The sequence below is a fragment of the Haemaphysalis longicornis genome, unplaced genomic scaffold (genome assembly GCF_048455015.1).
Source record: "Haemaphysalis longicornis isolate Haplotype H1 unplaced genomic scaffold, Haemaphysalis longicornis Haplotype H1 scaffold_15, whole genome shotgun sequence".
Taxonomy (NCBI): Eukaryota; Metazoa; Arthropoda; class Arachnida; order Ixodida; family Ixodidae; genus Haemaphysalis; species Haemaphysalis longicornis.
Window position 1 is genome coordinate 20,964,138 of NW_027526257.1, and position 144,179 is coordinate 21,108,316.

The 144,179-nt window shown below is 44.7% G+C and overlaps 1 protein-coding gene across 1 annotated transcript; it reads left to right on the forward strand.

Moving 5' to 3' along the window:
- Positions 1-42,786: 42,786 nt before the first annotated feature.
- Positions 42,787-102,317, forward strand: LOC144165718 (uncharacterized). Its single transcript, XM_077695516.1, has 5 exons — positions 42,787-43,188; positions 43,689-44,674; positions 99,989-100,187; positions 100,292-100,498; positions 102,156-102,317. The coding sequence occupies exons 1-5, from the start codon at positions 42,787-42,789 to the stop codon at positions 102,315-102,317; spliced, it is 1,956 nt and encodes a 651-aa protein (XP_077551642.1).
- The last annotated feature ends 41,862 nt before the right edge of the window (positions 102,318-144,179 follow it).

Consider the following 144,179-nt stretch of genomic DNA (forward strand, 5'->3'; position numbering starts at 1 on the left):
GTTGAAAAGGGCCTCAACATAATGCAGCTTCGTTTTGTGGTGATGCAGATGAGTCGCGAATGTGGCCAGAACTAAGGTGGGTCATGTGGGCCTTTACAATATCTGTTTATTTTCTTTCGAATGTAATATTTTTTTAAACAGCAGAATATCACAGCTGTTGAAAAAAGTATTAGGATATTTTTCCATTGCATCAACTTGGCTGACGAGTAAGAGCTGTCAAACGGGTGAAAAGGGCAGCAACATAATGCAGCTTCGTTTTCTGGTGATACAGATGAGTCGCGAATGCGGCGAGAACTAAGCTGGGTTATGGGGTCTTTACAATATCTGCATATTTCCTTACTGATGTAATATTTTTAAATAGAGCAGAGGATCACACCTGTTGAAAAAAGTTTGAGGATATTTTTTCCATTGCGTCAACTTTGCTGATGAGTAAGATCTATCAAACGGGTGAAAAGGGCTTCAAGATAAAGCAGCTTCGTTTTCTGGTGATGCAGATGAGTCGCGAATGCGGCGAGAACTAAAGTGGGTCATGGGGGCCTTTACAATATCTGCATATTTCATTTCTGATGTAATATTTTTATATACAGCAGAGGATCACAGCTGTTGAAAAAAGTTTGAGGATACTTTTTCTATTGCATCAACTTGGCTGATAAGTAAGAGCTGTCAAACCGGTGAAAAGGGCATCAACATAATGCAGCTTCGTTTTCTGGTGATGCAGATGTGTCGCGAATGCGGCGAGAACTAAGGTAGGTCATGGGGGCCTTCTACAATACCTGCATATTTTCTCACGGATGTATAATTTTATATACAGCAGAGGATCACACCTGTTGAAAAAAGTTTGAGGATATTTTTTCTATTGCATCAACTTTGCTGATGAGTAAGAGCTATCAAACGGTTGAAAAGGGCATCAACATATTGCAGTTTCATTTTCTGGTTTTGCAGATGAGTCGCGAATGCGGCAAGAACTAAGGTTGATCATGGGGGCCTTTTAATTAGCGGCATATTTTCTTTACGGATGTAATATTTTTATTTACAGCAGAGGATCACAGCTGTTGAAAAAGTTTCAGGACATTTTTTTATTGCATGCACTTGGCTGATGAGTAAGAGATATCAAACGGGTGAAAAGACCATCAAGATAATGCAGCTTCGTTTTCTTGTGATGCAGACGAGTCGCGAATGCGGCGAGAACTAAGGTGGGTCATGGGGGCCTTTACAATATCTGCATATTTCCTTTCGGATGTAATATTTTTATATACAGCAGATGATCACAGGTGTTGTAAAAAGTTTCATTATATTTTTTTCAATTGCATCAACTTGGCTAATGAGTAAGAGCTGTGAAACAGTTGAAAAGGGCCTCAACATAATGCAGCTTCATTTTCTGGTGATGCAGATGAGTCGCGAAAGCAGCGAGAACAAAGGGTGGTCATGGGGTATTTACAATATCTGCATATTTCCTTACTGATGTAATATTTTTAAATACAGCAGAGGATCCCAGCTGTTGTAAAAAGTTTCAGGATAGGTTTTCCATTGCATAACATTGGCTGATGAGTAAGAGCTGTCAAACTAGTGAAAAGAGAATCAAGATAATGCAGCTTCGTTTTCTGGTGATGCAGATGAGTTGCGAATGCGGCGAGAACATAGGTGGGTCATGGGGGCCTTTACAATATCTGCATATTTTCTTTCGGATTTACTATTTTTATATACAGCAGATGATCCCAGCTGTTGTAAAAAGTTTCAGGATATTTTTTCAACTGCATAAACTTGGCTGATGAGTAAGAGCTCTGAAACGGTTGAAAAGGGCCTCAACATAATGCAGCTTTATTTTCTGGTTATGCAGACGAGTCGCGAATGCGGCGAGAACTAAGGTGGGTCATGCGGGCCTTCACAATATCTGCACATTTCCTTTCGGATGTAATATTTTTATATACAGCAGAGGATCACAGCTGTTGAAAAATGTTTCAGAATATTTTTTTCCATTGCATCATGTTTGCTGATGAGTAAGAGCTATCAAACGGGTTATAAGGGCATCAAGATAATGCAGCTTCGTTTTCTGGTGATGCAGATGAGTCGCGAATGCGGCGAGAACTAAGGTGGGTAATGGGGGCTTTACAATATCTGCATACTTCCTTTCGAATGTAGTATTTTTATATGCAGCAGAGGATCACAGCTGTCGAAAAAAGTTTCAGTGTATTTTTTCTATCGAATTAACTTGGCTGATGAGTAAGAGCTGTCAAACCTTTGAAAAGGGCATCAACATAAAGCAGCTTCGTTTTCTGGTGATGCAGATGAGTCGCGAATGCAGCGAGAACAAAGGGTGGTCATGGGGTCTTTACAATATCTGCATATTTCCTTACTGATGTAATATTTTTTTAAACAGCAGAATATCACAGCTGTTGAAAAAAGTATGAGGATATTTTTCCATTGCATCAACTTGGCTGACGAGTAAGAGCTGTCAAACGGGTGAAAAGGGCAGCAACATAATGCAGTTTCGTTTTCTGGTGATACAGATGAGTCGCGAATGCGGCGAGAACTAAGCTGGGTTATGGGGTCTTTACAATATCTGCATATTTCCTTACTGATGTAATATTTTTAAATAGAGCAGAGGATCACACCTGTTGAAAAAAGTTTGAGGATATTTTTCCTATTGCATCAACTTTGCTGATGAGTAAGAGCTATCAAACGGTTGAAAAGGGCATCAAGATCATGCAGTTTCTTTTTCTTGTGATGCAGATGAGTCGCGAATGCGGCAAGAACTAAGGTTGATCATGGGGGCCTTTGTAATAGCTGCATATTTTCTTTACGGATGTAAAATTTTTAAACACAGCAGAGGATCACAGCTGTTGAAAAAAGTTTGAGGACATTTTTCTATTGCATCCACTTGGCTGAGGAGTAAGAGCTATCAAACGGGTGAAAAGGCCATCAAAATAATGCAGCTCCGTTTTCTGGCGATGCAGATGAGTCGCGAATGCGGCGAGAACTAAGGTGGGTCATGGTGGCCCTCTACAATATCTGCATATTTCATTTCGGATGTAATATTTTTATATACAGCAGATGATCACTGCTGTTGTAAAAAGTTTCAGTATATTTTTTCAATTGCATCAACTTGGCTTATGAGTAAGAGCTGTGAAACGGTTGAAAAGGGCCTCAACCTAATGCAGCTTCATTTTCTTGTGATGCAGATGAGTCGCGAATGCGGAGAGAACTAAGGTCGGTCATGGGGTCGTTACAATATCTGCATATTTTCTTACGGATGTAATATTTTTAAATACAGCAGAGGATCACACCTGTTGAAAAAAGTTTGAGGATATTTTTTACATTGCATCAACTTTGCTGTTGAGTAAGAGCTATCAAACGGGTGATAAGGGCACAATATATAGCAGCTTCGTTTTCTGGTGATGCAGATGAGTCGCGAATGTGGCGAGACCTAAGCTGGGTCATGTGGGCCTTTGGAATAACTGTTTTTTTCTTTCGAATGTAATATTTTTTTATACAGCAGAATATCACAGCTGTTGAAAAACGTTTGAGGATATTTTTTCCATTGCATCAAGTTTGCTGATGAATAAGAGCTATCAAACGGGTGATAAGGGCATCAAGATATTGCAGCTTCGTTTTCTGGTGATGCCGAGGAGTCGCGAATGCGGCGAGAACTAAGGTGGGTCATGCGGGCCTTCACAATATCTGTACATTTCCTTTCGGATGTAATATTTTTATATACAGCAGAGGATCACAGCTGTTGAAAAATGTTTCAGAATATTTTTTCCATTGCATCATGTTTGCTGATGAGTAAGAGCTATCAAACGGGTTATAAGGGCATCAAGATAATGCAGCTTCGTTTTCTGGTGATGCAGATGAGTCGCGAATGTGGCCAGAACTAAGGTGGGTCATGTGGGCCTTTACAATATCTGTTTATTTTCTTTCGAATGTAATATTTTTTTAAACAGCAGAATATCACAGCTGTTGAAAAAAGTATCAGGACATTTTTTTATTGCATCCACTTGGCTGATGAGTAAGAGCTATCAAACGGGTGAAAAGGCCATCAAGATAATGCAGCTTTGTTTTCTGGTGATGCAGACGAGTCGCGAATGCGGCGAGAACTAAGGTGGGTGATGGGGGCCTTTACAATATCTGCATATTTCCTTTCGGATGTAATATTTTTATTTACAGCAGATGATCACAGGTGTTGTAAAAAGTTTCATTATATTTTTTCAATTGCATCAACTTGGCTAATGAGTAAGAGCTGTGAAACGGTTGAAAAGGGCCTCAACATAATGCAGCTTCCTTTTCTGGTGATGCAGATGAGTCGCGAATGCGGCGGGAACTAAGGTGGGTAATGGGGCTTTACAATATCTGCATATTTCCTTTCGCATGTAATATTTTTATATACAGCAGAGGATCGCAGCTGTCGAAAAACGTTTCAGTGTATTTTTTCTATTGAAGTAACTTGGGTGATGAGTAAGAGCTGTCAAACCGGTGAAAAGGGCATCGACATCATGCCGCTTCGTTTTCTGGTGATGCAGATGAGTCGCAAATGCGGCGAGAATAAGGTGGGTCATGGGGGCCTTCTACAATATCTGCATATTTTCTTAGGAATGTTATAATTTTATATACAGCAGAGGATCACAGCTGCTGTAAAAAGTTTCATTATATTTTTCAATTGCATCAACTTGGCTAATGAGTAAGAGTTGTGAAACGGTTGAAAAGGGCCTCAACATAATGCAGCTTCGTTTTGTGGTGATGCAGATGAGTCGCGAATGTGGCCAGAACTAAGGTGGGTCATGTGGGCCTTTACAATATCTGTTTATTTTCTTTCGAATGTAATATTTTTTTAAACAGCAGAATATCACAGCTGTTGAAAAAAGTATTAGGATATTTTTCCATTGCATCAACTTGGCTGACGAGTAAGAGCTGTCAAACGGGTGAAAAGGGCAGCAACATAATGCAGCTTCGTTTTCTGGTGATACAGATGAGTCGCGAATGCGGCGAGAACTAAGCTGGGTTATGGGGTCTTTACAATATCTGCATATTTCCTTACTGATGTAATATTTTTAAATAGAGCAGAGGATCACACCTGTTGAAAAAAGTTTGAGGATATTTTTTCCATTGCGTCAACTTTGCTGATGAGTAAGATCTATCAAACGGGTGAAAAGGGCTTCAAGATAAAGCAGCTTCGTTTTCTGGTGATGCAGATGAGTCGCGAATGCGGCGAGAACTAAAGTGGGTCATGGGGGCCTTTACAATATCTGCATATTTCATTTCTGATGTAATATTTTTATATACAGCAGAGGATCACAGCTGTTGAAAAAAGTTTGAGGATACTTTTTCTATTGCATCAACTTGGCTGATAAGTAAGAGCTGTCAAACCGGTGAAAAGGGCATCAACATAATGCAGCTTCGTTTTCTGGTGATGCAGATGTGTCGCGAATGCGGCGAGAACTAAGGTAGGTCATGGGGGCCTTCTACAATACCTGCATATTTTCTCACGGATGTATAATTTTATATACAGCAGAGGATCACACCTGTTGAAAAAAGTTTGAGGATATTTTTTCTATTGCATCAACTTTGCTGATGAGTAAGAGCTATCAAACGGTTGAAAAGGGCATCAACATATTGCAGTTTCATTTTCTGGTTTTGCAGATGAGTCGCGAATGCGGCAAGAACTAAGGTTGATCATGGGGGCCTTTTAATTAGCTGCATATTTTCTTTACGGATGTAATATTTTTATTTACAGCAGAGGATCACAGCTGTTGAAAAAGTTTCAGGACATTTTTTTATTGCATGCACTTGGCTGATGAGTAAGAGATATCAAACGGGTGAAAAGACCATCAAGATAATGCAGCTTCGTTTTCTTGTGATGCAGACGAAGCGCGAATGCGGCGAGAACTAAGGTGGGTCATGGGGGCCTTTACAATATCTGCATATTTCCTTTCGGATGTAATATTTTTATATACAGCAGATGATCCCAGGTGTTGTAAAAAGTTTCATTATATTTTTTTCAATTGCATCAACTTGGCTAATGAGTAAGAGCTGTGAAACAGTTGAAAAGGGCCTCAACATAATGCAGCTTCATTTTCTGGTGATGCAGATGAGTCGCGAAAGCAGCGAGAACAAAGGGTGGTCATGGGGTATTTACAATATCTGCATATTTCCTTACTGATGTAATATTTTTAAATACAGCAGAGGATCCCAGCTGTTGTAAAAAGTTTCAGGATATGTTTTCCATTGCATAACATTGGCTGATGAGTAAGAGCTGTCAAACTAGTGAAAAGAGAATCAAGATAATGCAGCTTCGTTTTCTGGTGATGCAGATGAGTTGCGAATGCGGCGAGAACATAGGTGGGTCATGGGGGCCTTTACAATATCTGCATATTTTCTTTCGGATTTACTATTTTTATATACAGCAGATGATCCCAGCTGTTGTAAAAAGTTTCAGGATATTTTTTCAACTGCATAAACTTGGCTGATGAGTAAGAGCTCAGAAACGGTTGAAAAGGGCCTCAACATAATGCAGCTTTATTTTCTGGTTATGCAGACGAGTCGCGAATGCGGCGAGAACTAAGGTGGGTCATGCGGGCCTTCACAATATCTGCACATTTCCTTTCGGATGTAATATTTTTATATACAGCAGAGGATCACAGCTGTTGAAAAATGTTTCAGAATATTTTTTTCCATTGCATCATGTTTGCTGATGAGTAAGAGCTATCAAACGGGTTATAAGGGCATCAAGATAATGCAGCTTCGTTTTCTGGTGATGCAGATGAGTCGCGAATGCGGCGAGAACTAAGGTGGGTAATGGGGGCTTTACAATATCTGCATACTTCCTTTCGAATGTAGTATTTTTATATGCAGCAGAGGATCACAGCTGTCGAAAAAAGTTTCAGTGTATTTTTTCTATCGAATTAACTTGGCTGATGAGTAAGAGCTGTCAAACCTTTGAAAAGGGCATCAACATAAAGCAGCTTCGTTTTCTGGTGATGCAGATGAGTCGCGAATGCAGCGAGAACAAAGGGTGGTCATGGGGTCTTTACAATATCTGCATATTTCCTTACTGATGTAATATTTTTTTAAACAGCAGAATATCACAGCTGTTGAAAAAAGTATGAGGATATTTTTCCATTGCATCAACTTGGCTGACGAGTAAGAGCTGTCAAACGGGTGAAAAGGGCAGCAACATAATGCAGTTTCGTTTTCTGGTGATACAGATGAGTCGCGAATGCGGCGAGAACTAAGCTGGGTTATGGGGTCTTTACAATATCTGCATATTTCCTTACTGATGTAATATTTTTAAATAGAGCAGAGGATCACACCTGTTGAAAAAAGTTTGAGGATATTTTTCCTATTGCATCAACTTTGCTGATGAGTAAGAGCTATCAAACGGTTGAAAAGGGCATCAAGATCATGCAGTTTCTTTTTCTGGTGATGCAGATGAGTCGCGAATGCGGCAAGAACTAAGGTTGATCATGGGGGCCTTTGTAATAGCTGCATATTTTCTTTACGGATGTAAAATTTTTAAATACAGCAGAGGATCACAGCTGTTGAAAAAAGTTTGAGGACATTTTTCTATTGCATCCACTTGGCTGAGGAGTAAGAGCTATCAAACGGGTGAAAAGGCCATCAAAATAATGCAGCTCCGTTTTCTGGCGATGCAGATGAGTCGCGAATGCGGCGAGAACTAAGGTGGGTCATGGTGGCCCTCTACAATATCTGCATATTTCATTTCGGATGTAATATTTTTATATACAGCAGATGATCACTGCTGTTGTAAAAAGTTTCAGTATATTTTTTCAATTGCATCAACTTGGCTTATGAGTAAGAGCTGTGAAACGGTTGAAAAGGGCCTCAACCTAATGCAGCTTCATTTTCTTGTGATGCAGATGAGTCGCGAATGCGGAGAGAACTAAGGTCGGTCATGGGGTCGTTACAATATCTGCATATTTTCTTACGGATGTAATATTTTTAAATACAGCAGAGGATCACACCTGTTGAAAAAAGTTTGAGGATATTTTTTACATTGCATCAACTTTGCTGTTGAGTAAGAGCTATCAAACGGGTGATAAGGGCACAATATATAGCAGCTTCGTTTTCTGGTGATGCAGATGAGTCGCGAATGTGGCGAGACCTAAGCTGGGTCATGTGGGCCTTTGGAATAACTGTTTATTTTCTTTCGAATGTAATATTTTTTTATACAGCAGAATATCACAGCTGTTGAAAAACGTTTGAGGATATTTTTTCCATTGCATCAAGTTTGCTGATGAATAAGAGCTATCAAACGGGTGATAAGGGCATCAAGATATTGCAGCTTCGTTTTGTGGTGATGCCGAGGAGTCGCGAATGCGGCGAGAACTAAGGTGGGTCATGCGGGCCTTCACAATATCTGCACATTTCCTTTCGGATGTAATATTTTTATATACAGCAGAGGATCACAGCTGTTGAAAAATGTTTCAGAATATTTTTTCCATTGCATCATGTTTGCTGATGAGTAAGAGCTATCAAACGGGTTATAAGGGCATCAAGATAATGCAGCTTCGTTTTCTGGTGATGCAGATGAGTCGCGAATGTGGTCAGAACTAAGGTGGGTCATGTGGGCCTTTACAATATCTGTTTATTTTCTTTCGAATGTAATATTTTTTTAAACAGCAGAATATCACAGCTGTTGAAAAAAGTATCAGGATATTTTTCCATTGCATCAACTTGGCTGACAAGTAAGAGCTGTCAAACGGGTGAAAAGGGCAGCAACATAATGCAGCTTCGTTTTCTGGTGATGCAGATGAGTCGCGAATGCGGCAAGACCTAAGGTTGATCACGGGGGCCTTTTTAATAGCTGCATATTTACTTTATGGATGTAATATTTTTAAATACAGCCCAGGATCACAGCTGTTGAAAAAAATTTGACGACATTTTTTCATTGCATCCGCTTGGCTGAGGAGTAAGAGCTATCAAACGGGTGAAAAGGCCATCAAAATAATGCAGCTCCGTTTTCTGGTGATGCAGATGAGTCGCGAATGCGGCGAGAATTAAGTGGGTCATGGGGGCCTTTACAATATCTGCATATTTCATTACGGATGAATAATTTGACATACAGCAGAGGATCACAGCTGTTGAAAAAGTTTCAGTATATATTTTCCATTGCATTAACTTGGCTAATGAGTAAGAGCTGTCAAACCGATGAAAAGGGCATCAACATAATGCAGCTTTATTTTTTGGTGATGCAGATGAGTCGCGAATGCGGCGAGAACTAAGGTGGGTCATGGGGGCCTTCTACAATATCTGCATATTTCCTTTCGGATGTAATATTTTTATATACAGCAGATTGAGATCACTGCTGTTGTAAAAAGTTCCTATATATTTTTTCAATTACATCAACTTGGCTGATGAGTAAGAGCTGTGAAACGGTTGAAAAGAGCCTCAACCTAAGGCAGCTTCATTTTCTTGTGATGCAGATGAGTCGCGAATGCGGCGAGAACTATCGTCGGTCATGGGGTCGTTACAATATCTGCATATTTCCTTACGGATGCAATATTTTTAAATACAGCAGAGGATCACACATGTTGAAAAAAGTTTGAGGATTTTTTTTCCATTGCATCAAGTTTGCTGATGAGTAAGAGCTATCAAACGTTTGATAAGGGTATCAAGATAATGCAGCTTCGTTTTCTGGTGATGCAGATGATTCGCGAATGTGGCGAGAACTTAGGTGGGTCATGTGGGCCTTTACAATATCTGTTTATTTTCTTTCGAATGTAATATTTTTTATGCAGCATGATATCACAGCTGTTGAAAAAAGTTTCAGGATATTTTTTCATTGCATCAACTTGGCTGATGAGTAAGAGCTGTCAAACGGGTGAAAAGGGCAGCAACTTAATGCAGCTTCGTTTTTTGGTGATGCAGATGAGTCGCGAATGCGGCGAGAACTATGATGGATTATGGGGTCTTTACAATATCTGCATATTTTCTTTACGGATGTAATATTTTTAAATACAGCAGAGGATCACAGCTGTTGGAAAAAGTTTGAGGACATTTTTTCATTGCATCCACTTGGCTGATGAGTAAAAGCAACCAAACGGGTGAAAAGGCCATCAAGATATTGCAGCTTCGTTTTCTGGTGATGCAGATGAGTCACGAATGCGGCGAGAAATAAGGTGGGTCATGGGGGCCTTTACAATATCTGCATATTTCCTTTCGGATGTAATATTTTTATATACAGCAGATGATCACTGCTGTTGTAAAAAGTTTTATTATATATTTTCAATTGCATCAAATTGGCTGATGAGTAAGAGCTGTGAAACGGTTGAAAAGGGCCTCAACCTAATGCAGCTTCATTTTCTTGTGATGCAGATGAGTCGCGAATGCGGCGAGAACTAAGGTCGGTCATGGGGTCTTTACAATATCTGCATATTTCCTTACGAATGTAATATTTTTAAATACAGCAGAGGGTCACACCTGTTGAAAAAAGTTTGAGGATATTTTTCCGTTGCTTCAAGTTTGCTGATGAGTAAGAGCTATCAAATGGGTAATAAGGGCATCATGATAACGCAGCTTCGTTTTCTGGTGATGCAGATGAGTCGCGAATGTGGCGAGAACTAAGGTGGGTCATGTCGGCCTTTACAATATCTGTTTATTTTCTTTCGAATGTAATATTTTTTTATACAGCAGAATATCACAGCTGTTGAAAAAAGTTTCAGGATATTTTTCCATCGCATCAACTTGGCTGATGAGTAAGAGCTCTCAAACGGGTGAAAAGCGCAGCCACATAATGCAGCTTCGTTTTCTGGTGATGCAGATGAGTCGCGAATGCTGCGAGAACTAAGCTGGGTTATGGGGTCTTTACAATATCTGCATATTTCCTTACTGATGTAATATTTTTAAATACAGCAGAGGATCACACCTGTTGCAAAACGTTTGAGGATGTTTTTTCCATTGCATCAATTTTGCTGATGAGAAAGAGCTATCAAACGTGTGAAAAGGGCATTAAGATAATGCAGCTTCGTTTTCTGGTGATGCAGATGAGTCGCGAATGTGGCGAGACCTAAGGTGGGTCATGTGGGCCTTTACAATATCTGCATATTTTCTTTCGAATGTAATATTTTTATATACAGCTGATGATCCCAGCTGTTGAAAAAAGTTTCAGTATATTTTTTCCATTGCATCAACTTTGCTGATGAGTAAGAGCTATCAAACGGGTGAAAAGGGCATCAAGATAATGCAGCTTCGTTTTCTGGTGATGCAGATGAGTCGCGAATGTGGCGAGAACTAAGGTGGGTCATGTGGGCCTTTACAATATCTGCATATTTTCTTTCGAATGCAATATTTTTATATACAGCAGAGGATCATAGCTGTTGAAAAGGTTTGAGGATATTTTTTGCATTGCATCAACTTGGCTGATGAGTAAGAGCTGTCAAACGGGTGAAAAGGGCATCAACATAATGCAGCTTCGTTTTCTGGTGTTGCAGATGAGTCGCGAACGCGGCGAGAACTAAGGTGCGTCACGGGGGCCTTCTACAATATATGCATATTTTCTTACGGTTGTTTTATATTATATACAGCAGAGGATCACACCTGTTGAAAACCGTTTGAGGATATTTTTTCCATTGCATCAACTTTGCTAATTAGTAAGAGCTATCAAACGGGTGAAAAGGGCATCAAGATAATGCAGCTTCGTTTGCTGGTATTGCAGATGAGTCGCGAATGCGGCGAGAACTAAGCTTGGTCATGGGGTCTTCACATTATCAGCGCATTTTCTTTCGGATGTAATATTTTTATATACAGCAGATGATCCCAGCTGTTAAAAAGTTTCAGGATATTTTTTCTATTGCATCACATTGGCTGATGAGTAAGAGCTATCAAACTAGTGAAAAGGGAATCAAGATAATGCAGCTTCGTTTTCTGGTGATGCAGATGAGTCGCGAATGCGGCGAGAACTTAGGTGGGTCATGGGGGCCTTTAAAATATCTGCATATTTTCTTTCGGATGTATTATTTTTATATACAGCAGATGATCCCAGCTGTTCTAAAAAGTTTCAGGATATTTTTTCAATTGCATCAACTTGGCTGATGAGTAAGAGCTGTGAAACGGTTGAAAAGGGCCTCAACATAATGCAGCTTCATTTTCTGGTGATGCAGACGAGTCGCGAATGCGGAAAGAACTAAGGTGGGTCATGCGGGCATCAACAATATCTGCATATTTCCTTCCGGATGTTATATTTTTATATACAGCAGAGGATCACCTGTTGAAAAACGTTTCAGAATATTTTTTCCATTGCAATAACTTGGCTTATAAGTAAGAGCTGTGAAACCGGTGGAAAAGGAATCAACATGATGCAGCTTCGTTCTCTGGGGATGCAGAGGAGTCGCGTATGCGGCGAGAACTAAGGTGGGTCATGGGGGCCTTCTACAATATCTGCATATTTTCATAGGGATGTTATAATTTTATATACAGCAGAGGATCACCGCTGTTGAAAAAGTTTCAGGACATTTTTTTTCATTGCATCAACTTGGCTGATCAGTTAGAGCTGTCAAACGGGTAAAAGGGCATCAACATAATGCACCTTCGTTTTCTGGTGATGCAGATGAGTCGCGAATTTGGCAAGAACTAAGGTTTATCACGGGGGCATTTTTAATAGCTGCATGTTTTCTTTACGGATGTAATATTTTTAAATGCAGCAGAGGATCACAGCTGTTGAAATACTTTTGAGGCCATTTTTTCATTGCATCCACTTGGCTGATGAGTAAAAGCAATCAAACGGGTGAAAAGGCCAGGAAGATATTGACACGTATCAAGAATAATGACGAAATAGTCCGGGTGAGTGATGGTAATTTAATAATGCGAACTTGTGCCTCCCAGTCACTCAGCGATGAAGTTGCTTCCTCCGGCCCACCACGCGCTAGACTGGTGTTCTCGATCGTCCAGCTCGGTCCACGTGCTCTCGCGCGCCACTTCCTGAGACACTCTGCTCGTCCTCGTCGTCGTGGACAGTTCGTTGGCACGCGCTGAAGACAGGTGGCTGGAGGCATTCCCTTCGTCGTCGTCCTCTTTAAACTTCTTGTACACGTGACATTTGCCCCCTCCCAAGAGAGCATCGTCCCGATGCGTAGAGTCACCGTATGGTATGCGCGGTAGATGGTGGGGTCGAGTAGCGCTGAGGTCACAAAAGTCGTCATCGGGAGAAATAAGGCTTCTTGCGTACCACGTGGACTACTTCAGGTTGTGGCCGGCGGCGTGCTCGAGGAGAAGGGCAGGACGGAAGGACTTCATAAGTCACGTCGCTTAACTTCCTTTGCACTGTATAGGGCCCGAAAAATCGCCGGAGCAGCTTTTCCGATAAGCCCCGTCGACGAACCGGCGTCCATATCCAAACTTGGTCGCCTTCTACAAACTGCACGTGTCTATGCCTGAGATTGTAACGCGCAGCGTCAAAATGTTGTTGTTGCAGTATCCTCTGACGCGCAATCGGCCGTGCGTCTTCGGCGCGCTGGATGAAGTCGAAGGAAGGTGCAGCGTCGTCTCTTGAATCGTGAGGGAGGAAAAGTTTGTGATAAAGCGCCTGTGTAGGAGCAGAGTCCTAAAACCACCGAACAGCCCTTTGATCAACTGGCGTGGAAAACGTGGAAACAGCTGCAATTTTATCAGGATCTTTACTACCTCCATCACGGCTGACGACGTGACCTAGAAAGCGTAGTTCCTTGAATCTAAAGTGGCATTTTTCTCGCTTCAGTGTGAGTCCGGCGGATCGTATAGCCTGTAGCACTGCGGACAACCGCTTGACAAGCTCGTCAAACGTCGGCGAGAATACAATCACATCATCCAGATACACCAGACATGTCTGCCATTTTAGCCCGGACAAAACGGTATCCATCATCCTTTGGAATGTTGCTGGTGCAGAGCATAGTCCGAAAGGAAGAACCTTAAATTCGTACAAACCGTCTGGCGTGATAAAGGCTGTTTTTTTTGCTATCACGCTCATCCACTTCTATTTGCCATTATCCACTTTTTAGGTCCATGGATGAGAAATAGCGCGCATGGCGCAACCTGTCGAGGGAGTCATCGATCCTTGGCAAAGGGTACACGTCCTTCTTCGTTACGTGGTTCAGCTTGCGATAGTCCACGGAAAAACGGAGGCTGCCATCTTTCTTCCTGACTAACACGACAGGTGACGCCCATGGGGTCCTTGACGGTTGGATGACGTCGTCCTTAGGCATTTCTTCCATTTGGTCCCGTATCGCCTCGCGTTCTCTTGGGGATACACGGTATGGATTCTGGTGAATAGGTCTCTCAGTTTCGTCTGTTATGATGCGGTGTTTCACTAGTGCAGTTTGACGGACGCCTGATGTCGTGGAGAAGCAGTCGGCAAACTGGTTCAGCAGCTCGTAGAGAACTTGTTGCTTATCAGGTGGCAAGTCAGGATTCACGTCAACAGCGGCAGGAGATGTGCAATCGCTACACGTATCGCTCTGTAGTGCAAAGCAGGCTTGCCCGTCGTCGATTTCTTCAAAGCAGGCCACTGCAGTTACCTTCACGATGCGCTGACGTTCGTTAGTGAAATTCGTGAGCAACACCTGCGCGCAGCCTTCGGTAAGGGGCACCAGACCCCGGGCAATGGCAATTCCTTGGTTGAGCAAAAGGCCACTTTTCTGCTCGGCTATGCCATCACCACTGTGCGGATTGTCACAGACGACTGAAACAAGCGCTCATGACCTAGGAGGCATTAGTACGTCGCTGCCACCTATGCGCAGAGGTACGTGAATTCGCTCTCTTTCACTTTCTGTGGTCGTACCGTTTGGCGAAAAAATGACTGAACGCTCACGAATGTTTATGACGGCACCGTGCTCCCGCAGGAAGTCCATTCCCAAGAATATGTCTCTGCAGCACTGTGGGAGCACGAGGAAGGTGGCAACGAAATCACAGTTACCGATGGCAATCCTCGCGGTGCACTTACCAATGGGCGTCATTAGATGACCTCCTGCTGAACGGATCTGGGGTCCACTCCATGGGGTCTTTACTTTCCGCAGGCGATCTGCCAGTTTTTTGCTTAGAATTGAGTAATCTGCACGGGTATCCACTAAAGCAACTATGGGGTGCCCGTCGACACATACGGAGAGGTCCGCGCTCACCTCTTCTTGGGAATTCGTCTGTGGATCGCATCGCGGCGCTGATGGAGGGACATTAGTAATTCGGCCGTCGGCAACCTTCCCTCCTGAGGTTGCTGCTTCTAGTTTCCCCGAAGGGGGCTTGCCGACCTTGGTCCTCGTGTCTCGCTGCTGCGGTAAGGGGAACTGGGACGAGCCGGCGACGGAGAGCGGGACGGATAATTTCTCGGCGCGTTGGCGGGCCTATTAGCCAGGTAATCTTCGATTGCTGCTGGTCGTTCCCCGATGCGTGGACGGCGAGCAGTAGGTGAGACTCCCGGCAGCCCTATCTCGCTGTACGGGCATGGACGGATGACATGACCTGATTCTCCCCAATGGTAACACAGGGGGCGGTTGTCCACGGTGCGCCACACGTCGGTCTTGCGGACCTGAGGACGAAAGGTAGGCCGTGGGGGAGGCATGAAGTCAGCTTGCGGCTCCTGATGTGCCACGGCAGGGACGAATTGGCGGCGACGGAGGGCCCCTGCGTAGGTTACTTGGGGCACTTCTACACTGTGTTCCGGGGTAACAAGTGTCTGTCGGAGTTCCTCGCGTACGATTTCGGTGATCGAAGAGGCAGTTACCGGCTCTGAGGAACTTACTTTCAATTTCCCCAGTTCTTCCAGGACGATGGTCCGAACGAGGTCACGCCGGTCCCTCTCGTTGACAGTGGACAGCATGGCAACGTTGCTCGATGCATGGTTCGTATGGCTGTTGTACTGGTGAGATCAGTCTTGAAGGACCCGTTCAATTGCAGTGGCTTCATTAATGAACGCCTGCACCGTCTGAGGAGGATTTCGCACCAGTCCGGCGAAAAGTTGTTCTTTCACACCATGCATCAGGTAGCGCAACTTTTTAGCTTCGGCCATCGCAAGATCAGCCCGCTTGAACAGGCGTGCCATATCTTCGACGAACATGGCAACACTTTCGTTCGGTTTTTGGATGCGGGAGTCGAACAAACGCATCGCGTGGTCACACCGGTCTGTACTCCAAAACTTCTCCAGAAGCTTTTCACGGAATTCTTCCCACGTTCGCATACTCGCCTCGTTATTTAGAAACCAGGTCTCCGCGCTGTATTTAAGAGAGAAATGGACGTTATGCAGATTGTTATTGTTGTTCTACTGGTTAAATCTGGCGACACGTTCGAAGTGGTCCAACCACTCTTCTACATCCTCGAAGGCCTCCCCGTGAAAGCAGTTGGGTTCACGAGGCTGCTGGAAACGTCACCTGCGCTGCATAAGCTGACGCCATCGCTTGGGGGCCACGAGCAGAGCGTGTTCCAGACAGGGCGCTGAACTCGGGGGATAAGCCTAACAGGCGCCGGCTGGAGCGATGAACTGGTGTGTCCACGAAGGTAGGCCGCTCGGGGCTGGACAGACGAGAGGCAGGAGGGGTCTTGAACATTAGGGGCTTACCCCGCACCTACACCAGTGACATGTAACAAGAATAATGACGAAATAGTCCGGGTGAGTGATGATAATTTATTAAGGCGAACTTGTGCCTCCTAGTCACTCAGCGAAGAAGTTGCTTCCTCCGGCCCACCACGCGCTAGACTGGCGTTCTCGATCGTCCAGCTCGGTTCACGTGCTCTCGCGCGCCACTTCCCGAGACACTCTGCTCCTCCTCGTCGTCGTCGACAGTTCGTCGGCACACGCTGAAGACAGGTGGCTGGAGGCGTTCCCTTCGTCGTGGTCCTCTTTAAACTTCTTGTACACGTGACATGATATTGCAGCTTCGTTTTCTGGTGATGCAGAGGAGTCGCAAATGCGGCGAGAACAAAGGTGGGTCATGGGGGCCTTTACAATATCTGCATATTTCCTTTCGGATGTAATATTTTTATATACTGCAGATGATCACAGCTGTTGTAAAAAGTTTCCTTATATTTTATCAATTGCATCAATTTGGCTGATGAGTAAGAGCTCTGAAACGGTTGAAAAGCGCCTCAACCTAATGCAGCTTAATTTTCTTGTGATGCAGATGAGTCGCGAATGCGGCGAGAACTAAGGTGGGTCATGGGGTATTTACAATATCTGCATATTTCCTTACGGATGTAATATTTTTAAATACAGCAAAGGATCAGACCTGTTGAAAACAGTTTGAGGATATTTCTTCCATTGCATCAACACTGCTGATGAGTAAGAGCTATCAAACGGGTGAAAAGGCTATCAAGATAATGCAGCTTTGTTTTCTGGTGATGCAGATGAGTCGCGAATGTGGCGAGAACTAAGGGTTGTCATGGGGGCCTTTACAATATCCGCATATTTCCTTTCGGATGTAATATTTTATATACAGCAGAATATCACAGCTGTTGAAAAAATTTCAGGATATTTTTCTATTGCATCAACTTGGCTGTTGAGTAAGAGCAGTGAAATGATTGAAAAGAGCCTCAACATAATGCAGCTTCATTTTCTGGTGATGCAGATGAGTCGCGAATGCGGCGAGAACTAAGGTGGGTCTTGTGGGTCTTTACAGTATCTGAACATTTTCTTTCGGATGTAATATTTTTATGTACAGCAGATGATCCCAGCTGTTGTAAAAGGTTTCAGGATATTATTTCTATTGCATCACATTGGCTGATGAGTAAGAGCTGTCAAACTAGTGAAAAGGGAATCAAGATAATGCAGCTTCGTTTTCTGGTTATGCAGATGAGTCACGAATGCGGCGAGAACTAAGGGGGGTTATGTGGGTCTTTACAATATCTGCATATTTCCTTTCAGATTTAATATTTTTATATACAGCAGAGGATCATAGCTGTTGAAAAAAGTTTCAGGATATTTTTGCCATTGCATCACAATGGCTGATGAGTAAGAGCTGTGAAACGGTTGAAAAGGTCATCAACATAATGGAGCTTCATTTTCTGGTGCTGCAGATGAGTCGCGAATGCGGCGAGAACTGAGTTGGGTCATGGGAGCCTTTACAATATCTGCATATTTCCTTACGGATGTAATATTTTTAAATACAGCAGAGGGTCACAGCTGTTGAAAAAAGTTTGAGGATATTTTTCTATTGCATCAACTTGGCTGATGAGTAAGAGCTATCAAACGGGGGAAAAGGCCATCAAAATAATGCAGCTTCGTTTTGTGGTGATGCAGATGAGCCGCGAATGCGGCGAGAACTAAGCTGGGTCATGGGGTCTTTGCAATATCCGCATATTTTGTTACGGATGTAATATTTTTAATACAGCAGAGGATCACACCTGTTGAAAAAAGTTTGAGGATATTTTTACCATTGCATCAAATTTGCTGATAAGTAAGAGCTATCAAACGGGTAAAAAGGCCATCAAGATAATGCAGCTTCGTTTTCTGGTGATGCAGATGAGCCGCGAATGCGGCGAGAACTAAGCTGGGTCATGGGGTCTTTACAATATCTGCATATTCCGTTACGGATGTAATAGTTTTAATACAGCAGAGGATCACACCTGTTGAAAAAAGTTTGAGGATATTTTTACCATTGCATCAACTTTGCTGAGGAGTAAGAGCTATCAAACGGGTGAAAAGGGCATCAAGATAATGCAGCTTCGTTTTCTGGTGATGCAGATGAGTCGCGAATGTGGCGAGATTTAAGGTGGGTCATGTGGACCTTTACAATATCTGCATATTTTCTTTCGGATGTAATATTTTATATACAGCAGATGATCCCAGCTATTGTAAAAAGTTTCAGGATATTTTTTCCATTGCATCACATTGGCTGATGAGTGAGAGCTCTCAAACGGGTGAAAATGGCATCAACATAAAGGAGCATCATTTTCTGGTGCTGCAGATGAGTCGCGAATGCGACGAGAACTTAGGTGGGTAATGGGGGCTTTTACAATATCTGCATATTTCCTTACGGGTGTAATATTTTTAAATACAGCAGAGGGTCACAGCTGTTGAAAAAAGTTTGAGGATATTTTTCTATTGCATCAACTTGGCTGATGAGTAATCGCTATCAAACGGGGGAAAAGGCCATCATGAAAAGCAGCTTCGTTTTCTGGTTATGCAGATGAGTCGCAAATGCGGCAAGAACTAAGGTTCATCACGGGGTCCTTCTACAATATCTGCATATTTCCTTTCGGATGTAATATTTTTTATACACCAGACGATCACAGCTGTTGTAAAAACTTTCATTATATTTTTTCAATTGCATCAACTTAGCTGATGAGTAAGAGCTGTGAAACGGTTGAAAAGGGCCTCAACGTAATGCAGCTTCATTTTCTTGTGATGCAGATGAGTCGCGAATGCGGCGAGAACTAAGGTGGGACATGGGGTTTTTTACAGTATCTGAACATTTTCTTTCGGATGTAATATTTTTATGTACAGCAGATGATCCCAGCTGTTGTAAAAGGTTTCAGGATATTATTTCTATTGCATCACATTGGCTGATGAGTAAGAGCTGTCAAACTAGTGAAAAGGGAATCAAGATAATGCAGCTTCGTTTTCTGGTTATGCAGATGAATCGCGAATGCGGCGAGAACTAAGGTGGGTTATGTGGGTCTTTACAATATCTGCATATTTTCTTTCGGTTGAAATATTTTTATATACAGCAGAAGATCCCAGCTGTTGTAAAAAGTTTCAGGATATTTTTGCCATTGCATCACATTGGCTGATGAGTAAGAGCTGTGAAACGGTTGAAAAGGGCATCAACATAATGGAGCTTCATTTTCTCGTGCTGCAGATGAGTCGCGAATGCGACGAGAACTTATGTGGGTCGTGGGGGCTTTAACAATATCTGCATATTTCCTTTCAGATTTAATATTTTTATATACAGCAGAGGATCATAGCTGTTGAAAAAAGTTTCAGGATATATTTGCCATTGCATCACAATGGCTGATGAGTAAGAGTTGTGAAACGGTTGAAAAGGTCATCAACATAATGGAGCTTCATTTTCTGGGGCTGCAGATGAGTCGCGAATGCGGCGAGAACTGAGTTGGGTCATGGGAGCCTTTACAATATCTGCATATTTCCTTACGGATGTAATATTTTTAAATACAGCAGAGGGTCACAGCTGTTGAAAAAAGTTTGAGGATATTTTTCTATTGCATCAACTTGGCTGATGAGTAAGAGCTATCAAACGGGGGAAAAGGCCATCAAAATAATGCAGCTTCGTTTTGTGGTGATGCAGATTCGCCGCGAATGCGGCGAGAACTAAGCTGGGTCATGGGGTCTTTGCAATATCCGCATATTTCGTTACGGATGTAATATTTTTAATACAGCAGAGGATCACACCTGTTGAAAAACGTTTGAGGATATTTTTACCATTGCATCAAATTTGCTGATAAGTAAGAGCTATCAAACGGGTAAAAAGGCCATCAAGATAATGCAGCTTCGTTTTCTGGTGATGCAGATGAGTCGCGAATGCGGCGAGAACTAAGCTGGGTCATGGGGGCCTTCTACAATATCTGCATATTTTCTTACGGATGTTATAATTTTATATACAGCAGATGATCACAGCTGTTGTAAAAAGTTTCATTATACTTTTTCAATTGCATCAACTTGGCTGATGAGTAAGAGCTGTGAAACGGTTGAAAAGGGCCTCAACATATTGCACCTTCATTTTCTTGTGATGCAGATGAGTCGCGAATTCGGCGAGAACTAAGGTGGGTCATGGGGTTTTTTACAATATCTGCATATTTCCTTTCGGATGTAATATTTTACATACAGCAGAGGATCACAGCTGTTGAAAAAAGTTTCAGAATATTTTTTCATTGCATCAACTTGTCTGATCAGTAGGAGTGGTCAAACGGGTGAAAACGGCATCAACATAATGCAGCTTCGTTTTCTGGTGATGCAGATGAGCCGCGAATGCGGCGAGAACTAAGCTGGGTCATGGGGTCTTTACAATATCTGCATATTTCGTTACGGATGTAATAGTTTTAATACAGCAGAGGATCACACCTGTTGAAAAAAGTTTGAGGATATTTTTACCATTGCATCAACTTTGCTGAGGAGTAAGAGCTATCAAACGGGTGAAAAGGGCATCAAGATAATGCAGCTTCGTTTTCTGGTGATGCAGATGAGTCGCGAATGTGGCGAGATTTAAGGTGGGTCATGTGGGCCTTTACAATATCTGCATATTTTCTTTCGGATGTAATGTTTTATATACAGCAGATGATCCCAGCTATTGTAAAAAGTTTCAGGATATTTTTTCCATTGCATCACATTGGCTGATGAGTGAGAGCTGTCAAACGGGTGAAAATGGCAGCAACATAAAGGAGCTTCATTTTCTGGTGCTGCAGATGAGTCGCGAATGCGACGAGAACTTAGGTGGGTAATGGGGGCTTTTACAATATCTGCATATTTCCTTACGGATGTAATATTTTTAAATACAGCAGAGGGTCACAGCTGTTGAAAAAAGTTTGAAGGATATTTTTTTCATTGCATCAACTTTGCTGATGAGTAAGAGCTATCAAACGGATGAAAAGGGCATCAAGATAATGCTGCTTCTTTTTCTGGGGATGCAGATGAGTCGCGAATGCGGCGAGAACTAAGCTGCGTAATGGGGTCTTTACAATATCTGCATATTTTCTTTCGAATATAATATTTTTATATACAGCAGATGATCCCAGCTGTTGTAAAAAGTTTCAGGATATTTTTCTATTGCATCACATTGGCTGATGAGTAAGAGCTATCAAATGGGTGAAAAAGGCATCAAGATAATGCAGCTCCGTTTTCTGGTGATGCAGATGAGTCGTGAATGCAGCGAGAACTAAGGGTGGTCATAGGGGCCTTTTTAATATCTGCACTTTTCTTTCGGATGTAATATTTTTATATACAGCAGATGATCCCGGCTGTTGTAAAAAGTTTCGGGATATTTTTTCTATTGCATCACATCGGCTGATGAGTAATAGCTGTCAAACTAGTGAAAAGGGAATCAAGATAATGTAGCTTCGTTTTCTGGTGATGCAGGTGAGTCGCGAATGCGGCGAGAACTTAGGTGGGTCATGGGGGCCTTTACAATATCTGCATATTTCTTTTCGGATGTAATATTTTTATATACAGCAGAGGATCACAGCTGTTGAAAAAAGTTAGGATATTTTTCCCATTGCATCAACTTGGCTGATGAGTAAGAGCTATCAAACGTGTGAAAAGGCCATCAAGTTAATGCAGCTTCGTTTTCTGGTGATGCAGATGAGTCGCGAATGCGGCAAGAACTAAAATGGGTTATGGGGGCCTTTTTTATGTCTGCATATTTTCTTTACGGAAGTAATATTTTAAAATACAGCAGAGGATAACAGCTGTTGAAAAAAGTTTGAGGATATTTTTACCATTGCATCAACTTTGCTTGTAAGTAAGAGGTATCAAATGGGGTGAATAGGCCATCAAGATAATGCAGCTTCATTTTCTGGTGATGCAGATGAGTCGCGAATGTGGCAAGAACTAAGGTTCATCACGGGGGCCTTCTCTAATATCTGCATATTTTCTTTAGGATGTAATATTTTTATATACAGCAGATGATCACAGCTGTTGTAAAAAGTTTTATTATATTTTTTCAAGTGCATCAACTTGGCTGATGAGTAAGAGCTGTCAAACGGATGAAAAGGGCAGCAACATAATGCAGCTCCGTTTTCTGGTGATGCAGATGAGTCGCGAATGTGGAGAGAACTAAGGTGGGTCATGTGGGTCTTTATATTATCTGCATATTTTCTTTTGGATGTAATATTTTTATATACAGCAGATGATCCCAGCTGTTGTAAAAAGTTTCAGGATATTTTTTCCTTTGCATCACATTGGCTGATGAGTAAGAGCTGTCAAACTAGTGAAAAGGGCATCAAGATAATGCAGCTTCCTTCTCTGGTGATGCAGATGAGTCGCGAATGCGGCGAGAACTAAGGGTGGCCATGGGGGCCTTTACTATATCTGCATATTTCCTTTCGGATGTAATATTTTTACATACAGCAGAGGATCACAGCTGTTGAAAAAAGTTTGAGGATATTTTTTCCATTGCATCAACTTGGCTGATGAGAAGGAGCTGTCAAACCGGTGAAAAGGGCATCAACATAATTCAGCTTAGTTTTTTGGTGATGCAGATGAGTCGCGAATGAGACATGAACTAAGGTTTATCACGGGGGCCTTTTTATAGCTGCATATTTTCTTTAAGGATGTAATATTTTTAAACACAGCAGAGGATCACAGCTGTTGAAAAAAGTTTGAGGACATTTTTCTTTTGCATCCACTTGTCTTATGAGTAAATGCTATCAAATGGGTGAAAAGGCCATCAAGATAATGCAGCTTCATTTTCTGGTGATGCAGATGAGTCGCGAATGCGGCGAGAACTAAGCTGTGTCATGGGGTCTTCCCAAACTCTGCATATTTCCTTACGGATTCAACATTTTTAAAGACAGCAGAGGATCACACCTGTTGAAAAAAGTTTGAGGATATTTTTTCCATTGCATCAACTTTGCTGATAAGTTAGAGCTATCAAACGGGTGAAAAGGGCATCAAGATAATGCAGCTTCGTTTTCTGGTGATGCAGATGAGTCGCGAATGTGGAGAGAACTAATGTGGGTCATGTGGGTCTTTATAATAGCTGCATATTTTTTTTTCGGATGTAATATTTTTATATACCGCAGATGATCCCAGCTGTTGTAAAAAGTTTCAGAATATTTTTTCCATTGCATTACATTGGCTGATGAGTAAGAGCTGTCAAACTAGTGAAAAGGGCATCAAGATAATGCAGCTTCGTTTTCTGGTGATGCAGATGAGTCGCGAATGCGGCGAGAACTTAGGTGGTTCATGCGGGCCTTTACAATATCTGTATATTTCCTTTCGGATGTAATATTTTTATATACAGCAGAGGATCCCAGCTGTTGAAAAAAGTTTGAGGATATTTTTTTCATTGCATCAACTAGGCTGATGAGTAAGAGCTATCAAACTGTTGAAAAGGCCATCAAGGTAATGCAGCTTTGTTTTCTGGTGATACAGATGAGTCGCGAATGCGGCAGAACTAAGCTGGGTCAGGGGGGCATTTTTATTATCTGCATATTTTCTTTACGGAAGTAATATTTTTATATACAGCTGAGGGTCACAGCTGTTGAAAAAAGTTTGAGGATATTTTTTCAATTGCATCAACTTGTTTGAGGAGTAAGAGCTGTGAAATGGTTGAAAAGGGCCTCAACATAATGCAGTTTCATTTTCTGGTGATGCAGATGAGTCGCGAATGAAGTGAGAACTAAGGTGGGTCATGGGGGCCTTTACAATATCGGCATATTTTCTTTCGGATGTAATATTCAATATGCAGCAGAGGGTCACAGCTGTTGAAAAAAGTTTGAGGATATTTTTGAATTGCATCAACTTGGCTGATGAGTAAGAGCTGTCAAACGGGTGAAAAGGGCATCAACATAATGCAGCTTCGTTTTCTGGTGATGCAGATGAGTCGCGAATGCGGCAAGAACTAAGGTGGATCACGGGGGCCTTTTTAATAGCTGCATATTTTCTTTATAGATGTAATATTATTAAATACAGCAGAGGATCACAGCTGTTGAAAAAAGTTTGAGGACATTTTTCCATTGCATCCACTTGGCTGAGGAGTAAGAGCTATCAAACGGGTTAAAAGGCCATCAAAATAATGCAGCTCCGTTTTCTGGTGATGCAGATGAGTCGCGAATGCGGCTAGAATTAAGGTGGGTCATGGGGGCCTTTACAATATCTGCATATTTCATTACGGATGAATAATTTGACATACAGCAGAGGATCACTGCTGTTGAAAAAGTTTCAGTATATTTTTTCTATTGCATTACCTTGGCTAATGAGTAAGAGCTGTCAAACCGGTGAAAAGGGCATCAACATAATGCAGCTTCATTTTTTGGTGATGCAGATCAGTCGCGAATGCGGCGAGAACTAAGGTGGGTCATGGGGGCCTTCTACAATATCTGCATATTTCCTTTCGGATGTAATATTTTTATATACAGCAGATGATCACTGCTGTTGTAAAAAGTTTAATTAATTTTTTTGAATTGCATCAACTTGGCTGATGAGTAAGAGCTCTGAAACGGTTGAAAAGGGCATCAACCTAATGCAGCTTCATTTTCTTGTGATGCAGATGAGTCGCGAATGCGGCGAGAACTATGGTCGGTCATGGGGCCGTTACAAAATCTGCGTATTTCCTTGCGGATGCAATATTTTTAAATACAGAAGAGGATCACACCTGTTTAAAAAAGTTTGAGGATATTTTTTCCATTGCATCAAGTTTGCTGATGAGTAAGAGCTATCAAACGGGTGATAAGGGCATCAACATAATGCAGCTTTGTTTTCTGGTGATGCAGATGAGTCGCGAATGTGGCGAGAACTAAGGTAGGTCATGTGTGCCTTTACAATATCTGTTTATGTTCTTTCGAATGTAATATTTTTTTATACAGCAGAATATCACAGCTGTTGAAAAAAGTTTCAGGATATTTTTCCATTGCATCAATGTGGCTGATGAGTAAGAGCTGTCAAACGGGTGAAAAGGGCAGCAACATAATGCAGCTTCGTTTTCTGGTGATGCAGATGAGTCGCGAATGCGGCGAGAACTAAGCTGGGTTATGGGGTCTTTACAATATCTGCATATTTTCTTTACGGATGTAATATTTTTAAATACAGCAGAGGATCACAGCTGTTGAAAAAAGTTTGAGGACATTTTTTTATTGCATCCACTTGGCTGATCAGTTAGAGCTGTCAAACGGGTAAAAGGGCATCAACATAATGCACCTTCGTTTTCTGGTGATGCAGATGAGTCGCGAATTTGGCAAGAACTAAGGTTGATCACGGGGGCATTTTTAATAGCTGCATGTTTTCTTTACGGATGTAATATTTTTAAATGCAGCAGAGGATCACAGCTGTTGAAATACTTTTGAGGCCATTTTTTCATTGCATCCACTTGGCTGATGAGTAAAAGCAATCAAACGGGTGAAAAGGCCAGGAAGATATTGACACGTAACAAGAATAATGACGAAATAGTCCGGGTGAGTGATGGTAATTTAATAATGCGAACTTGTGCCTCCCAGTCACTCAGCGATGAAGTTGCTTCCTCCGGCCCACCACGCGCTAGACTGGTGTTCTCGATCGTCCAGCTCAGTCCACGTGCTCTCGCGCGCCACTTCCTGAGACACTCTGCTCGTCCTCGTCGTCGTCGACAGTTCGTTGGCACGCGCTGAAGATAAGTGGCTGGAGGCGTTCCATTCGTCGTCGTCCTCTTTAAACTTCTTGTACACGTGACATTTGCCCCCCTCCCAAGAGAGCATCGTCCCGATGCGTAGAGTCACCGTATGGTATGCGCGGTAGATGGTGGGGTCGAGTAGCGCTGAGGTCACAAAAGTCGTCATCGGGAGAAATAAGGCTTCTTGCGTACCACGTGGACTACTTCAGGTTGTGGCCGGCGGCGTGCTCGAGGAGAAGGGCAGGACGGAAGGACTTCATAAGTCACGTCGCTTAACTTCCTTTGCACTGTATAGGGCCCGAAAAATCGCCGGAGCAGCTTTTCCGATAAGCCCCGTCGACGAACCGGCGTCTATATCCAAACTTGGTCGCCTTCTACAAACTACACGTGTCTATGCCTGAGATTGTAACGCGCAGCGTCAAAGTGTTGTTGTTGCCGTATCCTCTGACGCGCAATCGGCCGTGCGTCTTCGGCGCGCTGGATGAAATCGAAGGAAGGTGCAGCGTCGTCTCTTGAATCGTGAGGGAGCATGGCGTCCAGCATGGTAGAAACCTCTCGACCATAAAGAATCTGGAAAGGTGTCATCCGCGTCGTTTCCTGTTGTGCCGTATTATAGGCGAACGTGATGTAAGGTAGAACGACGTCCCAGGTCTTGTGCTCGGCATCCACGTACATGCTTAACATGTCGGCAATTGTTTTATTCATGCGCTCAGTAAGCCCGTTGGTTTGACGATGGTAGGCGGTCGTTCGTCGGTGGGATGTGCCAGTCAGCGTCATGATGGCGCTCACCAGCTTGGCTGTAAAGGCTGTGCCTCTGTCCGTGATTACGCAAGCACGAGCACCATGTCGAAGCACGATGTTTTCAACGAAAAATGTGGCTACTTCTTCTGCAGTGCCCCGCGAGACAGCCTTTGTTTCCACGTACCGGGTCAGGTAATCTGTAGCCACGATAATCCATTTGTTACCTTGCGAAGACGTTGGGCAGGGGCCAAGCAGATCCATTCCAACTTTGTTCGAATGGCCTCGCAGGTATTTGAATTGGCTGGAGCAAGCCGGCAGGTCGGTTCGGGGGCATTTTGCGTCGCTGGTAATCCCTGCAGGTACGGACGTACTCCCTGACAACGCTGGACAGCCTAGGCCAGTAATAGCTTTGTTGTATCCTTGCTAATGTTCGAGTGTAGCCCAAGTGACCGGCCGAGGGTTCGTCTTGGCAGGCTTGCAAAACGTCTTCTCGCAGGGGAGTTGGAACTACAAGCAAGATGCTTCTGCCGTTGGGGGTAAAGTTTTTCTTGTACAGTACGTTATTAATCAAGCAAATAGAGGAAAATACTCTGGAGAATAGCCTAGGTGCAGTCGAAGTGTGTCCCTCCAAGAAATCAAATAGCGGCCGTAGTTCCTGTTCATTCCGCTGTTGCTTTGCAACGGTTGTCGCCTGCACTGCACACACAAACAAAACGTCGTCTTCACCTGCAGGCTCAATGGGGGCTCGTGAGAGACAGTCAGCATCGCTTTGCTGCTTTCCAGATTTGTATTGGATAACGATATCAAATTCCTGCAGCCTCAGACTCCAGCGTGCGAGACGTCCACAAGGGTTTTTCAAATTTGCTAGCCAGCAGAGCGAGTGGTGATCGCTCACAACACTGAATGGCCGGCTGTATATGTATGGACGGAATTTGCTTGTGGCCCAAACAACCGCTAGACATTCTTTCTCGGTTGTTGAATAGTTCATTTCCGCACGGGACAGAGACCTACTTGCGTAAGCAACCACTCTTTCGACTACATCCTGTAGCTGTATAAGAACGGCTCCAAGTCCGACGTTGCTTGCATCGGTGTGGATGATCGTAGGAGCCTCTTTGTCAAAGTGGGCTAGGATGGGTGGTGTCTGTAGGCGATGTCTAAGTTCATCGAAAGCGACTTGCTCCTTGTCGGTCCACTGGAAAACAACGTCATCCCTGGTAAGGTTAGTAAGTGGGGCCGCTATTCGGGAAAAGTTTGCGATAAAGCGCCTGTGTAGGAGCAGAGTCCTAAAAACCGTCGAACAGCCCTTTTATCAACTGGCGTGGAAAACGTGGAAACAGCTGCAATTTTATCAGGATCTTTACGAACTCCATCACGGCTGACGACGTGACCTAGAAAGCGTAGTTCCTTGAATCTAAAGTGGCATTTTTCTCGCTTCAGTGTGAGTCCGGCGGATCGTATAGCCTGTAGCACTGCGGACAACCGCTTGACATGCTCGTCAAACGTCGGCGAGAATACAATCACATCATCCAGATACACCAGACATGTCTGCCATTTTAGCCCGGACAAAACGGTATCCATCATCCTTTGGAATGTTGCTGGTGCAGAGCATAGTCCGAAAGGAAGAACCTTAAATTCGTACAAACCGTCTGGCGTGATAAAGGCTGTTTTTTTTGCTATCACGCTCATCCACTTCTATTTGCCAATATCCACTTTTTAGGTCCATGGATGAGAAATAGCGCGCATGGCGCAACCTGTCGAGGGAGTCATCGATCCTTGGCAAAGGGTACACGTCCTTCTTCATTACGTGGTTCAGCTTGCGATAGTCCACGGAAAAACGGAGGCTGCCATCTTTCTTCCTGACTAACACGACAGGTGACGCCCATGGGGTCCTTGACGGTTGGATGACGTCGTTCTTAAGCATTTGTTCGATTTGGTCCCGTATCGCCTCGCGTTCTCTTGGGGATACACGGTATGGATTCTGGTGAATAGGTCTCTCAGTTTCGTCTGTTATGATGCGGTGTTTCACTAGTGCAGTTTGACGGACGCCTGATGTCGTGGAGAAGCAGTCGGCAAACTGGTTCAGCAGCTCGTAAAGAACTTGTTGCTTATCAGGTGGCAAGTCAGGATTCACGTCAACAGCGGCAGGAGATGTGCAATCGCTACACGTATCGCTCTGTAGTGCAAAGCAGGCTTGCCCGTCGTCGATTTCTTCAAAGCAGGCCACTGCAGTTCCCTTCACGATGCGCTGACGTTCGTTAGTGAAATTCGTGAGCAACACCTGCGCGCAGCCTTCGGTAAGGGGCACCAGACCCCGGGCAATGGCAATTCCTTGGTTGAGCAAAAGGCCACTTTTCTGCTCGGCTATGCCATCACCACTGTGCGGATTGTCACAGACGACTGAAACAAGCGCTCATGACCTAGGAGGCATTAGTACGTCGCTGCCACCTATGCGCAGAGGTACGTGAATTCGCTCTCTTTCACTTTCTGTGGTCGTACCGTTTGGCGAAAAAATGACTGAACGCTCACGAATGTTTATGACGGCACCGTGCTCCCGCAGGAAGTCCATTCCCAAGAATATGTCTCTGCAGCACTGTGGGAGCACGAGGAAGGTGGCAACGAAATCACAGTTACCGATGGCAATCCTCGCGGTGAACTTACCAATGGGCGTCATTAGATGACCTCCTGCTGAACGGATCTGGGGTCCACTCCATGGGGTCTTTACTTTCCGCAGGCGATCTGCCAGTTTTTTGCTTAGAATTGAGTAATCTGCACGGGTATCCACTAAAGCAACTATGGGGTGCCCGTCGACACATACGGAGAGGTCCGCGCTCACCTCTTCTTGGGAATTCGTCTGTGGATCGCATCGCGGCGCTGTTGGAGGGACATTAGTAATTCGGCCGTCGGCAACCTTCCCTCCTGAGGTTGCTGCTTCTAGTTTCCCCAAAGGGGGCTTGCCGACCTTGGTCCTCGTGTCTCGCTGCTGCGGTAAGGGGAACTGGGATGAGCCGGCGACGGAGAGCGGGACCGATAATTTCTCGGCGCGTTGGCGGGCCTATTAGCCAGGTAATCTTCGATTGCTGCTGGTCGTTCCCCGATGCGTGGACGGCGAGCAGTAGGTGAGAATCCCGGCAGCCCTATCTCGCGGTACGGGCATGGACGGATGACATGACCTGGTTCTCCCCAATGGTAACACAGGGGGCGGTTCTCCACGGTGCGCCACACGTCGGTCTTGCGGACCTGAGGACGAAAGGTAGGCCGTGGGGGAGGCATGAAGTCAGCTAGCGGCTCCTGACGTGCCACGGCAGGGACGAATTGACGGCGACGGAGGGCCCCTGCGTAGGTTACTTGGGGCACTTCTACACTGTGTTCCGGGGTAACAAGTGTCTGTCGGAGTTCCTCGCGTACGATTTCGGTGATCGAAGAGGCAGTTACCGGCTCTGAGGAACTTACTTTCAGTTTCCCCAGTTCTTCCTGGACGATGGTCCGAACGAGGTCACGCCGGTCCCTCTCGTTGACAGTGGACAGCATGGCAACGTTGCTCGATGCATGGTTCGTATGGCTGTTGTACTGGCGAGATCAGTCTTGAAGGGCCCGTTCAATTGCAGTGGCTTCCTTAATGAACGCCTGCACCGTCTGAGGAGGATTTCGCACCAGGCCGGCGAAAAGTTGTTCTTTCACCCCATGCATCAGGTAGCGCAACTTTTTAGCTTCGGCCATCGCAAGATCAGCCCGCTTGAACAGGCGTGCCATATCTTCGACGAACATGGCAACACTTTCGTTCGGTTTTTGGATGCGGGAGTCGAACAAACGCATCGCGTGGTCACACCGGTCTGTACTACAAAACTTCTCCAGAAGCTTTTCACGGAATTCTTCCCACGTTCACATACTCGCCTCGTTATTTAGAAACCAGGTCTCCGCGCTGTATTTAAGAGAGAAATGGACGTTATGCAGCTTGTTATTGTTGTTCCACTGGTTAAATCTGGCGACACGTTCGAAGTGGTCCAACCACTCTTCTACATCCTCGAAGGCCTCCCCGTGAAAGCAGTTGGGTTCACGAGGCTGCTGGAAAAGTCACCTGCGCTGCATAAGCTGACGCCATCGCTAGGGGGCCACGAGCAGAGCGTGTTCCAGACAGGGCGCTGAACTCGGGGGATAAGCCTAACAGGCGCCGGCTGGAGCGATGAACTGGTGTGTCCACGAAGGTAGGCCGCTCGGGGCTGGACAGACGAGAGGCAGGAGGGGTCTTGAACATTAGGGGCTTACCCCGCACCTACACCAGTGACACGTAACAAGAATAATGACGAAATAGTCCGGGTGAGTGATGATAATTTATTAAGGCGAACTTGTGCCTCCTAGTCACTCAGCGAAGAAGTTGCTTCCTCCGGCCCACCACGCGCTAGACTGGCGTTCTCGATCGTCCAGCTCGGTCCACGTGCTCTCGCGCGCCACTTCCCGAGACACTCTGCTCCTCCTCGTCGTCGTCGACAGTTCGTCGGCACGCGCTGAAGACAGGTGGCTGAAGGCGTTCCCTTCGTCGTGGTCCTCTTTAAACTTCTTGTACACGTGACATGATATTGCAGCTTCGTTTTCTGGTGATGCAGAGGAGTCGCAAATGCGGCGAGAACAAAGGTGGGTCATGGGGGCCTTTACAATATCTGCATATTTCTTTTGGGATGTAATATTTTTATATACATCAGATGATCACAGCTGTTGTAAAAAGTTTCATTATATTTTTTCAATTGCATCAACTTGGCTGATGAGTAAGAGCTGTGAAACGGTTGAAAAGCGCCTCAACCTAATGCAGCTTAATTTTCTTGTGATGCAGATGAGTCGCGAATGCGGCGAGAACTAAGGTGGGTCATGGGGTATTTACAATATCTGCATATTTCCTTACGGATGTAAGATTTTTAAATACAGCAGAGGATCCCACCTGTTGAAAAAAGTTTGAGGATATTTCTTCCATGCATCAACTTTGCTGATGAGTAAGAGCTATCAAACTAGTGAAAAGGGAATCAAGATAATGCAGCTTCGTTTTCTGGTTATGCAGATGAGTCACGAATGCGGCGAGAACTAAGGGGGGTTATGTGGGTCTACAATATCTGCATATTTTCTTTCGGTTGAAATATTTTTATATACAGCAGAAGATCCCAGCTGTTGTAAAAAGTTTCAGGATATTTTTGCCATTGCATCACATTGGCTGATGAGTAAGAGCTGTGAAACGGTTGAAAAGGGCATCAACATAATGGAGCTTCATTTTCTGGTGCTGCAGATGAGTCGCGAATGCGACGAGAACTTATGTGGGTCGTGGGGGCTTTTACAATATCTGCATATTTCCTTTCAAATTTAATATTTTTATATACAGCAGAGGATCATAGCTGTTGAAAAAAGTTTCAGGATATTTTTGCCATTGCATCACAATGGCTGATGAGTAAGAGCTGTGAAACGGTTGAAAAGGTCATCAACATAATGGAGCTTCATTTTCTGGTGCTGCAGATGAGTCGCGAATGCGGCGAGAACTGAGTTGGGTCATGGGAGCCTTTACAATATCTGCATATTTCCTTACGGATGTAATATTTTTAAATACAGCAGAGGGTCACAGCTGTTGAAGAAAGTTTGAGGATATTATTCTATTGCATCAGCTTGGCTGATGAGTAAGACCTATCAAACTGGGGAAAAGGCCATCAAGATAATGCAGCTTCGTTTTCTGGTGATGCAGATGAGCCGCGAATGCGGCGAGAACTAAGCTGGGTCATGGGGACTTTACAATATCCGCATATTTCGTTACGGATGTAATATTTTTAATACAGCAGAGGATCACACCTGTTGAAAAAAGTTTGAGGATATTTTTACCATTGCATCAAATTTGCTGATAAGTAAGAGCTATCAAACGGGTAAAAAGGCCATCAAGATAATGCAGCTTCGTTTTCTGGTGATGCAGATGGGTCGCGAATGCGGCGAGAAATAAGCTGGGTCATGGGGGCCTTCTACAATATCTGCATATTTTCTTACGGATGTTATAAGTTTATATACAGCAGATGATCACTGCTGTTGTAAAAAGTTTCATTATACTTTTTCAGTTGCATCAACTTGGCTGATGAGTAAGAGCTGTGAAACGGTTGAAAAGGGCCTCAACATATTGCCCCTTCATTTTCTTGTGATGCAGATGAGTCGCGAATTCGGCGAGAACTAAGGTGGGTCATGGGGTATTTTACAATATCTGCATATTTCCTTTCGGATGTAATATTTTACATACAGCAGAGGATCACAGCTGTTGAAAAAAGTTTCAGAATATTTTTTCATTGCATCAACTTGGCTGATCAGTAGGAGTGGTCAAACGGGTGAAAAGGGCATCAACATAATGCAGCTTCGTTTTCTGGTGATGCAGATGAGCCGCGAATGCGGCGAGAACTAAGCTGGGTCATGGGGTCTTTACAATATCTGCATATTTCGTTACGGATGTAATAGTTTTAATACAGCAGAGGATCACACCTGTTGAAAAAAGTTTGAGGATATTTTTACCATTGCATCAACTTTGCTGATGAGTAAGAGCTATCAAACGGGTGAAAGGGCATCAAGATAATGCAGCTTCGTTTTCTGGTGATGTAGATGAGTCGCGAATGTGGCGAGATTTAAGGTGGGTCATGTGGGCCTTTAAAATATCTGCATATTTTCTTTCGGATGTAATATTTTATATACAGCAGATGATCCCAGCTATTGTAAAAAGTTTCAGAATATTTTTTTCCATTGCATCACATTGGCTGATGACTGAGAGCTGTCAAACGGGTGAAAATGGCAGCAACATAAAGGAGCTTCATTTTCTGGTGCTGCAGATGAGTCGCGAATGCGACGAGAACTTACGTGGGTAATGGGGGCTTTGACAATATCTGCATATTTCCTTTCGGATGTTATATTTTTATATACAGCAGAGGATCATAGCTGTTGAAAAAAGTTTCAGGATATTTTTGCCATTGCATCAACTTGGCTGATGAGTAAGAGCTGTGAAACGGTTGAAAAGGGCCTCAACGTAATGCAGCTTCATTTTCTTGTGATGCAGATGAGTCGCGAATGCGGCGAGAACTAAGGTGGGTCATGGGGTTTTTTACAATATCTGCATATTTCCTTTCGGATGTAATATTTTTACATACAGCAGAGGATCACAGCTGTTGAAAAAAGTTTCAGAATATTTTTTTATTGCATCAACTTGGCTGATGAGTAAGAGCTGTCAAACGGGTGAAAAGGGCATCAACATAATGCAGCTTCGTTTTCTGGTGATGCAGATGAGCCGCGAATGCGGCGAGAACTAAGCTGGGTCATGGGGTCTTTACAATATCTGCATATTTCCTTACGGAGGAAATATTTTTAATACAGCAGAGGATCACACCTGTTGAAAAAAGTTTGAGGATATTTTTTCCATTGCATCAACTTTGCTGATGAGTAAGAGCTATCAAACGGGTGAAAAGGGCATCAAGATAATGCAGCTTCGTTTTCTGGTGATGCAGATGAGTCGCGAATGTGGCGAGATTTAAGGTGGATCATGTGGGCCTTTACAATATCTGCATATTTTCTTTCGGATGTAATATTTTATATACAGCAGATGATCCCAGCTGTTGAAAAAGTTTCAGGATATTTTTTCAATTGCATCACATTGGCTGATGAGTAAGAGCTGTCAAACGAGTGAATAGGGCATCAAGGTAATGCAGCTTCATTTTCTGGTGATGCAGATGAGTCGTGAATGCAGCGAGAACTAAGGGTGGTCATAGGGGCCTTTACAATATCTGCACATTTCCTTTCGGATGTAATATTTTTATATACAGCAGAATATAACAGCAGTTGAAAAAAGTTTCAGGATATTTTTTCATTGCATCAACTTGGCTGATGAGTAAGATCTGTCAAACGGATGAAAAGGGCAGCAACAAAATGCAGCTTCGTTTTCTGGTGATGCAGATGAGTCGCGAATGCGGCGAGAACTAAGCTGGGTCATGTGGGTCTTTATAATATCTGCACTTTTCTTTCGGATGTAATATTTTTATATACAGCAGATAATCCCTGCTGTTGTAAAAAGTTTCGGGATATTTTTTCTATTGCATCACATCGGCTGATGAGTAAGAGCTGTCAAACTAGTGAAAAGGGAATCAAGATAATGCAGCTTCGTTTTCTGGTGATGCAGATGAGTCGCGAACGCGGCGAGAACTTAGGTGGGTCATGGGGGCCTTTACAATATCTGCATATTTCCTTTCGGATGTAATATTTGGCAGCGGCAACAGCCAGTGGACGCACTGTCTAATCAAGTTTTGGTCGCATTTCAGCCGGAGAAGATCGTCATCAGCCCAGCTGACCAGATCGCGCACGTGGCCGAGTTCGAGCATGGAAATCCCCCTTCTGCCCAGGAACTGACGTAGCGCCGGAAGTGCTCCGTTGATGTTCTGCGACCACCGCAAGTGCCTATAAAAGGAGGACCCACACCGGACGACGCATTTGGCAGCGGCAACAGCCAGTGGACGCACTGTCTAATCAAGTTTTGGTCGCATTTCAGGTTGGTTGGTGTCATTTATTTTTTTTTTTTCTCACAAGACTGGATCCTTGCTGTTGCTGCTGCCAAATTGTGAAAAGTTGTGTCACTGCTGTTTTTATTTTTTTGTAGTCTTTTTATGTTTTTATTTTTCAGTTTTTAGTTTTATCCTGGTTGTTCAGTATTGTATAGCAATCAAATTTTTGTGTGGAAATGACAAAGAACGCTTCGCCAACAGATAGGGAAATTCGAAATGACCTGCGCGAGATGCGCAATGAGTTAAAGGCAATGAAAGAAGCAATGGACGAAGTGAAGGCGTTACTTCTTGTTGAGCGCAATGAACGAGAGGCTTTGAAAAAGGAAAATGACGGGCTGCGTGCGCAGTGCGCCAGTCAAAACTCCGTGATTCAGGAACTTCATAGGAGAGTTGTACAGTGCGAGCAGTATTCACGCAGGGCGAATTTGGAAATCCAAGGTCTTGTAGAAACCGAAGACGAAAATATCATTGAACTCGTCGGCAAGATCGGTGGAGCGATCGAAGAATCTATTCTGCCTGCTGACATCGAAGTGTGCCACCGAGTGCCGACTCGGGAACCAGGAAAGACAAACGTAGTTGTTCAATTTAAGAGCAGGCAGAAGCGAGACATTGTCCTTGAAAAGGCACGCACCCATCGCGTTAAGAATAGCGAACTTGGTCTGTCAAGTGAAGCCCAAATATTTTTGAATGAGCATCTCTGTCCCGCTTTGAAGCGTCTTTTGTCACTGGCTATAGGAAGGAAGAGGCAGTGTCAGTGGCGCTTTGTCTGGACGCGGAACGGGAAATATTTGCACGCCAGTCAGAAGGAAGCGGCTTAGTTCGCATCGAGACAGACCGTGACCTGAGCAAAATCTGCTGATTTAGCGAGTAGCTCCCATTCTCCTTTTTTATCTTCTTTGTCGCATGTTTTATCATGAATATTCCTTGCCATGTGAAATTGCAGTTGCACCAAAAGCGCAGAGCACTGTTTCTGCTCTTCACAATAATGCACGTTCCGCCTCGCCTAAACAAGATGAACTGACCATGTTTTTCACTGAATTTCAATTTCTGTTCGACATCATAATGCTATCTGAAACCTGGTACGATATACATAGTGACATGTTAATTTTAGATGAATATAATCATTACTTTATCAACAGAACTGGACTGCGTGGTGGTGGGGTGGCGATACATGTTACAAAGCGTTTGCAGTGCGAAGTGCTACAACAGTACACACGTGTGACTCCGGACTACGAGGTATTGTGCTTGACAAATGGTAGCAACATTTACGCTGTCTTATATCGCCCCCCTTCTGGTAATGTAACTGTATTTTTTGAATTCTTAGCAGAACTGCTTGAATTTTCTTCCTTTCATCAGTACCAAATGCTGCTCGGTGGTGATTTTAATATCAATTTGCTAGATAATACCGCTAGTTCCCGGACATTTTGTAATCATATTTCCTCGTGTGGATTCCAGAACGTTATTTCAACGCCGACACGTGTAACAGAATCTGGTCAATCAATTCTTGATCTTTTTATCGTTAGTGCAGACACCGAGGTTCATTTGGCTGGTACGATAAGCTGCGGCCTTAGCGATCACTGCCCTGTTTTTATTCGTTATTCAAGCAGCGTACTAGCAGAAGAACCTCGCAGGCTTAAAGCTAAAGCAAAGTTCAGATCGTTCTCAAACCACAACCTTAATTTATTTCGGACATGCATGATAAATGAAGACTGGTCATCCGTTTACGCTGAGACCGATGTAGACTCTAGTTACAGTAAATTCTTGTCCATCTTTTGTAAACATTACAATGCCTGTTTTCCATACATCAGTGCAAAATTTAAAACAAAGATAAGGAAGCCTTGGGTAGGACCACAACACATAAAAATGATCAAACGCAAGAACCAACTTTTCAAAACGTTTCTAAGCACAAAAAATCCTTCTGACTTTTCGACGTACCAAAAAATATCGGAACAAAGTAACCTCTGAGCTAAAGAAGGCGAAAGCATTATACCACCAAAATCTTTTTGGTAACGTTTCAGAGCAACGACCTGATAAAGTATGGAAAATTATTAATGATGCTCTAGGACGTAAAAAGGAAAAAAAATATTCTTTCTAACATAGTTGTAGAGGGCCGCAATTTAGAAGGCGTTCCGTTGTGTGATCATTTTAATGAGCATTTTGTAAATATGGTTCGACCAGCAAAAAATCTTACCTTCTCCCCAACCCATTTTCAGAACGATGACACAATATTTCTCAGTCCAACGAATGAACTTGAGGTTTACCGCACATTTATGGGCTTAAAAAACAGCACGGCTAAAGATGTTAACGATATTGAAATAAAACCCGTTAAGCATGTAATGGATATTCTCGTGCCGTGCCTTGTACATATATTTAATCTCGTTCTGTGTTCCGGTTGTTTCCCACGTGCTATGAAGAAGGCGAAAGTGTCTCTCTTTTTCAAAAGTGGCAATGCTAATGACCCTAATAACTACAGACCAGTATCCATACTTCCAGCTTTCTCAAAAGGATTAGAAAAAATAATTTACTCACGCGTAAACAGCTTTTTGTGTAGATATAACATACCCTCGGAATGCCAACATGGCTTTCAGAAAGGCAAATCTACAGAGACGGCGCTATTAACCCAGAAGGAGCTCATAATCGCCAACATAGAAAGAAAAGAAATGACGTTAGGTATATTTATCGATTTTAGCAAAGCCTTCGACTATCTAAATCATAAAATATTACTAAATAAGTTGTATGACTACGGAATACGCGGCGTGTCAAGTTCCCTTTTTACGTCCTATCTTTCTGATCGACAGCAACGCGTGGCGATCGGCGATTTTTATTCTTCTTTCAAAACAGTCTCCTGTGGTGTACCCCAAGGAAGCATTCTAGGGCCCTTACTTTTCAATGCATATGTCAATGACATCGTTAACATTCCTTGTGATGCTACCTTCCTGTTGTACGCAGACGACACCAGTCTTTTTGTTTCGGGCAGTAATATAGAGGAAATCATGTTAAAAGCTCAAAAAGCACTTACTCAAGTTTTTGAATGGTCAAACACCAATGGACTTAAAATTAACGCGGGTAAAACCAAGGCAGTTTTATTTAAACCTAAGACCAAAGAAGCAATGGTGGAAAGTATATTAACATTAGGGGGAACGCCTGTTGAAATAGTTGACAAACATAAAATACTAGGTATCACCTTTTCTGCAGATCTCACATGGACATCGCACGTTGAAATGCTAGCTAGATCCCTGTCATCTGCCGCTGGTGCGATATCGCGATGTCGCCATTTTCTCCCAGAACACATTAAGCTAAAAATTTACCACGCCCTCTTTGCTACCCACATTAACTACTGCCACCTAGTGTGGGGAACAACTACGATGCATAACCTAGACTTAATATTACGCCTGCAAAAGAGAGCACTTCGATTTATTTCAAATGTCCCTTTCAGAGATCCTAGTGCACAGCTGTTTTCCCGACATGAAATAGTTAGCGCGAAGAATTACTATGATTTCCCTCTAATTAATTCGTATCTTTCCTCTAATGACAAGTTCAGAAACTTCATTACAACAATTTCAAGCATTACTCCTCAAGCAAGCGACTCTCGCACACGCAGCGGTGACAGGTGGCTCGTTCCCCTTCGGCGCACCGGGTATTTTCTGCAGTCCTTGCAATATTCATTGCCCTCGATCCTTAACAAATTTCAAAAGGATGGTATCGACTTCAGAAAGTGTACGAAGACGAATCTGCGAAAATATTTTGTGGATAGATAGTGTTTGGTCTAACTTTTGTGCACTTGTATAGGCTTTTATTGTTTGTACTGGTTTCTGTTTCTTTCGCACAGTGAAGTGTCGCATGCCTTGGATAAGGTATAGCTGGTTCTGTTATATTTCAGAATTGTGTTTATTGTGTCTATGTATTTTTTTTTTATTGTTACCTAATGTATGTCTTGAATAATATTAGCTACGAGTATGTGCACTTATGCATTGTTATTGCATGTACACTTATGCATCTGTATATATCTGTTAATTTCACGTATATATTAGCATGTGTATGCTTTTTACCTTTGCCAGACAGCTGCTATGTTTACGGGCTGCCAGGCGCCCCTCAAGTGGTCACTGACCGCTTTTTCGCCTGGTGGACCCCCAACACTGTAATGTTGGAAAAATAAACTTGAAACTTGAATATTTTTATATACAGCAGAGGATCACAGCTGTTGAAAAAAGTTAGGATATTTTTCCCATTGCATCAACTTGGCTGATGAGTAAGGGCTATCAAACGGGTGAAAAGGCCATCAAGTTAATGCAGCTTCGTTTTCTGGTGATGCAGATGAGTCGCGAATGCGGCAAGAACTAAAATGGGTTATGGGGGCCTTTTTTATGTCTGCATATTTTCTTTACGGAAGTAATATTTTAAAATACAGCAGAGGATAACAGCTGTTGAAAAAAGTTTGAGGATATTTTTACCATTGCATCAACTTTGCTTGTAAGTAAGAGGTATCAAATGGGGTGAATAGGCCATCAAGATAATGCAGCTTCATTTTCTGGTGATGCAGATGAGTCGCGAATGTGGCAAGAACTAAGGTTCATCACAGGGGCCTTCTACAATATCTGCATATTTTCTTTAGGATGTAATATTTTTATATACAGCAGATGATCACAGCTGTTGTAAAAAGTTTTAATATATTTTTTCAATTGCATCAACTTGGCTGATGAGTAAGAGATGTGAAATGGTTGAAAAGAGCCTCAACATAATGCAGCTTCGTTTTCTGGTGATGCAGATGAGTCGCGAATGCGGCGAGGACTTATGTGGGTCATGAGGGCCTTTACAATATCTGCATATTTACTTTCGGATGTAATATTTTTATATACAGCAGATGATCACAGCTGTTGTAAAAAGTTTTATTATATCTTTTCAATTGCATCAACTTGGCTGATGAGTAAGAGCTGTCAAACGGTTGAAAAGGGCAGCAACATAATGCAGTTCCGTTTTCTGGTGATGCAGATGAGTCGCGAATGTGGAGAGAACTAAGGTGGGTCATGTGGGTCTTTATATTATCTGCATATTTTCTTTTGGATGTAATATTTTTATATACAGCAGATGATCCCAGCTGTTGTAAAAAGTTTCAGGATATTTTTTCCTTTGCATCACATTGGCTGATGAGTAAGAGCTGTCAAACTAGTGAAAAGGGCATCAAGATAATGCAGCTTCGTTCTCTGGTGATGCAGATGAGTCGCGAATGCGGCGAGAACTAAGGGTGGCCATGGGGGCCTTTACTATATCTGCATATTTCCTTTCGGAAGTAATATTTGTATATACAGCAGAGGATCACTGTGATGAGGTGCCCGTGAAGGAGAAAGAAGAGGGCCGAGGAGCGCGCGGAGCGTGCAGAAGAATCGAATCAGCAAGGGTTCAGCGGACGCAGTTGACGCGCTGGGCGAGTGAGCGCGGCCCTGTGATCGCTTGGAGCTAGAAGCCAGGGTCTCAACCGCTGCTGTCGCCGGAGAGCCGTCGGCCGCTGGTCCGGTTACCGAAGTCTGTCTGCTGGCCCGTGCCTGGATCGGGTGGTGCGCTGGGCCAGAGAGCGCGGTTCGGGGAAACACCGGCTCACAACCGCCGCTGGGCCATCGAGCCGTCAACCACAGTGCACGGTCCCTGACGTCCGGCCGCTGTCCCGTGTCCGGACCCGACGTGACGTGAGACTCCTCAGCGAGCAAGCCGCGCCGTGGTGCATCGGCCGATCCCACGCACTTCGTGAGGAGACCTCGTTGGACTGCTGCGCATCCTGACCATGTAGGACGTTTCCTCCCTTGCTCTCTTTAGCGAACAGTTTTCGTTAGCCTGCTACCGCATTTAACGCTCTTTCCTGTAGTCTCGTTTCCGCTCTGTGTTTCCGCTACTCTCTTACCTTCTGCTCTCATTTTCCACGCATAAAGCTATCCCTACTTGCGCACGCATTACCGACTCGTGACTTTCTAGCTGGTCCTAGGCCCATTCATGACAAAAAGTGGCGAGCCTGCCAGGATTCTTAACATCCGCTGAAAGGAGTCGGTAAGCCGCGAACGCGCCTGTAAGGTTGGCTGGAAAGCATGGACATAGAGAAGTGAATTGCTGCGGGAACTCAGCTGGGGCTTTCGGGTCAAGAGCTTAGGGCTTGGGTAGATAGTGAACGTGCTGAGCAGCGTGCCGCAAGGGCCGCTGAGAGGGAAGCTAGCCGAGAAGCAGCTGAAAGGGAGAAGGAAGCCGCAGAAAGAGCGAAAGAAGCCGCGGAAAGGGATAAGGAAGCTGCAGAAAGAGCAAAAGAAGCCGCGGAAAGAGAGAAAGAACTGCTACTTTTACGAATCCCACTTCAAGAGGGCGGTGCAAACCCATCTAATCCCGCCGCGGGAAATGAAGCTCTTGCCACCATGAATGCGTTCAACCCGCAGAAATTGCTTCCTCTGTTTGACGAGAAGCGCGACGACTTGCACGCGTACTTGCAACGATTTGAACGCGTAGCAACAGGGCAGCAATGGCCTCAAGACAAATGGGCTCTTGCGGTAAGCATGTGCTTAAGTGGAGAGGCGCTTACCATTATTGGCCGAATGACCGCGGAGGACTCTCTTGACTACGGCAAAGTAAAAAAGGCGTTGCTTCAGCGTTTCCGGTTTACAGCCCAAGGCTATCAGGAAAAATTCAGGAAAGCGCGGGCGGAGGATGGCGAAACAGGAAAACAGCTTGCAGCGAGACTCACCGGTTATTTTGACCATTGGATAGAGATGGCGAACATTCAGAAAACGTTCGAGGCTCTCCGTGACCATATCATCGGGGAACAATTCATCCGCTGCTGCCAACCTAAGCTCGTGATTTTCTTGAAAGAACGCGAGTGCAAAACGCTGAACGACCTAGCCGATGCGGCGGATCGTTTCCTGGAAGCGCAAAACTTGTCGAACCTCGGGAAGGTCTCCGATGACGGCCGGAATACAGCTAAAGTCGCGGCAGACGCCCTAAAGAAAGCGCCACCGAGATGTTTTGTGTGCAACCGCATAGGACACCGTGCTCAAGACTGCCGTAACTCCACTAAAGAACAGGCACGATGCGCTACCTGTGGTCGCTCCGGTCATAAAACTGAAAACTGCAGGAATCGGCCCAGTGGAAAAGAGCAGGTTGCTGCTTGTGCTATCACTGAGCCCCGGAAAGCGCCCCAACAGCACACCGAACTCGCCGACGTCAAACACGAAGTGTCCCCAAGCGACAAGTGTCCTCGCGGCATCGTTGAGCAACAGTCTGCCTTCCTAGTGAAAGGAATGCCGGTCGTCGAAGGCCGACTACTGGGAAATCCCGTCACCGTTCTTCGGGACACTGGCAGTAACACCGTCATTGTCCGACGTGACTTGGTCAGCGAGAACCACCTGACAGGAAAAACCACCCGGGTACTGCTCCTCGATGGAACAGTTAAGCAACTCCCAGAGGCAAACATCTACGTCCAAACCCCCTACTTTGTGGGCGAGATTACTGCTGCTTGTATGGATCAGCCAATTTACGACCTCGTGCTCGGGAACATACAAGGTGTGAGGGAACCTCACATGCCAGATCCTGATTGGGAGCACAAAGCCGAAGATGCCACGAGCGCAGCACTGGCCACAACAGCCTCAAAGCTACCCGAAGATGTTTTAGTGTCGGCTGTTGCCAACACGGATCGGGCCCAGGTTACACCTTTACCGGTACCTAAAATCATATGCGCCGACATCACAAGGCAAGAGTTGGTTGAGGAGCAACGGCGAGACCCGACCCTCCGCCGCTGCTTCCGGAAGTTAGGAAAGGATTTTCCATCTGGTAAAGGACACAGTTATTCGTTCTTTGAGTCCAACAACCTCCTTACCGGGAATACCACCTTGCCACGGGCAGGAAGTTTAAGCAAGTTGTCGTTCCTAAGAAACTGAGGGAACCCATCCTCCGAGTTGCACATGAAAGTATCATGGCGGGCCACCAGGGCATCAGAAGAATGACCGATCGTATCCTGCAAGAGTTTTACTGGCCTGACATACATGGAGATGTAAAACGCTTTGTTAAATCCTGCGACCGGTGTCAACGAACGACGCCTAAGGGAAAAGTCGGTGTTGCGCCCTTGGTCAGCACACCGTTAATCCAGACGCCGTTTGAACGGGTTGCTGTTGACGTAGTTGGCCCATTCTCCCCCATGTCGCAGAAAGGAAACCGATACGTGCTGACGCTCATCGATTTCGCGACCCTATACCCGGTCGCTGTAGCTCTCCCAGCGATTGATTCAGCACATGTCGCAGAGGCCCTCATTGAAATGTTCTCTCGCATCGGTATCCCCAAGGAGATCGTCACCGATCAAGGTGCCAGCTTCACCTCAGAGTTGATGCGAGAAGTCAGCCGACTGCTGTCAATCAAGCTCCTCCGCACTAGTCCCTATCATGTCATGGCGAACGGGCTGGTTGAAAAGTTTAACGGCACTTTGAAAACGATGCTAAAAAGACTGTGCCAGGAGAAACCTAGGTCTTGGGACCGCTACATCGCGCCACTTCTTTTTGCCTACAGGGAAGTACCTCAAGCCAGCCTGGGCTTCTCCCCTTTCGACCTCATCTACGGTCGACATGTGCGAGGGCCCTTGACTGTACTCAAGGAGCTGTGGACGAAAGATGACCTCGATGGTGAGGTTCGGACGACTTACGGATACCTCGTCGATCTACGAGACCGACTGGAGCAGACGTGTAAAATTGCCCATGAGCAACTTGGCAAAGCGAAAGAAAAACAAAAGGACTACTATGACCGGAAAAGTCGCCCGAGGAAGCTTTCAGTTGGAAACAAGGTTCTTATCTTGCTCCCAACTGATTCAAACAAATTGCTGATGCAGTGGAAGGGGCCATTCGAGATCACCGGGAAGAAAAACGACGTGGACTACGAGATCAGCCTGGGTGGCAAAAGGAAGGTCTTCCACGTAAACATGTTGAAACTGTACGAAGAAAGGACGTCTTCGCCACCACCGCAAGCATCAGTTGCCGCAACAATTGACGACGTCCCGGCTACCCCAGATGATCTCGACGACCCACCATCGGCCGACAGCCTTCCCACACTTCCGCTTCGTCAGACGCAAACTTGCGAAGATGTCAAGCTCTCACCTGAACTCAATGCTGAGCAGAGGGCTCAGGTGCAGGAAGTAATCCAAAAGTATGGCTTGATCTTTTCTGACCTGCCCGGAAAAACAGACGTTGTACAGTGCCCATTGAATTTAACGACTGACAAGCCTGTACACGTTTCTCAATATCCGCTACCGCTTGCACTTCATGAGACGATTGAAAAAGAAGTTCAAGACATGCTAGCGATGGGAATCATTGAAAAATCGCAGTCTCCTTACAATGCGCCATTGGTGGCTATAAAGAAACCTGACGGTACCATTCGGCTCTGCATTGATTTTAGAGAGCTTAACAAACTTCTTGTCTCCGATTGCGAGCCCATTCCGCGCATAGACGTCGTACTTGCCCTCGCTGGGAAGAAGAAATTCTTCTCAAAGTTCGATTTTACCAAAGGCTATTGGCAAGTGCCCATGAGTGCTGACAGCCGCGAGAAGACCGCGTTTTCGAGCTTGTCGGGGTTGTACCATTTCCGGTATATGCCGTTCGGTATAAAGACCGCCCCAGCCGTCTTTGCACGTTTAATGCGAGCTGTGCTAGGTGGGTTGAAAAACGTCCACCACTACTTCGATAACGTAATCGTGGCAACGGACACCTGGCAAGAGCACTTGGACACACTGGGTCGAGTGTTTGAAAGAATAAAAAATGCCAACCTGACGATCAAGCCAAGCAAGTGCGAAATCGGAGAGCGCACCATTTCCTTTTTAGGACACCGCATCGGGGACTCCCAAGTGAAACCCCTTTTGAAGACTTTGGACAAGATCTTGGGCTCTAAACGACCAAGAACCAAAAAAGCTGTGCAGTCTTTCTTGGGGTTAACCGGGTACTACCGGAAATTCATTCCCAATTATGCCGCTATTACAAAACCACTAACCGACCTGACCAAAAAGGGGCAAAGCAACACTGTATGCTGGGGCGAACAAGAAGAACAAGCTTTCAACACTTTGAAGACTCAACTTGCCTCTGCACCAATTTTGCAAGCTCCGGACCTCACTAAGCCCTTCATACTACGCACAGACGCTTCAAGCACGACCCTCGGGGCGGTTCTCTTGCAAAGGGGATGCGAGAATGTCTTACACCCCATCGCGTACGCGAGCCGCAACCTGTTGCCGAGAGAGACGCGCTACTCAACCATTGAGCGCGAGTGCTTGGCTCTGATCTGGGCGGTGAACAAATTCCATATTTATTTATATGGGAAGCCTTTTATTAAACAGTGTGACCACCAGCCCTTAAAGTACTTGCAATCAGCAAAGCACGTGAACAGCAGAGTGTTACGCTGGAGCTTGATACTTCAAGAGTACTCTTTCACTGTCGAGTTTATCAAGGGCACCGAAAATGTAGGGGCTGACTACATGAGTAGAATTTAAGAATACAAATCCCCCTCGTGTATTTAGTAGTGTGTTCTTCACGTTTGTTGTTTAACTAGTCACTGTGGTTTATCGCGTATTTTAGTGTTTTCCCCATACTATTGTGCATCCATTTCGCGTTTTAAGTGTCCATTGTGACTGATCGTGCTGCCGTGAACTGTGGACCTTATCGTGCTTCCCCAGAACTTCTCCGCGTCTCCAAATGACTCTTCTTTTTGTAGAATAGTTGTTGCTTCACAACAACTTTCTTAAACCCGGGGTTGTGTGATGAGGTGCCCGTGAAGGAGAAAGAGGGCCGAGGACCTCGCGGAGCGTGCAGAAGAATCGAATCAGCAAGGGTTCAGCGGACGCAGTTGACGCGCTGGGCGAGTGAGCGCGGCCCTGTGATCGCTTGGAGCTAGAAGCCAGGGTCTCAACCGCTGCTGTCGCCGGAGAGCCGTCGGCCGCTGGTCCGGTTACCGAAGTCTGTCTGCTGGCCCGTGCCTGGATCGGGTGGCGCGCTGGGCCAGAGAGCGCGGTTCGGGGAAACACCGGCTCACAACCGCCGCTGGGCCATCGAGCCGTCAAACACAGTGCACGGTCCCTGACGTCCGGCCGCTGTCCCGTGTCCGGACCCGACGTGACGTGAGACTCCTCAGCGAGCAAGCCGCGCCGTGGTGCATCGGCCGATCCCACGCACTTCGTGAGGAGACCTCGTTGGACTGCTGCGCATCCTGACCATGTAGGACGTTTCCTCCCTTGCTCTCTTTAGCGAACAGTTTTCGTTAGCCTGCTACCGCATTTAACGCTCTTTCCTGTAGTCTCGTTTCCGCTCTGTGTTTCGGCTACTCTCTTACCTTCTGCTCTCATTTTCCACGCATAAAGCTATCCCTACTTGCGCACGCATTACCGACTCGTGACTTTCTAGCTGGTCCTAGGCCCATTCATGACAATCACAGCTGTTGAAAAAAGTTTGAGGATATTTTTTCCATTGCATCAACTTGGCTGATGAGAAGGAGCTGTCAAACCGGTGAAAAGGGCATCAACATAATGCAGCTTAGTTTTTTGTGATGCAGATGAGTCGCGAATGAGGCATGAACTAAGGTTGATCACGGGGGCCTTTTTATAGCTGCATATTTTCTTTAAGGATGTAATATTTTTAAACACAGCAGAGGATCACAGCTGTTGAAAAAAGTTTGAGGACATTTTTCTTTTGCATCCACTTGTCTTATGAGTAAATGCTATCAAATGGGTGAAAAGGCCATCAAGATAATGCAGCTTCGTTTTCTGGTGATGCAGATGAGTCGCGAATGCGGCGAGAACTAAGCTGTTTCATGGGGTCTTTCCAAACTCTGCATATTTCCTTTCGGATGTAATATTTTTATATACAGCAGAGGATCACAGCTGTTGAAAAAAGTTTGAGGATATTTTTTTCATTGCATCAACTAGGCTGATGAGTAAGAGCTATCAAACTGTTGAAAAGGCCATCAAGGTAATGCAGCTTTGTTTTCTGGTGATACAGATGAGTCGCGAATGCGGCAAGAACTAAGGTGGGTAAGGGGGGCATTTTTATTATCTGCATATTTTCTTTACAGAAGTAATATTTTTAAATACAGCAGAGGGTCACAGCTGTTGAAAAAAGTTTGAGGATATTTTTTCAATTGCATCAACTTGGCTGAGGAGTAAGAGTTGTGAAATGGTTGAAAAGGGCCTCAACATAATGCAGTTTCATTTTCTGGTGATGCAGATGAGTCGCGAATGCAGTGAGAACTAAGGTGGGTCATGGGGGCCTTTACAATATCGGCATATTTTCTTTCGGATGTAATATTCAATATGCAGCAGAGGGTCACAGCTGTTGAAAAAAGTTTGAGGATATTTTTGAATTGCATCAACTTGGCTGATGAGTAAGAGTTGTGAAATGGTTGAAAAGGGCCTCAACATAATGCAGTTTCATTTTCTGGTGATGCAGATGAGTCGCGAATGCAGTGAGAACTAAGGTGGGTCATGGGGGCCTTTACAATATCGGCATATTTTCTTTCGGATGTAATATTCAATATGCAGCAGAGGGTCACAGCTGTTGAAAAAAGTTTGAGGATATTTTTGAATTGCATCAACTTGGCTGATGAGTAAGAGCTGTCAAACGGGAGAAAAGGGCATCAACATAATGCAGCTTCGTTTTCTGGTGATGCAGATGAGTTGCGAATGCGGCTAGAATTAGGGTGGGTCATGGGGGCCTTTACAATATCTGCATATTTCCTTCCGGATGTAATATTTTTATATACAGCAGATGATCACTGCTGTTGTAAAAAGTTTAATTAAATTTTTTGAATTGCATCAACTTGGCTGATGAGTAAGAGCTGTGAAACGGTTGAAAAGGACATCAACCTAATGCAGCTTCATTTTCTTGTGATGCAGATGAGTCGCGAATGCGGCGAGAACTATGGTCGGTCATGGGGCCGTTACAAAATCTGCGTATTTCCTTGCGGATGCAATATGTTTAAGTACAGCAGAGGATCACACCGGTTGAAAAAAGTTTAAGGATATTTTTTCCATTGCATCAAATTTGCTGATGAGTAAGAGCTATCAAACGGGGGATAAGGGCATCAACATAATGCAGCTTCGTTTTCTGGTGATGCAGATGAGTCGCGAATGCGGCGAGAACTAAGCTGGGTTATGGGGTCTTTACAATATCTGCATATTTTCTTTACGGATGTAATATTTTTAAATACAGCAGAGGATCACAGCTGTTGAAAAAAGTTTGAGGACATTTTTTTATTGCATCCACTTGGCTGATGAGTAAAAGCAATCAAACATGTGAAAAGGCCATCAAGATATTGCAGCTTCGTTTTCTCGTGATGCAGATGAGTCGCGAAAGCGGCGAGAACTAAGGTGGGTCATGGGGGGCCTTTAAAATATCTGCATATTTCCTTACGGATGCAATATTTTCAAATACTGCAGAGGATCACATCTGTTGTAAAAAGTTTCTATATATTTTTTGAATTGCATCAACTTTGCTGATGAGTAAGAGCTGTAAAACGGTTGAAAAAAGCCTCAACCTAATGCAGCTTCATTTTCTTGTGATGCAGATGAGTCGCGATTGCGGCGAGAACTAAGGTCGGTCATGGGGTCTTTACAATATCTGCATATTTCCTTACGGATGTAATATTTTAAATACAGCAGAGGATCACAACTGTTGAAAAAAGTTTGAGGATATTTTTTCCATTGCATCAAGTTTGCTGATGAGTAAGAGCTATCAAACGGGTGATAAGGCATCAAGATAATGCAGCTTCGTTTTCTGGTGATGCAGATGAGTCGGAAATGTGGCGAGAACTAAGGTGGGTCATGTGGGCCTTTACAATATCTGTTTATTTTCTTTCGAATGTAATATTTTTTACACACCAGAATATCACAGCTGTTGAAAAAAGTTTCAGGATATTTTTCCATAGCATCAACTTGGCTGATGACTAAGAGCTCTCAAACAAGTGAAAAGGGCAGCAACATAATGCAGCCTCGTCCCCCAAGCCCCACCTTAGTTCACGCCGCATTTGCGGCTCATCTGCATCACCAGAAAACGAAGCTGCATTATGTTGATGCCCCTTTCACTCGTTTGACAGCTCTTACTCATCAGCCAAGTTGATGGAATAAAAAAGGTCCTGAAACCTTTTTCACCAGCTATGATTCTCTGTTGCATATAAAATACTACCTCCGAAAAGAAATATGCAAATATTGTAAAGGCCCCCATGACCCACCTTAGTTCTCGCCGCATTCGCGACTCATCTGCATCACCAGAAAACCAAGCTGCATTTTGTTGATGCCCTTTTCTCCCGTTTGAAAGCTCTTACTCATCATCAAAGTTGACGCAAATGAAAAAATATCCTGAATCTTCTTCAACAGCTGTGATGCTCGGCTGCATATAAAATACTACCTCCGAAAAGAAATATGCAAATATTGTAAAGGCTCCCGTGATCAACCTTAGTTCTCGCCACATTCATGACTCATCTGCATCACCAGAAAACGAAGCTGCATTATGCATGGCCCTTTCACTCGTTTGACAGCTCTTACTCATCAGCCAAGTTGATGGAATAAAAAAGGTCCTGAAACCTTTTTCACCAGCTATGATTCTCTGTTGCATATAAAATACTACCTCCGAAAAGAAATATGCAAATATTGTAAAGGCCCCCATGACCCACCTTAGTTCTCGCCGCATTCGCGACTCATCTGCATCACCAGAAAACCAAGCTGCATTTTGTTGATGCCCTTTTCTCCCGTTTGAAAGCTCTTACTCATCATCAAAGTTGACGCAAATGAAAAAATATCCTGAATCTTCTTCAACAGCTGTGATGCTCGGCTGCATATAAAATACTACCTCCGAAAAGAAATATGCAAATATTGTAAAGGCTCCCGTGATCAACCTTAGTTCTCGCCACATTCATGACTCATCTGCATCACCAGAAAACGAAGCTGCATTATGCATGCCCCTTTCACCCGTTTGACAGCTCTTACTCATCAGCCAAGTTGATGCAATAAAAAATTATCCTGAAGCTTTTTTCACCAGCTATGATTCTCTGCTGCATATAAAATACTACATCTGAAAAGAAATATGAAAATATTGTAAAGGCCCCCATGACCCACGTCAGTTCTCGCGACATTCGCGACTCATCTCCATCAGCAGAAAACGAAGCTGCATTATGTTGATGCCCTTTTCACCTGTTTGAAAGTGCTTACTCATCAGCCAAGTTGATGCAATGAAAAAAAATATCTTGAAACTTTTTTCAACAGCCATGATTTTCTGCTGCATATAAAATACTACCTCCGAAAATAAATATGCAAATATTGTAAAGGCTTCCGTGATCAACCTTAGTTCTCGCCGCATTCATGACTCATCTGCATCACCAGAAAACGAAGCTGCATTATGTATGCCCCTTTCAGCCGTTTGACAGCTCTTACTCATCAGCCAAGTTGATGCAATGAAAAAAGTATCTTCAATCTTTGTTCAACAGCCATGATTCTCTGCTGCATATAAAATACTGCCTCCGAAAAGAAACATGCAAATATTGTAAAGGCCCCCATGACCCAACTTAGTTCTCGCTGCATTCGCGACTCATCTGCATCACCAGAAAACGAAGCTGCATTACGTTGATGCCCTTTTCACCTGACAGCTCTTACTCATCAGCCAAGTTGATGGAATGGAAAAAATATCCTGAAACTTCAACAGCTGTGATGCTCTGCTGCATATAAAATACTACCTCCGAAAAGAAATATGCAAATATTGTAAAGGCTCCCGTGATCAACCTTAGTTCTCGCGGCATTCATGACTCATCTGCATCACCAGAAAACGAAGCTGCATTATTTATGCCCCTTTCACCCGTTTGACAGCTCTTACTCATCAGCCAAGTTGATGCAATGGAAAAATATCCTGAATCTTTTTTCACCAGCTATGATTCTCTGCTGCATATAAAATACTACATCCGAAAAGAAATATGCAAATATTCTAAAGTCTTCCATGACCCACCTTAGTTCTCGCCGCATTCGCGACTCATCTGCATCACCAGAAAACGAAGCAATATTAGGTTGATGCCCTTCTCACCCGTTTGACAGCTCTTACTTATCAGCCAAGTTTATGCAATAGAAAAAATATTCTAAAACTTTTTCAACAGCTGTGATTCTCTGCTGCATTAAAAAAACTACCTCCGAAAAGAAATATGCAAAAATTGTAAAGGCCCCCATTACCCACCTTATTTCTCGTCGCATTCGCGACTCATCTGCATCAACAGAAAATGAAGCTGCATTATGTTGATGCCCTTTTCACCTGTTTGAAAGTGCTTACTCATCAGCCAAGTTGATGCAATGAAAAAAATATTTTCAAACTTTTTTCAACAGCCATGATTCTCTGCTGCATATAAAATACTACCCCCGAAAAGAAATATGCAAATATTGTAAAGGCCCCCACGACCCACCTCAGTTCTCGCTGCATTCGCGACTCATCTGCATCACGAGAAAACGAAGCTGCATTATGTTGATGCCTTTTTCACCTGTTTGACAGCTTTACTCATCAGCCAAGTTGATGGAATAAAAAAAATATCCTAAAACTTCAACAGCTCTGATGCTCTGCTGCATATAAAATACTACATCTGAAAAGAAATATGCAAATATTGTAAAGGCCCCCTTGATCAACCTTAGTTCTCTCCTCATTTGTGACTCATCTGCATCACCAGAAAACGAAGCTGCATTATGTATGCCCTTTTCACCCGTTTGACAGCTGTTAGTCATCAGCAAATTTGAGGCAATCTAAAAAATATCCTCAAACTTTTCACCAGCTATGATTCTCTGCTGCATATCAAATACTACCTCCGAAAAGAAATATGCAAGTGTTGTTAAGGCCCTCATGACCCACTTTATTTCTCGCCACATTCGCGACTCATCTGCATCTCCAGATAACGAATCTGCATTATGTTGATGCCATTTTCACCCGTTTGACAGCTCTTACTCATCAGCCTAATTGATGCAATAGAAAAAATATCAAGAAACTTTTTTCACCAGCTATGATTCTCCGCTGCATATAAAATACTACCTCCGAAAAGAAATATGCAAATATTGTAAAGGCCCCCAAGCCCCACCTTAGTTCACGCCACATCCGCGACTCATCTGCATCACCAGAAAACGAAGCTGCATTGTGTTGTGTCCCTTTTCACCCGTTTGACAGCTCTTACTCATCAGCCAAGTTGATGCAATACAAAAAATATGAAGAAACTTTTTTCACCAGCTATGATTCTCTGCTGCATATAAAATTATACCTCCGAAAAGAAATATGCAAATATTGTAAAGGCCCCCAAGCCCCACCTTAGTTCACGCCGCATTCGCGACTCATCTGCATCACCAGAAAACGAAGCTGCATTATGTTGATGCCCCTTTCACTCGTTTGACAGCTCTTACTCATCAGCCAAGTTGATGGAATAAAAAATGTCCTAAAACCTTTTTCACCAGCTATGATTTTCTGTTGCATATAAAATACTACCTCCGAAAAGAAATATGCAAATATTGTAAAGGCCCTCATGACCCACCTTAGTTCTCGCCGCATTCGCGACTCATTTGCATCACCAGAAAACCAAGCTGAATTTTGTTGATGCCCTTTTCTCCTGTTTGAAAGCTCTTACTCATCATCAAAGTTGACGCAAATGAAAAAATATCCTGAATCTTCTTCAACAGCTGTGATGCTCTGCTGCATATAAAATACTACCTCCGAAAAGAAATATGCAAATATTGCAAAGGCTCCCGTGATCAACTTTAGTTCTCGCCGCATTCATGACTCATCTGCATTACCAGAAAACGAAGCTGCATTATGTATGCCCCTTTCACCCGTTTGACAGCTCTTACTCATCAGCCAAGTTGATGCAATAAAAAAAAAAATTTTGAAACTTCGTTCAACAGCCATGATTCTCTGCTGCATATAAAATACTGCCTCCGAAAAGAAATATGCAAATATTGTAAAGGCCCCCATGACCCACCTTAGTTCTCGCTGCATTCGCGACTCATCTGCATCACCAGAAAACGAAGCTGCATTATGTTGATGCCTTTTCACCTGTTTGACAGCTCTTACTCATCAGCCAAGTTGATGGAATGGAAAAAATATCCTGAAACTTCAACAGCTGTGATGCTCTGCTGCATATAAAATTCTACCTCCGAAAAGAAATATGCAAATATTGTAAAGGCTCCCGTGATCAACCTTAGTTCTCGCCGCATTCATGACTCATCTGCATCACCAGAAAACGAAGCTGCATTATGTATGTCCCTTTCACCCGTTTGACAGCTCTTACTCATCAGCCAAGTTGATGCAATGGAAAAATATCCTGAATGTCTTTTCACCAGCTATGATTCTCTGCTGCATATAAAATACTACATCCGGAAAGAAATATGAAAATATTGTAAAGGCCCCCATTACCCACCTCAGTTCTCGTCACATTCGAGACTCATCTGCATCAGCAGAAAACGAAGCTGCATTATGTATGTCCCTTTCACCCGTTTGACAGCTCTTACTCATCAGCCAAGTTGATGCAATAAAAAAATATCCCGAATGTTTTTTCACCAGCTATGATTCTCTGCTGCATATAAAATACTACCTCCGAAAAGAAATATGCAAATATTGTAAAGGCTCCCGTGATCAACCTTAGTTCTCGCCGCATTCATGACTCATCTGCATCACCAGAAAACGAAGCTGCATTATGCATGCCCCTTTCACCCGTTTGACAGCTCTTACTCATCAGCCAAGTTGATGCAATAAAAAAAATATCCTGAAGCTTTTTTCACCAGCTATGATTCTCTGCTGCATATAAAATACTACATCCGAAAAGAAATATGAAAATATTGTAAAGGGCCCCATGACCCACGTCAGTTCTCGCGACATTCGCGACTCATCTCCATCAGCAGAAAACGAAGCTGCATTATGTTGATGCCCTTTTCACCTGTTTGAAAGTGCTTACTCATCAGCCAAGTTGATGCAATGAAAAAAATATCTTCAAACTTTTTTCAACAGCCAAGATTCTCTGCTGCATATAAAATACTACCCCCGAAAAGAAATATGCAAATATTGTAAAGGCCCCCACGACCCACCTCAGTTCTCGCTGCATTCGCGACTCATCTGCATCACGAGAAAACGAAGCTGCATCATGTTGATGCCTTTTTCACCTGTTTGACAGCTCTTACTCATCAGCCAAGTTGATGGAATGAAAAAAATATCCTAAAACTTCAACCGCGGTGATGCTCTGCTGCATATAAAATACTACCTCCGAAAAGAAATGTGCAAATATTGTAAAGGCTCCCGTGATCAACCTTAGTTCTCGCCGCATTCATGACTCATCTGCATCACCAGAAAACGAAGCTGCATTATGTATGCCCCTTTCACCCGTTTGACAGCTCTTACTCATCAGCCAAGTTGATGCAATAAAAAAAGTATCTTGAAACTTTGTTCAACAGCCATGATTCTCTGCTGCATATAAAATACTGCCTCCGAAAAGAAATATGCAAATATTGTAAAGGCTCCCGTGATCAACCTTAGTTCTCGCGGCATTCATGACTCATCTGCATCACCAGAAAACGAAGCTGCATTATTTATGCCCCTTTCACCCGTTTGACAGCTCTTACTCATCAGCCAAGTTGATGGAATATAAATATTATCCTCAAAACTATTTTCACCAGCTGCGATTCTCTGCTGCATATAAAACTCTACCTCCGAAAAGAAATATGCAAATATTCTAAAGTCTTCCATGGCCCACCTTAGTTCTCGCCGCATTCGCGACTCATCTGCATCACCAGAAAACGAAGCAGCATTAGGTTGATGCCCTTCTCACCCGTTTGAAAGCTCTTACTTATCAGCCAAGTTTATGCAATAGAAAAAATATTCTCAAACTTTTTTCAACAGCTGTGATTCTCTGCTGCATCAAAAATACTACCTCCGAAAAGAAATATGCAAAAATTGTAAAGGCCCCCATTACCTACCTCATTTCTCGTCGCATTCGCGACTCATCTGCATCAACAGAAAATGAAGCTGCATTATGTTGATGCCCTTTTCACCTGTTTGAAAGTGCTTACTCATCAGCCAAGTTGATGCAATGAAAAAAATATCTTCAAACTTTTTTCAACAGCCATGATTCTCTGCTGCATATAAAATACTACCCCCGAAAAGAAATATGCAAATATTGTAAAGGCCCCCACGTCCCACCTCAGTTCTCGCTGCATTCGCGACTCATCTGCATCACGAGAAAACGAAGCTGCATTATGTTGATGCCTTTTTCACCTGTTTGACAGCTCTTACTCATCAGCCAAGTTGATGGAATGAAAAAAATATCCTAAAACTTCAACAGCTGTGATGCTCTGCTGCATATAAAATACTACATCTGAAAAGAAATATGCAAATATTGTAAAGGCCCCCTTGATCAACCTTAGTTCTCTCCTCATTTGCGACTCATCTGCATCACCAGAAAACGAAGCTGCATTATGTATGCCCTTTTCACCCGTTTACAGCTGTTAGTCATCAGCAAATTTGAGGCAATCTAAAAAATATCCTGAAACTTTTCACCAGCTATGATTCTCTGCTGCATATAAAATACTACCTTCGAAAAGAAATATGCAAGTGTTGTTAAGGCCCTCATGACCCACTTTATTTCTCGCCACATTCGCGACTCATATGCATCACCAGATAACGAAGCTGCATTATGTTGATGCCATTTTCACCCGTTTGACAGCTCTTACTCATCAGCCTAATTGATGCAATAGAAAAAATATCAAGAAACCTTTTTCACCAGCTATGATTCTCCGCTGCATATAAAATACTACCTCCGAAAAGAAATATGCAAATATTGTAAAGGCCCCCAAGCCCCACCTTAGTTCACGCCACATTCGCGACTCATCTGCATCACCAGAAAACGAAGCTGCATTATGTTGTGTCCCTTTTCACCCGTTTGACAGCTCTTACTCATCAGCCAAGTTGATGCAATGAAAAAAATATCTTCAAACTTTTTTCAACAGCCATGATTCTCTGCTGCATATAAAATACTACCCCCGAAAAGAAATATGCAAATATTGTAAAGGCCCCCACGACCCACCTTAGTTCTCGCTGCATTCGCAACTCATCTGCATCACGAGAAAACGAAGCTGCATTATGTTGATGCCTTTTTCACCTGTCTGACAGCTCTTACTCATCAGCCAAGTTGATGGAATGAAAAAAATATCCTAAAACTTCAACAGCGGTGATGCTCTGCTGCATATAAAATACTACCTCCGAAAAGAAATGTGCAAATATTGTAAAGGCTCCCGTGATCAACCTTAGTTCTCGCCGCATTCATGACTCATCTGCATCACCAGAAAACGAAGCTGCATTATGTATACCCCTTTCACCCGTTTGACAGCTCTTACTCATCAGCCAAGTTGATGCAATAAAAAAAGTATCTTGAAACTTTGTTCAACAGCCATGATTCTCTGCTGCATATAAAATACTGCCTCCGAAAAGAAATATGCAAATATTTTAAGGCCCCCATGACCCACCTTAGTTCTCGCTGCATTCGCGACTCATCTGCATCACCAGAAAACGAAGCTGCATTATGTTGATGCCCTTTTCACCTGTTTGACAGCTCTTACTCATCAGCCAAGTTGATGCAATGGAAAAATATCCTGAATGTTTTTTCACCAGCTATGATTCTCTGCTGCATATAAAATACTACATCCGAAAAGAAATATGAAAATATTGTAAAGGCCCCCATGACCCACCTCAGTTCTCGCCACATTCGCGACTCATCGGCATCAGCAGAAAACGAAGCTGCATTATGTTGATGCCCTTTTCTCCCGTTTGAAAGCTTCTACTCATCATCAAAGTTACGCAATAGAAAAAAATGTCCTGAATCTTTTTCAACAGCTGTGATGTTCTGCTGCATATAAAATACTACCTCCGAAAAGAAATATGCAAATATTGTAAAGGCTCCCGTGATCAACCTTAGTTCTCGCCGCATTCATGACTCATCTGCATCACCAGAAAACGAAGCTGCATTATGTATGCTCCTTTCACCCGTTTGACAGCTCTTACTCATCAGCCAAGTTGATGGAATAAAAAAGGTCCTGAAACCTTTTTCACCCGCTATGATTCTCTGTTGCATATAAAATACTACCTCCGAAAAGATATATGCAAATATTGTAAAGGCTTCCGTGATCAACCTTAGTTCTCGCCGCATTCATGACTCATCTGCATCACCAGAAAACGAAGGTGCATTATGTATGCCCCTTTCACCCGTTTGACAGCTCTTACTCATCAGCGAAGTTGATGCAATAAAAATATCCTGAAGCTTTTTTCACCAGCTATGATTCCCTGCTGCATATAAAATACTACATCCGAAAAGAAATATGAAAATATTGTAAAGGCCCCCATGACCCACGTCAGTTCTCGCGACATTCGCGACTCATCTCCATCAGCAGAAAACGAAGCTGCATTATGTTGATGCCCTTTTCACCTGTTTGAAAGTGCTTACTCATCAGCCAAGTTGATGCAATGAAAAAAAATATCTTGAAACTTTTTGCAACAGCCATGATTCTCTGCTGCCTATAAAATACTACCTCCGAAAAGAAATATGCAAATTTTGTAAAGGCTTCCGTGATCAACCTTAGTTCTCGCCGCATTCATGACTCATCTGCATCACCAGAAAACGAAGCTGCATTATGTATGCCCCTTTCACCCGTTTGACAGCTCTTACTCATCAGCCAAGTTGATGCAATGGAAAAATATCCTGAATCTTTTTTCACCAGCTATGATTCTCTGCTGCATATAAAATACTACATCCGAAAAAAAATATGAAAATATTGTAAAGGCCCCCATGACCCATGTCAGTTCTCGCGACATTCGCGACTCATCTCCATCAGCAGAAAACGAAGCTGCATTATGTATGCCCCTTTCACCCGTTTGACAGCTCTTACTTATCAGCCAAGTTTATGCAATAGAAAAAATATCCTCAAACTTTTTTCAACAGCTGTGACTCTCTGCTGCATTAAAAATACTACCTCCGAAAAGAAATATGCAAAAATTGTAAAGGCCCCCATTACCCACCTTATTTCTCGTCGCATTCGCGACTCATCTGCATCAACAGAAAATGAAGCTGCATTATGTTGATGCCCTTTTCACCTGTTTGAAAGTGCTTACTCATCAGCCAAGTTGATGCAATGAAAAAAATATCTTCAAACTTTTTTCAACAGCCATGATTCTCTGCTGCATATAAAATACTACCCCCGAAAACAAATATGCAAATATTGTAAAGGCCCCCACGACCCACCTCAGTTCTCGCTGCATTCGCTACTCATCTGGATCACGAGAAAACGAAGCTGCATTATGTTGATGCCTTTTTCACCTGTTTGACAGCTCTTACTCATCAACCAAGTTGATGGAATGAAAAAAAATATCCTAAAACTTCAACAGCTGTGATGCTCTGCTGCATATAAAATACTACCTCTGAAAAGAAATATGCAAATATTGTAAAGGCCCCCTTGATCAACCTTAGTTCTCTCCTCATTTGCGACTCATCTGCATCACCAGAAAACGAAGCTGCATTATGTATGCCCTTTTCACCCGTTTGACAGCTATTAGTCATCAGCAAATTTGAGGCAATGAAAAAAATATCCTCAAACTTGTTTCACCAGCTATGATTCTCTGCTGCATATAAAATACTACCTCCGAAAAGAAATATGCAAGTGTTGTTAAGGCCCTCATGACCCACTTTATTTCTTGCCACATTCGCGACTCATCTGCATTACCAGATAACGAAGCTGCATTATGTTGATGCCATTTTCACCCGTTTGACAGCTCTTACTCATCAGCCTAATTGATGCAATAGAAAAAATATGAAGAAACTTTTTTCACCAGCTATGATTCTCCGCTGCATATAAAATACTACCTCCGAAAAGAAATATGCAAATATTGTAAAGGCCCCCAAGCCCCACCTTAGTTCACGCCACATTCGCTACTCATCTGCATCACCAGAAAACGAAGCTGCATTATGTTGTGTCCCTTTTCACCCGTTTGACAGCTCTTACTCATCAGCCAAGTTGATGCAATACAAAAAATATCAAGAAACTTTTTTCACCAGCTATGATTCTCTGCTGCATATAAAGTACTACCTCCGAAAAGAAATATGCAAATATTGTAAAGGCTCCCGTGATCAACCTTAGTTCTCGCCGCATTCATGACTCATCTGCATCACCAGAAAACGAAGCTGCATTATGTATGTCCCTTTCACCCGTTTGACAGCTCTTTCTCATCAGCCAAGTTGATGCAATGGAAAAATATCCTGAATGTTTTTTCACCAGCTATGATTCTCTGCTGCATATAAAATACTACATCCAAAAAGAAATATGAAAATATTGTAAAGGCCCCCATGACCCACCTCAGTTCTCGCTACATTCGCGACTCATCTGCATCAGCATAAAAACGAAGCTGCATTATGTTGATACCCTTTTCTCCCGTTTGAAAGCTTCTACTCATCATCAAAGTTACGCAATAGAAAAAAATGTCCTGAATCTTTTTCAACAGCTGTGATGTTCTGCTGCATATAAAATACTACCTCCGAAAAGAAATATGCAAATATTGTAAAGGCTCCCGTGATCAACCTTAGTTCTCGCCGCATTCATGACTCATCTGCATCAGCAGAAAACGAAGCTGCATTATGTATGCCCCTTTCACCCGTTTGACAGCTCTTACTCATCAGCCAAGTTGATGGAATAAAAAAGGTCCTGAAACCTTTTTCACCTGCTATGATTCTCTGTTGCATATAAAATACTACCTCCGAAAAGAAATATGCAAATATTGTAAAGGCCCCCATGACCCACCTTAGTTCTCGCCGCATTCGCTACTCATCTGCATCACCAGAAAACCAAGCTGCATTTTGTTGATGCCCTTTTCTCCCATTTGAAAGCTCTTACTTATCAGCCAAGTTTATGCAATGATAAAAGTACCCTAAAACTTTTTTACACAGCTGTGATCCTCTGCTGTATATAAAAATATTACACCCGAAAGGAAATGTGCCAACATTGCAAAGGCCCCCATGACCCACCTTTGTTCTCGCCACAGTCGCGACTCATCTGCATCACCAGAAAACAAAGCTGCATTATGTTGATGCCCTTTTCACCCGTTTGACAGCTGTTACTCATCAGCGAAGTTGGTGCAATGGAAAAATATCCTGAAGCTTTTTTCACCAGCTATGATTCTCTGCTGCATATAAAATACTACATCCAAAAAGAAATATGAAAATATTGTAAATGCCCCTATGACGCACCTCAGTTCTCGCCACATTCGCGACTCATCTCCATCAGAAGAAAATGAAGCTGCTTTATGTTGATGCCCTTTTCACCCTTTTGAAAGCTCTTACTTATCAGCCAAGTTGATGCAATCAAAATATTATCCTGAAACTATTTTCACCAGCTATGATTCTCTGTTGCATATAAAATACTACCTCCGAAAAGAAATATGCAAATATTGTAAAGTCTTCCATGGCCCACCTTAGTTCTCGCCGAATTCCCGACTCATCTGCATCACCAGAAAAGGAAGCAGCATTAGGTTGATGCCCTTTTCACCCGTTTGGCTGCTCTTACTTATCAGACAAGTTTATGCAATGATAAAAGTACCCTAAAACTTTTTTACACAGCTGTGATCGTCTGCTGTATATAAAAATATTACATCCGAAAGGAAATGTGCCAACATTGCAAAGGCCCCCGTGACCCACCTTTTTCTCGGTACATTCGCGACTCATCTGCATAAAGAGAAAACGAAGCTGCATTATGTATGTCCCTTTCACCCGTTTGACAGCTCTTACTCATCAGCCAAGTTGATGCAATGGAAAAATATCCTGAATGTCTTTTCACCAGCTATGATTCTCTGCTGCATATAAAATACTACATCCGGAAAGAAATATGAAAATATTGTAAAGGCCCCCATTACCCACCTCAGTTCTCGCCACATTCGCGACTCATCTGCATCAGCAGAAAACGAAGCTGCATTATGTATGTCCCTTTCACCCGTTTGACAGCTCTTACTCATCAGCCAAGTTGATGCAATAAAAAAATATCCCGAATGTTTTTTCACCAGCTATGATTCTCTGCTGCATATAAAATACTACCTCCGAAAAGAAATATGCAAATATTGTAAAGGCTCCCGTGATCAACCTTAGTTCTCGCCGCATTCATGACTCATCTGCATCACCAGAAAACGAAGCTGCATTATGCATGCCCCTTTCACCCGTTTGACAGCTCTTACTCATCAGCCAAGTTGATGCAATAAAAAAAATATCCTGAAGCTTTTTTCACCAGCTATGATTCTCTGCTGCATATAAAATACTACATCCGAAAAGAAATATGAAAATATTGTAAAGGGCCCCATGACCCACGTCAGTTCTCGCGACATTCGCGACTCATCTCCATCAGCAGAAAACGAAGCTGCATTATGTTGATGCCCTTTTCACCTGTTTGAAAGTGCTTACTCATCAGCCAAGTTGATGCAATGAAAAAAATATCTTCAAACTTTTTTCAACAGCCATGATTCTCTGCTGCATATAAAATACTACCCCCGAAAAGAAATATGCAAATATTGTAAAGGCCCCCACGACCCACCTCAGTTCTCGCTGCATTCGCGACTCATCTGCATCACGAGAAAACGAAGCTGCATCATGTTGATGCCTCTATCACCTGTTTGACAGCTCTTACTCATCAGCCAAGTTGATGGAATGAAAAAAATATCCTAAAACTTCAACAGCGGTGATGCTCTGCTGCATATAAAATACTACCTCCGAAAAGAAATGTGCAAATATTGTAAAGGCTCCCGTGATCAACCTTAGTTCTCGCCGCATTCATGACTCATCTGCATCACCAGAAAACGAAGCTGCATTATGTATGCCCCTTTCACCCGTTTGACAGCTCTTACTCATCAGCCAAGTTGATGCAATAAAAAAAGTATCTTGAAACTTTGTTCAACAGCCATGATTCTCTGCTGCATATAAAATACTGCCTCCGAAAAGAAATATGCAAATATTGTAAAGGCTCCCGTGATCAACCTTAGTTCTCGCGGCATTCATGACTCATCTGCATCACCAGAAAACGAAGCTGCATTATTTATGCCCCTTTCACCCGTTTGACAGCTCTTACTCATCAGCCAAGTTGATGGAATATAAATATTATCCTCAAAACTATTTTCACCAGCTGCGATTCTCTGCTGCATATAAAACTCTACCTCCGAAAAGAAATATGCAAATATTCTAAAGTCTTCCATGGCCCACCTTAGTTCTCGCCGCATTCGCGACTCATCTGCATCACCAGAAAACGAAGCAGCATTAGGTTGATGCCCTTCTCACCCGTTTGACAGCTCTTACTTATCAGCCAAGTTTATGCAATAGAAAAAATATTCTCAAACTTTTTTCAACAGCTGTGATTCTCTGCTGCATCAAAAATACTACCTCCGAAAAGAAATATGCAAAAATTGTAAAGGCCCCCATTACCTACCTCATTTCTCGTCGCATTCGCGACTCATCTGCATCAACAGAAAATGAAGCTGCATTATGTTGATGCCCTTTTCACCTGTTTGAAAGTGCTTACTCATCAGCCAAGTTGATGCAATGAAAAAAATATCTTCAAACTTTTTTCAACAGCCATGATTCTCTGCTGCATATAAAATACTACCCCCGAAAAGAAATATGCAAATATTGTAAAGGCCCCCACGTCCCACCTCAGTTCTCGCTGCATTCGCGACTCATCTGCATCACGAGAAAACGAAGCTGCATTATGTTGATGCCTTTTTCACCTGTTTGACAGCTCTTACTCATCAGCCAAGTTGATGGAATGAAAAAAATATCCTAAAACTTCAACAGCTGTGATGCTCTGCTGCATATAAAATACTACATCTGAAAAGAAATATGCAAATATTGTAAAGGCCCCCTTGATCAACCTTAGTTCTCTCCTCATTTGCGACTCATCTGCATCACCAGAAAACGAAGCTGCATTATGTATGCCCTTTTCACCCGTTTACAGCTGTTAGTCATCAGCAAATTTGAGGCAATCTAAAAAATATCCTGAAACTTTTCACCAGCTATGATTCTCTGCTGAATATAAAATACTACCTTCGAAAAGAAATATGCAAGTGTTGTTAAGGCCCTCATGACCCACTTTATTTCTCGCCACATTCGCGACTCATCTGCATCACCAGATAACGAAGCTGCATTATGTTGATGCCATTTTCACCCGTTTGACAGCTCTTACTCATCAGCCTAATTGATGCAATAGAAAAAATATCAAGAAACCTTTTTCACCAGCTATGATTCTCCGCTGCATATAAAATACTACCTCCGAAAAGAAATATGCAAATATTGTAAAGGCCCCCAAGCCCCACCTTAGTTCACGCCACATTCGCGACTCATCTGCATCACCAGAAAACGAAGCTGCATTATGTTGTGTCCCTTTTCACCCGTTTGACAGCTCTTACTCATCAGCCAAGTTGATGCAATGAAAAAAATATCTTCAAACTTTTTTCAACAGCCATGATTCTCTGCTGCATATAAAATACTACCTCCGAAAAGAAATATGCAAATATTGTAAAGGCCCCCATGACCCACCTTAGTTCTCGCCGCATTCGCGACTCATCTGCATCAACAGAAAATGAAGCTGCATTATGTTGATGCCCTTTTCACCTGTTTGAAAGTGCTTACTCATCAGCCAAGGTAATGCAATGAAAAAAATATCATGAAACTTTTTTTCAACAGCCATGATTCTCTGCTGCATATAAAATACTACCTCCGAAAAGATATATGCAAATATTGTAAAGGCTTCCGTGATCAACCTTAGTTCTCGCCGCATTCATGACTCATCTGCATCACCAGAAAACGAAGGTGCATTATGTATGCCCCTTTCACCCGTTTCACAGCTCTTACTCATCAGCGAAGTTGATGCAATAAAAATATCCTGAAGCTTTTTTCACCAGCTATGATTCCCTGCTGCATATAAAATACTACATCCGAAAAGAAATATGAAAATATTGTAAAGGCCCCCATGACCCACGTCAGTTCTCGCGACATTCGCGACTCATCTCCATCAGCAGAAAACGAAGCTGCATTATGTTGATGCCCTTTTCACCTGTTTGAAAGTGCTTACTCATCAGCCAAGTTGATGCAATGAAAAAAATATCTTGAAACTTTTTGCTACAGCCATGATTCTCTGCTGCCTATAAAATACTACCTCCGAAAAGAAATATGCAAATTTTGTAAAGGCTTCCGTGATCAACCTTAGTTCTCGCCGCATTCATGACTCATCTGCATCACCAGAAAACGAAGCTGCATTATGTATGCCCCTTTCACCCGTTTGACAGCTCTTACTTATCAGCCAAGTTTATGCAATAGAAAAAATATCCTCAAACTTTTTTCAACAGCTGTGACTCTCTGCTGCATTAAAAATACTACCTCCGAAAAGAAATATGCAAAAATTGTAAAGGCCCCCATTACCCACCTTATTTCTCGTCGCATTCGCGACTCATCTGCATCAACAGAAAATGAAGCTGCATTATGTTGATGCCCTTTTCACCTGTTTGAAAGTGCTTACTCATCAGCCAAGTTGATGCAATGAAAAAAATATCTTCAAACTTTTTTCAGCAGCCATGATTCTCTGCTGCATATAAAATACTACCCCCGAAAACAAATATGCAAATATTGTAAAGGCCCCCACGACCCACCTCAGTTCTCGCTGCATTCGCTACTCATCTGGATCACGAGAAAACGAAGCTGCATTATGTTGATGCCTTTTTCACCTGTTTGACAGCTCTTACTCATCAACCAATTTGATGGAATGAAAAAAAATATCCTAAAACTTCAACAGCTGTGATGCTCTGCTGCATATAAAATACTACCTCTGAAAAGAAATATGCAAATATTGTAAAGGCCCCCTTGATCAACCTTAGTTCTCTCCTCATTTGCGACTCATCTGCATCACCAGAAAACGAAGCTGCATTATGTATGCCCTTTTCACCCGTTTGACAGCTATTAGTCATCAGCAAATTTGAGGCAATGAAAAAAATATCCTCAAACTTGTTTCACCAGCTATGATTCTCTGCTGCATATAAAATACTACCTCCGAAAAGAAATATGCAAGTGTTGTTAAGGCCCTCATGACCCACTTTATTTCTTGCCACATTCGCGACTCATCTGCATTACCAGATAACGAAGCTGCATTATGTTGATGCCATTTTCACCCGTTTGACAGCTCTTACTCATCAGCCTAATTGATGCAATAGAAAAAATATCAAGAAACATTTTTCACCAGCTATGATTCTCCGCTGCATATAAAATACTACCTCCGAAAAGAAATATGCAAATATTGTAAAGGCCCCCAAGCCCCACCTTAGTTCACGCCACATTCGCTACTCATCTGCATCACCAGAAAACGAAGCTGCATTATGTTGTGTCCCTTTTCACCCGTTTGACAGCTCTTACTCATCAGCCAAGTTGATGCAATACAAAAAATATCAAGAAACTTTTTTCACCAGCTATGATTCTCTGCTGCATATAAAATACTACCTCCGAAAAGAAATATGCAAATATTGTAAAGGCTCCCGTGATCAACCTTAGTTCTCGCCGCATTCATGACTCATCTGCATCACCAGAAAACGAAGCTGCATTATGTATGTCCCTTTCACCCGTTTGACAGCTCTTTCTCATCAGCCAAGTTGATGCAATGGAAAAATATCCTGAATGTTTTTTCACCAGCTATGATTCTCTGCTGCATATAAAATACTACATCCAAAAAGAAATATGAAAATATTGTAAAGGCCCCCATGACCCACCTCAGTTCTAGCCACATTCGCGACTCATCTGCATCAGCATAAAACGAAGCTGCATTATGTTGATACCCTTTTCTCCCGTTTGAAATCTTCTACTCATCATCAAAGTTACGCAATAGAAAAAAATGTCCTGAATCTTTTTCAACAGCTGTGATGTTCTGCTGCATATAAAATACTACCTCCGAAAAGAAATATGCAAATATTGTAAAGGCTCCCGTGATCAACCTTAGTTCTCGCGGCATTCATGACTCATCTGCATCAGCAGAAAACGAAGCTGCATTATGTATGCCCCTTTCACCCGTTTGACAGCTCTTACTCATCAGCCAAGTTGATGGAATAAAAAAGGTCCTGAAACCTTTTTCACCTGCTATGATTCTCTGTTGCATATAAAATACTACCTCCGAAAAGAAATATGCAAATATTGTAAAGGCCCCCATGACCCACCTTAGTTCTCGCCGCATTCGCTACTCATCTGCATCACCAGAAAACCAAGCTGCATTTTGTTGATGCCCTTTTCTCCCATTTGAAAGCTCTTACTTATCAGCCAAGTTTATGCAATGATAAAAGTACCCTAAAACTTTTTTACACAGCTGTGATCCTCGTCTGTATATAAAAATATTACACCCGAAAGGAAATGTGCCAACATTGCAAAGGCCCCCATGACCCGCCTTAGTTCTCGCCACAGTCGCGACTCATCTGCATCACCAGAAAACAAAGCTGCATTATGTTGATGCCCTTTTCACCCGTTTGACAGCTGTTACTCATCAGCGAAGTTGGTGCAATGGAAAAATATCCTGAAGCTTTTTTCACCAGCTATGATTCTCTGCTGCATATAAAATACTACATCCAAAAAGAAATATGAAAATATTGTAAATGCCCCTATGACGCACCTCAGTTCTCGCCACATTCGCGACTCATCTCCATCAGAAGAAAATGAAGCTGCTTTATGTTGATGCCCTTTTCACCCTTTTGAAAGCTCTTACTTATCAGCCAAGTTGATGCAATCAAAATATTATCCTGAAACTATTTTCACCAGCTATGATTCTCTGTTGCATATAAAATACTACCTCCGAAAAGAAATATGCAAATATTGTAAAGTCTTCCATGGCCCACCTTAGTTCTCGCCGAATTCCCGACTCATCTGCATCACCAGAAAAGGAAGCAGCATTAGGTTGATGCCTTTTTCACCCGTTTGGCTGCTCTTACTTATCAGACAAGTTTATGCAATGATAAAAGTACCCTAAAACTTTTTTACACAGCTGTGATCGTCTGCTGTATATAAAAATATTACATCCGAAAGGAAATGTGCCAACATTGCAAAGGCCCCCGTGACCCACCTTTTTCTCGGTACATTCGCGACTCATCTGCATAAAGAGAAAACGAAGCTGCATTATCTTGATAGCCTTTTTACCCGTGTGACAGCTCTTACTCATCAGCCAAATTGATGCAATAGAAATATTATCCTGAAACTTTTTTCGCAAGCTATGATTCTCTGCTGCTTATAAAATACTACCTCCGAAAAGAAATATGCAAATCTTGTAAAGGCCCCCATTACCCACCTTATTTCTCGCCACAGTCGCGACTCATCTGCATCACCAGAAAACAAAGCTGCATTATATTGATGCTCTTTTCACCTGTTTGATAGCTCTTACTCATCAGCCAAGTTGATGCAATAGAAAAAATATGCTGAAACGTTTTTCACCAGCTGTGATTCTCTGCTGCATATAAAATACTACCTCCGAAAAGAAATATGCAAATATTGTGAATGCCCCGTGATCAACCTTAGTTCTCGCCGCATTCGCGACTCATCTGCATCACCAGAAAACGAAGCTGCATTAAATTGATGCCCCTATCACCTGTTTGACAGCTCTTACTCATTAGCCAAGTTGATGCAATGGAAAAAATATCCTGAAACTTTTTCCACCAGCTATGATTCTCTGCTGCATATAAATACTACCTCCGAAAAAATGCAAATATTGTAAAGGCCCCCATGACCCACCTTATTTATCGCCGCATTCGCGACTCATCTGCATCACCAGAAAACAAAGCTGCATTATGTTGCTGCCCTTTTCACCCGTTTAAAAGCTCTTACTCATCAGCCAAGTTGACGCAATTGGAAAAATATCCTGAAACCTTTTTCAACAGCTGTGATCCTCTGCTGTATATAAAAATTTTACCCCCATAAGAAATTATGCATTAGTCATGCCATTACCACTATTCTATCTAAGGGTGGGGATCTTTGAGACACGGCTCATACAGTGAAGACAGTTCTTCAACTTCGAACTGTAACAAAAAGATAAAACAGAAAAGGCAGAAACTAGGACTGACCTCTCTCACTACGTTCACTCCATGACGCCGAACTGTCAGGATGACGTCCTCCCCTGAAATTTACAAGTAGCCAATAAATATGCTCCTAGAATATTCGAAAACTAACTAAACGCCAAGAAACTATAAATATGCTCACACAAAATAAACGTAGCTCAGTCGCCAATGCTCCTTCCAGTGACAGTGTACTCTTAAGTCACTAATTTGCTTGCAGTCATCTGAACCATTAGATTTCAGCTCGTGTTTTTATACATTTAATTTAATTAGGAGACAAAAAATAACCATTTCAGCAGCTGTAAACGAGATCCGTCTTACTGGTTCGATCGATTCAGGTTTTAGTTTTTCAGATAAAAAATACTCCTCGGTAGACTTTTACCTAGGCCAAAAGCATCGTTCGGTTTAAATGAAGCTGAGATAATGAGTGTGTGCAAGAAATAGAATTTTTTTATCTTGCAAAATTTTCCAAAGCCATTTAGCTACTTCCAAGGCTCTGCCGTTTATACAAGGAATCACAGTATTTACGAATAGGGACAACATCAGCAGGGTATTTCCTGAAAGCTGGCAGGAAGATTTACAAAACTGCCCAGTAAACCACTTTTTTTACAAAGATGCGCAGTGTAGATAAAGCCCGGCTTTTAGGCAGGTAGCAAAGTATACAAATTAGAAGGGCAAATTGTATTTCAGAAATTGTTTTCATTGATTTGTTATATTGCCTACACAAATATGTTTAACAAAGTCACAACACTTATCAGTTTTGAGAACTGGGCACACTCTCCCCTCAAAGCTCCCGATTTGTAGCCATCTCCCCTGCAGATATGTGCAAGAAAAAAATGCTTTGTTTTATTGCCAGCAGCATCAGCAGATAGCTAAGGTACTTAAGGCTTTTCCTTTCAAATACTGTTTTGCAGCAGTATCTGGTCGTCTTCGTTTTTTAATGATAGTGCACACTGCAGCGATTGGCGATTTGCCTTAAAAAGGACTCTTCATACACGCCAAAGCTTTATTTCTAGATATGGTGAGCAGCAATATAGTACAGCGGCTTTCTAGAACATCCATGCACTCATAACCTCTAAAAAGAAGGTCTCCTCTTAACCATCTAAGCCAATACATGGAAGATGAAACAAAGGCGAAAAAAATCACAGACTGCAAGGCACAGAATACACAGCAAAAACGCAAAACAGCTATAGGTGAACTTGCCTTCAAAGGTACACCTGGCAAGGACGTTGTACGGGCTGGGCTGTGTACATGGAACATTTCAATATGCATTGGTACGCGAAATATAAAGGATCCAATCTACATGCCACCTGCATGACATGCATGCACACATGCTCGTAACAGTTCCTCATGTAGGTAAATTCCAAAAATACAGTGAGCTTGTGGTATGCGAAATTTTTCTGCCACATGGAAGGGCATCAGGGGCAGTGATAAAGTTTGCCACAGCTACGAATGCACTCCAATAAATAATGGTACACATTAGAAAAAACTTGGCGCAAATAAAAATTTAGTAGGGCAAAGAGAAAAAATATGATACCTTGATGTGCAATGAATGTATTAGCTATTGTTAGGAATAATTACTGCTCAATGAATACTGGTTTTCTAGGTCAAAAACACCACACAATATAAATGGGACATTAAGCACCCTTACTGCTGATTTTAAACTAGTTTCATTTAAAAATGCAATGAGTGTATACAAGTGGTGCACAAACAGAAGTGTGTCCAAGCCCCCCCTTGTGCAGCAATGTAAGACATGTTCATGCAACATCCCTGTCTGGACAATGCACACTTTGCCCCAAGACAATGAGTTTTGATAAACAGTTCCTGCCCAGCAAATGACAGTCTTCTTCCTGTGCTCATCCACCCCTCCACGTCCAATATTCAGTGCAGAAATTATAAAAGCTATTCAATTATAACCGGGTAAAAGAAAGAAAATGTGGCACTGGCTATGATACACCTAAAGCCTGGCGATATGTCAACACAAACAGGGACTTTATGATTGGCTGAGCTCCCAGCATTTTATATATGCCAATTCATTGACCAGAAAGTCCTAAACAAGGAATACATTATTTTGTATTATTTAAAGTAACCATAAATATTTGACCATCGACTCAATAGATTGTGCTAGTAATAGATAGTGCTCGGTCTGAGAGCTTCTCTGCTTTTCCGCCGCGTGTTGCAATGAATTGATTAAGAATCACTCGGCAGCGGTGCACTTTTTCAAGATGCACTCGTGCACATTGTACACGAGAACTTGCCATTTGCAAGAGAACTAGTACGAGAACTTGCACGAGAACTAGTTTTCTATGGATGTTCATTCTCGGCAGATGCCAGCACTGATGCCAGAAGTGGTTGAGATGGTAACATCACAAAGTGTATGCCAGTTCAGTATATTTTTAGGTTAGGGGAATGGGAAACTTAGGAATAGGAAACTCAATGCTATGGGGATGGGAAACTCAATTCCATTCCCTTAAAAACAATCCTTTTTTCTATAGCGGCAGTCGGCTGTCGTGAGACCAAGCCAACCAAGCTATTTTAGGTAGAAACCTATTACCCAAGACAACTGCAATACTAGTGACGCTTCCCATTGATGGCTACCTTGGTTTGCATAAGGATTGCAAATCTGCATCACTTTGTTTTGCTTTATAAACGTTCTATACAGCAAGTTCTGGCTACACTGTTATAGCGCTAGGATGATGGGGCCTGTCTGGAAAGATTGATGCTTGACAAGTGTTATCACTGCCAGAACTTCTATATTACGAAAAAAAACACACTAGAAAATATGTGTTGGCCCCTTGGCTTTATACGCTGAATTTTTAAAGCATCTTCTGTAGCCAGAATCAAATTACTGGTAACGCACCCGATTTGTTTTGAAGGTTGGTAGTTGTAAATCCATCAAACGTTTTTTTTTGTGTGCGCTTCTATTTTTTTTAACCAAGGTGTGCGAGTTTTTTGCCTTTCTCTGAGCTTGCAAGAAGAATTGTCATGTCACGTAAAACCTCAGCATAGAATTTAGCTTTTCACTTTGAATTAAAGCAGCACTCAGTGGACAACCACAAAATAGGTCTTCCTATAAATAGAAGCCCAGTTAGCTGAAAATAGCTTGACCTGTGGTAGGATGTTCAAAGAAATAAGGCTAGCAATATACATCAATTCCGACCAGGCACATGAATATGGCAGTCTCTTGTGGTTACTTGTTCTCTCTTGTCGGCGTGGTGCTGCCAATAATGCCGCCAACCATGGAAAGGTGCTTCCCAAGTCAGGCCATTGTGGGCTTAAACTTCCAGAACTTCATATTCATGTTGAGGTTTCACAAGTTTCATTTTTAAGCTTCATTTTTATGCTTCATTCTCATGTTTCACAATCATCACTGGTACTGCAACACGCCGCCGAGGCGGGTAGAACAGCAAGAAGCAGTCCTCTAATTTTTTCGAAGAGGCCTGTGATTCATTTGCTCGTGCTTTTTAAATCAACAGATTGAATAACACTCTCATTTCTGCACAAATCTTGATCTGCAAATCTCTGCAACTAGGTGCCTCCAACACATTCACTTTTGGGCAGCAACCACCTAACTTATTTAGGGTGAAAACAAAACCTGCCCATCATACCACACTGCCACTTCAGCCCTGGCAGCAACTTGTGGATGTATTGTATGGCACTAACATTCTAACCAGCCACGTACACTCATGTAATATCTGGCTCACATACGAGAAGAAAAGTTGCAAGAATAAAGCAGAAAACACATTGCAGTAGCACCAAGACATGAGCTTGCTACACCTTGCTCACACAGTTCTCACCTTCTTTGAAATGCTTTGCAATTCAATCTGGTACCTCAGCCCGCATTTGAGTGAGAAGGTAACCCATGTACACTTACTCCCACCCACCTTAGGGTTTCCACTAAATTCCCTGCTAATTTCTAATTTCCGTGCCGTTCCGGGAAAGCACCCTCCTCTCACTACACGGTATCCACACCACGAAATTCAAACATTGACAAGCAGAGAATGGTATTATGTTTGGGGCTTGCATAACAGGCATGTTTTCGCGCTGATTCAAAATGTGAGACCATTGTTTTACATGTGCAAGATATCAGCCGAAATTATTTGGATGTTCGGTAGCCCTAAGCAGCACTTCAGCAGCAATTCTTCAGGGAACATTGTTCTCTGAATAAACTGGTTGGCCCTTGTCCAGAATGTTGTCTTTCATCTTTCCCTGCATCATGTTGTGCTTGTTTATCAAACCCGATCTACAAGCTAAAGTGGCAGTTTTAAGAATTTCCTCTCCTAGTATATAGGACTGACAAGCACAAAAACCTTGTCATTCATTACCTTGTGTTTGTGCAGTTGGTGTCTAAGTTCGAACTGCAAATTAAGCAAAGGTAATATTAGCAAGATAGAAAGACTTCAATGAATAAAATGTCTCCAAATTAAAGGGATGTACCAAACTAACCTGTAGGCTCGTCGTCAGGCAGCAAAAATTGCTCCACCATTTCCGGCCCAACAGCATCCCGAGCGATTTCTGCAAAAGTCAGAAAATTTTTGTGGTATTTTAAAGAGTACAATTTTAAATGTCTACTTATAATCATGGAAATTATTTGAGAATGCATGCCACCTACGAAACATTGCCAAGAGGGCATCACAAAGCCTTTCCCCCCGGCGTTGCTGCTCCGCACTTGCTCCTCCTGTACAGCAATTTCTTTTAGATGCGACTGCATCTCATTCACTAGCCTTATCCATGCAGCCTTGTCGGCGTTGTTGTCGTCCGCCCCTTCACCATACTCCATGCCGCGCTAGTTGCGCTCTCCGCCGCTCACCCCCTCTTCTCTCCGATGCCCCTCTCTCGCGAGGGGCATTGGATTGGATTCAAATGAATTGGCTTGGCTTGGCTTAGATTGGATTGGATTGGTTTGGATTTGATAGGATTGGATTAAAGTGAATTGTGTTGGATTGTGTTGCGTCATAGCCGCGACAGACACACTGGTGCTGGCGCAGGTGCAGTACTCTCTCTTCCGCGGTCTGCTCTCCTTCGGGAGCGCTGCGCATATAACCGGTGTGCCGCGTTCCGGCTGCCTTTCGGTCGATGGTTGCTCTCCGCTTGCGCTTGAACCCCCTCAGAGTCGCATTACACCAGGGTTCTCGCGAGGGGAGGTGGGCGTAATTTTTTATGCCCCTCACGCGGCTCATGGAGGGCTGCTTCAAGTTTGACAATTTTTTCTTGAAGTCTTTTCAGCTCCACACCCTCCTCAGGCTCCATCACGTCCCGTTGAGCCATGGTTGGCGCCGCCACGGCTGGATCATCGCACTAAACAAAAAATTATGTCATAAATATGTACTTTAAAAACAACACTGAAACCTTGTCTCAGCACTGTAATGAATGCAGTGCCACTAAAATAGTACAGGGATTTACCTGCTTTACGTTGGCGTGGGTTTTTTCAGTACAGAATACATACTAGTACATGTAATGCCTGCTAATGTAGTTTAAAAGAGCTTTCATTAAACATGATACTTTTTTCATCTCTTGGTCACCCACATTTTAGGATGGAAAAGCTACAGCGATAAACAACCACTCAGATTTATGGGACTATTGATTACAGCTGAAACAATTCAAAGCAAAGTTTGTTTAATAATGCTTAAATTTCTACTTCTACCCAGTAAGCATCCGATTTATGGCCTGCCCTTCTATTGAATGAGAACAACCATGTCTGCCAACATCCTAGATTGCGCGATGCAGGCTCCTGGTTGGGTTTAGCCAAGCCAGTACAAATCAGGTCTCAGCTTTTCATTTTCTGCCACGTGCGTGAGCAGCCAAACAAGTACATTAGACATTGCACCTAAATAGAGTAAATGTCGTGTGGAAAAAAATAAAAAAGAAAGAAAACATTTTGTTTTTTATGTGAAAAGCAAGCTGAAATTTCAAAAGCTATAAGACGGCATCTGCCAAACTACGGATTTTAATAAACGTTTCGTAGTTACAACAAAAGGGGGACAGGAGCTTACCAACTTTGTTGATTGTCATTGCAAGGGAGCCACTTTGGTTTGCAGTCGGCAAAATGATTCTGTCATTGTCAGCATCCACCATGGACAGAAACACATTTGTAACACCCAAAGTGTCACCTCTTTAAAAACACTTTGGCGAAAAAGTTTTTAAAATTTATATCACATTGATCAGTCGTGATCATGCAAATGAGATTGCTAAGAATGGGCCTAGAACCACGCAGGCGGAGACGAACGCAGTTAACACGTTGAAGCTATGTTTCACGAGATGAAGAACAAGCGCACGACGGGAATATAAGATGTGATGGGGAAAGCACAACACAGTCTGCCGATACACAATATACTCTGGCCGTTCGGAAAGTCTGAGGACAATGCCCGGTAGCGATTGGCTCACATTCCGTCGCGATGCGTTTCGGGTGGGTCAACAGCAGGAGCGGAGGGCCCGACAGCCAAAACGGAGTGTCAGAATTTGGTGTACCAGTGCCGCGATAACAGTACGTGGCCAGACGCGCTCTCGAGCCTTGACAGAGGGTCAAAACGGTCTTGTTTCGGGTGGCCCGTGGACCCGGCGTCTCACGGGGTCACTTTCCCACGAACCGCGCCCTGTTTCGCCGCTTGCCCTACAGCCGTCCTCGTTCGAGCACTCGCGATCACGACCCTGGACGGCTGTTCTTCCTTGTCGTCGTTGCCGCAGTTCCTGCTGGTTCAATGGCGTGGTCAACCGCTCGCGTGGCCATTAATCACACCACACCGACCTTAAGAAAGATTTTGGGGAGCGAAACTAATCTTCCCATGAGGAGTGTAAAGTACCGATGTGGTTATGGGTCATCACACGTGTAATCCAGTCTGAAGTAAAAAAAATCAGTTGATGCATAACCGTACGATGGCCCATCGTTGACGCAGTCGCAGAGGCTGGATGACCAATCAAATTCTGCTCATGTAGTCTGGGTGCACTTATCGTCGCCCTTGATGTAGTGAACGGAGAAGCTGTATTCTTGCAACGCCAGGCCCAACCGCAGATTTCGGTTGTGTACAGGCTTTGCCGTCTGGAGGTATTCCAATGACTGGTGATCCGATTCAATTATAAACGACTTTTCATACAATGTGAAATTTCTGTACGACCCAATACAGGGCGAGACACTCACGCTCAATAGTCGAATATCGTGTCTCTCGTGGCAACAGGTTCCGACTGGCGTACGCCACCGGGTGCAAGACTTCACCACCGATTTGCAAAAGCACTGCCCCAAGGCTCGTGTTCGAGGCATCTGATCTGTGCGTAGTACAAACGGTTTGGTGAGATCCGGTGCGCGCAGTATGGGAGCGCAGGCAAGACAGCGCTTTAGGGTGTTAAACGCTTCTTCTTGTGCCGCCCCCCAGGAGACTCTGGCGCTGTCCCTCTTTGTCAGGTCGGTAAGAGGCTTGGCAATCACCGCGTAATTCGGTATAAACTTCCGGTAGTATTATGCCAACCCAAATAAGTACTGCACCGCTCTCTTGTTTGCTGGTCTCTTTGACCAAAGGATCTTCTCCAAAGTCTGAAGTATTGGTTTGACTTGGAAGCCACCAATCCGATGTCCCAAAAACGTTACGCTGTCTTCGCCTATGTCACACTTGCTGGCTGTAATGGTCAAGTTGGCTTCCCGCATTTTCTTAAAAACGTGTCCTAGGGCATCGAGGTGTTCTGTCCACGTATTACCACGTCGTCGAAGTAGTGGTATACGCTCGGTAAGTCACCAAGAACAACTCGCATGAGTCGGGCAAAACAAGCTGGGGCCGTCCTAATTCCGAAGGGCATATACCTGAAGTGGTAGAGACCCGATGTACAAAAAAACGCAGTCTTCTCACGGCTTGCATGGTCCATTTGCACTTGCCAATATCCTTTTGTAAGGTAAAACTTTGAAACCAACTTCTGCAAGCCTACACACGCAAGAACAACGTCAAGGTAGGAAATAGTTTCCGAGTCGGGGATAAGAATATTGTTCAGCTCCCTAAAGTCGATGCACAGTCGGATGGAACCATCAGGTTTCCGGACAACCACAATAGGTACATGATATGGGAACTGTGACTCTTTATTATATCCATTCGCAGCATTTCCTGGACTTCACTTTCGATTGCCTCAAGATAAGCGAGAGGTTCAGAAAATTGTGGAATGTGCACTGGTTTGTCTGATGTTAAACTCAAGGCACAGGTGACTAGGTTAGTTTTACCTGGCAAATCCCAAAAGATGGTCTCGTACAGCTGGAGCAGACATCGAGCTTCAGTGATCTGGGTATTATCGAGGGAAGCAGCGAGCTTGACATCTCTCGCCGTCTGTGTACGGTGGATGGGTACGGATAAGGGACAGTCCTCTGTTCCGCAGCCTTCGGCTCCATCAGGACCCGAGTAAACACTGCTGGTTGTGGTAGCTACTGGGGCCTGGAGTGACGGTAAACGTTTTCGGTCTTCGTAGCGTTTCAACATATTTACGTGGAACACCTTGCTCTTCCAACCCTGGTCTATCAAGTAGTCTACGTCATTCTTTGCCTCGAGGACTTTGAATGGCCCTTGCAATTGCATCAGCAGTTTGTTTAGGGCAGTCGGAAGCAGAATGAGAACTTTCTCGCAGGATGGAGTTTCCTACGACGAAACTTGCGGTCGTAATATTTCTTCTGCTTGATGTGGAAATTCTGAAGTTCCTAGTGTACTAGTCGGCACGTCTGTTTTAGCCTATCCCTAAGGTCGACGAGGTAGGAATAAGTAGTGCGAACTTTGCTGTCGATGATTACGTTAGTCCAAAGCTCTTTAAGGACAGTCAATGGGCCGCGAACGTGACGTCCATAAATTAGGTCAAAGGGAAATAATCCGAGACTTGCATGTGGCACCTCATGGTACTCAAAAAAGGAGTGGTGCCAAGTATCGAACCCATGTGGGTGACTTCACTTGGCACATTTTCTTGATTATAGATTTAAGTGTGCCATTAAATTTTTCCACAAGGCCGTTAGCCATAGCATGGTAGGGACTTGTATGGAGAAGCTTGACAGACAGTAGCCGATCCACTTCTTTCATGAGCTCCGATGTCAAGTTGGCCCCATGGTGAGTAATATTCTCCTGGGGTATTCCAACTCCAGAAAAAAATTCCACCTGGGCTTCAGAAACATGTACGGCGTCCATCGCAGGAAGGGCTACAGCGTCTGGATACCGGGTCGCAAAGTCAAGTAGAGTCAAGAAGTAGCCATTGCCTCGGTCTAAATTAGGAGAGAGCGGGCCTATCAGGTCAACAGCGACGCGCTGAAATGGTGTCCCGATCAATGGCACGTTGACTAAAGGGGCTACGGCAACCTTCCCTTTGGGGGTGGTTCTCTCGCAGATGTCGCATGATCCCACAAAGCGTTTGTAACCCCCTGTACATCCGGCCAATAAAATTCTTCTAAAATTCGATTGCTCGTTTTCCGTATGCCCTTATGTCCCGCCATGATAATGTCATGTGCGACTCGAAGGATGGTATCTCTGAGTGCCTTCGGTACAACTAATTGCTTGAAGGTTTGTCCAGTCGCGAGGTGGTACTTCCGATACAAAAGGCCCTCACTTTCGAGGAAGGTGTAATAAGTTCCTTTCCCTGAACGAAACTCTTTTCCAATTTTTCGGTAGCAGAGAGTCAAGGTAGGGTCGTCGTTCTGTTCTTGAGCTAACTTGCCACGGGTGACACCAACGTGGGGAACGGTAGGCACCTTTAAAGGTGATTTCCTTTATTCCTGAGTACTCGCAACAGCAGATACTATTTTATTTATCACATACTGCGGACCTAGTATGGTCCATGCAGGAGAGGGCGATACAGTTCAAAATTCTTCTGTATACATACACTTCTGCTGCAGTATACATACACTGCAGAACAAAACTCATGTTATACTGGAAATTTGTGAAAAACAAGCGACAAATACAGGCAAAGAAGCAGACTTAAGCGACAAGAAAAAGTTACACAGTTTCATCTCGGCATGTCGAGCATAGGGGAATCAGGGGGCAGAGCATTCCAATCAGACACTGTTCTCGGGGAAAATGAATACTTGTAAATGTTAGTACGTGCAAATATAGGTGTAATGCTAAGACTATGTTTATGACGTGAAGCCCTGGTTGTGTCCTTTGTTATGTATTCTGGCGCATGCAATCGTGATCTGGAAAAGTATAGGAGGCGGAAAAAGTTAAGCCGTGCAGTTTTCCTTCGGTCAGCCAAAAGTTGCAGATTCAAATCTTGCAACATGGCTGACGGCGAATCGCCACGTCTATACCGATTGTATATAAATCGAGCAGCTAATCGTTGTATTTTTTCTATTTTTTGTATATTACCAGCTGTATGGGGGTCCCACACAATGCTGGCATATTCAAGAGAAGGACGAATTATGACTTTATAGACTCTAAGTTTTAGTGAACTAGAATAACGACCCAATTTATATTTTAGAAAGCCTTATTTTCTCCGGGAAGCAGAACATATACCATCAATATGTGCTGTCCAGCTAAGCTTCGATGTAATCGTTGCGCCCAAGTACTTGTACTCTTCTACTTGCCTGATAGTGTATCCGCCTAAATTACAAGTAAAATCGAATTTTCGGATTTTGTTACTCAGACATAAATCTGCGGTTTTCTCAAAATTAATTACAATTTCCCACTTTTTATACTATTCTTGTATGTTGTTTAAGTTCTCACTCAAGTCACGCTGGTCAGAGATAGAATTTATGGTATTAAAAATTGTGCACTCGTCGGCCAATAACTTAAAAGACACGCCAGGTTGAGTAGCTTGAACTAAATCGTAATTATAAATAATAAGTCTTATTGGCCCAAGAACTGACCCTCGCGGGACTCCAGATAACACCCTCGAATAACCATAGCTGAAACCGTTTATATCTACATACTGTTTTCTGTTTGTTAAGTATGCTATGACCCGGTTAGTTATTTACAGAGGAATGCCAATATCTTTCATTTTGTCAATTAGCTTAATATGCGGGACCTTGTAAAAGACCTTTGAAAAGTCCAAAAGATGACGTCTACCTGTCCAGCCTTGTCCAGGACTTGGGAGAACTCGTTAACAGTTGCTAATAATTGCGTGGTGGTAGATAATCCCCGTCGGAAGCCATGTTGCGTGCTGTGAATTACATTATTCTGTTCAAGAAAAGTATTTAAATATTTCGCTATAATGTCTTCAAGTAATTTGCAACAAATACAAGTAAGGAAGATTGGTCGATAATTGCTAACTAATTATCTGTTACCTTTCTTAAATGCCGGAATTACACGTGCTAGCAGCCAATCATCGGGTACTGTAGTAGTTTTAATCGAAACATCAAATATTATTACTAGGAATCTAGCTAGAATTTCCGCATACCTCTTTAGAAAAACAGATTGGATACCATCAGGGCCGGTCGATTTTTTTGCGTCTAACCGCAATAATAGTTCTGTCAGCCTTTCCAAGGATACATTTATTAAGTTTGAATGACCTGGTACCCTCATGATACTCGATTTTTCTGGTCTTGAAAAAACGCTCTGAAAGTAAGAATTAAACGCGTTTGCTATTTCGTTTTTATTTGTGACAGGGGTTTCTCCGTTCATTACTTCATCAGGGATACGGTTGTCTTTGTTTTGTAAGAACTGGTAAAATTTTCGTGGACTCTCTGACGCAAAGCGGCCTAGTGTCACGGTGTAATAATGTTCCCTAGCCTCCCTTAACTTGGATGCCAAAGTATTTCTTAGGCCGAGCAGAGCATCATTAGGTAATTTTCGCTTACTTCGCCGCCTAATTTTGCGTTTTAAGTGAATTAGATCGCGAATTTACGAGGGTCCGACGGAAGACTTCGTCCGAAGCTGCTCGACGGTGTTTCCCTGTCGCAAGCAACTGCATACTCCCAGTCACGATCTGGTTGGTGAGGCTCCCTGACGCCTGGGATGTTGCCAAGTACGAGGTCTTAAAGGGGACTGGCCATGCAGGAGGAACTAATCTCGCCTACGAAATACGGTGGGTGCACTTGGATGCTCGCCTCCGGAAGTTCCTTGATGGACCTTGAAGGACAGCACGGCGTGTTTTCTAAGTGAAACAGTCGTCGTCGACCAGATCACGGCGGACGATGGTGGTGTTGCTCCCAGTGTCTCGAAGAACACTGGAAACCTTTCCGAGCACTCGTCCAAAAACAACTGGCATCTACTTGACCAGGAACGGTGAATTTTCCCCGGTGTCCTCACAGTCAGGCCCAGTTGCGGCAGACGGCTGGGGGTTCTGGATCTTCACTATTGGGACCCTCCTTGGAAGTGCGTTAAGAACACAAGAAGCCATGTCGTCTTTGCTGCCCGAACCACCCCGACAATCGTAGTAGGTGTGCCCTGGTCCGTCACACTTAGAGCAGTGTTCCCGCTATGTAATCGCAGTTCGACAGTCTTGCACATGGTGGCTGGGACGATTACACAAAAAACACCTCAAGGGGAGCCTTTCCTATGCTCGCAAAGTTTTGCGCCTCCAGGAAACGGTCTGTGGTGTCTGCAAAGGCATCAAGGGTGGCGCACTCACATTCCTCCAAGAAGATGACGAGTGTTGGGTGGCAACAACCATAGAATTGTTCCGAGACTACCAAATCGCAAAGACCCTCGTAGGTTTTGGAAATGTTGGGCATTTCCACACAATGGTCTAAGTAACTCGAGAGCCTCGCCGCAAATGGCCTTCCCATCTCGCCGTCTTCAGCCCGGGCCTTCCAAAACTTCTCCTGATAGCCCGTTAGCGTGAACGTCAACTGCTGGAGCAACGCTTTCTTATCTTAACCTTGCTGTAGTCAGGCGACTCTTCTGCAGTCATGCGGCCAATCATGGTCAGCGGTTCCCCTGACAAGCACATACTGATGCCGACGGCCCATTTTTCCTGCGGACACCCCTGTCCAGTCGCCACGCGCTCGAAGCATTGGAAGTATGCGTAAAGGTCGTCGCGTTTTTCATCAAACAGTGGTACGAGCTTCTGCGGATTCACGACGGGCACATTCGTGTTGACTTCGTTCGCGGCCGTAACGGCGTTGGTGCTTTGTGATCCTACTTGAAGACGAATCTTCAACTCCAGGATTCGCATTTCTCGCTCACCAGCTTCCTTGGATATCTCGGTAGCTTCTCGCCGTCCCTCTTTTTTTCGTTCTGCAGCTTCTCTTCGCTATATCGGCAGCTTCTCGCCGTCACTCTCTTTCTCGTTGTGCAGCTTCACGGAGTGCCTCTCTTTCCGCTGCCCTTTCTGCCCGCTGCTCTGCCCGCTGGGTGTCAATCCACTGGCGATGTTCCAGTCCTGAGAGACCCAGCTGCGTTCCGATCGCCATTAGCTTCTCTACATCCGTGATGGAGTCTTCAATCACGTGTTTTCACCGTACTCAATCTCTGCCTGCAGATGTCAATGGTGCGATCCTGGCAGGCTCTCCACTTTTGTTAAGAATGAGCCAAGGACCACGCAGGCGGACCGAACGCAGTTAACACGTTGAAGCCATATTTCACGAGATGAAGAACAAGCACACGATGGGAACATAAGATGCGATGGGGAAAGCACAACACAGTCTGCCGGTCCACAATATACTCTGGCCGTTCGGAAAGTCCGAGTACAATGCCCGGTAGGGATTGGCTCACATTCCGTCACAATGCGTTTCTGGCGGCTCAACAGCAGTAGCGGCAGCGCCCGATAGCCGGAACGGAGTGTCAGAAATTGGTGTACCAGTGCCGCGATAACGCTACGTGGCCAGACGCGCTCTCGAGCCTTGACAGAGGGTCAAAAGGGTCTTGTTTCGGGTGGCCCGTAGACCAGGCGTCTCACGCGGTCGTTTTCCCACGAACCACGCCCTCTTCCGCCACTTTCCCTATAGCTGTCCTCGTTCGAGCTCTCGCGATCACGACCCCGCACGGCTCTTCTTCCTTGTCGTGTTTGCCGCAGTTCCTGCTGGTACAATTGCGCGCTGAACCGCTCGCGTGGCCATTCATCACAGAGATAATGCTGCAATAACAACCTTTTTTTCACAAGCATTTTTGCTGGCTAAAAAGATTTGTTATGACTTATTCGAGCATTGCTAACTTAAACAGTGTTGGAATATTAGTCATAATTAAAGTAGCCACAATAAGACAATACAAACATCAACCGAAATACTTTGCTAGTATAAGATCCATGTAGGCTCCGCAACGAAAGCTAAGATGAAAGAAAAGAAATCGGCCTCCTCTCTACTTATGCTCCGCATGTTATATTTTTGGCCGTGCCTGATTTGCCCAATGTACTGATGCTTCTGTAATGAACAGGAATCTCATGTACGAGCCAAAGCATTAGTAATTAGTGAAATATTTTGGTGGTAGTTATTTTGCTAGTCCATATACCATGACATGACCTATCGCAACCAAATGGGCTTCCTTTCATCAAACCGGAGTTCAGATCTACCCACATTATATGTTGGTGAAATTCTGGTAGACTAGATAAATATTGCAATACACATAAGTTGCAGTGAAACTTACGTTCGGAAGTTCTGGGCTGCCGTCGGATGCTTTAAAAGCTTCAATGATGCTGCTGAGCTCTTTACTCACAGCTAGTGTCCGAATTCAATTGTTTACTTTCGTCGAAAGTCTCTTAGGTGGCTTCAAAAAGAAAGCGATAACATATTTAGGTCATTAATTTAATGAATGGAAACCACGCATTGACCACAACGGCACTGCCTCGTAGAAAACACAATGCCATTCAAACATTTCCACACTATCTGGACCGCATTGGATAAGATTGATCACATAATATTTCCAAGCACATTATGTCTTAAGGGCAGTTCTTTTGAAGAACCCCCTAACCTACGGTTGTGCAATGTTAGTAGTCAGTACACATCGCTTAGCTGCTAAAAAGATCCATTACTGGGAGCTTTTATGTTATAATGACACCGTCGCACGATTAACTAACTTGATGTACTTACACCTGGAAAGTAAATGTTTCTTAGCACTGAATCATGTAAATAAACAGTATTTTGTACTCAGCAGAATGGCCTCCAAAGATATAAACTAAACAAAGCCACAGCAAGTAATTTACAAAGATACAAGAATCCTTTCGATTTGTCAGATCAAGAGGCACTTTATACTTATTACTTGAGTCATGAGGTATTCAAGGACACCTTACTATGGCAGTCTTTGTAACTTCAGCCAAGATCACCCTTGGCACAGCTGAACGATATTTTCTTGGCGCTTGGGTGAGACCCCGCAGTTAGTCTAGAGTGAGAGAATAAAATCATTATTTAGTACAAGGTACAACATCAGATAACTTATACTGTATGAGGAAGTCGCTAAAGGTCTATAGTAAAAACGCTCTTATTGCGACAAATTAGGAGAAAGCGGAAAAATCTGCTCTTTGTACCGAGCTTTGGCTTTCGGCGTACATTTGCTTTTGAATGAGTTTAATTTAACAGGATACCTTTTCGCTGTTTGCAACAACTGCGGCTTTTTCCAACAATTTTGTTTTAACAGAGCAGTTCCAGAACCGAACGGTTGCTCTAGGAACTGTTCCAATCAACAGAGAGAGAGAGAGAGAGAGAGAATAAACTTTATTTCGAGGAATATCAGTGATTATGCATCATGAAAACGATGCTGGTTGTTATATTGCTTTGATGGCTGTCAGCGTGAACTGATCAGCGATCTCGGCAGCCCTGGCGACCAAGCGGGCCTCTAGGTCCGGGTCCGAGCTGCGCAGCGCGGCCTCCCACCGTTCCTCGGAGGGTATTTCTGGAAAGGGGTTTTTCGGGCAAGCCCAGATGTTGTGGAATAGTGTGGCATGACCCCCACATAAGCAGCAAGCCGAAGTGGGGTACAGAGCTGGGTGGATGTGCGTCAGGACGGCGGGATTAGCAGAAAGCCAGCTCTTTCAAAGTCAGAAAGACTAATTTGTACAACGAGAGACGCGGCTACGATAGAGAACGCTAAGGCCCTTGGCTGGCATCGAGAAAGGTCCATTAAATGCTAATAAACGCATACTAATTTGCTCATTATCATTCGGCGTCCAAATCAACTTATAGAACAAATCTCCCTCCTTCAAAAGATCTATGGCTTTGCCATCATCAACTGTAGCTTTCCTATTTTAAAGCCCTTTGGAGCATGTCATACTCTTTCCTGAGCTACTACTAGGACACCGCATGTTAACTTTGTACCTTCAGTAGTTTCGTCTTGTGTAATGTCCCAGACTTACTGCCTATTGTAGAATCGTTCTGCTGCCTTTTTAATGTCATCCATTACGTGCGTGATGTTAACGTGTTTGTATTATACTTCGCAGATTCTTTTTTTTTTCCGATAACTAGTTTTCCTTAGTTTCTCTCAAGCACAAATTTCGTTTGTTTTTCTTCTGTAATCAATTCAGACATCTTTTTTATCTCAATTGGTACCATCCTAGTTGACGCTTTTATGTTGTTACATTTTGTAAATCTTTCCTTCGTTTTCGTAGCAAGTTTTTCATTTTTTTTACTATGTACTTCTTCTCCAAGAAGTCATGGAGATTTTGGTATGTACGTTATTAGGTTTCTATTTCACCTTTCTTTTGTAATCTTTTTCTCCTTTTTTAGAAGTGCGAACGTTTTTTCAATAGTTTCTTTACACTCCAGAATTCAGGTTCTGAATGACACCAAGCTGGTTTTTCTCCTTTTCCCAAGTTACCTTTTTCAGACTCTCCTTGCCTCTAACCGTAGTACGAGCGGTGCCCCAAATTTACTTAGAAACTTTCGTCCAGCAGAAACCCCTGTTTTCCATTTAAATGAAATCTTTTTTGGGGATAATGCCACCGAACTATTGTATGTTCTTCCCTATTCTTTAGTTTGTTTAAAAGTGGGTGCATCAACCTTACATGATTTCTTCACGGAAATACAACCAGTGTATCTCCTCGATCGTTGGGACGGCCTTTTTTATTGTTTACCGCTTGCCTTTCTTCCAATGTCTTCTTAGCGACTTTTGCATTAAAATAACCCATCACAAAAGTGAGCTGTGTTTTCTTTACGGCTGATTTTGCGTCCTTCTGGAAAACGTCTTCGATTTCATCGTCGTATCTAGTTTCTCGCCCATAGGCCTGTTATACCTTTAACCACTAACGCTTATTTATTTTATCACAATGGCTGCGACAATTTTGTAATGGCAAAAACTTCTTCCACGCTGCCCCAATATTCTTAATGCTTTATAGATCCTACTCGGTGTTTTCTTCTCCTGATGGAGTTCTCCGAAGCGCAATATATGCACGCTAGTAAGCTTCATGAAGCCCTCCCCGGTTCCTACAATTTCGCATAAACCTATCATATCCCCCGTTTCTGAGACCTCTAATACTACAGCTAAGCTTCCATTATTAGAGTGTGTTCGCAAGTTGAACGCTGCCAGGGTGAAGTTACAAAATTTGCAGAAAGAATCCCTCGCTGCCGTTACCACAATTTGGATGCTCAACCAGCGAATGGGAAAGTCCAGGTACACAACAAAGCTAAAACATTTCAGCCACTACATTGGCTAAGCTACCAGCCGTAATAGTTATCATGCGAGATACGTGAACTTGCTACAGCATTATGAGGAACGCCGTTCCACTCAATGACATTTTACAGGAGTGATCAACCACACTCTGTAACATAAGTTTATTTAAACACCACTTTGTTTTTCTATTTGAAAACATCTAAATTGTTTGTAGTGGCTCATTTTTTTTTTGTTTAGGAAATGCAAAACTTTTTTTTACCCACAATTCTTGCTTGTGACGCCTTTTAAGGCACATCATTTGGTTTTTGTAGCGTAATGGCTCCTGGGGCTTTCTGTTGTGGACCATGTTTGGGTTGCGTTACAATTGTATGCTTAAATGTGTTTCAGAAGTGCACTTCGTAATCGCTCAGCAGAAAAAATGTAAAAACCATAATGGTATAAACTATGAGTACTCCTAATTGTAGGACAAAACATGCACTACAAGCGATAATTTTCCTATTTGCTTTTTCTGCGGTACAAATGACCAAATCTATTGCTTTTCTTTTACAGAGCCCTCTAGCAAGCTTTCAGGCACTGATCTATTGTATGCTCGTAACCTTTAGTGTACCTTTTTAATTGTTACATTCTCCTTAGACATAAAAATGCTGCTCAAAATACAATGAACAGAAATCTGCACTAATGGCGCGTTTAAAATACAATAATATAATAAATGCCAAACACCTATGATTTCTGCAAAAAAATAAAGAGGTACAACTGCAAAAGCTACGTATCAGCTACAATATTTTATTATTATCTACTTTTTCAGGTGTTTTGTAGAGAACGTCTTTATTACTTTGGCGTAATTATATTATCACACGGCGTGATAGAATATCTCAACAGAATTTATTTAAAAAGAATTAACAGTTTAACAACAAAAGGTGAGTGATTGTATTCTCTAAGCATATACGTTATTGTTACTTGGGAAGCATTTGGGTGAGTTTTTTTTTACCGTGTGTATCTTTCGTTCTTGTGGAAGAAGACGTCATCTTGAGAACAATACCCAGACTGCCATGCCCCTTATAAAAGACCGCCCGGTGTGCTGCCGATGGAGCTCTCTCTGTAATCGTCGAACATTTATTTATCCCGCAAAATGCGTCTTATTTTTCTGTTCTGTCTTATATTGCCAATATTATCGGTAAGATGTCTTTTGGTGTGTTTTAAACGTGTTTCAAAAAGTTGGGACTGAGCAATATACCACTCAGTATTACGATTAATTCTACTCAGTCATACGTTCAAATGTTAAGATTGAACATGGCACCAACATTAACATGAAATTTAAATTGTCCAAGATATGTAGTACAGGGTCACGTCAAGACATCATTTGCAGATTACATACGTTATGTGTTGCTGGGTCCTAGAATCACACACATGTAGTTGTATAATGCCAGTTCATGTAATTGAAAACCACACAATTCGTATTTTTTTGCAAACTTAATTTCCAGCAATCAGTTGGTTAACTGTTCATAAAAAGTTATGTTGGGCACCAAGCAAGTATTAACTATTGGACTGAGTTATTAAATAAAACCAGAAAACTTTATTATAGAAATTGTGAACTCAACAAATCCTTTCTTGAATTTAATATTATGAAAGTAATAAAACAACGCTTATACACAATTCGGGCGCAGTAGAGGTCTTTTTTAATAATCCTCGAAATTTACAGTGCAGTTTAATACCGCACTACTTAAGACCAAGTCATCATAGAGGTTGCGGCCATACAACCTTGTATTTGCGTTGTAAACTTGATTATCACAGCTAGAAGACAAAACGAGTTAGTTATGCACAGTACTAGCAATTCTTTCTCAGATTCGTAACATTGCTTTTTTACCATACTGCACACCTCAACGATAAGAATCAACTCCTTATGGTCCCACATTCGAAGTCGCCAGCGCTTTTTTTTAAACGCAAAAGTTTTTGTTATCTCACAATAAATGCAAACCAAATACGGAACAGTGCTGATTTTATAACTTATCAAGTGCGGCTGTATAGAAAGCGTTGCCAGATATACTTTGATAAAATTTGCAAGTTAGTCAACATTCTTTGTAAAGTATTGTTTTGAAGAATGAACGTTCTAAAGCTGGGAAAATTTTACAGCATGAAATACCGTAGTTCCATTTGAAGTAATGGCAGACGAGTGTAAGCACACCTGTCAAAAGGGTAAGAAAGGTGTGAGTTTACAAAAGGGTTAAAGATTAGGTGTTTCCATTTACACGATGGATCCAGCCATGCGAATAAACCGTAAAGTTGGTAAATTGCTGCGAGTGTACTTCCGCGGTAACAATAAAATATGCTGACTGAATAGCTACCTTGAGAGATTACCGCTGACTATTGCAGTAAGCTGGTATAAAGAATCGACCAGATTTTAGGGGAAATCTCCAAGGTGGAGTACGTTTCTGTAAAGGAAAGTTTGACATCCACCTAAATGCAGCCATACGGCTACAGAGGAAAGCTAAACAGCTTTCTCAGAAACTCCGCAGTTGAAGAAAAATTTGTCCTGGTCCATTAGGACAAATCCTGGACCAGGACGAATTTTTCTTCAAACGCGAAGTTTCTGAGAAAGCTGTATAGCTTTTCTCTGTACCCGTATGGCTGCATTTAGGTGAATGTCAAACTTTCCTTTACAGGTATAAAGAATGTCGAACAAATTTTTTCTGCATATAGTGAACATAACGATATCGCGCCTATAGTCAGAGAAGCGCAGATTTTTGGAAACTGCCGCCCACGAGTCTATATATTCGCAAGATAAAAATTGGGTTTTTGAAGAGGGTAAAGCTCTGCCAAACTCTACATGCTAACGTGTTGTACAAAATCAGAAAACGAAGTCGCTTTTAATACATTCATGCCAGCCCCAATTACGCGATGCCCAACTAAGTCCCTGTGGGAGGTAGGAGTGTTAGTACAAAGCCAGAAGATTGTTTGCGAGTACATTGTTTTGTTTTTACACAATAAGATATGAGGCGCGAAGTGAAAATACGGCTATTTGAAACAAAAAACCCAGGGAGCAGTTTTGTGGTAATTTTGTCGGTGTTTTAGTGCATACGTATTCGTCCATATAATTCTTATAGGATTCAGTTCTGTTCACGTCTTTATCGTCTGCCTTGATCAATTTATTCTCTCTTAGTAAATAGCGGCCGTACCAGCAGTATCATTGCACAAAATACCGATCCTGTGGTACTTTTTTTTTCAAGGCTCAGTTGTTCTGAGAAGTCGAGCCTCTATGCCTTCCGTTTTTTATACAATTTTGCCAATTTGCGCAGCAAATTGTGGGCAAATAGTTTTGGCCTAAATGAAATCTGTAGTTGCCTTATCCCACAATACAATTATTTTATTGGTACTGCGACTCAGGCTCAGGAATCAGTGCCGCCCTTAGCCACCGTGCCGCATGCTTCCATATGCTTTAGTTTCAACTACCTGCTTTCATTAGCTCAAATAGCGGGACCCAATATAGAAGGACAAAAACAGACAGCGACGCTTAAAACGTGCTTAAGAGAAGTTTAAGCCTACATTAGCCAAATTGAAGCTGCCGATGTGATACTGACAGACACCTTGTAGTACAAAGGTTGGGCGCACCTGACTTTAGTAAGGAATAATGTTGCATAACACAGGGGGTAGCTTAAGGGGTCACTATCGACTACCCAATTTCAGCAGGTGTAAATATAGATGTCTGCAAAGTTCCGGAAGTTTGAAAAATGTGGGCATAGTAGTGACAGCTACGGAAGAAAAGAAAGATAAAATTTTAAACATCTCAAAAGTAAGATATTTTGACGTATAGCCAGTGGAATGCTAAAGGCGCCATAAAGACAAAACACAAGTGTATTGTTCAGTGAAAGGACGGCCTAGTTAGAATCATACTGTCACCAGTTTTGACGTACACGTCCCTCAAATAAGGTATATAATCAGGAAAAAGGAAATGGCCTTGCGACCAACTCACTCATTTCCCGCAACAGAACCTATAATGTCGTACCAGCCTGCTCTTCGACTGCAAAAAGGCCGGCAAAATCTAACGCAAATTAGGCTGAGCTTATAAGCTTGCAGAACAAGCTGTTTGTGCTTCAATTTAGGGCACCTTCTTTTTAAAGCAATAAGAATGGTGGAACAAACAGTGCAAGTTACGAAAGCACATGTAAACATAGAAGTATTGATGTGAACTGTTTATCGTACTGCGGGCACTATGATTGGTTTGGCTGCGCAGCACTGTTGGGCTTTGGGATTGTCTCAGACCACACTAGCTTATTGACGCAAGCAACCATGTCTTACGTGGCCATGTATGTCGAGCGAGCACTGTGTTCACAAAACGATTACTTTCTCTGAGAACAAAATCAAGCCGGACAGAATCGGCTTGCCACGGTATGTTGGCGCCATCTAGGTTCAGTAACGTAAACAAACGCACGAACTCCGCGGTAGGATACATCAAAGCCAGCTCTACCTTCTGGGGTGGAGACACCCTTTGAACGGTCCCTTGCAGCCGCATTGGGGTCAATGTGCTCAAGGCATTGTTTTTTGTTTTGTTTCCCACGAGACCCATCAGTGCGAAACAGATGAGAGAATTGAAACTTCGCCAGTAAACGGCGTTGCGGCGATACTTTTAGCGAGGTTTAAAAAAAATGACTTGCTTCGGCGTCGAGATAGTGACCCAAAATGGCGGCGCCAGCGTATACGTGTCACAACCCTCTACGGCAGACGCGTGAATCACGTCACTCTAGTTTGCAGAGCGGTGGGTTCATGGGATGTCATTGCAGACAGCGAAAACACACGATTAAACAGAAAAGTCAAAGTTTTAATTTAAATTTAATATTTCTCATTCAATAAAGCATCGTTCGAATCCGGACAAGCGACAGGGGTTCTGTAAAACACCAAATCTTTCGAATAATACAAACTTGTATTTTGACTTTATGGCTACCTAAAGTACAATGGGATTGTGTTTGTTACAAACAGGTTATATTTTATATAGTGACTAGCAGAGCCATTGTGCAGGTGTCTAGCTGTGCAGGCTATGCTTGTTTACGGAAGCCACTAGGATTTAATTAAAAAAACGGCCCCCACTACCAAATGGCACAGCGGGAAAGCGTTGCCAGTCTTTCTCAAATCCAGCGAAGAATATAAAATTTTGGATATTATCTGCATAAATGCTAAGAAAGGAAATGTATTTGGCAATGCTGCCCCGACAGGACTACATTGATGTACGCTTCATGTCAAATGCTTTTCATAATTTTTTTAAAACGTTATTTTGAAAAAGCAGTGACAAACAAGAGCCACAAGAAAGCTCGGTAAGGGAGCACCAAAAAGTTTGAACGTTCGCAAATAAATACAAACACGAGAGCCATGTGTGCACACAAAGAAAAATATTGCTTGAAAAGTTAGAAGGACCAGCAGCATTGGATGAGTATAAAGGTTGTGTCTGTGATAGAGCGGCGTGGGCCATAAAAACATACATGGGAAGGGGCTTATTAAATAGGTAACCGATTTACACAGAGTACGCGAAGGCTAATATGTAGCTTGTTGTTATGTATTCTCGTTGAATACCCGTGGCTGTTAAAAATCTTCCCAAGAATACACAGGGAGCCACCACAAAATACACGCACTAAAGACTGATTTATTAACACACATATGTAAATAAAGTGAGCGTCAACATAAAAGAGCGGAAAAAACTGGTTTACATATATGTTGCACTTATAAAGCTAACCTTTGGTTTCTTAGCTTGGGAGAAACCAAGCTAAGCATGAATTTCTCTGCGGAATTTTGAAATAAAAGATACACTTACGCATTCGTAACAACTTCGACAAATGTGATTTGCAAAGCTTTGTTAAGCACACTCTCTCTTCTGTTTCATCTGTCCTGTTACGTTTGTGATTGCAAACTTACAGGTTTTTCCCCATACTTTTCAGTGCACTGCTAGCGCACACTGGCGCCTAATTTGCTTTCGCGCACAGCAGTGTTTCGTTGTTATTCTTAGACGACTTACTTTACACAAAATGTACGTAATAAAGATGTATAGTGTTTCAACACTTTACCTAACGACGGCGAAGTTCTTGTGGTGCTTCATGATTAATTTAAATCGTAGACCATTTGTCTTATGTTGGTTAACATTAGTTCTTTGATTTTATTTTCAACGAAAACTACGAAAGGGGAAAATGGTGACCGAAAAAAAGGCTGTAATGCAGCAACTTCACAGAGTTCCAGTTATCCTGAACAGGCACAAAACAGGTGCGCACATTGCTATCTATAATTAAGCTTAGATGCAGCGTAAGTTCAATGTACAAACAAGAAAAAAAGAAGATATCTAAAAAGACGATCAGAGCAACTACGGTAATGTTTCTACTAATACGTCACCACAAAATGAAGATACATTTAGAAATGTTTCGTTACGCACCCAGCACTAAATCCTGCATCATGATAGCAAACAAAAGCAAATATTTTGTGCAACAGTTCACTGGTGGTCACCGTAAAAAAATGCATTTTACCTTCAGGAGCCGATCTGACTACACCAGTCAGGTGTGTTTTGGACGCGAAGAGCCCGTGTGTTGGATATTTCCGCTCGCGTAAAAAAGCCCCAGGGAGTCAAAATTACTCAAGGAGCCTTTGACTACGGCGCGCCTTATTGCCTGTATAGAAACGGTGCGGTAAACCCCACAATCAAGCAAATCAGTCCTGTGTTTGTGCCATTTTGTGTGCTTCTCGGTTATAGCGCCAATACGCAGTATTACCGCGTTTCTTCGTTTTTTGTTTTGTAAGAATCATCGGATCTCGCGGTACTGTTTCACAGATTTGTGATATACTGGCAGTAAATCTGCTTTGTTTGAGTGAGTTTAACAGGAGCTTAGGTTCTTTCTACGGAATGACACGTTCTGATGTTAGTAATAACGCACGAGGTTTGAATGCATTTGTTGTTCGGAAATGTGCCACTATATCGTCCCAAACTAGGTATTGCTGACAACAATTAAAGCGCAATCCCCATTTAGATTTGGAGAAGAAACAATGGAAGTTATTTTTTCAATAGAAGAAAGCCTAAGAAGCGAGATAATCCGGCTCACCGCAAGTTGCAGCTAAAGAGTATGCCATTAGCAATTCGTGAAACGCTGCCGCAAGATTCCAGGTTACCAATGTAACCAAACAACAAAGAAAGAATATTATATTAAAATTATTCCTACTGGTTTGTACATGTTTTGAAAAAGTCCGAAAAACCCCCGCTTTCTGAAGCTTTTTCAGCCTGTTTAATGTAAACAGCACGTGTCCGTGAAAGAACTATCGGGCCAAAACAAGTCACAGTCAGCAATAGGGCATCAAACGCCTAAACATCTACGTCGGCCAGCTTGAATTTGTAATAAACGAAAAGCCGCTTTAAGGGAAAACGCATTTAGTTGGTAAAACCAAACTGGTCTATTGAAATATTGGTAGTAAAGAAATTTTTCAAGCCCTGCACGCCAAAGGTACGTAAGCGGCGCGCTGAAAAATTCAAATGTACAACTTTTGTTTTACAGTGCGTACATAAAAACACAGGGGAAAAAGTGCAGAAAATAATGCTTTGAAGCGTATCACACAATAAATAAAGGTTATGGTTGCATACGTGCACCCTCAAAAATAATATACTACCTGGAAACAATTCGCTGTAGAAATCGCATGGCATAACAAACGGTGTGCGCAAACGCCATTTTTTTTTCAAAGGCGTCCGTAAATTCTTGTTTTTGTTGAACCTATAATGTGAAAGTTACCGGTCGTCAAACGCATATTATATTTGTAACATTTCCGCCTTATTTATGCATCGTCCGCTGTGAAACACGAGTAAAACACTCTATGACGATACATTTGGTCTAGGAGGGCCTTTGGGACAAAATACGTAACATTGCTCAATTACGCACGTGATACTTACTCTACGTCAGTAGATAAGTGACGCAAGAAAAGAAAACCTAAGACCGGGGTACAATCGGCTATAGATGCTTCATGGCAGTCATTTTGGTCAGCACCCGCTAATCGTGGAAAGACTTTGTGGCGCCATTGAGAAACCACAAGCACGTGTCTGTCGTTGAATTTTTTATGGTGCTTTGGTATTAAAATCTAGAGCGATAAAAGGTGCACAGTAACTATCAAGAAAAAGCACTTTTGTTATTATAAAAGGCGTTTTTTCTGTGGGGGTATATGTACCTGATAACCGTTGTAGGACCGTGCCAACGGGTTGAGGGTGATACATATGAGGAATGTCCTAGATCATAAAAGACAATTAGGAGGTGTTGTAGAAGCAAATACATGACCACCCACATAAATAAGCACCATGACGGCGTAGTTCGCAAAAGTAACCGCACAAAACAATGTATTAGGATAATAGTTTATTTGTCAATACTCACCTAGAGTGTACGCCCGTACGCAAGCACTTGGAAAGTACTTCTAAACATGTTACTTCGCAACAAGAAAAACTCCACCAGCTTGGTACCTGAGCCTTGAATCAGAAGGCGCGTAATACCGGTAAAGTCTACCCGAAGAAGCTACACCATCAGCGCAGGCAGAGGAAATCTCTATTACGGACATAGCACAAATCCGGAGCCCAGTGCAACACCCGTTATTCAGAAGCAAACCGTCGGCTGATGGGCCGGTGGCAGCGACACCTCGCCGAACACTAGACCACTAACCGCTCGGACCACGAGACTCACGCCATGAGCTTCAGAGCAGCGCTTCGTCGTTTTAAACTGTGCTCTTCCGATACAATAGCAGAACGACCATAAGCAATAGGGGTACACAAAGAGGTCAAGGGACTGAATATTCACCAAGGGGAAGACGTGTGAGGTGGATTAAGCTTCACAAATGCGAGAAATAGGATCTTCTACAAGCAAATTACAAGATATGTACTGATTTTCTTGCGTTATTCGGGGCAGAAATAATAGTAAGCAAGGTAGCATGAGCTGCACAAATAGCAGGAACAAAAGCTGAGCGAGAACCAAGTGATGTCATATTCGGAAAAGCCCAAATTGAGACGTCAGGTGGCAAAGGTTTGGGTTTAGTTCAAGGGTAGGTTATGTAATAGGCGCAAAAAAAGATAAGAAACAATACAGGACAACAAACCAACAAAACAACAATAACAAGTAAGGGTTAATGAAAGTAAAAATATTTACCGCAATGAAATCAGCCGGTATTAAATCATGGTAGTATAAAATCAGCTCAAACAATTTACATTTGAACAAGCACTAAACAGCGGCAAAGAGTGTACGTGTGGTCCCAGGCTGAGGAAAACGCTGAGCTTGCGGCCTTACCTAGGAATAGTTGGACATGTTTGTAGGTCTAGCATACTCGCACTCGCTCCACAGAGCAGCGACTACTGGAACACGTCCTGACAAAGCAGAATCCAGGCGGCTTCCTGTGCCGACATCTCGATTGGGTAGAGCATCCTTTAGTCGAGTCCCTTGAGCCCTTATCCGTAAGCTATGTCCCGTCATCCCTACATCTTCGGCCTGGCGTTGTGGAGTTTAGCCATTCTATGGTTTCTCTTGTTCACGTATTACACGGCCGACGTACGTGAAAAATAAATATTGATCGATTGTGTTCCTACATTTTATTAGGCACTCAAACAAGGATCGAATCTTGGAATTGCATTGGTGGACCACTTCTGATCGGCACGCCGCTCGTACAAGAAGCAGTGAAGACTTACTCCGGCTCTAACAATATCCTAGTCATCCTCGCTGCGCACACCAAAGGGGTTTCACTACTCAATGTAATTAGGCTTCTGAATGCGTCTTTGCTCGTCTTTGGTTGTTCGTGTTCCGAACCAGCTTTGTTTAAATATGGTTTCTGCAGGCGACAAAGTAAGACGACATAGAAACCACCTTCATAATGTTCAAAACAGGGCCCTTGACGACGTCGGGGAATTCCATGTGTATGCGCTACTCCGCCGTCTCGGCCACGGCCTATTGATGGTTAGACGTTCTGGGGCGGTCTCGTTCATGTTATTGACATCAAACGTGGCGTATGTACAGTGCCCCCGAATGATTTTAAATTTTAGATGTTTCAAACTCTCCCAAATAACAAAATACAAATATTTCGGTCACCTAACTGGAGAATATATAAACTAAAACTGGTACCTACGTGACATATGAAGCGGCATCTTCTTGCCTAACTGAGAGCTTGAAGGCAAATGTAGGGTGTCTCAGCGGGCCATGAAAAAAGGCTGGAAGAGAAATGACCAAGGAAAGTAAACGAACTTCCTGAATAAGAAAAAATATAGTGAAAAATAGTATAGGTCAAATATAAGAAATTAGTCAAACTTACGCCAGGTGCTTAGTTAGGCGAAGCGACCACCCTTGAACCTGAAAAGTAACATAGAGGATTCCGATAGTTGGTGTAATAGAATGGGAAGGCCTCATGAAAACCAAAAAAAGGCGACGCGGCTTTAAGAGATTTATTGCGACCTTCTAATGCGTAGTAGTAGGCTGATGTCTGCTTTTGGGTAAACGCAGAAGCAGGAGATGTCGACGAGGGTCATCGCGTTTTCCTCAAGTTCGTGCAGAGTGGTTGATAACGACAACCGAGATATGTGTTTCTGTATAGCTTGAACTTCAACAGCCTCCATTTTAAACGTACGGTGTTCGTGCTGGCTGTGGAGGGTCTTTTGTACTCTTTTAAACCTCTTGCTATAAAAAACGACTTCTCTAAACGTGAACTGGTCTTCTGCTCATCGGCGATGGCTTTTGTTCGCAGCATTTTAGTGTTACATGCATAATCGACGCTAGACTGCAGACGGCGCCAATGCGTTGTTCTCTTGACCGCACACACCATCTTGAGCGGGTGTTTGCCATTCTGTCATGGCTTTCCGCCATCCTGATCGTCGTCTCAGAGGTGACAAGCACAATCATCACCGCCTAAGTTGTGAAGAAGACGAGGCCGTGCTCCTTCGTGAGGGCGTGTTCATTCAAATACATCCTCTTTTCGTTGTCGTCCTGGCCGTGAACAGATGTTTCACCGTGAAACTCGTGAAGGTGCTTCTTGCAGAAGCGCATGATACCGAGGTCTCCATCTGACTTCTCGGAAAGACGTCCCTTCAGCCGGCGCAAGCTAGGCCTACCTCCCGAAAACGGTGCCCCGGGTGACAACAAATGAAAGCTACAGTTTTTTGTACCCGAGGTAATCAGTCAGTGGTCAGTACCACTCAGCTCACGCTTCAGCAGTCCCGCTCAACTAGTAGCTCTCCCGGGGCTGCTTTTGAGGATGCTGAATAAATTCGAGCACTACGCCTGTTTCAACAGGTAGACACATGAACAAAGACTTTAAAATATGTACGTCACGTTACGCGATACTTCGCGGACCTAATTTGAAAACCACGCACTAAGGGGACTGATTTGGGATGACTTCTGTCAGGGCATGCACGCCACCTTTGCCCGCACCTTCCGCCGATGCTATGCACAAAACCTCCTTGAAACATGCAACCGAAAGCCAAATGAATGCATCGCGATGTTTGTCGATAACATGGCCCACCTGTTTAGGCGAGCGGATTCAGGTATTTTGGAGCCCAGACAGCTTCGGTATTCGCTGCGCTGCCCGAAACCACTTCTCCTAGCAAGCTTTCGGCACACCCCACCGCGGATCCGGAAAGAATTGATCAATAAGGCGACTGCCATTGGTTACGCTACGCAGGAGCGTTGCGTTCAGTACGACCTAACAGCGATCAAAGCTCGAGGCCGGTCTGTTGCCTGACTGTTCTCCTCCATGGTAGTCGAAATCCTGCGCCAAATTGTTTGCTTGGTTGTCGGTGAGCAGTTGGAAAACTGTGGAAACGCGGCGTCGAAGCAAGCTGTCATATATTAGTGGGTGTTGTGCGGCAAGCAATTCGCCAAGCAATCTTCCCTCCGTAGCTCGACACCACCTTATGCACGAAATGAATTACGCGTATAATCTACCGTGCGATATCGACGCCGCGTCCGCTGCATCCACTGCACCTCCTTCGTAATAACATAAAATACAACCTCCTGGCTCTTGAACACAAAAACTTCCCCCTCGCGTCGGCAAATCCGCTACACCGATGGGTGGCACCGGCCAAGCGAGGACCCCTAGCCCTTGATCTACCACTGTGGCGAGGTGGAGATATTTATGGACGTTGCCGATACCGCGAGATCGGGATACCGGGATTTGGAACGACCGCCTATTGCCCTTGTTTTGCGAAACGGCCCACCGCCATTGCTTAATACCTCGACACCTGACAGTCTTCCGAGTACAGTCGTCAGTACGCTCACCATGCCGAGCCCGCAGGCTTCATACACCCATCGTGATAAAAGAGCCTCGCCAATGAGGCGGGCTAAGAGTCATGAGCGGGGAAACTAGAGGGGCCAACCTTGCAAGGCAACGTTGCTAATTGCGGGAGCACTGAGCGCTCCCAATAGCATAGACGGGTGACGATGCCAGTACCGAAAACTAGGACATCGGTGCTGTCACGAGTGCCGATGTTTCAGTCGCTATCCACGCACACAAGGAAACGGCACTTGTGAACACTGAAGCGAGTTATTCAATAGTAGCCTCGCAGCTTGTGGACCGGCTAAGAAAAGTAAGGACACCGCGGGATGGGCCCCAATTTTGAACGGTCGGCGGCAACTGGATATAACGGTTCGAATCGGAATGGTGATTGTGTCACGACCTTCTTCTCCATTGCTGTAAGGACGTGGTCTTAGGAATGATCTTCCTTCAGGAGCATGATGCCGTGATAAATCTCCGCCAACATTTCGTCATTTTTTTGAGAAAAGAGAGACAATGAAAAGTCCTCTGCCACGCGTACCTCTGAGCATTATCGGAGACACAATCATGCTACAATGGTCTAGCATGCTTGTTCTCAAAAACGCCCCCATGTCTCCAGTTGCGGCAAAATCACGCAAGCTGTCCGTCCGCCCCTACTTGAGCAAGGAATCTCTCCCGCGAGGGCATTGGGCACAGTAACGGGAGGCGTTACTAAGATTCTGCTAACCAGTTACCGGAACCAGCTTTTGGAAGTTGCCGAGGAAACTACCGTCGCAGAGTTTGAGGGCGCTCTCCACCCAACAGATTGCTTTGTGCTTCAGAGTTACCTCAGGTATAGGCTCACTAGAAAGATTAACTTGACGTTAACCAGAGATTACGACAGAGCAAGCTAAGGAAGCCTTTGAAACTGTTTCAGAGGTTCAGCGAGTGCTTCTTGTCAACTTACGCGTCCTATGAATGCTGCTTACAAAACACTGCCTCTTCACCAATGAATGTGAGCAACCTGTTTACCAACATTCCTACAGCGTGTCTCCGAAAGAGCGCGACGAGACATAGCTTCAGGTGCAAGAGATGATCGGTGAGGTTATTCCGCCTTCAAAAATCCCCAGGCTAGTTGTTGTGATTAAAAAAAGGAACGCACATTTTGAACCCCTGTCGACTATTTTAAACTCGACCAGGTGACTAAAAAGAGCTTATATTGTTTGCATCGGATAAACGGCTCTTTTTAACATCTCAGGAGTGCTTTTACGTTTTGTGCAGATGAATTAAAACAGCAGTTTTATTTAAAAGTAGTGTCGACCAGCGCTATAGTGAGAATACCTTTTTCGTCACTGCCGTTGAACTGTTTCTTTTGAAGGTCCTTCATTTTGATTTGTGCCGTACATCTACGATTGTTTAACGTATGATGAACACTGCTTTATCTGGCGTGAGCTGATAAACATGCCCTCTTTCTCTTGATGACATCGTTCTGTTCTTTATTATTGTTACGAGACACCACCAAGTCGCGATCATCATCAAGGAGGGAAGAGGAAGAAGACACTGAGAAGGAAGCGCGTGGAGTTCAGCCCCTTGCTTGGACGGCGCTCAGTCTTACTGTGCCTTGTGTAATTACTGCACGACCGCGCATCATTTGGTGAAGAGTGCTGTTTCGGTCGCGTCCTGCTCTACCCACTTCTTCCGTGGCCCGTGAGAGCTGGACACGGCTGGCTCATAGGTCCTGATCACAATCTTCGGAGCGTGCGTCATCTGCAAGGCGCCACCATGGCACCGCCTTCTCTAATCCCCAGTGCCGCTACGCCGCTTGTCATCCGGAGCAACCCTCGAGACCCAGGTTTCTCCTACGGCACTAACGATGTCGACGTAGAGGACTGGGTCAGTCTCTACGAGCGCGTGAGTGCCCACAATCGCTGTGATCCCACCCTTATGCTGGCTAACATTTCGTTCCACCTGAAAGGTGCAGCTGAGATGTTGTACAATACCGACTGTTTGGCAAGTCATCCGGTCGGCTGCTCGATGCCAAAAATGAGCTTGCGTCGCGAGCGCAGACGTCAACTGAGCCGTACACAGCCTACATACTAGATATACTGGCCTTTTGCCACAAACTTGAGGACCACATGTCCGAACACGATAAAGTTGACCACATTTTCAAAGACATAGCAGATGATGCCTTCAATTGGCTCGTGTGCGAAGACTGCTCCACTGTGAGCTCCATTTTGGATGAGTGCAAGCGCTTTGAACAAGCGAAAAGCCATCGAATCACTCAGAAATTCTTGCGCCTGCCCAATACCGCTGCAGCGTCTTCATGTGAGGATCCAGTTACGCCACCACGCCCACCACCGGCAGAAACCAGTGCAGGCACGGTGACCCGTATCGCCCGACGTGAGATAGAAGCTATGACTCCGGTCACAGCCCAACATTCCATCGCTGATCTTCATCTGCCGACACTCTCCGTTATACAAGCAGTAGTGCGCGACGAAATTACCTGCAAGAGCATGCAGCTAGCCTGCCACATGAGCTGTCCTGTCGGTCGCCAATGTCCCGCCAACTCCACTTCCTGTAATCATTATGGGCCAGCTCAGTCATCCCCGACCCCTTTCCGCCAAGAGTGTTTTCAACGGTCTTACAGGAACTCGGCTCAATGGAGAACACCCGGTGATCGGCCCATAAACTTTAACTGCAGGCGTGTTGGTCATGTTGCCCGGTATTGCCAGAGCCACTGGTTTTCTTCCGCACGAAACACTTGGAACGACCGTTTGCCGCAGTCTGCGACGAACCGCACTTCTATCAGCTACCAACAACGCACTGCCGCCGATGCCGTCTACTCCGCGCCACGACTTCGCCGTTCCCCGTCACAGCAGAACCGACAGTCTCGCTCTCCGCAGCCCCGCCGCTCTACCTCGCCGAACGCGTACGGACTCCTCGACCCCAAAAACTAGCGAGTGCAGCCCCCAGAGGTGATGCTGCCTTATCGACTCGGCCGAAAATGCTTTTTTGACGCTGCCGACGAGAGATAATTTGCTCGGCGTGAAAGTTGATGGCGTGCCTGTACGTGCAATTATTGATATAGGGGCGTTTATTTCCGTTACGAGTGTTGGTCTACGGACCCGCTTACGAAAAGTCCTCACACCTGCCCTTTCGCATGTTGAAGTTGCCGACGGTGGTACACCGGCGATCGCTGGTATGTGCACCTGTCGCGTCACCATCGCCGGCCACGATACGGCTGTACTTTTCTGTTTTGGAGAAATGTTCTCACAACGTGATTATTGTCCACGATTTCTTGACGAAGCATGCCGCACTAATCGATTTGTCTACAGGCCTTCTTCGGGCCTTCTTCGTCTTGAGTTGCCGCCTACTGCCGATTCCTCCCGGCCTCGCCTGTGCTTGTCCAAACACATTCGCTTACCCTGTCAAGCCGCCACTTATGTCTCCCTCACTACGTCTACCGCCATTCCTGACGGCGACTACCTTGCTACTCCCATCGTGGAAGTTCTATTTACGCGAATAGTTCCACTCCCCCACACTGTGGTTCCCATCAGAGCCTCGTTTGCTTGCATCTCCTCAACGTTTCGCTCCATACTCAAATACTGCCAGAAGGTATCACCGTCGCCACTCTCACCCATTTAGCGGCAGCTGAAATTTCGGCGTATGCTTCACGCCGTGACCCAATGCAAGAACATGGATCCAACCATCGACCTACCTCGCCCGATAAATTTGCACCCCAGATCAACCCGAACCTACCTCAAGCTTGTAGCAGGTCGGCCTTGCTGCTACCGGCACGGAGCCTACGCTGAAGCAGTGGTTTAAAAACACAGCAGTTTATTCGCCACTCAGAACACAATTGGTCCTTGATGGGTGCAGTTCGGCGCCAGTGGTGATCTTCCAAAGCCGGGTGGTCCTTCCCGAAGTATTGGCGGCGGCGGGTTCACGCCGACGCTGGCTCCCATCAGGTGCACTCAACGGCACTCTCGACAGGGACCGTGCGTGAAGGCGTCCGCCTTCCACAGGGGCTCCCACGGCTGAGCCCACGTCTCAGCAGAACGGTGCCACACGTGGCCTCCTAAGACCCGGGGGTCCTTGCAGAAGGCCCAAACGCGGCAGGGTCCTGTCCGCGGGGCTTGCTCCGCGGGGGGGGGGGGGGGGGGGCGTCCGGCGCAGTCGTCAGCGGCTGTCCCTGCAAGCAAGCAAGAAAAACCGCCCCCGGGTGGGCGCGCACGCTGGTTATAAAGAATCATCCGAGCCACCGCGCATTTTTCTGCGCAGGTTAATCGCGAGACTCTTTCCTGGTGTTGGATCAACAACATATGCTGGTCGCGCTGCTTCAATGCTAGCACGTAAACACACGCTTGTGTCCAAGCTTCGATGGCCATCGTGGGTTCCTACACTCCCCCCCTCTCAAAACAAAACCACAGAGAGGTCATTCAAGCGGTTGAGAATGCAGTTCTGGCTCATGGGCGTGTCGGCGCAGATTGTAACGCCGGGAGGGGGAATTAACCCTCCGGCGGAGCGCTGTTCTTCAGGGCCAGGAGCGAGTGATGAGGCGCCTTCTTCGCCTTCGTCTTGTTCCTCGGCCTGGTGAAACTGCTTAAGATCGGAAACATGAATTGGGCAGCACTGTTCCCCTGTAGAGCAGTTAGTCAACATGTAGGACAGCCGTGACCGAGTACTCGCTCTGTATGGTCCATCCCACCTGCTTGCAAGTGACGCCATAAACATTCGTGCTGCGTCACTGAGGGGATATGTACGCCTCAGTACCAGATCGCCAACGTTGAACCTAACGTCTCGTCGGCGCATGTCATACTGTTCGACTTGTTCCAGTCTCGAAACCGCCAGTTGTTCGCGAGCCTCTCGTACGGTTTCCGTCAGCCGCTGCGGAGGTCACCTGCGAACTTTGCGTGTGATGTCGAAACTCCAACCGCAGCCGGCTGCAATAAATTGTCCAGAGGAAATTGTAACTCCTTTCCAAAGTTCAGTAGTGCAGGAGAAAAGCCAGTTGGTCTGTTAACCGTGGTGCGTGTCGCAAAAGCTATTTCAGGAAACTTCAAATCCCAGTCCTTGTGGAGGACAGTGTGAGCGACAAGCATGGATTACAAATTGCGGTTTACCCTTTCGGTGATGTTTGCGTGTGGGTGGTAGGTTGACGTTCGAGCGTGACGAATTGCCAGGGCATCGCAGCAGTCTACTTATACCTTGCTCGTGAAGTATGTCGCGTTGTCCGTCATAAGGCGCGAACCGAACCTAGTGAAGTCTTCAAGCTAACACTCCCACACTTTCTGAGAAGTCAGTTTCCGGAATGAAAAGAGCTCGACCCGCTTAGTGAAGTGGTCAGTAAAAACAGGAAGAAATTGATTTCTGCGAGGGCTTCTAGGGAAAGGACCCGTCACATCACAAGCAACGACTTGCCATGGCACATTGCTGTCTATAGAGTTCATTGTCCCAAGTGGAAAACCACCACGTGGCTTCGCTTTCTGGCAAACAGAGCAGGAGCCTACGTAACACAAAACATCTTGGCGCATCCCAGGCCAAGTCACTGTCCTGCACAGTTTCACGAAAGTTTTCTGCCCGGATGCATGTCCAGCAAGGGCAGAATAGTGGTAGTTGCGGATGAATGACTTACGCAGTTTGCGGGGAACAACGACCAGGAATGCTCGCCCATGTTTTCATCAGCGGGGGGATGTAGCGGTACAGCAAGCCACTGTCTTCCAGCCCATAGGAGTCAAATTCCGCGTCGTTTGCGTTGTCGACTGATTCTTGCGTGCGAGCTTGTCGATCACTTTACGGCATATTCTCTAGTCGTGTTGGGCGGAGCTGAGGTCCTCAGTGTTCATCAAGGTACCCCAGCAGTTGTCCATAGTTTCCTGCACAGCGGCGACTAGCGCTCATTTGTCCGATTCTACCTGCGCGTGCGTACCAACAGGAGCACGTCAAAACGCATCGGCAACTGCGTTCGTGGATCTCTTTCTGTATTCAATGGAGTAATTGTAGCGCTGTAATGTCAGTGCCCATCTCGCCAGTCGACCAGCTGGGTTGTGAAGACGTTTAAGCCAGGACAGGGCTTGGTGATCTGTCTGGATCGTGAATTCAGCTCCATCTAAAAACATGTCAACTTTTTTAGGTGCAAAGGTAATGGCCAGGCACTCCTTTTCAGTTACAGAGTAGTTGCGTTCGGTTGGGGTGAGCGTGTGACTGGCGAACGCCACAGGCCTCAGAGCGTTATCGCTCTTCTGAAGCAACATGGCTCCCAATACAAACTCACTGGCGTCTGTCTGCAAAGCAAACGGGTTGTTAAGGTCCGGCAGTTGCAACGATGTGTTTTTCACTATTGTTTGAAGCAGCAGCACAAAAGCGCTTTGTTGATCTTTCCCCCAGCACCACTTCGTACATTTGCGCAAGAGTTGGGTTAACGGCCGGGAAATGTTTGCGCACTGTGGGATAAACTGCCGATAAAATGCAAGCATGCCAAGAAAGCGCTGCAAACGTTTCACATCCCGTGGTGGTGGGTACTGAAGAATAGCCTGAAGCTTGTCCGTTTTCGGCCGAAGGTGGCCTTTGTCGATCACAAAACTCAACAGGTCAATCTTATCAGTCGCGAGCTGAATTTTACCGGGGTGAACGGTAAGCCCGGCAGCCCACATGCACTCGAGTATAATATGCAAATGTTCAATGTGCTCTTCAATTGAGCGTAAAAAGACAGTCACATCTGCCAAATACCACAGGGCGAATTTGTGTTTTGCATCGCCGATAACTATGCCATCATTCTTTGATAGGTACTTGGACTGTTGCTCAAACCAAAGGGCATGCGCACAAATTTAAACAGCCCGCGGTGACAGTGAACGCCGTCTTTTGCACGTCAGCCGGGTGCATTTCGATTACAAAATACCAACCAGAGCAGTCAAGGTTAGTGAAGTGCGTTGCACCAGACGTTGCATAGGTGATTTTCTGACTAGACGGAAAACGGAAATCATCTCTGATGGTCATCTCATTTAGCTGGCGGTAGTCCACACTAATACGTCTCGACCCACCCTTCTTTTTTACGGGGACAACTGGAAACGCCCACGGGGTTTTGAACGGGTAGACTGCGCCGGTTTCTAACATTTCAACTAGTGCCTTATCAAAGCCCACTCTTTTCCGGTGGCTCAGCGGCCCTGGATTGCACCGCCAAGGGTGGGCGTTGCCGGTGTCTACACAATGTTTTAACACAGTCGTTTTGCCAGATTTCTCTGTAAGCATACTGGCAAACTGCATAAAAAGCGTTTCGAGTCGCTTCCTCTGACCGGTTGTTCCTTGTTTTTTCGCAGCTGGTGTTGTAGAGGCTCTGGCAGCGTTGCTCGAACAGCGGCCGTGGTTTCCGTTATAACCGGGACGCTCTCAGGCAGCGTCGCAAATGGGATGAAGGCGCCGTCCGCACCAAGCTTGCAACTACCAACGGCGATGTCGAGCAACTTCTTGCTATCTGCAATAAAGTCTAGCCCAAGGATCATTTCAACCGGCATGTGCGAGAGGTGTAAAAACCTTTGCCGTTCCGCCTTTGCATCCAGCCTTATACATAGACGTACAGCGCTATTACTCACAACGGTGGTGCCCCACGTTGGGCGCCACTGCAGCAGGTCGGCCTTGCTGCTACCTGCAAGGAGCATACGCTAAAGCAGTGGTTCAAAAACACAGCGGTTTGTTCGCCGCTCACAACACAATTGGTGCTTGATGGGTGCAGTCGGGTGCCAGTTGTGATCTTCAAAAACCGGGTGGTCCTTTCCGAAGTATCGGCGGCGGCACGTTCACGGCCGATGCTGGCTACCCTCAGGTGCACTCGCCAACACTCTCGACAGGAACCGTGTGTGAAGGCGTCCGCCTTCCACAGGGGCTCCCACGGCTCAGCCCATGGCTCAGCAGGATGGTGACACAGGTGGCCTCCTAAGACCCAGGGGTCCTTGCAGAAGGCCGAAACCTGGTAGGGTCCTGTCCGCGGGCCTTGCTTCGCGGGGGTGGTGTCCAGCGCGGTCGTCAGCAGCTGTCCTTGCAAGCAAGCAAGATCCACCCGGTCTGGCGCGCACGCCATCATCCGAGCCACAGCGCGTACTTCTGCGTAGGGTAATCGCTATGCTCTTTCCTGGTGCGCGATCAACAAGATATGCCGGTCGCGCTGCTTCAATGCTCGCAAGTAAACACGCACGTGTCCAAGCGTCGATGGCCATCGTGGGTTCCTACAAGCTCAATCAAGCAAACTGCGCTGTCTTGTGGCATCGTTTGAAGACGTTTTCGTCTTAGGTGACCGACCTTTGGGGCAAAGCACAACTGTAATGCACCGTATCGATACATGCGATGCCAGGCCTATCCATTGCCGGCCGTATCGTGTTTCTCTTTCAGAACGCGGGTTCATCCAGCACGAGGTTGAAAAAATGCTCGCAAAGGACGTCATTGAACCATCCTGTAGTCCATGGGCATTACCCGTCGTGTTGATAAAAAAGAAAGACGGCACCTGGTGCTCCTGTGTGGACTACCGCCACTTGAACCGGGTTACCAAGAAGGATGTCTACCCTTTACCCAGGATCGACGATGCCCTAGATTGCCTTCATGGGGCAAAATACTTCTCCTCCATAGACATTCGCTCAGGTTATTGGCAGATTGCAGTTGATGAGTGCGACCAAGAAAAGACCGCTTTCGTCACTCCCGACGGCCTTTATCAGTTCAAGGTTATGTCGTTCAGTTTGTGCAACGCGCCAGCCACCTTTGCGCGCATGACGGACTCTCTTCTGCGCGGATTTAAAGGATCCACTTGCCTGTGCTATCTTGATGACGGTATTGAGCTTTTTCCCTTCTTCGATACTCATCTTCAGCACCTACGTGAAATCTTGGCTTTCCTTTTCCATTTTCTTCCATTTCCATTTTCTTCAAACTTGGTAAAGAGCAGCGCCGGGATGAATTTTCGCACCAGATTACTGAACGCCTGAGTAACACCCCTTCGGACCCATCAGTAGGATTTTTCAAACTCAAGGACGGTGTGCTGTACCGTAAGAATGCACGCCTGGAAGGTCTCGAGCTGCTCCCTGTTGTGCCTGTCCACCTTCGTTTGGACGTCCTGGAGCAACTGCACGACCTACCAACAGCTGGGCATTTAGGAGTTTCAAGAACATATGACCATGTCCGACGGCGTTTCTTCTGGCCAGGGCTTTACCTCTCTATCCGCCGTTACCTAAGTGCATGCGACAAGTGCTAACGTCGGAAAGCACCAATGACGACGCCCGCCGGCCCTCTCCAGCTACTGGACAGACCGGTCGAAGCGTCTTGGTTCTTTCCCCAGTCTGCGGCCGGATATCGGTGGATTGCAGTGGTCACTGATTACCCGACCTGTTACGCAATAGCACGGGTCCTTCCAACCATCTGCGCTACCGATGTCACAGATTTCCTCCTTTTAGGGTGATCCTCAATCATGGTGCTCCTCGTCAGCTGTTGACTCACTGCGGTCGAAACTTCCTGTCGCGAGTAGTCGACAACATCTTTCCCTTCTGCGCAACACTGCAAAAATTTACTACTTCCTACCATCCGCCAACGGTCCTTTAACCGACTCAACAGAATCCTAACGGATATGCTTTCCAGGTACGTTTCGGATCACCATCGCGACTGGGACATTGCTTTGCCTTTCTTTACTTTCGCATACAACTCGTCCCGTCACGACACCGCCGGATTTTCGCCCTTTTAGCTCCTCTTCGGTCGAGAGCCGGTCTTGCCCCTGGACACCTTAATAAAACACAATACGCTGCCTTCTGGTTATGCCCAAAATGCCATTGCCCTGGCTTACTGCCCGCAGCATGGCGCGCACCAAGCTTACGTCATCCCTTCTCAAAAGTCCCGTTAAGATCGACGCCACAGAACCCGCCACTTCGAGCCAGGTTCTTTCGTGCTACTCTGGTGTCCTGCGCGCAAAGTAGGGCGTTCTGAGAAGCTGGTCGCCCGTTACTACGGTCCCTGCCCTTTCATGCGCCCAGTGACTGCTGTAAACTATGAAATCACCCCAGTAGTTGCTTGTGATTCATCGCGCCCACCGAAGACTGACATCGTCCATGTTGTCCGTCAAAAGCCCTACCATTCACAGCCTGCAGTTTTGCCCTGAGCAGCACCAACGGAGGGAGGGAGTTTCGTTACGAGACACCACAAAGTCGCGATCATCATCAAGGAGGGAAGAGGAAGAAGACACTGAGAGGTACGCGCCTGGACTTCGGCCCCTTGCTTGGACGGCGCTTAGTCAGTCCTACTGTGCCTTCTGTTTTACCGGATTACCGCGTATAAATATATCTGAGGAACACCTAGCATGGCGGTCATTCTAGCCGCAGAGCATACACTCCGCTTCTTTGACGCTGAAGCCAGAAAAGTGTTATCACGGTATGAGGAGCGGCACGTCCTCAGGCATGCTGCTAGCAGCGCAGGAAGTCGCGCAGACCCGGAAAATTTTAGTCGTTCTTCGGTTAAAAAAAGCTTTTGACTAGAAGTCCATTCGGAGTTTCCTGTGGCTCGGTTCGAGCTACCGGCGATTAATTGCGAACGCCGCCACAATGCAGCAGTTCCCAGGCTTTTCGTTTGTTATGACGTCTCTTTTTTTGTTTTATGAACAGGAAGAAGCTTTCGAGGATCTCCGGCGCTGCCTGCTGGCATCATTCGTATAAGGCCCCTATTACGAGAAATAAACAATAGTGGTTACACTGAGGCCAGATATGTGAAACTCGGCGCGGTTCTGGTCCACTGGCAGGACGGTGACGAAAGAGCCATTGCTTACGGAAGCAGAACGCAGTCACGGCTTGAACCAATTCTTCAGTGACCGAAAAAGAATGCCTAGCGGTTGTGAAGGTGGTCCTAACATTTCTACCTTACCTTTTTGGCAGTGTGCTCAAATGTTTAAGCGACCATCACTCCCTGTGTTGGCTTACCAACCTGAAAAGCCAGTCTGACGGGTGGCCACGCTGCAGTACCGGATTGAAAGATTTTGATATAGCAGTGGTCTAAAAACCTGGAAAAGGACGTTATGATGCAGATTTCCTCTCCAGTGCGCCGGTCGACGACATAGACTATGTGCCATTGATGGTAGTCTTCATTGGAGCTACCATTTTGGAACTGCAACAGGGTGACCAAGAACGTTCACCACTGGATGAATTCTGGCAAGAGGATGCCAACAGCACCCCCCCCCCACCATAAGTTATTAGTCCGAGGTCTGGCAACCTTCTGCCTACCAGCGGCGTGCTGTACCAAATACACCCCGCCCCCAATGGCTGGCGGTACCTCTTTGTCATCCCTTAAACCTTACAAAACGACACTTTGCAGGCTTCTGAAAATGACCTGAGCACTGGTCACCTTGGTTACGCACGCACAATTACAAAATTCAGCAGGCGTAATTCTGCACAACCTTTTTGCAGACGTGAAGCTGTACAGTCGGACTTGTCGGGACTGCCAGCGATGCAAGGTTCACCCTGGCCAATCAGCCGGATTTCTCAAAACTGTTCAAATTTCCGAAGTAACGTTGCAGCAAGTCCGAAGGGACACCCTGGGCTCCTTTCCAAAATCTCCATAGGGAAACAGGTGGAGAGCAGCCGCCACTGAGTACTCGACCAATTACGTGGTTAGGAAGGCATGTTTAAAAGCCACCACGCATGAAATGTACAGGATTTTTCAAGAGATTAGATCTCCAGCATGGTATTCAAAAATGTTTTACTAGGTTTCGCGGAAAAATATTCACTATTAAACTGCAATGGGAAGTCCTCACACTTAGCGGCACATCTTGACGAAATGCTAGTAAGTACCACCCACACAAGAACGGGTTCACGGCACGGCTGAACAAAACAATCACCGACAAGCTTTGTTTGTGCACTGATGTTGAATAGCAGACCTATAATTCAGTCCTCCCCTACATCACGTATGCTTATTATACGGCCCAAGAAGGAACCACTTAGATGAAATAAACTACAGAAGAAATTCACATTTGCTAGTTGGAACCGGTTGAGGATGGACTAGTTACTTACGTGTTTTTCTATCATGATTCTTAGGATACCGTCTACCCTCCTCAGCGGAAATAAACTACAACATTGTTCGAAGTAATGCTGCAACATGACTCAACAACGGATATGACATCACCTCTCAGAAAACCGTAGAGTGCGACAAAGAGGTCAGGCAGCTTGCTCATTGAACGCCAACATGAGTGTATGCCATCAGGCAATGCTAAAGCTTGATCGACTCCAGCCATGACATTCCGGGCACTCACGCAGCATTTACACCGAGTGACCTTGCTTTGCTTTGCAAATCTGTCCAACTTCGAGGACAATCGACAAAACCTGAGCACTATTTCAAGCCCTACCAAGTTCTTCGTCATCTTAACCAAGTAACTAACGCGATGGTATTTTACGATATCTCGACCAGAGAATGTCCGCGTAGTGCGTATGAAATCGTATATTTAGCGATAAGCCCACTTTAACATTTTCTTTGAACCATGTGGCTAGTGGCAAGCTTCACCATCGGGACGATGGTTTTCTTGGTAGGGGGGATAGTGTTACATGTGTCATCCCCGCCAGAGCACAGACGGCGCCGATACAGGGTTCTCTTTGGCCGCGACAATCGTCTGGAGCTAGAGTGCGCCATTCTGTCGTGGCTTTCTGTAATCCTCATCAACGTCATAGAGATTACAAGCCCGATAAGTGCTTAAGCTGTGAAGAAGACGAAGACGTGCACCTTCGTGAGCGTGTGTTCTTTGTGTAACTTCTAACTGACATCAGGCACATGCTCGTTACAATACATACTCTTTTAGGTTGCTCTACTGGTCCTCATCATTTGTTGAACCGTGACACGAGGGAGCCTTTTCTTTGCGAAGGTGCGCTAAATATATCTGTGAAGCAGCAGTCTTGCCAGATGTTTGGTTGTTGTACCCTTGGAGCCTTCTAGTTCTGTCTGGAGAAGAACAGTTCTCTGGGAAGTCACTCACTCAGTCGCTGATCTAGAAACAATTGATTGATTGATTGTTGGGTTTAACGCGCCGACGCAACGCAGGCGATGAGGCGCGCCGTAGTGGAGGGCTCCGGATTAATGTTGACCACCTGGGGATCTTTATCGTGCGCCGAAATCTCGTACACACGGGCGTTTTTGCTTTTCGCCATCTAGAAACAATCATCAGTATTTCGTAATATAGGCGCTTCCGGCTTGGGTAGCCTAAGGAAGTGATGTGGCACCCTTTGGAACTCCGTGATGAGTCTACTGTTTTTCTTATACTATTTTGCGCGGTGAAAGAACCTCGCGTAGCGAAAGCCGCAACACATTTTTACCAGGTTTTAATTCTTAAAAATACTCATACCAATAAATGTTTTGTTCTCTGGTCATTGGAGTAACCGAAAAGGAGAGGAAGTTTACAAACTAACACGTAAGACATAGAGGTAGCGAAGCTGTAAGGAACCTTCACAACCACTACGAAGGATACGTCCACAATTCCAGCCCATTGCTCATTCTCGCTGCCGCAATGACATTTACTCCATCTAACCTGCTTTCACTCTGAGGGATACGCAAATCGAAGAATCAGAATGAACGAACAAAACGCGCACACTAAAATAGGTTCTCCCAGGTGCAACATTTACCCAATCAAGTGGTTTGTGTTAAGCAGGTGGCTTGATCCGTCTCCCTACAGTCCCAAAGAAATTAATCTGCCATTTCTCTCTCAGTTGATTAACTCACGGCCAAAGCGAAATGGGTAAGGGGGCTAGTTTTCTTGAAGTACAACCACAGGTTGGAATACTTTCAGTGCGGGTGATTTCTTGTTTATATACTGTTATACCGAGTTATGTGAAACGCCGCAATCAATGAATAGCTTACGATTTTCGCGGTTACCATAGAAGTCTGGATAACCTTACTCTCAGTGTAGAGGGTGAACATGGAAGGCTGTCCTTGGCTTCGCTAATGTATTGACTGAATTTTCTTTATGGTGTTCATTGGTGCTACAGTAATCACGAAGGTAACCTCGCGACTCCGTATTTCTTGGTTCAAAAGGTCAAGTAGCATCAAGCGTTTACTTGGCCATTGATTTTCTAGTTCTCCGCATGTTGTTTAACGTAACGTTAGTTAGCTGAACTTGATTACAAGCACATACGTCAAGCTATGTAGTGGTTCAGTCTAAAACATGACCCCGTGTAATTGAATGGGTGAAGCACATTTTGTAAGTGACCTAACGGCAGTGTGTACATGTCAATTGACCGCCGGAAGGCGGTAGAAATGATCCCAGGAGGTTAATATAGGAGGGTCAGCAATATGCTCAAGATTTCTTTGAACATTAGGATTTTGTCACCGATATTCTCCTGCAACAGTTCGATAGCGACAGGGTAGGTTGCGCCAGTTGTCAGTAAGCCCCTTAAGACGGCTTCGGCTTCCCCCTTCAGGTAACTGCGCAGATACACAGATGTCTCATATTCTGTTAGTTATGGGTTTTTATGTATAGCTGACTCGATTTCCTCAAAAAGGAGGGAAACTGAATACATTCTCCATGACAAGGCTGGATCCCAAGCTTTGGCAATCACGCGCGAACTAGTTCTAGGGGTGAGATTGCAGCCTCTATTGCACTACTCGCCCATGGTATGCATACAGCCGGAAGTTGTTTCTTCAGAGCGGACAGTCCGTCATGGGATAGATTCACGGTAGTGTTCCACTACCCCCTATTCGTGGTCTAAATCATCATCGGGAATGAGGCCCTCTATGATTCGTTCATAAGGTCCAAAAAAGCATTTTTAACGTGACCATACTTAACTTTCTCACCAGATCCACCTTCGGTAGCGGTGTAGTCTCTATCATGGCCTTCATGTCATCGATTATGCATGCAGTTGAGGTACACAGATCACTACGCTTTTGTTTGAGATGGTTTCAGATCACATGCGGTAATTCAAATTATGATCGACCAGCAGCTAAGGAACGCATTTTTCGTAGTTGTTGCAACCTTCGCAACAGGCTTTCTTCAACACTAAATGTCTGCGATGGTGTAATAATTTTATCCTAGATCTAAAACCAAATTATCGAATACCAGAAAGCAGACGTGGTTCAAAGAGCACCAATTTATTGGCCTCTTTCCAGTCACTGCCGTTTTCAGAGGAAACTGATGATGTCACAAGCCTCTCTGCCTGTGCTGTGCCTACTCGCCTCTGGCTTGGATGTCTTCTTTATCTAAATCAGTTCACGTTTTCTTACAAGGGCAATTGCTAGACGGAGGGACCTTATAAAGAATATCTTAAACGAAGATTGGTAAAAGCGTAAAGAATTCAACTTAGTTTCCGTTTTGAGATGATGATGATGAATGTGCAGAGTATATGTGATTTTTTTTAAGCCTTGTACTTTTTTATCTGGAAATATACACCAATAAGGGTATTCGGAGGGTCAACGTAGATCCCAAGTGCAGGGAAAATGCAAAAAAAGTAGTTTTTGGGTACTCTGTTTGAAAGCGTTTATTTCCTGCCAGACACGAATTTCATTGACACCAAACTAACTCCATTGGGCGTTGCAAGATTGACAGATTACATGACTTAAAAGCTACATAATATTTGTGTACAATCAGGGAATGGAAAATTGAAGGTTGGAATGCCGTTTCAAGGCAGTTCATTTCTAACATACTCAAATGGCCCAAAGAAAACTTCATCTTGCGGCCAAATAATTTCTCCCGATGATTCTGAGAAATGGGTAAGCATATTTTACAAAGACTGCCTGGTTGACATATATGATCATGTGGGATAAACACGACGCCCTGCACAGCTGAAGACTTACAGTTTCTGTGAATACCATTGCGCAAGGTGTAATGTTTTATAGAATACTGCAAAGCAGGACTTGCTAAAGATCACAGAATCTAGTATTATGAACTTTAAATAAACGAAAAGATAATAGTATGTCACTGTCACAAACTGCAGGCCAGGCCCTCCATTTTATACGTTCCGGCGGCCGATATGACAACCTCCCTGACAAGGGTCGGCCATTTTTGCGTCGCGCTGTGGAATCTGGGGTCCCCCTTTGGCTTTGTACCCGTGTCTTTTCTTTTGCGGAACCTGCTGCGAGGACAAAATAGGGCTGCCACATTAAAGCGGACGTGCAGGTGCGGGGTGACGTTACGATCACTAGCTCGGACGTGCGGGGGCGATCATGGCCAGCGGCTGACGGAGGTTATTTAGGTTGGGGCAAGCGGTCGCTGGGGGGAGTCCGCTGGAGATTCTTGAACGTGCGACGCGAGGAAGGGGTCCGGGGGTGACGCGCTTTAGTGGACGTCCATCGGTACGCTCGCTACAGAACACCCACGGCCCAACTCTCGAGTTCGCCTTTCGCCGCGAGTCCCATGGACGACCAGCTTCCGCACTTCGGAGCCCCGAACACGTAAGCGGCTGCCCGGCAAGGCCGGCTCCACCTCTTCGTGACTTTCCGCCGTTAGAGACTTTTTTCCCCGCGCTCCCCCTTCTTAACTGTTTGTTGTTTCGGATTCTGATATCCGCCTCCTCAGGGTTTTTTCTGGCGTCGCTTTTAGTTAACGGGTTTAGAGTTCCTTTTTGTGTGTCTTGTTGGTAGTAGTTGTATTGATGAGGGTAAAGATGTTGCAGGGCATGGCACGTGTCGTGTATAGCTTGCAGAGCGCATGGATTTTTTTATAGTAAGTGCTGTGTCGGGGTTAACATTGTTAGTATTTTTTTCTTCGCAGTGGCGTTGCCGAGCTGCAACAAGTGTTTTCCTGTAGAGTGCTTCGCGTTTCGCGAACAGCAGGTGAGTTAGGTTTTCGAGGTCGAAGGATAAGGTGTAGGCCACGGCGGATTGAGTGTCGCCGTAGTGGTCATCCTGCGTATTTGGTGTTCATTTGTTGTGTTACTGTCTAGTTAGCGCCGCGCGCTAGCCTCTCAGCACGCGCGTGCGTAGTGTACGGCGGATTAGTGCCTGCGCACACAGGCCCATTGCCGTGTGAAGATTTCTTTTGCCTGTGCCGGGCATTGCCGTGTAGTATTTTTGTTTGTGCAGTAAACCTATATAGTTCGAAACGTAGTCGAGCATCTCTGTTGTGAATTTAGTCACCCCAGCTATCTCGGCACACGTGAAAGCTCACGGGCCGGCCACCCTTCTAAAAAATAAATCACTGTTGCCTGGCGCCCTTTCTTATTGGTTTTAGCTAGCGGCCGCAATTATCCAGGGTAGGGGTTTGTGACAATGAGTGGCGTCCAAGGCAGGATTGGTCGGCCCCGTGTTGAGGTTGCTGGAATCGGATAGGCTCACTTTTAGTAATACTAGGCGCTGGTTCGGCGTTTGTTTTTATGAGGTTACTGTAGCCTGCATCTCGAGGGAATAATGGCGGAGACGAAAAAAACTAATTGAACTGGATTCTGCCCTCGGCTTTGAGGTATTAGACCTGCAAGAGTATTTGAAGGAGGAGACGGCAGGGTGCCGGACGGGCTGAATGTGGAACGCGCTTGGCGCACAGAAGAGGAGGAGAGGTAGCGGGAAAAAAAACGAGAGAAGAGGAGGAAAGTGAGCGGCAGAAAAGGCAAGAGGAGTTCGAACGGGGGCGCCGGAAGAAAGAGCGGGAGTCCCTATTACGAATACAAGAGATGGAAATGGACCATGAGCTGGCGTTGCAGCATCGCGAACGTGAGAGCCAAAATTTTGGCACCGCGTCAGAGGGGTCTGCCATTTTGGGAACGAGCAAGATAAGCCCGCAAAAATTCATGCTGCCCTCCAATGAGCAACGCGACGATTTATACGCGTACCTCCTATGGTACGAACGCGTGGCCGAGGGCCAGAACTGGAGTAGAGATCAGTGCGCGACTACCCTGAGCCTCTGTCTGAGTGGCGAGGCAATAACTGTGTACAGCCGCATGTCCACAGCGGAGTGTGCGGATCATGATAAGTTGCAGCAGCCCCTGATGGCGAGATTCCGGATTACCGAGAAGGGTTTCCGCTAAAAGTTCTGGAAGAGCACGCCCTTAAACGAGGAAACGTGCTCTCTGTTTGTGACTCGGCTGCGCAACTTCCTGGATCGGTGGGTAGAGCTCGCGGGAGCAGCGAAGACCTATGAGGCCCTTTTTGAGTTGTACCTGAGGTAGCAGTTATTGTCTGTGTGCGCCCCGAGTCTGGAACTGTTTTTGAAGGAGAGAAAGGATGCCGGGTAAGTAGACCCCGCTGGCGAGGGTGGAGCAATACGTCGAGGCTCACGGGGTGGAGCAATTTTGGTAGACATGCCGCACCGAAGCACAAGGCCACTGGGGATGCGACTGGAGCAGATGGGAAAGCGGGCGCTGCCCCTGAGTCACTCACGAGCAAGGGTTCGGAGACGAAGTAGTGCTGTGCTCACGCATGGGGCACAGGTTCGGTCGGGTTCGGTCGTGGGGCGATTCAATGGTTCGGTCGGGGGGCGACTCAGATAAAATGCTTCAATTATGGCAAAATGGGCCACGAGGGGTGGAAGTGCGGGCTGGAGGAGACGCAGAAACCCACGGCACTGCCAAAGAAGTCTGCCTCGGCATGCGTGGAGGATGCGTTTGACGAGCTCAAAAATGGAAGAGACACGCCAGTTGCCAGCACGGGTTTCGTCGGGAAGTCTCCAGCGGAGATCCAAGGCCCGCCAGTCCTGAGGAGTTCTTCGGCAAGAGGAAATTCCGCGTTGTTAGGGATAAGGGCTGCAATACGGTCATCATGAAGCGGGGCCTGGTTTCGGACAAGGACCTAACCGGGCTAAAATTGCCTCTCCGCCTTTTGGACCGCTCGGTGCTAATTCTGCTTGAGGCCTCCATAACGGTGGCCACCTCCTACTTTTCCGGTCGCCTGAAGGCTAAGTGCCCTGGAAACTCGATGTACAACCTGGTTTTTGGAAACGTTGAGGGATCCCGACCCGTAAATTCTCTAAGTCTACACTGGGACTAGGAGACCGATCTCCAAGCATCGGCACCAGGAAAAAGAGCTTGAGAGGCAACATAGAAAACAGGCCAAAAGGGCGCGACCACAGGAGAGGGGAACCGCCTATAAGCTCGAGTCTGGCGACACGACGGCAAACCCCGTGGTCACCCCGGCCCAAAGTCGCGATGCGGCGCCGCTGGGGAAAACGAAGATGAAAAGCTACATTTCGAGGGTTAGTCGCAGCGAGCTCGTGCAAGAACAGAAGTGGGACCCAACCTTGAGGATTAGCTATGAGCACGTCAGTCAAGTCAGCAGCAGCAAGCGAGAGAAACGGAGGCCAGCATAGAAGGGGTAGGAACGGTCACTACATGGGAAGATGGAGACTCGAGTGATATGGAGCTCACAACACCACGCGAATCGCAGTCTGTTCGGGACGTGGATGTTAGAACCAGCCCTACTGAATGACAGCAGGTGTAGACACGGAACTTACTGGTGCAGTTAGAGAAATATTATCCGATTTTCCAGGGTACTACAGGGAGGTCGTACTAAACTACTCCCTCGGCCATCCCCCGCTTTGATCTAACGGGTAAGGCACAGCCCACATCGGTAGCATGGGGGCGGAGAACACGAGCCTCTGGGACGGAGTGTAATCTGCCTAGGCTTGTAGGGGCAGCTTGTCGTATCTTCAGTGTTTTCGATGGTTACAGACGTGTTGTATATAAGGTTATGCTGTCGGCTTATTCAGCGTGAGGCTACTTGTGTCCCTAAAGCACGCGAATAGAGTTTCGGCGTCGGGTGACTTTTTAAGTGTGATGCGCGTCTATTTTATTCGTAAATAGTGCAGCGCACGCGTACCTTCTAAGCACGTGAAAAGTGTTTTAGCAGATGATTCGTTTGTTTTTGGCGATTTCTGCTAGAACGAAGTGTGCAATGTTTCTCGTTTGGTGTATTTTTACGTAAGTGTACGTAGATTGCGGCAGTTGCGAGCCCCCATGGTTGGCGGAAAACTCAAATAGTTGTGCACGCGATGTGGTGGCACGTGAACTTGCGCAGTGCAGCCGACCGAAAGTGTTCTGCAGGTAGGAGTGGGATCAGAGTCGTGAGTTCGGGTTTCAACAATTCATCGGAGCTGTGCGACCGAGAGAGACACTTACTCGTCATGCACTTTTTTGTTGCTTTTCCTTATTGCCTCCCTAGAGCTATGTGTATGTGTGGTGGCCTATTGTTTGTGTAGGTTAGAGTATTAGGGCAGAATATTCCTTAGCAAGGAGCAAGTGTTACAAACTGAAGGACAGGCCCTCCATTTTTTTAATTCGGGTGGCCAACGTGATGGCCTCCCTGACAAGGGTCGGCCATTTTTGCGTCGCACTGCCGAATTCAGGGTCCTCTTTTGGCTTTGTAGTCGTGTCCTTTCTTTCGCGGGACCTGCTGCGAGAACAAAAGCGGGCTGCCACATTCCAGCAGACGTGTAGGTGCGGGGGTTACGTTTACATCGCTTGCTCGGACGTGCGAGGGTGATCGTGGCCAGCGGCTGGCGGAGGGTATTTAGGAGAGCGCAAGTGGTCGCTGGGGCAGTCTGCTGGAGATTCTTGAACGCGCGACACGGGGTGAGCGCTTTATGAGCGCTCCGGGGGTGAGCGCTTTAGTCCGTCGGTAGGCTTGCGACAGAACGACCACGGCCCAACGCTCGAGTTCGCCCGTCGCCACGAGTCCCATGGCCGACCAGCTTCCGCACCCTCGAACCCCGAACACGGAACCGGCTGCTCGGCGAGATCGGCTCCACCTCGTCGTGACTTTCCGCGGTTAGAGGGTTTCTTTTCCCGCGCTCCCCCTTCGTAATTGTTTGTTGTATCGGATTAAAATATCCGCCTGCTCCGGTGTTTTCTGGCGTTGTTTTTGTTAACGGGTTGAGAGTTCCGTTTTGTGTGTCTTGTTTGTAGTAGTCGTGTTGATGAGGTTAAAGATGTTGGAGGTCATTTCACGTGTCGTGTACAGGTTTCAGAGCTGCTAGATGTTTTTAGTAAGTGCTGTGTCGGGGTAACGATGTTCGTCCCCTAGAGTGTTTTGCGTGTTGCGCAGTTGTTAGTATTTTTTTGCTTGCAGTTGCGGTGCCGAGGGGCAACAGGTGTTTGCCTCTAGGGTGCTTCGCGTGTTAAGGCGTAGGCCACGGTAGATTGAGTATCGCTATAGTGGTCATCCTGCGTATTTGGTGTTCATTTGTTGTGTTACTCTCGATGTAGCTCCGTGCCCTAGCTTACCAGTACGCACCTGCTTAGTGTACGGTGGATTAGTGCCTGCGCGCGCAGGCCGATGGCAGTGTGAAGGTTTCCTTTGCTTGTGTCGATCGTTGCCCTTTAGGCTTTTTGTTTGTGCAGTAAACCTATATAGTTCGAAACGTAGTCGAGCACCTGTGTTGTGAATTTATTCCCCCTAGCAATCTCTTGGCACACGTAAAAACTCACGGGCCGACCACCATGCCTAAATATAAATAACTGTTGCCTCACGCCCTTCCTTATTGGTTTCTAGCTAGCGGACGCAATTTTCCAGGGGAGGGGTTTGTGACAATCGCCCAACCCTGAAGCATCCATGCGAGCCCTCAAGAGGACCATTGCAAAGTGAAAATGACATTTGTGCTTTCGATAACCTTCTCGAGAATCTTGCAAACGCTGCTTATCATGGAGTAGGCAGATATCTTGATGAAGAAGATGGGCCCTTCCCCTTTCTTAGGAACGCCATTGTTATGGCGTCCTTTCACAAACTTGGAATGTCCATCGAAAGCGATATTTTATTTTATACGCGTAGAAGTGTTTCAAGAGTATCTGCGCAGAGTTTTTGTATCATAACGTATGTAATTTCTCTACCTGTGGTGAGAACCTCAGCGTAATATGTGAACTCACAGCAGCTCTCAGCTGAAGCAGTGAAAATGGGGAGTTGTTAGAAGTGCTTGATTTTCTTTTACAGGATGAAACTCCTCTACACAATTTTTTTGTGTGCTGTGAAAGTGTTTGTTATTTTGCAGAATTGGAAGTTTGCTTTAAAGGTTGTACGGGTGTGTTCGGCTTGTTAACCAGCGTGTTTTCTGTTCTGCTGTTCACCTTTGAATTTTGTATTTGAGTATTTTACGCTTGAATCACAAAGATGCCTGGCATGCGTGTGTGTTTAAATTTCTTATGGTAGAAACGAGCGGGATCATCTCAGTTTGTAGTACCTCACGTTTTCAAAGACTATTTGCCCTTTTTGAATGATACGGGAATAAATATACTTCTAGAGGTTGGCTAGACGCCCGGCCGGACAAAGCGATGCCACCACGTAAGAAAAATGTGACCGATGTTGTTCTGCCACCACAAAACGACAACGCTAAGCGTTAAAAAACCACCTCAAAAAACGGCAATTGGAACTACCCGACACTGAATATCACGTATTGCACCGATGGTGCAGAGAAAGTACAAGCAGCTCCGCTCAACCGCTACGACAACGAATAAGTCCTTGAAACAAGCTGCACCAGGCGCACCCACAACATCGGGTGGGTATTCAGAGGTTGCCGAGGGTCGTTATTCTCGTTGTCTGCCTCTTGCTCCACCCATCCGGGGCGTCCGCTGCTGCCAACTTGTTTCTTCCCGCCCTCTCGCCGCACATTCCAGCTGTTTTAGAAAGGTGATTGCGTTTAAATTTCGAATACAAACATGCCTATTTACTGTAGCCAATAAAAACTTTATTAATGAATGCTATTTAGTTACGTGTCGAATTTTATATTTACCTTCTAATTATGTGTCCCCTTGCGCGCATAACCTGATTGTAGAGGTGGCCTTGGCGTAAATTTAGGTGCGCATTTTTAAAAAAACACTTTCAAATTAACTTGATCACCGTGTTTATGTATATGTATATATGTATATACATATATACATAGATAAAAATATAAATATATAGGCATATGCTATATATGCTTGCTTTCCTCGGGGTATATCTCCAGGGCAAGTCGCCCTGAGGACAAGTCTTTGTTGTGTCAGCAAGTCTCTTTGCTGAAACGTAGGCAACAATCGTGCTTTTACCTTGTTCGAAGTTTTTCGTTTCTTGTGTTCTGTACCATCTTCAATGTTCTACTGCTCCCTATATATATATATATATATATATATATATATATATATATATATATATATATATACATATCAAGGTTGCAGTCGTCATTGCCAGTGCTATTCGGCTTTTTTTCGAAATATTTAATAGGGCCGAATGACGTGTGCTTGTCACGTTTCTTTTGATTCATTGATAAATAGGCGAAAATATAAGTCCAGAAAAAATCCGCCGTTTTCCGAGAGCGGGACTCGAACCCACATCTCCGCATAACCGGTGCGGTGCGTTAGCCATTACGCTATTCCCACAGCGGCTTCTCTATCGACTTTTTAAATCGGGGGTTTATATTTAACAGAGCTCTGAGGCCGGTCAACTAGCATTGGCAATGACGACTGCAACCTTGATATGTATCTTTACCGAGTCCCTCGTCCCGTATCTCTCTGTTCTGATACATGCATTACGAGGCACTGGCTCCAGCAGTTCGGATATGCCAATTGCTAACCCCGACCTCCGAACACGTTCTACGTGGCGGCCGCTGGGAAAGAAGACGTTCTACGTCTCCCGCGGTAGTCGAGGGGCGGCGCTAGTTGACCGGCCTCAGAGCTCTTGTAAATATAAACCCCCGCACTAAAAAGTCGAGAGAGAAGCCGCTGTGGGGATAGCGTAATGGCTAACGCACCGCACCGGTTATTCGGAGATGTGGGTTCGAGTCCCGCTACTGGAAAACAGCGGATTTTTTCTCGACTTATATTTTCGCTTATTTATCAATGAATCAAAAGAAACGTGACAAGCACACGTCATTCGGCCCTATTAACTATTTCGAAAAAAAGCCGAATAGCACTGGCAATGACGACTGCAACCTTGATATGTATCTTTACCGAGTCCCTCGTCCCGTATCTCTCTGTTCTGCTACATGCATTACGAGGCACTGGCTCCAGCAGTTCGGATATGCCAATTGCTAACCCCGACCTCCGAACACGTTCTACGTGGCGGCCGCTGGGAAAGAAGACGTTCTACGTCTCCCGCGGTAGTCGAGGGGCGGCGCTAGTTGACCGGCCTCAGAGCTCTTGTAAATATAAACCCCCGCATTAAAAAGTCGAGAGAGAAGCCGCTGTGGGGACAGCGTAATGGCTAACGCACCACACCGGTTATGCGGAGATGTGGGTTCGAGTCCCGCTCCTGGAAACGGCGGATTTTTTCTCGACTTATATTTTCGCTTATTTACCAATGAATCAAAAGAAACGTGACAAGCACACGTCATTCGGCCCTATTAACTATTTCGAAAAAAAGCCGAATAGCACTGGCAATGACGACTGCAACCTTGATATGTATCTTTACCGAGTCCCTCGTCCCGTATCTCTCTGTTCTGCTACATGCATTACGAGGCACTGGCTCCAGCAGTTCGGATATGCCAATTGCTAACCCCGACCTCCGACCACGTTCTACGTGGCGGCCGCAGGGAAAGAAGACGTTCTGCGTCTCCCGCGGTAGTCGAGGGGCGGCGCTAGTTGACCGGCCTCAGAGCTCTTGTAAATATAAACCCCCGCTTTAAAAAGTCGAGAGAGAAGCCGCTGTGGGGATAGCGTAATGGCTAACGCACCGCACCGGTTATGCGGAGATGTGGGTTCGAGTCCCGCTCCCGGAAAACGGCGGATTTTTTCTCGACCTATATTTTCGCTTATTTATCAATGAATCAAAAGAAACGTGACAAGCACACGTCATTCGGCCCTATTAAATATTTCGAAAAAAAGCCGAATAGCACTGGCAATGACGACTCGAACCTTGATATGTATTTTTACCGAGTCCCTCGTCCCGTATTTCTCTGTTCTGCTACATGCATTACGAGGCACTGGCTCCAGCAGTTCGGATATGCCAATTGCTAACCCAAACCTCCGACCACGTTCTACGTGGCGGCCGCTGGGAAAGAAGACGTTCTACGTCTCCCGCGGTAGTCGAGGGGCGGCGCTAGTTGACCGGCCTCAGAGCTCTTGTAAATATAAACCCCCGCTTTAAAAAGTCGAGAGAGAAGCCGCTGTGGGGATAGCGTAATGGCTAACGCACCGCACCGGTTATGCGAAGATGTGGGTTCGAGTCCCGCTCCCGGTAAACGGCGGATTTTTTCTCGACTTATATTTTCGCTCATTTATCAATGAATAAAAAGAAACGTGACAAGCACACGTCATTCGGCCATATTAAATATTTCGAAAAAAAGCCGAATAGCACTGGCAATGACGACTGCAACCTTGATATGTATCTTTACCGAGCTCTCGTCCCGTATCTCTCTGTTCTGCCCGGCTTTTGCACAAGTTTCTTTAAGAAACGCGCTTATTTCATCTGGACGAAAAAGCAGCGCGCGAATATTTAGGTTTTCAAGGATTTGATCGCGTGGACGACATGGAGTTCTCGAATGTACACGACAGTTATACAGACATAATGTGCTACTTTTTATAACAAAACTTAGAAACATTTTATACAGTACAAAAATGAACTGAAAATCTATAATGAAAACATATAATATTTATACCCCACACAATAAAGTACACTTCCGATGTTATAGTTTTGCGTTACAAATAAACTAACCGAAAGGGAACCCTTTCACAATTCTAATATCACCGGTAGTACCAAAAAATTGGCGGTCAACTTCACTGAATCGAAACACCTGAACGGATTTTTTGTTTCCAGCATAAACCGTTTCGTTTTTCAATTGCTTCAAGATTTGCTAGATACACGTGCAAAAGTAAGGCAAGCCAAATTAGGACTCCTAAGTTTGCTGTGTAAATCTCGTACTCCGGGTTTCACTACGTAGGTTCTGTATTTATATTGAAAACAGTGGTAGCGTTAGGGGCGCCTTCTCTAGTTTCTTTTTCAGTATAACCCTTGAAAGGGTCATACTACTATCTGAATAACAAAGAAATGTGCAGAGCTGAAGATTACACTCGGGCAGCAATATAGGCCTCTACTATGAGCATCAGTTCGCGATAAGCCACATGAGCCTATTCATTAGTCGTCTGTTACAAACATCATAGCGCAATACATTATTCTTCAGCATTTCAATGCGGTTCCTTTTTTTCAAGAACACCCGTTGAGACACACTAGGCTGTTATTTACGGTCATGGCTTTTTTAACGATTACCCCGAAGTAAATGGGGTTTCGCCAGATTTAAAAATGTGGTTCAGATATTACTACACCGCCTACTCTTGCATAGGAAAATCTTCTGTGCTACCGTAATCGTGTTCTTCTTTGGTTAAAGAGTGTTCTATAACGCATTGCGAACATATAGTCAGACGTTCGTCGTTACCATCACCTGTGAGATTCAGTCTGGAGCGGCTCTGATAATAAGTTCTTATGGTGCTGCTGTGTCGGACGTGTCAGTAAATGCGCAATTGTGTCAGGGTCAATCTCACAATATATGCTGATTACTGTGTGCGGTACTAGATTGTTTTGAGGGTAGGTGGTGAACTCGTTTTATAGAAATGCTTATTCGAAATCAGCAATGTGTATGCTTACTGTGCGATACCTTTGAACGTAGCAAGATGCTTTCTTGTAAAAGTTACTAATCAGAAACAATCGCTGCGACGGGGTCATTCTTTAAGCTTTGGAGCTCCACAAGTTAAACATGAAGTTTTGAAAGCTCGTAGCGTCTACTGGCCTGCAAAAAGTGAATTTTTAAAAACGAAATATTTAGGAGCACGTGTTCCTAAGTTGGATTAGGTTAAAAACAATTGTGGTTGAATTATTTGTGTCTATAAAAACTTTGAACTTAGAGCAAAAGGTTTCATTTCACAGAAAAGTGTCCTTATACGTATTTATTATTAGGAAAAGATCAAGGATAGAGAACACCAGGCCTTTGTTCAAAGATGAAATAGCCGGCTCAGTTTAGTTATCTGTTAACCGATGACATTACTCTTTGTGCTTGTTCTCCGCCACCCCCCGTTGCTTCTTGCAAGACAAATGACGACCAGTCAATGATGACAGGGAGATGTATTTACAAGCATAAAAAGGGACCAGTAAACCGAGACTTGCAAAAGCCCAGTATGCCTGTGTAAGACGCAAAGGATTGCCTTAATCTTTTCGACACCTTTGCAGGCTACCATGCTTTGTTGACAAAATTTACCGGTCGCGGCTCAGATGTGGCTGTATTTTTCAGCATTGCAACAAATTTTTTCTTAACACCCGGAAAACCTTTTTGCTGAAATGTGCGAGCCGACGCTTAAATAAAGAGCAGTGATTTATAGCAAGGCGTAGATGACGAAATACTCAACGGTGCACAAGGGAGACCTGTGAGCCAGTCATATGATGGCTGTGCTGTTGATTTATGTCAGATGAACGTACGCGTAGCTTGGGTTTAATACCGGTCACAGGGAAGATGTGCTTACTGTTCTTAGCATGTCCATGTGTTGCTATAGACGGGCTACAATAACAGGTAGGTTAGCGGTGCAGTTTTGATGTCAGTTTGAAACCACGTGTAAGGCTAAGGAAGGTAACATTAAAGCTAACACTACTATTAGGATGAGTCGGTAAGCTCACGGAGTAGGTTGCAAAGATCACCACGTTAAATAAGGCAATGGTCTCAGCGTGAACACCGCTACTGTGCTGCTGACCCGATTGAATATGAGCTAACTTGATGGGGAATATTATCAGTGTTCTGCACAGATGTAGATCTGTGCCAATGCATGTAGTCACATTACTTTAGAAGGAACGCAGGAAAGGCGAGGTATGTGCATGTTTGAAGAACGCTGTATTTATACTCTCTCTCAACATTAGAACAGCTGGGGTTGTTTCAGCTAGTTAAAAGGCGAGCCAGCGCTTTTATTATAGACAGCCAGTTATCGCAATAATTATCCCGCACAGGGCATTTTGAGCAATTTTGGTGATGGTATTGGTCATACCGCGGACAGCGAGCCCCCATTCGTAAGTTGTGATCAACCGTGACATTTTAAGGTGCACAAAAGAAACCTCAAACGGTGGCCGTCGGAGCCCAGGTCAAGCTCCAGCGTTTATTTACTAGGCGTCTATTTACTAGGCGCCTGTCCGGCGTCTTTTTACTAGGCTCGGAGCTCCAGAACTTTTCAGCTATCAGGGTAAGGGTGACGAAGACAGTACCCCAGTCCCCTGCTTCAATACTATGACATATGGCATTTTATAAACCACCCCCCAAACGTTATCGGTCTCTGAACAGGGGCCCCACCGAAGTATCCTTTCTTTATTTGTCTTCGATCTCTATTCCAAAGCCCGATAATTTCTCCCGCTTTTTGCTAATTGAATCACTGGATAAATCAAAACCCATCACTTCCCTGTCTGTCTTTCTCATTTCAAAGTTTTTGAAAACCTTGTAGGCAAATCATACAAGGCTAAGACGCTCACAACTGGAGAAGTCCTAATTGAACCCCAAAACAAACAAGAATCCTGGGACCTGTTCAAGCAAACGCGCATTTTCTATGTTGACATGAAAATCAAGCCCCATCGCAGCCTCAATAGCTGCCAGGGCGTGATGTCTGATAGAAATCTAATAAATGAGACTTAAGCAGATCTTCTCGACGGCCTTCGCGATCAGGGCGCGACAGCAGGGCGGGAATTACGACAGACCGAAAGGACCAAATAATATATACTAAACACATAATCTTGACGTTTGACAGCTGAATACTTGCTGAGTCGGTCAACGCAGGCTTCATTGATGTCCGGTCCGACTCAACGTGCTAAACCCACGCCGCTGCTTCAAGTGACAGCGGTTTAGGCACGGCACAATCTCTTGGCGTGGTACACATACTTGCGCAAAATGTGCAGCATCCAATCAGCTAACCAACAAATGCGAATCCTAGAGCTTCACCGGTGCGAAATGCCACAAACAGCACGCTGCCTATTCTATGAGCTGTGAAAATTCAAACAAAAAACAGATCATTGCTTCGAAAGTAAACGAGAACTTCTCCTTCCCATATGCGTGAAAGAGGTTCGCCTCTTTCCCCCTTGGTTAGGTGCGACGACGTGGCTCGCCGGGGGCCGGAGCGGAGTTTCTTCTCGGCGGGGATCCAGTACTGCGAGTCAGACCGGGTCTCGCGCCCCCCCCCCCCCCCATCTGGTTGCCTCCGGTGGCACAACCCATCACCACACTGCCTGCTAAGTAAGCAGTGGCAGTGGTGGCACCCACGTCTGTTGGGGATGCTGCTGATCCACTGGTTCCTCTCCACCGGCCCGAAGCACACGCGAGGGCACAGTGGGGATGGAGACTGAGGAACGCGCAGTAGTTCCTACCCACGCCGCACCGCCGGTGCCACCCGGGGCGCTCCCGACGCCGTTGGCGGTCGAGGCTTAAACGAAGGGCACCAGAAAGGGTCCCAAGACCGGTGGGTCCGGCATGCCGGGTGCCCCTTACAAATCTGATGATGAGATGGATGTGGGACCTTTCCTCTCTAATTTGCAGGGGAAGGAGCGGGTCCCTCTATCTTAACCTCCAGAGAAGGTGAAAAAAACCCTCCCAATAGTGCTATCCCCAGAAGACCTTACGTGAATAGTCACACTCCAGTAGCTCTAACACATCATAATGGAAAGAGAAAACATATTTCAATGGAACTGCAAAAGGTTTCTGAATAATGTTGACGACGTGTATGAGATTCTGCATACCAATCAGTCAAGTTTATGTGTGTCTAGGAAAAACATCTCAATTCCAAGCACACAATTTTTTTGAATAGTTACCAGGTATACAGAATTGACAGGATTGGCTGCACACACTCTTCTTGGGATGTGCCCATAATTGCCCGCAAATTCTTAGCATGCCACCCTGTCACCTTGAACACCATCCTTGAGGGTGTAGCCATCCGAATAATAATAGTTAATAGGTTGATAACAGTATGCGCCTTTTACATTTGTCCTGATCTTGCACTGTCGAGCTCTGACTGAAGCGCTGGTCGACCAGCTGCCGGAAGCATTCATCCAAACAGGCGACCTTATTGCACACAATTCTCTTTGGGGCTCTTCTCGCACGACTTCCCTAGGTCGCCTGATAGAGAAGTTTTTAACATCCTCTGGGGCATGCTTTTTCAACACGAAAGAGCCTACATACCATAACATAAGACACAACAAATACTCTTATCTTCATTTGGCTATTGGCTCTGCAGTTCTCTTTTCTTTTCTTGAGTGGGGCGTGGGTATGGACCCCTATGGTAGTCACCACTACCTCACCTCACTAACATATATGGATAAAGGCCCATGCAGTTAATCTTCCCAAGACAGGTTCAATGAAGCAAGAGCTAACTGGAACACATTTACAGGACATCCAAAGTACACTAGACATTGATAGTACGCCTACACATTGGAGAAGTTACCCAACTTCTCACTGTGCACATCCTCGACGCTGCCGAGAAGTCCATTCCCCACGGCTCTGGTGATCCGCACAAACAGAGGAGGCCGTGGTGGAATGAGGACTGTAGGCGGGCACGAGAGGCTCAGACAAAGGCGTGGGATATCCTTCGTCGGTACCCCACGTCACGTAACCTCATTTTGTTGAAACGGGCCAACGCGTTTGGAAAACGTGTGCGCCATGAGGCAAAACGAGAGAGTTGGCATACCTTCTTGACAACCATGAACTTGTACACAGACACATACAAAATCTCGACACAAATACAAAAACTAAAAGGAAAGCAGACACACAGCCTGCACCGTTTTAGTACAACAGGAGACACACTGGAAGACCAGGCTAACACACTTGCCCAACACTTGGAACACATGGCCAGTTCAGTCCACTACACAAACACTTTCATGAAACACAAAACAACTCCAGAAAAAAAGCCCTTACAAGACAAAGACCAAACAAAAAGTTATTTCAATTCTGAATTCACTCTCTATGAGTTGAGGGCTGCCATGGGCACATGCAAACCTTCAGCTCCAGCCGCAGATGAGATTACATAAACCATGATACAGCACCTACACCCAGACACTCTTGAAACACTAGTACACCTATAAAATAAAATATGGCTTTCGGGGCACCTTCCACGCTCTTGGAGGGAGGCCACAGTAGTGGCTTTCCTAAAGGAAGTGAAGGACCCTTTCTCTGCCGCCAGTTATTGTCCCATTGCCCTGACAAGCTGCCTGTGTAAGCTCTTCGAGAAGATGATAAACAGGAGACTCGTCTACTTCTTGGAGTCCAACTGTCTTCTCAAGGGCTTCCAGGAAAGCTTTAGGGCAGGGCGATCTACCAACGATCAAGTCGTTGTGTTAGAGTCATATATTAAAGATGCTTTCCTCCACAAGCAGTACTGTATGACAGTATTCGTCGATCTTGAAATGGTGCACGACACTGCTTGGTGGTAGAGCATCCTCAGTGATTTGAAGTGTTTTGGTAAGTCGGGTAACACGATCAACACGCTTGCCTGTTACCGGTCTAAAAGAACGTTCGCGCGCGAGTTGGAACTGCAGTCTCTAGAGTTCATGTGCGGGAAAACGGCGTGCCGCAAGGTGGAGTTTTCAGTTGCACTTTGTCTATTGTAAAAATTATTCTCTTCGGAAGGCACTCCCGCCATCGATTTCCTATTCAATCTATGTAGACGACGTTCTTAAATGCTTAAAACACTGATTACCCTGATGAATCTCTCGCACATGTCTTTTGGTGCTGACATACAACTTCGTTTACGTGTTGTTTACGTTTACATTTTCGTTTTACCAGCCGAATAGGTTCACGATTGAACTGTGTTAGTGCTGTCTATAGATCAGCCACTAAAACATTCCTATGAATTCTGCACCAACTGCTCCATTTGGGCTCCGCCTTGCATCTGGCGCCTTCCGCATTGGTCCGTTAGAAAGCCTGTGTGGAGAGTGCCACAAATGAAACCTACAACTTCAGCTAGCATACGTACATCTCCTTTCTACTTTTAAAATTTCATCCACGTCTGACTATCCTTTTAAATCAGTATTTTATGAGACGTCCATGACTGAACTCCTTTTAAATCGACCATCGTTCTCTGCGCCCTTCTCTTACACAGTTAGAGAGGAAGCGTCGGAGCTTTCCGTCTCTTTTTTAGACACAATGCAAACTTAAGTAACCAATTTTAGAGCACCAGGGCATATCTGCGCAGGATTATGTGACACATCTTTCATAGGTGGAGAAAAAACCGACCTCCGAAATGTGTATTTCTGCAGCACTTCTTGTATGTGCAGCAGAAGTAACAATATTGTGTATGTTATATGGACGCTTCTAAAACTGTCACCTCTGTGTCCTGCGTGGCGCATGGGCCGGGCCTTAATGTCACTAGAACTCTCAATAGTAATACTAGTATCTTTACGGCAGAGGCTTGCCACCCACTTCTTGTTGTTAATCGTATGCTTCCAAGCCACATTACATAATCCATTATATATACAGATTCCCTCAGTGTTGTACGGGCATTGTCGGCAACAAAGTCTTGCAAAAACCATGTTGTCAATCTGAGTCAAGGATATTATGTCTGTATGTCTTCAAATTTGAACTGGTCATTTGCTGGGTCCCTGGCCACTGGGGTATAGCCGGGAACGAAGCCGCGGATCAAATGGCTGCTGCTGCTAAACTCATCAATACAGTAGACATAAACCCATTACCCTACATCGACGTAAAACCACACATCAGACAACAACTTCGCAACACATGGCAAACGCACTGGAGTGAACAGACAAGTTATACGTAATAAAACCACACTTGGGACCATACACCACCGACAACGCAATAGATACACTGAAGTCACCTTGGCTAGATTGCGGATAGGGCACATATGCAATGCACTCGCCCCTTCTCACTGGATGTCCAAGACCTCTGTGCAGCAGGTGCGAAGAGGCCCTATCCGTGATCCACATCCTTATGCAATGTAAGGCACTCCACTTTACACGACGCAAACACTTCCCACAACTACCCACGACATATTCCACTACACCCGTCATACCTATTAGTAGACGACGCCATGTTTTCTGTTCAGTGCACCTTTAAGTTCCTGGCAGGACCGAGGTAATTGGAGAATAATGGGAGAGGCCTTTGCCCTGCAGTGGGCGTAGATAGGCTGGTGATGATGAAGTTCCTATCAGAAGTTCACTTCTTACAACTCATCTCGTACCATCCATAGTTTTACTTCTGGTTTTATACACAGCCACTTTATGTATCTTTTAACCACCATTGTTCTTCACACTGGCCATTTACACCAGCCGTGCTCAAAGTCTCTGATTGTATTCGTTTTCCCTCCTCATCAAATAAACTTTGTGTTTGGCTCACTTTGCCCATGTTGGCCTTGCGCCATTAAACGCAAACCATCATCGTCATATCCCAATGATTAGGTAGCAAAGGGCTGCCTAATCATTGAGGCACTGCTACTGATCCGACCGAGCGATACACACACATGGTTTATATTTATATTTGTCGCGTCCTAATTTGAGCTCCACTCATTTGCTAAGAAACACATTGCCCTGGAATGTCATCATAAACTGAGTCAGCGAGTTCAGTGTAGTGGAAGCTCCAGTGCAGAATTTGATGCGTTTTTTGTAGCGCCTCAGTACGGCGGGCAATAACACGGCCCGAAAATATTTCTGCTAGATCATTTATTATGACTAGCCGGTGAATGAAATGAGTGCCCAGCCAATACAATGCACGAGAAACTATATGAATGTCCTCATAATGCTAAATAAATGCCATGATCGTAACACAACAAAAAGCCGCGATGGATTGGTATGAATTATGAGTAACGCGTGAGAGATTGTTTTCCATATCTAACGTAAGCAGACTACAGTACGTGGCCCACCGGAAAGACAACGCTAACATCACTTGTTTGAAGGTTTTATTGAAGTTGTGAAAACATTTTGTTAGCACTTAAGAATTTGCAACTTGCACCCCGCTGAGATTTTGGGTGAACGTTAAAGCATAAGAGGCACGCCTTTTATAAAGCATTGAGTAGATGAACTAAAGATGCCCCAAAACAGAGGACAATCAGTAGCGTAGTACAAGGCGCCCGTGGTCATATCTCAAAATACCGTAAGCGTTAGTTCACATTGACTATTAGGTGCTGTTTGTTGTGGTTGCGGTGGCCATCAGGCAAAGCGCAATGCCTTATAAGGGAAGCAAGAAGAACGACACTGACATCTTTTTGACAAATGCTTGGTGATTTGGCGACGCTTGAAAACCCGAGTAAACGTTGCTGTAAGCAAGTTGCGATCCATAGCCTTTAAGAGGACAGGTAGCCAACACCAGTATCAAGATGAGGAAAAGCAGCACACAAACACAGGCGGTGAGTTTTAGCTTGCAACAAATCTTTACGCGATCGTGTCATCCCTAAAGAGCACCCACAGTACATTTCCATTTCTTAGGATGTTCCACAGAATGGCAATTTCTGTTGTGAGGAAATCTCCACATGACTATGGAAGCGAAACACGAAAGAGCGAGAACACGGCAGTGGTCTGAAGGTTCCTGTACACATTTTGGTGATATTTAGTAGCACTTGAAAACCAGCCACCCCTCCTTTAGAATAGTATGGGTAACGAATAAAGAACACCCGAGCAGACGACAAGGTCGAAAAGAGGAGCTTAGGCGTGACGCTGCCTTAGTACAAAAGTCAAAACCCAAGCTTGAGTGCGATTGCATAAAAGGCAAAAATGTTCTTGTCATCTGGCCAGCTCAACAATCAGAGTTGAGTGCCTCCGCGTTGCCTATTCGGACGGTCGACTTACGATTCGCCGATGCCCAACAGGAGCACTTATGAAACCAGGCAGTGCCACTTCTCTGCGACGTTGGAACTAGCAAGCAAATTTGGACGTCTCCAAAGTGCAGCTTCAGTGGTTCACTTGGGCCATGTATTAAAACGTATGCCGTACTGAAAAAGCACGTAAGGATCGACTCACTAGAACAACACAGTGCGATGTAGGTTACTAGTAACGCCTACTTGGTAAGAGAGTTTGTGTGAGACATTCTTGGGCCATTTTATTCATCTGCGTTTTAAAGGGCGAACTGTGGTTGTTTAGGGTTATCTTGTGCCGTTTCCTTTACACTTTTTGTTATAACTTTTTATTGCATTTTGTGTGTCGTTTTAGAGCAGCAGCCTCCGCTCTGGGATTCTTAAATGTTATAGGTTTTTTTCTATGCATCTCAGGTGTCCATACCGCGACAAACTTGGCGCGGCTCACTTAAACTTACTCACAGTTTTTTTTTCGAATCACCATTCACTCAAACTCAGACTCAATAATGAGCACTACATGTGGCTCACTCAAAATCAAACTCACAGTGAGCACAAACCACACTTCTCTTTTGGACCCAAAACTCAAAATGTGCTCAAACTAAAAATCTTGTCAGTACTCAAAATGTACTCAAATATCAAAATGTGCCCAAACTAAAATTTACGCAAACTCAAAATGTACTCAGTACTCAAAATTTACTCAAATCTCCAAATGTGCCCAAACTCAAATTTAGGCAAACTCAAAACGTACTCCGTATCCATATGTACTCAAACTCATCATGTACTCACAACTCAGAATGAACCACTAAAAAGGTACCGAAACCCCAAATGTACTTAGAACTCAGACTGTACTGAGTACTCCAAATGTACTCAGCACTCAAAGGGTACCTAAACTAAATATGTACTCAAAACTCAAACGTACTCAAATTGAAAATGTACTCAGTACTCAAAATGCACTCCAAACTCAAAATGTACTCAGTAGTGAAAATGTTCTGAAACTCAAATTGTACTGAAAACTCAGATGTGCCTTAACTCAAAATGTACTCAGCACACAAAATTCCAGTACACTAAAAACGTTCTCAAAACTCAGAATGTACTAAACTCCAAAATATACACAAACTCAAAATAGACTCAAAACTCAAAATGTGCTCATAACTCAAAATGAACTCAGAACTCAAAATGCACTGAAAACTCCAAATGATTAACTAACTCAAATGGACTTACAACTCTGTCGTGCTAGGAATCTACTCGGGCTCAAATGGACTGTGATTTCATTAGCATTGAAAATTTAAAAATTCAAGCGTGGTAAAAACATCCAGGTGCAAATTCGCGAGCTCGATCTCTTGCTTTCAGTACGACATGACTCCCTAACTACTGTTAGGACGCTGACAGTTTTTATTGCAGATTTATTACAGGTATACACGCTGACTATGATGATTAGCGCTGGTTGCAAGAAATCGTACAAGCTCTTTGATACAAGCTCTGATACAATTTGATACAAGCTCTTGGTGTACTGCACCGTGTTCGTGTTCATGAAAGAAGCGGTCCAGACTCAATGGTGTGCAATGGCCCTGGGGCGAAACAAACAAGATTGGGTTAAGGGACGTGTGTTCACTGCTCAGATCATTTCCGTCAAAGCTTTTTAGGGTTACGGTTCCATGAACTCTTGCTATGCATACTGAAAAAAACGCCTTGCGTAAAAACGAACGATACACTCGAATCTATGAAGCGCGAGGCGTTCTTGGATATGCCTTTGCTTTTATTTGCGTAGCATTTTTTGCGGTGTAGCCCCTTGCCCCTCCCCGGCGAGGATCGTGTAACCCCCTTTATTTCCACAAAAATGCAGATATCACAGAAGTTCAAATGCAGATATTGAGAAGTTCACAGAAGTTCAACCTGTTTTCATCCTAAGCTTGTAAATGTAGATATTTCATCAAAAAAATAAAAAAAACAAAAAAAACAAATAAATAATAGGACAAAATATTGAAAATGGCGAACCTTGTAAAATGGCAGTTGTGGATAGACACAGATTGCATAAATATTAAGTGATGTGCCCATAGCGCATGCGGGGTATCAAATTAGAGGTCTAGAGGAGGGAAATAAAGTGGGATAAACAAAGAATGCTTCGTGGTCGCAATCATGGCTTAGTTAACCCGAGTCACAATAAAAGGTTGGACTTCCTAATGATGACCTATAGGCGGGTGGGATCTCCAAACAAATGTTTCGATTAGGGAATTAACGTTGGTCAAGTAATAAATACATCTTCGTAGCAATAATGGCATAGTCTTGGTGAATCATACAATGATTTAAAATTCATTGGGGTGCCGCTGTTGTGTACCCTCGCACTGAATTGGAGATCTCGGTGTGGGGATTTGTGTGGGATGGACAAATGCTACCTGGTTATTATCGTGACACTGCCATGGAGAGTCATAGATATGGTTAACCTTCAAAGTGATGTGCGACAGCTCTTGTGAGGTGTCATATTGAACGTCTCAATGAGAGAAAGCAAGTAAGCGAAAAAATATCCTCCAGGTCATAACTTTAATATAGTCATAATGAGTCATCGATTCGGTTAAAATTCAAAGTGAGTCCGCAGGGCGTATGGGGTATAAAATTGAGTCTTCATTAGGGGAACACTTGGGACAAATAAGAGATGTTCCCTGGTATCATATTGTTATGGTCATGGGAAGTCATAACTTACGTTGAACTTATCATATAAAAAATGACTTATTGCAACTAACCAATAACATTAAAATTTGGTTGTCAAATTTATTATTTCGAAGAATAAAAATTTGTTAGCCAAACAAAATGGGCATCCCACTGATCAGTACTTGTTAGGAGTAAACTGCGCCAAATCATTGGAGATGCTAGAACGGCAGCTCAAAATGCACTGTGGTGTCAAATTAAAGAGAGTGAGGCATTGAATATAAACTGGGCAATGACCGCCACGTAAGAGCATAATGTGCAATCACTTCATCAGTAATGTTTCGGAGTTGTGTCATAAGCTAATCGGGGCTGTACTACTATTGATTTCCGTATTGGGATTCGCGTATAGCTAAAGCAAACATACGCTACTGAGTAATGGCAGGTTCAGTTTTAAAGGATGGCAATATGGTAAGCAAAAAGCTCCGAAGCTTGAAAATTATTTTACTTCCGCATTATCTCTTCCATCAAATACTTCTAGAAACTCATCGTCTTCTTTTTAACTGACCGTCATCATCGTTGGTTCCTGGAGTGCTGTTCGGAGACGGCTGTGTCCTAGAATAAACAGCCTACCTTACAATTCAAAAAACATCATCTGGTGTAGAATCTTTTTGAGATCACAGCTGCATCGCCATCGACCGCCATCAACCTGCTGCAGCCAGCTAACCTAATCGACTTGATGGCCTCCGGCCAATCTCCCTTGGCTGGCATCAGCAATCAGGGCTCGCGCTTAACGAGCGCACGCATTACTTCTTTCTCTTCCCTTTGATGTTCCATTAAAGACACACCTCCATGGTCGCTTCTCTCCCCACTTGACGGTCGAGTCTCGTCCTTGGAGGTCGACGGATCGCACAACTTGGTGCCGAAACGACCCGGGACTCGTGTCTGCCAGGCCGACACCGACAAGCAGGACAGACAGCCTTTCTTCGACGGCTTCTGCTTGAAAGACCGGCGGACCTACCTCCAAGGACCAAGGATGACCTCGATCGACCGGAAGCTGCTGCGACGAACCGCCCCTCGGGACAAGCTTTCAGCCGCCTTGTCCGAGATAGAAGACGGCCTCCGAAGTGGCACCCTGACCACGGCGGTGGCTGCAGCGGTATCCTTGGAGAGGATCAAGGCCATGTATCGACCCATTCTGAAGCTAGACGAGGACATTTGGGGACATCACGGACAAAATGGTCGCCGAAGAGACTTCCAACACGACTGCCTACAACGACAAGGTGGTGAAGATAAGAGCGGAGCTTCAACACAGATCTCGAGGCAAACAGGCTGGCGAGTCTCTCGTTTCGCCTTCTTTACCGAGACCTCCGCCTAGCGAAACCGCAACCACTAGAACGAAGCTTCCGACAGTAGAACTAACGAAGTTTGATGGAGACCGTCGAAACTGGATCAGATTTTGGAGTTTATTCGAGTCCGCTGTACATAACAACACAGAACTGCGGGCAACAGAGAAATTTTATTACTTGACCAGCCTTCTGGTCAGCTCGGCCGCTGCATCAGTTTCTAGACTGCCCATGACCCGACAATGCTACAATGACGCGATAGAAATACTTCAGAAGCGGTTCGGTGACCAGACTCTTATTACCCGAGACCAACTGCGGGCTCTCATTGACATACCACCGGTTTCCTCATCAACTGGCGCCACGGAACTACAAAAGCTCTACGACGACGTGCAGATACACTGTAGAAGCTTGACTGCACTTGGTATGAGCCCAGAGACCTATTGTGCCATGCTACATGATATACTTCTTCGGGCAATCCCGCGAGACATGGTCATCAGATACCATTGGCATTCGGAAGCGTTGCCTACTGCTTCAACGTGAACCGGAACAGACCACAAGAAACAGCTCGACGATTTAATTAACTTCTTTGGTGTCGAGCTTGAATGTCTGGAAGCAGTTTTACTGAGCGGGCCTCCGAGAACGAAGTTTAAGGCGAATGATGAACCAAGAAACAGCGTCAAACAGCAACGTTCAAACATCGACATTCTGTGGCAGCCCTGTGTGCCGCAGCTAACGAGACGCGACAGTGCTTCTTCTGTTCCGGCCTGCACGATACGGGATCTTGCTCGGATAAGAAAACCACTATGGAGCAAAGGAAGTCTCTCCTCGCAAAACACGGACGTTGTTTCCGCTGCATGACCCATGGACACATCGCTCGACAGTGTAAAAGAAAGATTGTCTGCCCATATTGTAAAGGACGGCACGTTCCCTCAATGTGCAACAAAGACGTAGAAGAACCAAAGGAAAACATGTATTTTGCCGGCGCAAGTTACGAACTTGCTGTTCCCTCCAACCAGACAGGTGGCAATTGCGAAGGAGCAGAGCGAAGAGCCGGTCACATGGCGAAGAACGACGACCAGAACTTCTCCCTAGTAAGCGGTACCTCCGACGAGAACTTATCAAAGAAAACGGAAAGCCAGCCACTGATGCATTCGGCGTCGTGGGAAGGACCCTCAGGGATCTCTTCTAGGAGCAACTCACCCCACGAACCGAAGAATTTTCCTATGCAGCCACAGCAAATAACCGAGGAAACAAGTCCACAGACCTCTAAAATTCAGATATGTACCTCGAATTTGGCGGAGAATAACCCATTGCGCTGCCTACTACAAACTCACTCCGTAGTTACGCGATCGTATCGATTTGTCTGCAGCCTTCGGAACTGGAGACAAATCCGCGGGCTTCCCACGACTGCTCTTCCGACCGCTGATAAATATTGGATAACAGAGGACTACGGAATCCATGGCTTGAAACGACCACGTTTCCCCAAGACTGCTTCTTCAGGGAGCCGCGTCCGCATCGACATTTTCTACGGTGCCAATACAAGGGTCATTCGTCTCGTACTGGACCCCGACAAGAGTGTGCGAAAACGACACCGCTTTGTATCGTGCCCTCGGGTACGCCAGACTATACGCACAGACTGCGCCAGGACTTGCATCATGGCTGCCCTTTCAACGTCTCTACACTTTATAAGCATGCTCGCTCCACGTCGTTGGGGGCCGGGAAGATGTAGAATCTTTTTGAGATCACAGCTGCATCGCCATCGACCACCATCAACCTGCTGCATCCAGCTAACCTAATCGACTTGATGGCCTCCGGCCAAGCCCTGGGCTGGCATCAGCATCATCAGGGATCGCGCTTAACGAGCGCACGCATTGCTTCTTTCTCTTCCCTTTGATGTTCCATTAAAGACAGACCTCCATGGTCGCTTCTCTCCCCACTTGACTGTCGAGTCTCGTCCTTGGAGGTCGACGGATCCCATATCTGCTGCTTAAGAGGGATCAATCAGGATTGCGTCAATTGACCAGGTTATCTTTAAACCATGGCTTGGTCGACACACTGCGGCTCAGAATATCTGTAAAAATGCCCGTGTAGACACCAAAACAATGCTGATGAACAGCCACAGGGGAAAACGGAAATGGAAATTGGGGAAACCTTTTTAATGTCGGGATGGGTAAACATGCGCAGCCAACAACTGCGCACTATATCCTTCTACTGTAACAAGTATAGACTAGGATTTTGCAGAGCCGACCTTTTTCTAGCGATTGAGGCACCAACTGGCGGGTATTGTTTTGGGAGAGTATTGGTTTGGGCGAGTTGGTACATAGCAGAGTATCCAGGGGCAGCATAGATGAGGACAGGAACACAGACGACGACACACAGAGCGCTAACTTCCAACTTTGTGCCGTCGTCTGCGTTCCTCTCCTCGTCTTTGCTGCGCTTCAATGCGCACCTATTTCTTTGAGACTGAGGGGCGAGCAGATGAGGTCTCAGTCCCATGGTTTTACTCCGCGCTGCATGTAGATGTTACACGTCCAGGCGGCATCGAAAATCGGTGTCATTTATTCGTTACGTCACCAGCGCCAAGTTCAACAGTGCTTTAAAAAAACGTTCAAAGCTTCTGAGAGCTATCATATTTGCTCATAAAACCTGTCCCCAACCCACTAAGGCGGCGGGCCATCGCACAGGTGCTTTTAATAACGGGGCTTGCCTCTGAGGCTACGTTTACCAGTGGAAGCAGGACGCCCGACTTTTCATCCCCAATTGATGTTTATTTTGTTAATTGGGGGCAGCTTGTGGTCATTTCCTTTACTTTGCAATCTGCAGGAGCTGCTCTTGATTACGCCATTGTTGGCTGCAGCAGCAATCAGCATTAGCAGAAAGGGCTCTTGCAACAATTGTGTGAAGTGCACCTGGACAAAAAAAGTGTCTGCCTGTGAAGCATCTATCCGCTGCAAAAACTTCCTGCACCCCTTGAGTGACACCACGAATTGGTCTCAGTGCTCAACCAGAAACACTTCGAACTAAGCAAATTTGCCAGAATACGTATGGTCGTACGCTGCTTTCGGAAGCAGTGTTTTTTCACCCATATGTTCGATCCCGATCGTACTTTTTGTTTTCTGGAGGTATGTTCTGTTCATCTTATCGACGGAAACCGACAAAATTTATCCGGACACCTATGCTGCAGCTCGGGTATGCGAAAACGTTATGCCAAAAGCGAAATAAGCGCGTCATCATCATCCCCATCATCAGCCTACCTACGCTGAATGCAAGAAAAAAGGCCTCTCCCAAACATCTCCAATTATGCCGGTCTTGTTCTAAACGCGACTAATTTTCGTCCGAAAAATATTCGATCTCATCTGCCCATCTAACTTTCAGCCACCCCCTGCCACGCTTGCCTTCTCTGGGGATCCACTCAGTTACTCTAATGACCGACGGTTTTCCTGTCTTCGCCGTACATGCCCTGACCCCACGCATTTGTTAAATTCTACCAATATGTCCCACGTTTGCTTCCTGACACACTGCGCCCTCTTGGTGTATCTTAATGTTACACCTATCATCTTCCATTCTATTGCTCGCTCAGTCATTCTCAATTTGAGTTGAACTTTTTTAGTGAGCCTCCAAGTTTCTGCCCGGTAAGATGCAGCTGTCATACACATTCCTCATCAGAGACAGTGGTATGTTGCCATTCATTTTCTGAGAATACCTTCAAAATTCACTCCACCCTATTCCTATCCTGCATATTTTAGCCTCATGGTCGGAATCTTGGGTCCTTACCAGCCCTACATATGTCCCTACATGCAGCGAAACAAAGAAACACTTCGCGATAAGGCTATCAAAAACTTTCATTTAGATGAGAAGGTCCGTCAGGAGCGGAGGCTGTGAGCAGAATACCAAATGAGCTTATAAATTATACGTATTTGGCGATATTTCTCGCCCTACAATAACGAAGCTGGAGTGAGAACTCTATTAGAAAATAATGTACCGCTTTTATAACCTTCAATTTGCCGGAAAAGCACTATTCTGAAAAAAATCAAAATAGTTGGAACACGACATTTGGTTTGGCGTGTTGCATATTTAAAACATTTATTGAAGGCGATGTTATCGGTATTTTATAATTCTCAGTCGTTGAGAGAAAAGGTTCGCATGGTTGGTTTTGCAAGAAAAGCCAGTGAGATGTAACAATATTGAATAGCTGAGGAAGCAATTAGGACATCAACGCCTAAGGTTTCTGGTCCCCTTGGGGTTCTCTGTATATATTACGGTGATGGTCAAATAAGATATTAGATGTAAAATAGACTGGAACCCCTGGAAGAGAAAGTAGGCTTGGCTAACTGTGTTTAAGCTTCCTCGTTTTGTACAAATATACTAAGCACATATGCGTATTTACAGCCCGCTCACCAACCTTATACAAACCGGCTTGTATATCACAGCTGCACAAAATCGCCTCACTTACTATGTTTTAAAATGCAGTAACCAATGCAGTAACCAAGCATCTGCCAGGAAAAACAAAACCTTCGAAGCAACCTTCACAGTGTGCCGGAATGCTGCTTGGCAGGAAAGCGATAATATTTCATGAGCGCCGGCAAATTTGGATGCCTACAACAATTCTTTCCTCCAGCGCTGCAGTACTTTGTAGGCATATATTCCAAAAATTTATGCAAGTATGCGTTTACGACAGCACGTTCGAGGGCGATCAAGGCAGTCAGCGCGGACCTACGGACCCAGAGTAGCGCGTTGCAGTCATGTGGCAAACTCGAGTGTCCAGTGCCTATACTCCGCGGGCGCGAAACCACTTCACAAGATTCGTAAATCTCTGGCAACGGCCCTAACGCCGTCTGTGACTGCATTGCAGTACCGTGGCCTATAAATTCCGCCTGCTCATTCTCTGACCTCGAAGTACATAAGGTTAATGTGCAGAATCTAGAGGACGTGCACGGTACTACATCAGATCCCATTACGACACCTTCGTGCAACCGGCGTCCACACTGGTAGCCCTTCAGACCTGCAGCGCTGGTCTGGAGAGCTACCTCCAGACCTCCAGACATGGACAATTTCCCAGACAACTTCTGGACTTTCTACACGAAGCAAACTTGTTCGTGTATCTGTGAATGGGGAACCGTTAGACCGCAGAGCAAACCGTGGAAAAAAAAATATCATGTCGCGTCGGTTTAGACGACGGGTTTGTGACGACAGGGACAAAACTTCGATACCGGTTGTTGAGAAGCTATTTTCTATTCCCAGCTTCTGCGTGTGCTTTGCTACAGACTCCGACAGCATCGTCGGTAACGTGAACGTGAGTAGTCAATAATTAGGAAGGTCTTTATTGAAAACTACATCAGCCAAACAGTTTGGCATAATGCGCTAATCATATTCAAGTTTTGTTCCAAACAAAAAGGGCGCCCTCGATAGTGAGAATCTACGTTCCCCCTTCAATGGCGTCTGTCAACACCTATTTAGAATAATTGTTAGTGTAGTAAGGTTCACTTATGAGGGGCTAGTTATTTCCGGCGCATATTGCAGGCTGAAAACACAGCTTCTTTTTGTGACGTAGGAATTGCCATGGGTCTCAAAATGTCCCAACTGAAGGCGGCTAGTTGTGGTTTCCCCTTGGTGCCTGAGAACACCACTTGCTCACCACAAACACCCGTTTGTTTCAGTTTACAGTAAGGCTTCGTATTTTGTACCTTTTTTATTTGAAGGGAGAAGCCCTTGCGGGCTCGGGCTGTGGGCGTATCATATCGTTGTCTTTGTATCACGTCATCGTCACGGTACTTAAAAGGTACTGTAGCAGCTCAGCTGCGGAAACCGAACTCGCGTTGTTGGAGCGGACCACCGCGTCACCAATCCTGTGCCAAGCCGCGAGCTACGAGGCATGAGTCACGCGGCTGGCATTTGGAATCCATAACACCGAGCCGGCCGACAGCACCGAGCTCGATGCTGCCACGCAAGATCAGCAACGGCGCCATGCCTCGGCTGTCTCCGCCACTGTTTGCCTTCTGCTAACCTCTCGGTCCTCCTCAAAAAATGAAGGCGGGACCTCTTCTCACGCCCCCTTCAGTACTAAACCAAAAGGCCACTCGGTACTCGGTAGTCACGGTGCTAAGACACCTGGACACTGGGTTACACATCGCGCTACATAGTAACGCCTAATAAAGCCCCCAACCGAAGCAATCGCTTTCTGACGCCTCGCGCTATGACGCCTCCTCTTCTCCTCATTCCCGCATGGTCTCATCTCCGTGGGCAAAAACGGCAAGGCGCCGAAAACTACTTATACATGCATGCTCTGCCCCTTCGTACTTTTCACGTTCGTGGAAATAGCCCACGATTTCTTGTGATCGTTATGAACGGCCTGCATTTTAAATTTATTGTAAGCTGTACTTGTCTGATGACAATTTATTCTTTTTCGTGGAGAAACCTTATAATATTATTTAACCGCCTACCAAGCATACAAGAACAGAATTTGTCCGGTGTACGAAATTGCCAATGTATTTAGGTACTAAGAGGTGTAACTTTATGCGAGTATCGAGAACCTAAACTGCTCAGCCTGCATACTTCCTTAATAACGTTTTTTGCATACTCTTACAGGTCATAAATTATAAGGAATCATGTTCCCTCGTACTCAGCCGGGGTGTGTTCTGCGTGAATATGTAATTGCTAAGCTTGACAGACTGTTACTGTATTTGCGCAATAATTTTCATATGATGTTTTATGAAAAAAAAATTTTGAAATGTAATTAGTATTCCCGTATTACGTATGCTTACTCCGTTTGGGACCTAGCCCAATAAAAAGTAATACATTTACATGGAATGACCCATAGGAACTCTGTCTGTTTTGTAATTACTGCCTATATTCGAAGCGCAAGCGGTACAGCATTAGCATACTACCTTAACCTGCCCCCTTTAAAATCGCTATTCAAAATCTTTCGGCTCAGCCCGTGTCACAGTGTTGCAAGAATTAAAAGTTGCGTAGACAGCAGCTCCCGCAAAAATCGCACCAGGTTACCAGCAATACAAACGGGGCTATGGCGCTTTTTTCCCACTACGTCCCGGTTTTTATTAGCCGGCCGCACAAGACGGCTTCTTAGGGTTTTTGTTTTCATTTTATCGGCGCTCTACCAAGGGAAAAATACGTGAGAACGACGTAAAACGACACCCTCCTCAAGCATGCAGTCACCGAAAATAGCCTTCAAGGTGGTGTTTTTGGTTTCTGGTTTTTATTATGGAAGTGTCTCGCGTTCCGTCCAGACAGAACGCTAAAAACTGCTAAAGTTCTGTCCAGACTAAATGCCAAATCAA

Coding starts and splice junctions, on each gene's coding strand:
- LOC144165718 (XM_077695516.1), top strand. CDS start 42,787: ATGCCGGTCGTCGAAGGCCGACTACTGGGAAATCCCGTCACCGTTCTT. Junction 43,189..43,688: donor CCAACACGGATCGGGCCCAG/GTTACACCTTTA, acceptor CCCATGTCGCAG/AAAGGAAACCGATACGTGCT. Junction 44,675..99,988: donor GTGCAGGAAGTAATCCAAAA/GTATGGCTTGAT, acceptor GTGGCCCGTGAG/AGCTGGACACGGCTGGCTCA.